Below are 144179 nucleotides of genomic sequence, written 5' to 3'. Positions count from 1 at the left end.
TTATTTAGTATGGTCAGGGCGTGAGTTGGGGTGGGCAGTCTATGTTATTTGTTTCTATGTTTAGGTTTGTTCGTTTGGCCTAATATGGTCCTCAATCAGAGACAGGTGTTTGTCATTGTCTCTGATTGGGAGCCATATTAAGGTAGGCTATTTTCACTGGTTGTTTGTGGGTGATTGTTGCTGTGTCTGTTCGCCACACGGTACTGTTTTGTTCCTGTTCATGGTTTATATGTTCTCAAGTTCAGGTCTGTTCACGTCATTTATTGTTTTGTAGTTTGTTCAAGTGTTTTTTCGTCTTCGTTTAATAAAGGATAGTATCTATTCAAACCACGCTGCGCTTTGGTCCGATCCTTGCTCCTCCTCAGACGAGGAGGAAGAGGAACGTTACAATCACACTTTTCTTTAACCATTTATGTTCTTTAATACAAGGCCGACATACAAGTTCCTTACTTTTTTCCCCATCTACTTGCCTCTTCGATATTTGTGGTAATGCTGCAATTAATTGGTTGTAATTTTGGGTAGAACAGACATTTCCATATGTCTGTGTTAGCTGCATGTGTGACATAACTCCACCAGTCCTATTTATGATATCATTCACAAAAATTATACCTTTTTTAAACATTTCTTCGATAAATACAGTTTTTTTATCAATTAGTATATTTGAAATTAACCACAATATTTGTTGTACTATTTGTTCTGTCCTTTCAGGTGGATTAAACTGAAATTGCAACCAACTTTCTAAGGCTTGTTTAAAAAATAAAGATATTTTGGAGATTATTTCCTTTTCAAACAACCGAAAGTGAGCAGGTGTAATCTGAAAAAAGGGGAAAAGGCCCTTCCTGAATATAGGATTGTCACGAATCTCGCCGAGGATGGTGCCTCTTCCTGTTCGGGCGGGGCTCGGCGGTCGTCGTCACCGGCCTACTAGCTGCCATCGTTTCTTTCGTTTTGGTTTCTGTTAATTTGGGCTGATTGGGTGCACCTGTTTTAGTTTAGGTTGGTTGGGTAGGCTATATAAGGTTAGGTAGCCCGCTGGCTGTTGTGCGGGCTTACTTACTGTTATGTTGGTGTAGGATCTTGTAGTGGATTTTGTTATTTTCCTCGGAACAGTTTAGTCTGGTGTTACTTGGACTTTTCTGATGTGCCCGTATGTGTTAGGGCAGGATTTCCCGTGCATTGGAAAATAAATCCACAAACCTTAATTTGCTCTCTGCGTTTGACTCCATTCCACCCAGCACTCCTAGTAGCTCTGACAGAAGCCCGCACCACCTATGGAGTCAGCAGGAGCCACGACCACCCCTCTCCCAACTATGGAGGAGCGTGTCCAGCATCATACCGCTGTACTTCAGCGTATCGGATCAGCGATGGACATGATGATGGAGAGGATGGAACGATGGGAGAGGAGTGGTCTCCCGACGCCCCCTACAGCTCCCCTGCAGACGACACAACCCACTCCCACAGGGTCATCGGCTGGGACCAGCTCTTTGCGTCTCACCCCACCGAAGGAGTACGATGGAGCAGCGGCTGGTTGCCAGGGGTTTTTGCTCCAGCTTGAGCTATACCTGGCTACCGTGCGTCCGACTCCCTCGGAGGAAGAGAGGGTAAGCCTCCTTGTCTCCTGTTTATCGGGGAGAGCCCTGGACTGGGCCAACGCGGTATGGAACAGCCCAGACTCTGCTCGGGACCATTATGCAGAGTTCACCCGTCGGTTTCGGGCTGTGTTCGACCACCCACCAGAGGGCCGAGCGGCGGGTGAGCGTCTGTTCCACCTGAGACAGGAGACGAGGAGCGCCCAGGAGTTCGCTTTAGAGTTCCGGACTTTGGCTGCTGGAGCGGGGTGGAATGACAGGGCCTTAATAGATCATTACCGTTGTAGCCTTCGGGAGGACGTCCGTCGGGAGCTAGCTTGTCGGGACACCACACTATCTCTAGATGAACTGATCGACATGTCGATTCGACTGGATAACCTGCTAGCTGCCCGCGGGCGTTCAGAGGGGGTCCTGTCCATTCCACCTCCCAGCTCTCCCGCTCCAACTCCAATGGAGTTGGGAGGAGCTGCATCTAGGGGGACCGGAGGAGGTGGCTCTTCCTGCACCTACTGTGGCCGGAGAGGACACACTTCGGACCGGTGCTGGAGGAGTCCATCTGGGAGTCGGGATGGCAGGCGGAATACTCCTCGGCCACCTCAGGTGAGTAGGCACAAGACTCACCCAGAGCTCCCTGTTGGTCATATGTTTTTGGTTATATTTTTCCCTGCGTTTTTCCCCTCTCTTCAGCATAAGGCGCTAGTCGACTCAGGCGCAGCTGGGAGTTTTATGGATCGCGGACTCGCCCGTAGGTTGGGTGTTCCGGTGGTGCAGATAGACCCACCTTTTCCCGTGCACTCCCTAGATAGCCGACCGTTAGGGTCAGGACTGGTCAGGGAGGCCACGATTCCGCTGGACATGGTAACCCAGGGGGATCATAGGGAGCAGATCAGTTTTTACCTTATTGATTCACCTGGTTTTCCAGTGGTATTGGGGATTCCCTGGCTAGCCATTCACAATCCCCTCATTTCCTGGCGACAGGGAGCTCTTCAGGGGTGGTCAGATGAGTGTTCAGGTAGGTGTGTGGGAGTTTCCATCGGTGCCACATCGGTGGAGAGTTCAGACCAGGTTTCCACTGTGCGCATTCCCCCAGAATATGCCGATTTGGCTATCGCTTTTAGTAAGAAGGAAGCGACTAAATTACCCCCTCATCGACGGTGGGATTGCGTGATAAACCTTCAGGAGAACGCTGCACTTCCCAGGAGTCACGTGTACCCTTTGTCACAGGAGGAGACGTTGGCTATGGAGACATATGTCACGGAAGCTCTGGGACAGGGGTTCATTCGGCCCTCCATGTCACCCGCTTCCTCGAGTTTCTTTTTTGTGAGAAAAAAGGACGGAGGACTGCGTCCGTGCATTGATTATCGAGGTCTAAATTCAATCACAGTGGGATTTAGTTATCCACTACCTCTGATCGCTACGGCGATGGAATCATTCCACGGAGCGCGTTTTTTCACAAAACTGGATCTCAGGAGCGCGTATAATCTGGTGCGTATTCGGGGAGGAGACGAGTGGAAAACAGCGTTTAGTACCACATCAGGCCACTATGAGTACCTCGTCATGCCGTATGGGTTGAAGAATGCTCCAGCCGTTTTCCAATCCTTTGTAGATGAGATTCTCAGAGACTTGCAGGGGCTGGGTGTGGTAGTATATATTGATGACATTTTGATCTATTCGGCCACACGCGCTGCACATGTCTCCTTGGTGCGCAGGGTGCTTGGGCGACTGCTGGAGCATGACTTATACGTCAAGGCTGAGAAATGTGTGTTCTCCAAACCAGCCGTTTCCTTCCTGGGTTATCGCATTTCCACCTCGGGGGTGAGGATGGAGTGTGACCGCGTAAACGCCGTGCGTAATTGGCCGACTCCAACCACGGTAAAGGAGGTGCAGCGGTTTTTAGGGTTTGCCAATTACTACCGGAGGTTTATCCGGGGTTTTGGTCAAGTGGCGGCACCGATTACCTCACTGCTAAAGGGGGGGCCGGTGCGTTTACGGTGGTCGGCTGAGGCAGATGGAGCCTTCAACCAGTTGAAGGCAAGGTTTACTGAAGCTCCCGTGTTGGCGCATCCGGACCCTTCGTTAGCGTTCATAGTGGAGGTGGATGCGTCCGAGGCTGGTGTTGGAGCCGTGCTATCCCAGCGCTCGGGCGCGCCGCCGAAGCTCCGTCCCTGTGCTTTTTTTTCTAAGAAGCTGGAGCCGGCGGAGCGGAACTATGATGTGGGGGATCGGGAGTTACTAGCTATGGTAAAAGCCCTGAAAGTGTGGAGACACTGGCTTGAGGGGGCCAAATACCCTTTTCTCATCTGGACTGACCACCGAAATCTGGAGTATATCCGAGAGGCGAAGAGACTGAGTCCGCGTCAGGCTAGGTGGGCCATGTTTTTTACTCGTTTTAGATTTAAGATCTCTTACCGACCAGGTTCCCTTAACACCAAGGCTGACGCGCTGTCACGTCTGTATGACACGGATGACCGGTCCATCGATCCGACTCCCATCCTTCCAGCCTCGTGTCTGGTGGCCCCGGTGGTATGGGAGGTGGACGCGGACATCGAGCGGGCGTTAAGGGTAGAACCTGTGCCATCCCAGTGTCCAACTGGCCGTAAGTACGTACCGCTTGGTGTTCGTGATCGTTTGATTCGGTGGGCTCATACACTACCTTCTTCGGGTCATCCGGGGATTGAGAGAACAGTGCGGGATCTTAGGAGGAAATACTGGTGGCCCACCTTGGCTAAGGACGTGAGACTCTATGTCTCTTCCTGCTCGGTATGCGCACAGAGTAAGGCTCCTAGGCACCTACCGAGAGGGAAGTTACAACCCCTCCCGGTTCCACAACGGCCATGGTCTCATTTATCGGTAGATTTCCTGACTGATCTTCCTCCTTCTCAGGGGAACACTACCGTTTTGGTCGTTGTGGATCGGTTTTCTAAGTCCTGTCGTCTCCTTCCATTGCCTGGTCTCCCTACGGCCCTACAGACTGCGGAGGCTCTTTTTACTCACGTCTTCCGGCATTACGGGGTGCCGGAGGACATCGTATCTGATCGAGGTCCCCAGTTCACGTCCCGGGTATGGAGGGCGTTTATGGAGCGTCTGGGGGTCTCGGTCAGCCTTACCTCTGGGTATCACCCTGAAAGTAATGGGCAGGTAGAACGGGTGAACCAGGAAGTGGGTAGGTTTCTGAGGTCGTATTGCCAGGACCGGCCTGGAGAATGGGCAAGGTATGTTCCGTGGGCAGAGTTGGCCCAGAATTCACTCCGCCACTCCTCAACTAACATGTCGCCATTCGAGTGCGTATTGGGGTACCAGCCGGTCCTGGCTCCGTGGCATCAGAGCCAGACCGAAGCTCCTGCGGTGGAGGAGTGGGTCCAGCGCTCTAGAGAGACCTGGCAGGCAGTCCAGGCCTCTCTCAGGCAGGCCAGTGAGCGTCAGAAGAGGAGCGCTGACCGCCACCGCAGTGAGGCCCCTGTGTTCGCACCAGGGGACAGGGTCTGGCTCTCGACCCGAAACCTGCCCCTCCGCCTGCCCTGCCGGAAGCTGGGGCCGCAGTGTGTGGGGCCATTTAAAGTCCTGAGGAGGATAAACGAGGTGTGTTATAGATTACAACTCCCCTCTTATTATCGTATTAACCCCTCGTTTCATGTGTCTCTCCTCAGGCCGGTGGTAGCTGGTCCCCTTCAGGAAGGTGAGGTGCCGGAGGTCCCTCCGCCCCCTCTGGATATCGAGGGGTCCCCGGCGTACGCTGTACGAGCTATTCTGGACTCGAGACGCCGGGTGAGGGGCCTGCAGTACCTCGTTGACTGGGAGGGGTACGGTCCGGAGGAGAGGTGCTGGGTACCTGGGAAGGATATTTTAGATCCTTCCCTCTTGGCTGATTTCCACCGTCGCCACCCGGATTGTCCTGCGCCTCGCCCTCCGGGTCGTCCTCGAGGCCGGGGTCGGCGCGCTGCGGGGGCCGCGCGTCAGAGGGGGGTACTGTCACGAATCCCGCCGAGGATGGTGCCTCTTCCTGTTCGGGCGGGGCTCGGCGGTCGTCGTCACCGGCCTACTAGCTGCCATCGTTTCTTTCGTTTTGGTTTCTGTTAATTTGGGCTGATTGGGTGCACCTGTTTTAGTTTAGGTTGGTTGGGTAGGCTATATAAGGTTAGGTAGCCCGCTGGCTGTTGTGCGGGCTTACTTACTGTTATGTTGGTGTAGGATCTTGTAGTGGATTTTGTTATTTTCCTCGGAACAGTTTAGTCTGGTGTTACTTGGACTTTTCTGATGTGCCCGTATGTGTTAGGGCAGGATTTCCCGTGCATTGGAAAATAAATCCACAAACCTTAATTTGCTCTCTGCGTTTGACTCCATTCCACCCAGCACTCCTAGTAGCTCTGACAAGGATGAGACATTCGTACCAATTGACTAGAGAACCCATTTGGATTTAAGGTCTAATGCTTTAATATTTAATAATTTCTGCCCACCGAATTCATATTCATTATATAAATAGGCCCTTTTAATTTTATCTGGCTTGCCGTTCCAAATAAAAAAAATTTTTTTTGTTCATATCATTTAAAAAGCAGGTCACTAGGTGTAGGCAAAACCATAAGCAAATAGGTAAACTGTGATATAACTAAAGAGTTAATCAGGGTGATTTTTCCACAAATAGACAGGTATTTTCTTTTCCATAGTAGCAAGATCTTATCTATTTTTGCGAACTTTCTATAAAAATTTATTGGAGTGAGATAATTTCTTTCTTTTGGGATTTGTATACCGAGTATGTCCACATCTCCGTCAGACCATTTAATTGGTAAACTACATGGTAATGTAAAATGTGCATTTTTTAGTGATCCAATACGTAATATAGTACACATCATCATTTGGTTTTAATCCAAAGAGGATAGCAAAAGTATCCATATCCTCTAAGAGGCCGTGGAGAGACTCTAATTGTGGTTTTAAAACATGAATCATCAGCGTACAATGACAAGCCACGCATTTCTAATCCCTTAATATTATTGTTTGATCTAATCTTAGCAGGTAACATTTCGATGGCAATAATAAATAGATATGCCGATAGTGGACAACCTTGTTTAACTCCTCTAGATAGTTTAAAACTTTCTGAGATGTAGCCATTATTTACTATTTTACACCTAGGGTTACTATACATAACCTTAACCCATTTTATAAGAGATTCCCCAAAATTGAAATGTTCTAGGCATTTATATATAAACTCCAGTCGTACTTTATCAAAAGCCTTTTCAAATTCAGCTATGAAAACCAGGCCTGGTGTCCCCGATATTTCATAGTGTTCTATTGTTTCCAGTACTTGTCTTATATTATCTCCAATGTATCGTCCATGTAAAAAAAACTGTCTGATTAGGATGAATAATATCTGACAATACTTTTTTAATTCTGTGTGCCAAGCATTTTGCTACGATTTTTGCATCACAACACTGAAGTGTAAGAGGTCTCCAATTTTTAAATGGACTGGATCTTTATATATACCACTTGGGTCCTGTATCAGTAATAATGATATCAGACCTTCTTGTTGCGTGTCTGATAATCTACCATTTATATAGGAGTGGTTAAAACAAGCTAATAATGGTCCTTTGAGTATATGAAAAAAAGTTTTGTATACTTCCACTATACTTCCCAACCGTAAATTACTTTGGAGTTGAGTCAAGCAGAGCAAGACGGATGTGTGTGGGGTGGGGGGGGGGGGGCGTGGGGGGAGTAAGGTGTTTGTTTGTGTGTGTGTGTGTGTGTGTGCGTGTATCAGAGAGAGAGAGAGAGAGAGAGACAGAGTTTGGCTCAAGGTTGATGGCAACAACCGACCCCTTCAATCTTTGTTTTCTCTCAAACACTTACACCCGACACACAGAAAAAAATTAGCGCCGAAAAAGCAAGCGCTGCAGAGAGAGAGAGAGAGAGAGAGAGAGAGAGAGAGAGTGGGGGTAGATTACCTTCCTAAATGAATGACTTGCTGTGTGTCTATTAACGTTGGGTTCACTGAGGGAACACCTTACCAGAGCCCTTTGATATGCTAAGTGAGTGATTGCGGAATCAAAATTTTGTTCCTTTTCTTTCCATCATTCCCAACATGTTCTCCAATCTCATAAAACATTTTAGAAAAAGGCTCAGTGGCGTTATCCTCATAAGGGGAGGGTGCTCCAGCATTGAAAACACCAATCATTTTCCACCTATCTTTTTTTAAATGTATTTTATCATTTTATTACTTAAAAGCAATTGTAGTATAAAATTTGTATAAAATAATTTCAATTTTTTTATTGCATTCAATATACTGTAGCTGAGTATTTGTATTATATATATTGTATTATATATTTGATGTGTCTCATATCTCATGTCTCATGCCCACGACATACCATGCTATCAATGCCTGTCCTCTAGCAGTAGTCACATAGCAGTAGTCACATAAAGCCAGATGTTATCTTTTGACACATGTACAGTGTACAGCATAGGAGTTTAGGGCGGATGGGGGCTGTAACCACGATTGCATTACTGATGTCTACACAGTTTCCTCTTAATCTGCTTTAGTCTCCTGACAACTAACCCAGCCTTGACCCCTGTCCCCCTACCCACCAACCCCCCTCTCTCCCCCTACCCTCTCTCCATCCTGGTTTGTTCCAATCTTCTGACAGCCAAAGCAGTCTTCACCCTCCATCCCTCTGACCCTACCTCCCTCTCTCCTTCTCTCTCCCTCCCCTCCCCCTTCCCTCCCTCTCTCCTTCTCTCTCCATCTTTCCCTCCCCTCAACCTTCCCTCCCTTGCTCCCAGTCTTCTGACAGCCAACCCAGGCCTGACCCTCCCTCCCGCCGACCCTCCCTCGCTCTCTCCCTCTCCTTTCCCTCCCTCGCAATTCAATTTCAATTCATAGGGCTTTATCAGCATGGGAAACATATGTTTACATTGCCAAAACAAGTGAAATAGATAATAAACAAAAGTGAAATAAACTATAAATAATTAACAGTAAACATTACACTCACAAAACTTCCAAAAGAATAAAGACATTTCAAATGTCAAATTGTGTGCAAATAGTTCAAGTACAAAAGGGAAGATAAATAAACATACATTTGAGTTGTTTTTACAATGGTTTTTGTTCTTCATTGGTTGCCCTTTTCTTGTGGCAACAGGTCACAAATCTTGCTGCTGTGATGGCGCACTGTGGTATTTTGTCCAGTAGATATGTGAGTTTATCAAAATTGGATTTGTTTTCAAATTATTTGGAGGTCTGTGTAATCTGAGGGAAAAATGTGTCTCACTATGCAGTGATGGAAAAAGTATCCATCTCTCATACTTGAGTAACAGGAAAGATACCTTAATAAAAAATGACAAAAGAAAAAGTAAAAGTCACCCAGTAAAATACTACTTGAGTGAAAGGAAAGATACCTTAATAAAAAATTACTCAAGAAAAAGTAAAAGTCACCCAGTAAAATACTACTTGAGTAAAAGTCTAAAAGTATTTGGTTTAAAACATACTTAAGCATCAAAAGGAGAAGTATAAATCCTTTCAAATTCCTTATATAAAGCAAACCAGATGGCACCATTTTCTTGTTTTTTTTTATTGACAGATAGCCAGGGGCACACTCTAACACTCAGACATAATTTACAAACAAAGCATTTCTGTTTACTGAGTCCTTCAGATCAGAGGCAGTAGGGATGACCAGGGATGTTAGGTTGATAAGTGAGTGAATTTGACTATTGTCCTGTCCTGCTAAGCATTCAAAATGTAACAAGTACGGTTGGCTGTCAAGGAACATGTATGGAGTAAAAAGTACAATATTTTCTTAAGGAATGGAGTGAAGTAAAAGTTAAAGTAGTCAAAAATATAAATAGTTAAGTGAAGTACAGATACCCAAAAAAACTACTTAAGTTACTTCAGTACTTTACACCACTACTAATATGGTCATACACTTGGCAAGAGTTTAGGAAGTGCAACTCAGTTTACACATCATTTTGGGTCAGTCACAGTGGTCAGGTATTCTGCCACTGTGTACTCTCTGTTTACGGCCAAACAGCATTCTAGTTTGCTCTGTTTTTTTTTGTTAATTAATCAAGTAATTCTCTTTTTGTTTTCTCATGATTTGGTTGGGTCTATTTGTGTTGCTGTCCTGGGGCTCTGTGGGGTGTATTTGTGTTTGTGAACAGAGCCCCAGAACCAGCTTGATTAGTGGACTCTTCTCCAGGTGCATCTCTCTGTAGGTGATAGCTTCGTTATGGAAGGTTTGGGAATTGCCTCATTTTAGGTGGTTGTAGAATTGAATGGCTCTTTTCTCCCTCTTTCTCAGTCTCCTAACAGTCAACCCAGCCCTGACCCTCCCTCCCTCTGACCCTCTCTCTCACCCTCTCACCCTCCACCCTCCCTCTTTCACTCTCTCCTGACAGCAGACCCAGCCCTGACCCTCCCTCTACCCTCCCTCTCTCCTGACAGCAGACCCAGCCCTGACCCTCCCCTGACCCTCCCTCTGCCCTCCCTCTCTCCTGACAGCAGACCCAGCCCTGACCCTCCCTCTACCCTCCCTCTCTCCTGACAGGAGACCCAGCCCCGACCCTCCCTCCCTCTCTCCTGACAGCAGACCCAGCCCTGACCCTCCCTCTGACCCTCTCTCCTGACAGCAGACCCAGCCCTGACCCTCCCTCCCTCTCTCCTGACAGCATACCCAGCCCTGACCAGGTATGGGGGGTGGCGGGAGGTATGGGGGATGGAGGAGGTATGGAGGGAGGTATGAGGGATGGAGGGAGGGAGGTATGAGGGATAGAGGGAGGGAGGTAGGAGGGGTGGAGGGAGGTATGGAGGGGGTATGAGGGAAGTACGGGGGGATGGAGGGAGGGATGGGGGAATGGAGGGAGGTATGAGGGGGAGGGAGGGATGGAGGGAGGTATGACAGGAGGTATGAAGGGAGGTATGGAGGGAGGTATGGGGGGATGGAGGGTGGTATGAGGGGGAGGTATGGAGAGAGGTATGACAGGAGGTATGAAGGGAGGAATGGAGGGAGATATGGGGGGGATGGAGGGAGGTATGGGGGGATGGATTGAGGTATGACAGGAGGTATGGAGGGAGGTATGGAGGGAGGTATGGAGGGAGGTATGGGGGGATGGAGGGTGGTATGAGGGGGATGTATGGAGAGAGGTATGACAGGAGGTATGAAGGGAGGAATGGAGGGAGATATGGGGGGGATGGAGGGAGGTATGGGGGGATGGATTGAGGTATGACAGGAGGTATGAAGGGATGTATGGGGATGGAGGAAGTATGGAGGGAGGTATGAGGGATGGAGGGAGGTATGAGGGAGGTATGGAGGGGGGTATGGAGGGAGGTATGACATGAGGTATGAAGGTAGGTATGGGGGGATGGAGGGAGGTATGGAGGGGGGTATGGGGGGAGGTATGGAGGGATGGAGGGTGGTATGAGGGGGATGGATTGGGGTATGACAAGAGGTATGGAGGGAGGGATGAGGGAGGTATGACATGAGGTATGAAGGGAGGTATGGGGGGATGGAGGGAGGTATGGAGGGGGGTATGGGGGAGGTATGGAGGGATGGAGTGTGGTATGGAGGGGGTATGGGGGAGGTATGGAGGGATGGAGGGTGGTATGAAGGGGATGGATTGGGGTATGACAAGAGGTATGGAGGGAGGTATGGAGGGCGGTATGGGGGGATGGAGGGTGGTATGAGAGGGAGGTATGGAGAGAGGTATGACAGGAGGTATGAAGGGAGGTATGGAGGGAGGTATGGGGGGGATGTAAGGAGGTATGGGGGGATGGATTGAGGTATGACAGGAGGTATGAAGGGAGGTATGATGGGAGGTATGAAGGGATGTATGGGGGATGGAGGGGTGGAAGGAGGTATGGAGGGGGGTATGGAGGGGGGTATGGAGGGAGGTATGGAGGGGGGTATGGAGGGGGGTATGGAGGGAGGTATGGAGGGGGGTATGGAGGGAGGTATGGAGGGGGGTATGGAGGGAGGTATGAGGGGGAGGGAGGGAGGGATGGAGGGAGGAATGACAGGAGGTATGAAGGGAGGTATGGAGGGAAGTATGGGGGGATGGAGGGAGGTATGTGGGATAGATTGAGGTATGACAGGGGGTATGGAGGGAGGTATGAGGGGGAGGTATGGAGAGAGGTATGACAGGAGGTATGAAGGGAGGAATGGAGGGAGGTATGGGGGGATGGATTGAGGTATGACAGGAGGTATGAAGGGAGGTATGGAGGGAGGTATGGAGGGAGGTATGGGGGATGGAGGGAGGTATGACATTGAGGGAGGTATGGGGATAGGATTGAGGTATGACAACAGGTATGAAGGTATGATGGGAGGTATGAAGGGATGTATGGGGGATGGGGGTAAGTATGGAAGGAGGTATGTTAGGATAGAGGGAGGTATGGGGGGATGGAGGGAGGTATGGAGGGAGGTATGGGGGAGGGACGGAGGGAGGTATGGGGGGAATGGAGGTATGGAGGGAGGTTTGGAGTGAGGTATGTAGGGAGGTATGGATGGAGGGAGGTATGGAGGGAGGGTTGGAGGGAGGGTTGGAGGGAGGGTTGGAGGGAGGATGAAGGGGGGTATGTGGGGAGTGATGCAGGGAGATCTGGAGGGAGGTATGGAGGAGGGGTGGATGGAGGTTTGGAGAGGTGGGGTGGAGGGCAGTATGGAGGGAGGTGGAGGGAGGTATGGAGGGAGGTATGGAGGGAGGTATGGGTGGTGGAGGGAGGTATGGAGGGAGGTGGAGGGAGGTATGGAGGGAGGTATGGGGGGTGGAGGGAGGGAGGGAGGTAAGGAGGGAGGTATGGAGGGAGGTATGGGGGTTGGAGGGAGGTATGTGGGGGGTGGAGGGAGGTATGGAGGGAGGTATGGGGGGTGGAGGGAGGTATGTGGGGAGGTATGGGGGTTGGAGGGAGGTATGTGCTGGGTGGAGGGAGGTATGGAGGGAGGTATGGGGGGCGGAGGGAGGTATGGGGGGTGGAGGGAGGTATGGAGGAGGTATGGGGGGTGGAGGGAGGTATGGGGGGTGGAGGGAGGTATGGGGGGGGGTGGAGGGAGGTATGGGGGGGTGGAGGGAGGTATGGAGGAGGTATGGAGGAGGTATGGGGGGGTGGAGGGAGGTATGGGGGGGTGGAGGGAGGTATGGAGGAGGTATGGGGGGTGGAGGGAGGTATGGAGGGAGGTATGGGGTGTGGAGGGAGGTATGGAGGAGGTATGGGGGTGGAGGGAGGTATGGGGGGTGGAGGGAGGTATGGGGGGGGTGGAGGGAGGTATGGGGGGGTGGAGGGAGGTATGGAGGAGGTATGGGGGGTGGAGGGAGGTATGGAGGGAGGTATGGGGGGGTGGAGGGAGGTATGGAGGAGGTATGGGGGGTGGAGGGAGGTATGGAGGAGGTATGGGGGGTGGAGGGAGGTATGGGGGGTGGAGGGAGGGATGGGGGGTGGAGGGAGGTATGGGGGGTGGAGGGAGGTATGGGGGGGGTGGAGGGAGGTATGGGGGGGTGGAGGGAGGTATGGAGGAGGTATGGGGGGTGGAGGGAGGTATGGAGGGAGGTATGGGGGGGGTGGAGGGAGGTATGGGGGGGTGGAGGGAGGTATGGAGGAGGTATGGGGGGGGGTGGAGGGAGGTATGGGGGGTGGAGGGAGGTAAGGAGGGGGTGGAGGGAGGTATGGAGGAGGTATGGGGGGTGGAGGGAGGTAAGGAGGGGGTGGAGGGAGGTATGGAGGAGGTATGGGGGGTGGAGGGAGGTATGGGGGGTGGAGGGAGGTATGGGGGGGTGGATGGAGGTATGGGGGGGTGGAGGGAGGTATGGAGGAGGTATGGGGGCTGGAGGGAGGTATGAGGGGAGGTATGGGGGGTTGAGGGAGGTATGGGGGGGTGGAGGGAGGTATGGGGGGTGGAGAGGGGGCAGGAGGGGATGGGAGACAGAGATTAGACATTATATCACTCACATCTGAGTGTTAGTTTTTGAAAATGCTTTCATTTCTGCGCAACTAATTTGTAACATTTAAACCATATATGATTACTTTCTTCAATTGCACAAAAAATCTACACTCACAAAAATACATTTTCTTTTGAGGTAAATGTTGACGTGTTAATTTTGTAAATTAACTCCCCAACCAAGCATTGGCCTTCTTATAGATACTCCGGTAAACCATTGTCTCCCATTGATCTCATTCCAGCAATTACCTGAGCGTGTTTGACAGGTCATTATGACATTTTCCAAGGTTGTACAGTTAACAGAAAAAAACTAATGGCACTAGCAAGGGTGGGAAAGAGTCGCCAGAGTAAAATGAAAAAAATGAATCCAGCGAGATTTAAGTGACAAGTGGATTTTGCCCCATTCGAACACAGTAAATAGACGGCTGAAAAGGAGAGATGCTCAGATGGGTGCGGCATGCACCTTGCTACGTTAAAGACATGCTCCGGAACTTTGGCGACTACTAAGTCTTTTTTTCATCTCCTGCTTTGGGCTGGATGTGTCAATGTGTTGTTCATACATGCAGAATCTATTGGCAGAATTATTGTTTTACCTCAATTAGCCACTAAATCCCTATTTTTTTCTGGAAGCTGTGCAACGCCATTTTCCCTACATTTTCCCCTATGTGGACTGGCCCCCTAGCAATTTTGAGTTCAGCCAATGAGCTTCAGCCCCTCCGCCTGTGAGTGACAGCTGGCAAGAGGCACATGATGAACACACAGCAGAGAGAGAGAGAGAGCTCAGTGACGTGGTGCACATATCTGCACATATTTGACGTAGTACGCAATTTTCGGAGACTACTTTTGGCTCGTGAGCGCTACATTCAGAACTATTTGCTAAAAAGTATACAAAAGCACCGGAGAATCTCTTTAACAGGCTAGAACACTCTTGAACACTCTAGAACAGTCAACCTAATAACTAACTGTTTAATAAAAAAATATCGTATTATTAAAATAAAATAAAAGGCAATGATACATCTTGTAAATGAGCACTGTTTATCTGGATTTGGCTCTGTGTATTTAAGCTAAAAGGGTAGCAACGCACACAGCAATATGCACACACACACACACACACACACACGCACACACACCCGCACACGCACGCACAGGCACGCGCGCGCACACTCACGCACACGCGCACACACACACACACACACACACACACACACACACACACACACACACACACACACACACACACACACACACACACACACACACACACACACACACACACACACACACACACATAGAAGTCTAATTAAAGCCTTTTCAGCTATTTAATCAAAATGTGTCCCCAATAAACAACCATAAAAGTTGGACAGGAGAACACTAATCCACAGTAAATCACCGAGTGATGATTGAGTGTGAAGGACGCAGAACAAAAGGCAGACTGGCAGAAACCGGTCCTGGTTCTGGGAATAAATCTCCAAAGCTAACGGCAAACAGAGGGAGAGACCCGGGGAGAAAGAGCGCCAAAGGAACGAGCAAATGAGTGTTCCCATCCTGTTTCCACGTCTCTCTCCCTTTTCCCGACACCTGTGCCAGCTAAACAGAATCACAGCGGCAGAAAAGCAACATCTGGGCTCTAAAAGGAGCCATCCGTCAGCCCCAGTGGCCCAGTATAGGGTAGTTCCCTTCTGATAAGCGACCGTTTGACTTCCTCATTCACTGCTACCCAGCTGGCTGTGAAAAATGGATTGGCCGTATCTGGAACTGTTGTCGGAAAATTGTATTTGAGTTATTCTCAGAAACACACGAAAGTGCATCAGATACCACGGCAACACCAGGAGGCAGAACTGATTGTTGTTATTGCATATCTTTCTCTGTGTGTGTCTCTCTTTATCCTTCTCTTGTTCTCTCTCTCGGTCTCTATTGTTCTCTCTCATGTTCTCTCTCTTTCTCTCTCTCTCTCTCTCTCTCTCTCTCTCTCACTCTCTCTCTCTCTCTCTCAGATGACACACACGCACGCACACGCACACACGCGCACACACGCACGCACACACGCACACACACGCACGCACACACAGACACAAAAACACACACACACTCGATGGTTAAAACAGAAAGAATAGAAGTGGTCCTTGACCCAGTTAATCAAAACACTGGTGAGAAGCTGAAATATCACTTTGAAGCTCCAAATAACAGCCTATTCACTCCCTCTTCTTAACACCCTTGTCTCTGCTTCTAATTAGGCTTAGTTAAGTCTACAGTGCAGAGCATATCGTATATTATTAACAATAATGGTTTGCCTGTTGTCTACCATAGCACATGACCCTCAAGTCAAAAGGCTGGTGGTAACCTAGAAAGCTTTATTCGCCTCTAGAAATAATGAGTTGGTGGTAGCACAAGGCTCTGCGTCTGTATACAGTGCATCAACAGTATAATCAGAAATGTATACTGGGTGGTTCGAGCCCTGAATGCTGATTGGCTGAAAGCCGTGGTATATCAGATTTTATAGAAGACGGTTATGACAAAACATGACTTTTTATTGCTCTAATTACATTGTTAGCCAGTTTTTAATAGCAATAAGGCACTTCGGGGGTTTGTGGTATATGGCCAATATACAAGAGCTAAAGGCTGTATCCAGACACACCGTGTTGCGTTGTGCATAAGAACAGCCCTTAGCTGTGGTATATTGGGTTTTTCACGCACAACAGTTTTCCATGTGTATCAAGAATGGTCCACCACCCAAAGGACATCCAGCCAACTTGACACAGCTGTGGGAAGCATTGAAGTCAACATGGGCCAACATCCCTGTGGAACACTTTCGACACCTTGTAGAGTCCATGACCTGACGAATTGGGGCTGTTCTGAGGGCAAAAGGGGTGCAACTCAATATTAGGAAGGTGTTATTCATGTTTGGTATACTCAGTGTATTGTCTATGAGTATAATATCATGTGAATTGCAAGGACCTGAAGTAAATTGTCGTAGGCTACCTAGCTTTTCACGTCTGGACATTATTGGGTGATACAAAGTTCTGGATCTCTATCAGTTGGTGAGCTGTATCATTACAAGTCAATAAAGGTATACAACATTTAATTCATTGTAAGGACCTAAAGTCATATGGCAGGATAGCTCTATTTGTGTCACACCCTGATCTGTTTTACCTATCTTTGTGCTTGTCTCCACCCCCTCCAGGTGTCGCCCATCTTCCCCATTATCCGCAGTGTATTTATATCTGTGTTCTTTGTTTGTCTGTTGCCTGTTCATCTAGTCAGGTCTTACCAGTGTGTATTCCCGGCTCCCTGCTTTCTCAAGTTCTGTTTCCTAGTATCCCCGGTTCTGACCATTCTGCCTATCCTGACCCCGAGCCAGCCTGTCCTGACCCTGACTGCCGTTCTGTACCTGACTGTCCTGACCCCGAGCCAGCCTGCTGTTCTGTACCTGACTGTCCTGACCCCGAGCCTGCCTGTCCTGACCCCGAGCCAGCCTGTCCTGACCCCGAGCCTGCCTGTTGTTCTGTACCTGCCTGTCCTGACCCCGAGCCAGCCTGTCCTGACCCCGAGCCAGCCTGTCCTGACCCCGAGCCTGCCTGCCGTTCTGTACCTGACTGTCCTGACCCCGAGACTGCCTGTTGTTCTGTATCTGCCTGTCCTGACCCCGAGCCTGCCTGCCGTTCTGTACCTGCCTGTCCTGACCCCGAGCCTGCCTGCTGTTCTGTACCTGCCTGTCCTGACCCCGAGCCAGCCTGTCCTGACCCTGACTGCTGTTCTGTACCTGCCTGTCCTGACCCTGAGCCTGCCTGCCGTTCTGTACATGCCTGTCCTGACCCCGAGCCTGCCTGCTGTTCTGTACCTGCCTGTCCTGACCCCGAGCCTGCCTGCTGTTCTGTACCTGCCTGTCCTGACCCCGAGCCAGCCTGTCCTGACCCTGACTGCTGTTCTGTACCTGCCTGTCCTGACCCTGAGCCTGACTGCTGTTCTGTACCTGCCTGTCCTGACCCCGAGCCTGCCTGCTGTTCTGTACCTGCCTGTCCTGACCCCGAGCCTGCCTGTCCTGACCCCGAGCCTGCCTGTCCTGACCCCGAGCCTGCCTGTCCTGACCCCGAGCCTGCCTGCCGTTCTGTACCTGCCTGTCCTGACCCCGAGCCTGCCTGTTGTTCTGTACCTACCTGTCCTGACCCCGAGCCTGCCTGCTGTTCTGTGTCTGCCTGTCCTGACCCCGAGCCTGCCTGTCCTGACCCCGAGCCTGTCTGTCCTGACCCCGAGCCTGCCTGTTGTTTTGTACCTTATTGACTCTGCCCTGGATTACGGACCTCTGACTGCCTTTGACCTGTCTTTTGCCTGCCCCCTGTTTCGGTCAATAATCATCTGTGACTCCAGTTGTAATTTGCCTCTAGGAGTAATTGGGTGATACTTGCACAGGGCTCTGTATTGGAGCTGTATTTCCATGCCAGGAAAGGCACATTATGTGAATTGTAAGGACCTCAAGTCATTATGGCAGAAAACAATATATATTCACAATTAAATTCGCCTCTGGACATAATTGGGTGGTGGTAGACTAAATCTCTATATCCCTATTTGTCTGTTGGTAAGCGGTATCATTCCAAGTGTGTAAATTAGCAGAGGGGGTGACCTGTCTGCTCTGCTCCCAGCCTCTGTGACTCCCTCTATGACAAGGCTGAGGCTTCTTCCAGCAGACAGATTGTCCCCTGACAGACAGAGCCTCGCCCAGGCTCTCCAGGCCACAACTAGGCTCACTGATAAATAATAGGAGGGAATAGACAGCCAGGAGGGATTGAGTCACTCCTCAAAGAGCCTGGGCGTTTATCAGTGTTAGAGCAGACGGCCAGCACTACACACAAACACACGCACAGGGATAGTGCACGCAAACACACATATACAACATTAGGAACATGGATTGTGTATGTGTACCATTCAGAGGCTGAATGGGCAAGACAAAATATTTACGTGCCTTTGAATGGGTATAGTAGTAGGTGACAGGAGCACCGGTTTGTGTCAAGAACTGCAATGCTGCTGGGTTTTTCAGACTCAACAGTTCCCCGTGTGTATCAAGAATGGAACACCGCCCAACGGACATCCAGCAACATGACACAACTTTGGGAAGCATTGTAGTCAACATGGGCCAGCATCCCTGTGGAACATTGTCGACACCTTGTAGAGTCCATGCCCTGACGAAATTAGGCTTTTTTTCAGTGCAAAAGGGGTGCAACTCAATATTGGGAAGGTGTTGCTACACTATAATGTTTTTACAAAAGTATGTGGACACCCCTTCAAATTAGTGGATTTGGCTATTTCAGCCCAACCCGTTGCTGACCGGTGAATAAAATAGAGCACACAGGCATGCAATCTCCATAGATGAACATTGGCAGTAGACTGGCCTTACTGAAGAGCTCAGTGACTTTCAACTTGGCACCGTCATAGGATGCTACCTTTCCAACAAGTCAGTTCGTCAAATTTCTGCCCTTATAGAGCTGCCCTGGTATATATATATACACATACTGTAAACATAAACACTCACACATGTGCACCCATATAGTCCACACACAGAAGCTGGGACGAGTAATCTGTTTGGGCAGTGTGATCTAGAGGAGTAATCTGTTTGGGCAGTGCGATCTAGAGGAGTAATCTGTTTGGGCAGTGAGATCTAGAGGAGTAATCTGTTTGGGCAGTGCGATCTAGAGGAGTAATCTGTTTGGGCAGTGCGATCTAGAGGAGTAATCTGTTTGGGCAGTGCGATCTAGAGGAGTAATCTGTTTGGGCAGTGTGATCTAGAGGAGTAATCTGTTTGGGCAGTGAGATCTAAAGGAGTAATCTGTTTGGGCAGTGAGATCTAGAGGAGTAATCTGTTTGGGCAGTGTGATCTAGAGGAGTAATCTGTTTGGGCAGTGAGATCTAGAGGAGTAATCTGTTTGGGCAGTGCGATCTAGAGGAGTAATCTGTTTGGGCAGTGAGATCTAGAGGAGTAATCTGTTTGGGCAGTGAGATCTAGAGGAGTAATCTGTTTGGGCAGTGTGATCTAGAGGAGTAATCTGTTTGGGCAGTGTGATGTAGAGGAGTAATCTGTTTGGGCAGTGTGATCTAGAGGAGTAATCTGTTTGGGCAGTGTGATCTAGAGGAGTAATCTGTTTGGGCGGTGTGATCTAGAGGAGTAATCTGTTTGGGCAGTGTGATCTAGAGGAGTAATCTGTTTGGGCAGTGTGATCTAGAGGAGTAATCTGTTTGGGCGGTGTGATCTAGAGGAGTAATCTGTTTGGGCAGTGCGATCTAGAGGAGTGATTTGGTTTGGCGGAGTGATCTAGAGGAGTAATCTGTTTGGGCGGTGTGATCTAGAGGAGTAATCTGTTTGGGCAGTGTGATCTAGAGGAGTGATTTGGTTTGGCGGAGTGATCTAGAGGAGTGATTTTGTCTGGTGGTGGAGGGATAATATAGGTTCACTGACACCACCTGAAGAGAAAGAGACTAATGATGAGCTGAGGAAAAGAGAGAGAACACGTTTACTGTGAAGTCATTGTCCTCCAACAGGGCTATTTAACTGGGGTCCTGGTGGGCCAAAACATTCTTCCATTCTTTCTTCTAATTGGGGAGCTGGGAGTAGCAGTGCTGATCGAGGAACAGATCCCCTTTGTTCATATAATCGCATTCATTATGATCTGAAAGGCAAAACCGATCTTGGATCAGCACTCCTACTCTTTATGAATGCAGGAACTGCTAGAGGGCCTTACAGTCAAGTCTGGGTTGTGTTCAGTGAGCACAAATATACAGACCAAATATACAGAGCTGTTTCATTTCTAGTTAGGGACTCAATGAATCCAAGCTACAGTCAGACCATCACCATGTTGGATTAGAAATATGGGGGGTGGGGGTGGGTGGAGGAGAGAGTGATAGAAAATGAGAGAGGGAAGAGAGAGTGAGGAGAGAGGGCGGAGACAGAATCAGAGAGAAAGAGAGGTTGCAGATACTGAGATATGAAGGAGAGAGAAAAATTAGCAGAAAGAGAAAAATGAGCCAGAGAGAGAGAGAAAGAAAGAGAGAGATTGAGAGAGGTGACAGAATTCCCTCCCCCATATGCCCCCCTAGGCACAACTATGACAAAAACAGGTCACAACTCCTGTAGCTCTGTCACATGCTGGGTATGTACATAGTCAGTGGTAGGCTCTGAGAGGAATCCTACTGTAGGTACACCTATAGCTCATCTCCTGGCAGTAGTACTGTAGACTACTTTATCACTGACCTCTACCCAGAGTATCTCAGAGCGTTCACAGTCAGCCCACTGACACTCCTATCAGATCACAGCAAAATCAGTCTACTTGAACAGAGCGATACTCAATCATGAGGCATCAAAGCCAAAGAAACTGAGTAATATTAAGACATGCTATAGCTGGAAGGAATGTAGTGTGGAAACCTACCAAAAAACTATTAGGCAACAACAAATTCCATCCCTTCTAGACAACTTCCTGGACAAAAAGTTTCACAGTGAAAGTTTCACAGTGAAGGTGTAAACTTGGCAGTAGAAAATCTTAACTGTATATTTGACCTCTCAGCTTCCATATCAAATTTTTAAAAATCAAACAGAAAACCGAAGAAAATTAACAACAATGACAAATGGTTTGATGAAGAATGCAAAAACCTAAGAAAGAAATTGAGAAACCTGTCCAAACAAAAACATAGAGACCCAGAAAACCTGAGTCTACGCCTTCACTCTGGTGAATCACTAAAAGAATTTCAGAAATACTCTACAGAAAAAGAAGGAACAGCACGTCAGAAATCAGCTCAATGTAATTGAAGAATCCATAGACTCTAACCACTTCTGAGAAGATCAGGAAACACTAAACAAACAATAACACAAAGCACTATCTTTCCAAAATTGAGATGTATGGGTAAACCATTTCTTAAATATTTTTAGCTCTATAACAAAGAACAAACAGCAAAAACATATACATGATCAAATACATAATATATTAAAGACTACAAGAACCCACTGGAATGTCCAATTATCTTGAATGAACTGCAGGACAAAATACAAACCCTCCAACCCAAAAAGGACTGTGGTGTTGATGGTATCCTCAATGATATGATAAAATATACAGACAACAAATTCCCATTGGCTATACTTGAACTCTTTAACATCATCCTTATCTCTGGCATCTTCCCCAATATTTCTAACCAAGGACTGATCATCCTAATCCACAAAAGTGGAGACAAATTTGACCCCAATAACTACTGGGGGATATGCATCAACAGCAACCTTGGGAAAATCCTCTGCATTATCATTAACAGCAGACTCGTACATTTCCTCAGTGAAAACAATGTACTGAGCAAATGTCAAATTGTCTTTTTACCAAATTATCGTACGACAGACCACATGTTCACCCTGCGCACCTAATTGACAAAGAAACAAACCACAACAAAGACAAAGTCATCTCATGCGTTGTTGAGTTCAAAAAAGCCTTCAACTAAACTTGGCATGAGGGTCTGCCATACAAGTTAATGAAAAGTGGTGTTGGGGGAAAAACATATAACATTATAAAATCCATGTACACAAACAACAAGTCTGTGGTTAAAATTGGCAAAAAACACACACATTTCTTTCCACAAGAACGTCGATTGAGACAGGGATGCAGCTTAAGCCCCATCCTCTTCAACATATATACCAACGAATTGGCGATGGCACTAGAAATGTCTGCAGCACCCGGCCTCACCCTACTAGAATCTGAAGTCAAATGTCTACTATTTACTGATGATCTGGTGCTTCTGTTACCAACCAAGGAGGGCCTACAGCAGCAGCTAGATCTTCTGCACAAATTCTGCCAGACCTGGGCCCTGACAGTAAATTTCAGTAAGAAAATAAATGGTGTTCCAAAATGGTCCAGTCGCCAGGACCACAAATAGAAATTACATCTAGACACCTTTGCCCTAGAACACACAAAGCTGTGAACGATCTGAGAGACAAGGCAAGCAAGAAGGGCCTTCTATGCCATCAAAAGGAACATCAAATTTGACATACCAATTAGGAACTGGCTAAAAATACTTGAATCAGTTATAGAACCCATTGCCCTTTATGATTGTGAGGTCTGGGGTCCGCTCACCAACCAAGAACTGACAAAATGGGAAACACGGAATTGAGACAATAATGTCCTCTGTGTACAACGTAAAACACCAAATAATGCATGCAGAGCAGAATTAGTTCAATACCCCTTAAATATCAAAATCCAGAGAAGAGACATTAAATTCTACAACCACCTAAAAGGAAACAATTCCCAAACCTTCCATAACAAAGCCATCAGCTACAGAGAGATGAACCTGGAGAAGAGTCCCCTAAGCAAGCTGGTGCTGTGGCTCTGTTCACAAACACAAACAGACCCCACAGCCCCAAGACAGCAACACAAGAGATAGAGAGAGAGAGAGAGAGAGATATAAAGAGAGTTTTAGAGATAAAGAGAGAGAGAGCGAGAGAGATAAAAGAGAGAGAGAGAGATAAAAAAGAGAGAGATATATAAAGAGAGTTTTAAAGAGAGAGAGAGAGAGAGAGAGAGAGAGAGAGAGAGAGAGAGAGAGAGAGAGCGAGAGAGATAAAAGAGAGAGAGAGAGATAAAAAAAGAGAGAGAGATATAAAGAGAGTTTTAAAGAGAGAGAGAGAGAGAGAGAGAGAGAGAGAGAGAGAGAGAGAGAGAGAGAGAGAGAGAGAGAGAGAGACAGAGAGAGAGAGAGAGAGAGACAGAGAGAGAGAGACAGAGAGAGAGAGACAGAGAGAGAGAGAGAGAGAGAGAGAGACAGAGAGAGAGAGAGAGAGAGACAGAGAGAGTATTCTTTTGGAACTTTTGTGAGTGTAATGTTTACTGTTAATTTATTATTTTTATTGTTTATTTCACATTTGTTTATTATCTAGCTCACTTGCTTTGGCAGTGTAAAAATATGTTTCCCATGCTAATAAAGCCCTTAAAATGAAATTGAGAGAGAGAGAGAGGTTTTATTGTTTATTTCACTTTTGTTTATTGTCTACTTCACTTGCTTTGGCAATGTTAACATGTGTTTCCCATGCCAATAAAGCCCTTGAACTGATTTGAATTGAGAGTGAGAGCGAGAGAGAGAGGGAAACACAGCAGGAAGATTGTATCATCAGAGAGAGAGAGAGAGAGAGAGAGAGAGAGTGAGATAGAGGAGACACCATGGAGTCAGAGAGGTAGAGACGAAGGTAAAGGGTGAACGGAGAAGGCAAGGAGGCTAAGGTGTGAGGGAGTCAAGAGGATTGAGAGTAAAGATTTTGAATAGGGTTAGTTCAATTTCCATTAAGTCAATACAGAAGATTGGATTTATTTTCAAGCCCTCTAATGGGATTTCAATTCAATTTCCTGACGACTGAATCAAAATGGAATGGAGCCTGACTGTATGGAGAGGACTGTCAAGGGGAGGAGAGATAGCCCAAGAGAGGGAAGTAGAGAAAGTGAGAGAGAGCAGGAGGGATAAAAGTAGGAAGAACGATGGTGTCACCTCCCTCATAACTGCTGGCCAAGCAGCGAAAGAGCTTCCATGCCAGGGTAGCATGATAGTTTGGGTTCTATCTCAGATAATTATGGCAATTCTCACATAGAAACTTTATTGGGAGGAAGGATGTTTGACATGCTTTTTAAAATATGTGGTAAAATTAAGCACAAAAAATATTTTGAGATAGTCATTCTAATATTTTTAATGTTGAATACATTTATGTGAAAATGTGTATTTCAAAATCTAGACACACTCCATATGTTAAGAGCACACCGTAAGGAGCATAATTACTTGCCTAGTCAAATAAAGGTTCAATCAAATGAAAACATCAAGATGCCAGCAGGATGTTGTCTGTAGGGTTTACAGATCATAAGGTCTGATTGGAAACATGTATACAGTAAGTAATAAAAGGGCCTAAAATGGCCACTTTCATGATTTGTTTTAAAAAACGGTTTCTGACGGTTTCTGCCAAAAAACATGTCAAACATCCTTCCTGCCAAGAGGTACCTGAGATACCAAAAAGATTCTCCAACTATGCTGGCGTGGAATGGCCATATAGCGCCCCTCCCAGGGAAACAGAGTTTTATTCTCTTAGCCCCATCACTCCTTAGCCTACCATAACATGGCACTGAACATCTCCTGTCTCTTCAGTCCCTCTTCCACAGTCAGTGGCTCTTAGGTTCAAGTGTGTGTGTGTGTGCATGTGTGTGTGTGCAACTTTGCTCCTAGCTGTCTCCTAGTTCATCAGTCTCTCTTCTTTTGAGTGGCTCTCTTGGCTCTCAGGTCGTATTGAGAGACTGTATTGTCAGGCTCAAGCACATCACAGCACTCGGTAAGTGTCTATCTGCTGTTTCGATTGAGAACACTTAAGATTTCGCTCCCACTAATTACAGACTTGTAATTAGCTTTCGGGCAGAATCCTGAAAAATCTATTGTCATTCTGTAATGAACTGCAAAAACAAGCCCTCTGTGTCTCTTGCTGTATGAAGGTAAACAATATAGACTGCTGAGAATGGTGCTTAAAGTTGTAGGATGAGTATGTGGGTGTGTATGTGGGTGTATATGTGTACAGTACGTGTATGTGGGTGTGTATGTGGGTGTATATGTGTACAGTACGTGTATGTGGGTGTGTATGTGTACAGTATGTGTATGAGGGTGTGTATGTGGGTGTGTACAGTATGTGTATGTGGGTGTGTATGTGAGTGTGTATGTGTACAGTACGTGTATGTGGGTGTGTATGTGGGTGTGTATGTGTACAGTATGTGTATGTGGGTGTGTATCTGGGTGTGTATGTGGGTGAGTATGTGGGTGTGTATGTGTACAGTACGTGTATGTGGGTGTATATGTGGGTGTGTATGTGGGTGTGTATGTGTACAGTACGTGTATGTGGGTGTGTATGTGTACAGTACGTGTATGTGGGTGTATATGTGGGTGTGTATGTGGGTGTGTATGTGTACAGTACGTGTATGTGGGTGTGTATGTGTACAGTACGTGTATGTGGGTGTATATGTGGGTGTGTATGTGGGTGAGTATGTGGGTGTGTATGTGTACAGTACGTGTATGTGGGTGTATATGTGGGTGTGTATGTGGGTGTGTATGTGTACAGTACGTGTATGTGGGTGTGTATGTGTACAGTACGTGTATGTGGGTGTATATGTGGGTGTGTATGTGGGTGTGTATGTGTACAGTACGTGTATGTGGGTGTGTATGTGTACAGTACGTGTATGTGGGTGTATATGTGGGTGTGTATGTGGGTGTGTATGTGTACAGTACGTGTATGTGGGTGTGTATGTGTACAGTACGTGTATGTGGGTGTATATGTGGGTGTGTATGTGGGTGTGTATGTGGGTGTATATGTGTACAGTACGTGTATGTGGGTGTGTATGTGGGTGTGTATGTGTACAGTATGTGTATGTGGGTGTGTATCTGGGTGTGTATGTGGGTGAGTATGTGGGTGTGTATGTGTACAGTACGTGTATGTGGGTGTGTATGTGGGTGTGTACAGTATGTGTATGTGGGTGTGTATGTGAGTGTGTATGTGGGTGTACAGTATGTGTATGTGGGTGTGTATGTGTTGTGTGTATGTGAGTGTGTATGTGTACAGTATGTGTATGAGTGTGTGTATATGGGTGTGGGTGTGTATGTGAGTGTGTATATGTACACTACGTTTATGAGTGTGTGTATGTGGGTGTGTATATGTACACTACGTGTATGAGTGTGTGTATGTGGGTGTGTATATGGACGTGTGTATGTGTACAGTATGTGTATATGGGTGTGTATGTGGATGTGTATGTGGGTGTGTATGATGGTGTGTATGTGTGTGTGTATGTGTACAGTATGTGTATGTGGGTGTGTATGTGGGTGTGTATGTGAGTGTGTATATGTACACTACGTGTATGAGTGTGTGTATGTGGGTGTGTATGATGGTGTGTATGTGAGTGTGTATGTGTACAGTATGTGGGTGTGTATGTGGATGTGTACAGTGTGTGTATGTGTTGTGTGTATGTGAGTGTGTATATGGACGTGTATGTGGGTGTGTATGTGTACAGTATGTGTATGTGTGTGTGTATGTATATGGACGTGTATGTGGGTGTGTATGTGTACAGTATGTGTATGTGGGTGTGTATATGGACGTGTATGTGTGTGTATGTGGGTGTGTATATGGACGTGTGTGTGTGTGTATGTGGGTGTGTATATGGACGTGTATGTGTGTGTATGTGGGTGTGTATATGGACGTGTATGTGTGTGTGTATGGGGGTGTGTATATGGACGTGTGTGTGTGTGTATGTGGGTGTGTATATGGACGTGTATGTGTGTGTATGTGGGTGTGTATATGGACGTGTATGTGTGTGTATGTGGGTGTGTATATGGACGTGTGTGTGTGTGTGTATGTGGGTGTGTATATGGACGTGTATGTGTGTGTATGTGGGTGTGTATATGGACGTGTATGTGTGTGTGTATGTGGGTGTGTATATGGACGTGTATGCACACACACACATACATTTTCAATATTCCCCTCGCGACTTCTCAAAGTCTGATGGGGACGTGAACAACAAAGGTTGAAAGTGTTTGAGTGAAACCCTCAACATGACTGGAATATGCCTGGAAATTCTCTGTACAACAGCGGTGTACTCTTGACAAATCCCAAAGTTATACCTCTATCTGTAAGACATCACATGCATCATAATGGGGTTTGTTGATATTCTGCCACAGACTCTTACAGAGTTCGAATTATATTATGATGAGGGAGGGGGGGGGGGGGGGGGCATGCACACCACTATTTTTTAGATGGGCTTAATAGACATGTCATTTAACGGTAAAAATGTATTACCTTTAAATGTGAACAAAAGCAGTATAGGGCATGTTTGTCCGCTTCAAAATAATACCAGCATCCGAACAGTGCACTGTGCACCCATTTCATACAAATCACCAAAATGTCTAATGACATTAGACAATTGCCATTAGGTCTACACTCTTGTAGCTTAAGTTAATAATTAATTAGTATTATTTAGAGACTTCCCAAAGTTGGACATGTGTTGCAATTAGGGGAGCTAACCCCTCATTCAGGGAGGGGGTGAAGCCCCTAAGAGGACTTGTGTATGGTAGGTATAGGTTTTGTAAGAGTGAGTGTACGTGTTGGTGCTTGATTCTGTCTTTTTTTGCATTTTGACAGTGTGCATGAATGCATAGGAGAGGAGGAGGAGGAGGAGGAGAAGAGGGGAGAAGAGGTGGAGGAGGTGGAGAGGAAGTGGAGGGGGAGGAGGAGGAGGTGAAGAGGAAGTGGAGGGGGAGGAGGAGGATGTGAAGAGGGAGAGGAGGTGGAGGAGGAGGAGAGGAAGAGGAGGGGGAGGAGGACAAGCAGGAGGGATGATGGCAAGGAGGGTAGATGAGCTTTTTAAGAATCAGCTGGCGGTTAAAGACATGACAGCAGTTATATAGTCTTGGGGACATGTGCTTATCTGGACTAGAAGCTCTCTCAGTCTCACTGCAGAATCCGTTCAGTTTAGGCATTCATTCCAAATGGTTAAGGTAAGGGTTAAGGTTTGGGATAGGGTTATGAATGGTTAAGGTAAGGGTTAAGGTTTGGGATAAGGTTATGAATGGTTAAGGTAAGGGTTAAGGTTTGGGATAGGGTTATGAATGGTTAAGGTAAGGGTTAAGGTTTGGGATAGGGTTATGAATGGTTAACATAAGGGTTAAGGTTTGGGATAGGGTTATGAATGGTTAAGACAAGGGTTAAGGTTTGGGATAGGGTTATGAATGGTTAAGGTAAGGGTTAAGGTTTGGGATAGGGTTATGAATGGTTAAGGTAAGGTTTAAGGTTTGGGATAGGGTTATGAATGGTTTAGGTAAGGGTTAAGGTTTGGGATAGGGTTAAGAATGGTTAAGGTAAGGGTTAAGGTTTGGGATAGGGTTAGAAATGGTTAAGGTAAGGGTTAAGGTTTGGGATAGGGTTATGAATGGTTAAGGTAAGGGTTAAGGTTTGGGATAGGGTTAGGAATGGTTAAGGTAAGGGTTAAGGTTTGGGATAGGGTTAGGAATGGTTAAGGTAAGGGTTAAGGTTTGGGATAGGGTTAGGAATGGTTAAGGTAAGGGTTAAGGTTTGGGATAGGGCTATGAATGGTTAAGGTAAGGGTTAAGGTTTGGGATACTGTTATGAATGGTTAAGGTAAGGGTTAAGGTTTGGGATAGGGTTAGGAATGGTTAAGGTAAGGGTTAAGGTTTGGGATAGGGTTATGAATGGTTAAGGTAAGGGTTAATGTTTGGGATAGGGTTAGGAATGGTTAAGGTAAGGGTTAAGGTTTGGGATAGGGTTATGAATGGTTAAGGTAAGGGTTAAGGTTTGGGATAGGGTTAGGAATGGTTAAGGTAAGGGTTAAGGTTTGGGATAGGGTTATGAATGGTTAAGGTAAGGGTTAAGGTTTGGGATAGGGTTATGAATGGTTAAGGTAAGGGTTAATGTTTGGGATAGGGTTGGGAATGGTTAAGGTAAGGGTTAAGGTTTGGGATAGGGTTATGAATGTTTAAGGTAAGGGTTAAGGTTTGGGATAGGGTTGGGAATGGTTAAGGTAAGGGTTAAGGTTTGGGATAGGGTTATGAATGTTTAAGGTAAGGGTTAAGGTTTGGGATAGGGTTATGAATGGTTAAGGTAAGGGTTAAGGTTTGGGATAGGGTTATGAATGGTTAAGGTAAGGGTTAAGGTTTGGGATAGGGTTATGAATGTTTAAGGTAAGGGTTAAGGTTTGGGATAGGGTTATGAATGTTTAAGGTAAGGGTTAAGGTTTGGGATAGGGTTATGAATGGTTAAGGTAAGGGTTAAGGTTTGGGATAGGGTTATGAATGGTTAAGGTAAGGGTTAAGGTTTGGGATAGGGTTATGAATGGTTAAGGTAAGGGTTAAGGTTTGGGATAGGGTTATGAATGTTTAAGGTAAGGGTTAAGGTTTGGGATAGGGTTATGAATGTTTAAGGTAAGGGTTAAGGTTTGGGATAGGGTTATGAATGTTTAAGGTAAGGGTTAAGGTTTGGGATAGGGTTCAAACAAAACCCAAGCCTACATGACGGAAATACCGCTCACGGTTGCCCCTAGTGGCCGGTTTCCCGACGATCTGCTTGCCTGGATGGGCGTCAAATTTCGCAGCGGATGTTGAGCGACCTGGCTGTATCTGGAACACACACACACACACACACACACACACACACACACACACACACACACACACACACACACACACACACACACACACACACACACACACACACACACACACACACACACACACACACACACACACACACACACACATTTTACATTTAAGTCATTTAGCAGACGCTCTTATCCAGAGCGACTTACAAATTGTGTCGGTAAAATGAATTATGCGGGGAAATGGCGGTGGAAACACCTTTATGCCACCATGATCTTTTTTATATCTCCTAGATATAGGACAGACGCTTAAAAAACCTATTCCTTAGGATTCCGTATTCTTTTTTTCAATTGATGAATGTGTTATTCAATGCGTTTCTATGGGCTGTAGCCTTACCAAGCAGTGTTGCAGCCAGTCAAGATGCTCTAAATGTTGCAGGTGTAGAACTTTTTGAGCATCTGAAGGCCCATGTCAAACCTTGTTCAAACTCCTGGGGGGGTAGAGGCGCTGTCACACCTTCTTCACGACTATGCAAGTGTGTTTGGACCATTTTATGATCTTGAAACTCTCAACCTGCTCCACTGCGGCCCCGTTGATGTGGCTGGGGGTGTGCTCGTTGTGTTGTCAGCTAACCTAATGATGGTGTTGGAGTCGTGCACGGCCATTCAGTCGTGGGTGAACAAGGAGTACTGTAGGGGACTAAGCACAGACCCTGTGCTGAGGGTCAGCATGGCAGAGGGGATGTTGCCTACCCTTACCACCTGGAGTCGGCCCGTCAGGAAGTCCAGGATCCAGTTGCAGAGGGCGGTATTCAGTCCTTAGCTTGGTGATGAGCTTGGAGGGGACAATGGTGTTGAACGCTGAGCTGTAGTCAATGAACAGCATTCTCACATAGGTATTCCTCTTATCTAGGTGGATGAGGGCAGTATGAAGTGCAATTGAGATTGCGTTGTCTATGGATCTGTTTGGGCGGTATGCAAATTGGAGTGCGTCTAGGGTGTCTGGGATGATGGAGTTGATGTGTGCCATAACCAGCCTCTCAAAGTACTTCATGATTACAGATGTAAGTGCTACAGGGCGGTAGTCATTGTGGCATGAAGCCTTAGAGTTCTTGTGAACAGGAATGATGGAGGTCACCTTAAAACATGTGGCGATTTCAGACTTGGACATGGAGAGACTGAAAATGACTGTGAATATGCCTGCCAGCTGTCCTGCACATACTCTGAAAACGAGCCCTGGAATACCGTCGGGCTCCGCGGCCTTGCTGTTGTTGACCTGATTAAAGACTTTACTCACGTCGACCTCGGAGAGTTGAGATCACCCAGTCGTCTGGGTCGGTGGCGGCCCTCACACCCGGCACGATGTTGTTATTGTCGAAGCGTGCATAAAATGCATTGAGTTGGTCTAGTAGAAAGGCATCATTAGTCACATCACGGCTGTGTCTTCCTTTGTAATCCAGTAGTGGACTATAGCCCCTGCCACATCACGGCTGGGTCTTCCTTTGTAATCCAGTAGTGGACTATAGCCCCTGCCACATCACGGCTGGGTCTTCCTTTGTAATCCGTAATGGACTGTAGCTCCTGCCACATGACAGCTGGGTCTTCCTTTGTAATCCGTAATGGACTGTAGCCCCTGCCACATCACGGCTGGGTCTTCCTGTGTAATCTGTAATGGACTGTAGCTCCTGCCACATCACGGCTGGGTCTTCCTTTGTAATCTGTAATGGACTGTAGCCCCTGCCACATCACGGCTGGGTCTTCCTTTGTAATCCGTAATGGACTGTAGCCCCTGCCACATCACGGCTGGGTCTTCCTTTGTAATCCGTAATGGACTATAGCCCCTGCCACATCACGGCTGGGTCTTCCATTGTAATCCGTAATGGACTGTAGCTCCTGCCACATCACGGCTGTGTCTACCTTTGTAATCTGTAATGGACTGTAGCCCCTGCCACATCACGGCTGGGTCTTCCTTTGTAATCCGTAATGGATGTAATCCCTGCCACATGTGGCGCGTGTCAGAGTCTGTGTAACATGATTTCACCTTTGTCCTATCTTGTCCTTTTGCTCGTTTGAGGACTCTGCGGAGGTCATAGCGGGACTTGTTCTTCTTGTTCCTGTCCTCAGCTGTAGCCTTAGTGTTGTCTGTGATAGCCCTGTAAACAGTAGCTCTGTCCTTTAGTTTAGCACCAACCTCAGTGTTAATCCAGGGCTTTTGATTGGGGAAGCTGCGAACCTTCACTGTGTGGACAACGTCGCCTATGCATTTCCTAATGAAGCCGGTGACGGAGGTGGTTAGCGTGTCAATGTTATCGGCGGAGTCTCAAAGCATATTCCAATTAGTGCTAACAAAGCAGTCCAATAGCATTGTAGAATTCTAAAAGTTGTTCAAAATATAAATAGTAAAGTACAGATACCCCCAAAAAACTACTTAAGCAGTACTTTAAAGTATTTTTACTGAAGTACTTTACACCACTGCTATACACACATGACCATGGAAAGCCGTCGGAGAAGTAGTGTCCTTATTGGCAGCAGGTATGGCAGCTACACGTCAAATGGTTGCCATGGTGACTGAGTATCAGCTCGTTTGCTCAGTTGCTCTCTCTCTGTCTCCCTGGGATTTTATTTATCTCTCTCCATCTCTCTCTCTCATTTTTCTCTCTTGTTCCATCTTTCTCACTGTCTCCGTAATTTTATTTCTCTCTACATCTCTCCTTCTATTCGTGTCTCTCGCTCTCTCTCACACACATGCACACACAGACACACAGCATGTTTCATACTTACAGTACTGAAGAGGTGGCTATGTAGTGAAAGTTGGACTTGTATTTGAAAGCATTCACTTTTTCCCAAACAACTACACATCATCAACATATGGGTTACTATGCTGCTGAAAAGCTTACCAGAAACAATGATATAATATTGAGAGAGGAAAACAAGATCACTTTCTTATAGAATACACTGCTATATCTAAGGTATAAACGTCAGCTCCTATACACCATAACGCCTACTGTAATCACTGAGGGGTTAAATAATAATGACCGTTCAGTGGACACTTGAAGGATCAAGGTTAACTCAAAATATTCCTTCAGGCTTTTTCTGGCTAACATCCTTAGTTTACCCATTCATTGGATCTGAGGCCTGTTGGGTCTGATGCATTTATGGATAAACCACCAACCCTGACTTAGTAAGTTCACATTGTATCATAAATGCAGTTTAGCACGGTCTGTAACACGCTTGTTAACTCAGTCGATTGACGTAGGCGAGATAGAAAGTAGGGTAGAGGGTGGTGGAAGATCATAGTTAAATGTCAGCCATATTGCTTCTGCTGTGGTGTAGGCTGTTAATCAGAGCAGGGGAGCACGGCTGAGAATAGGAGCTATCTCTTCTAATGGGCGCCTAGCAGAGAGCTAGAGAGCGCAATGGCTCAATGGGCGCTTTGTCTCGCTGCAACTCCCAGCTCCAATACAGGGGAAGAAAGCTGCACACATGGCGTTAGATACACACATACACATTTTCAGACGCGCACATGCAAGCACATGCAGGCATGCGAAAACTCACAAATCAGATTCCAGGTTATGGAAAAAAGAGGAGAGGAGAGAATAACCTTGATTCTCCCCATTCCAAAGTGCATATCAACATGTCCTCACTCTCAACCCAATTTCCTCCATTGTGTTGGGTACCTGTACTCCACCTCAGTCTTTGATTGGCAGATGGACAGAAAACCTCTGGGCCCTGGCTTTCTAGACGGATGTCAGGATGGTGGTGGGGAGAGGGAGTCCGCTCAGTCCAGAGGGATTTAGACTGGGAGAGAAACAAAGCAGTGGTATACTGTATAGGAGTAAGATCTTCTTACTAGGTAGAGTGGCTGTATACAGGGACAGACAGGCTGTATACAGGGAGAGACAGGCTGTATACAGGGAGAGACAGGCTGTATACAGGGACAGACAGGCTGTATACAGGGAGAGACAGGCTGTATACAGGGAGAGACAGGCTGTATACAGGGACAGACAGGCTGTATACAGGGAGAGACAGGCTGTATACAGGGAGAGACAGGCTGTATACAGGGAGAGACAGGCTGTATACAGGGAGAGACAGGCTGTATACAGGGACAGACAGGCTGTATACAGGGAGAGACAGGCTGTATACAGGGAGAGACAGGCTGTATAAAGGGACAGACAGGCTGTATACAAGGACAGACAGGCTGTATACAGGGACAGACAGGCTGTATACAGGGACAGACCGGCTGTATACAGGGACAGACAGGCTGTATACAGGAACAGACAGGCTGTATACAAGGACAGACAGGCTGTATACAGGGACAGACAGGCTGTATACAGGGACAGACCGGCTGTATACAGGGACAGACAGGCTGTATACAGGAACAGACAGGCTGTATACAGGGACAGACAGGCTGTATACAGGAACAGACAGGCTGTATACAGGGACAGACAGGCTGTATACAGGGACATAAAGGCGGTATACAGGGAGAGACAGGCTGTATACAGGGACAGACAGGCTGTATACAGGGAGAGACAGGCTGTATACAGGGAGAGACAGGCTGTATACAGGGACAGACAGGCTGTATACAGGGACAGACAGGCTGTATACAGGAACAGACAGGCTGTATACGGGGACAGACAGGCTGTATACAGGAACAGACAGGCTGTATACAGGGAGAGACCGGCTGTATACAGGGAGAGACAGGCTGTATACAGGGAGAGACAGGCTGTATACAGGGAGAGACGGGCTGTATACAGGGAGAGACAGGCTGTATACAGGGACAGACCGGCTGTATACAGGGAGAGACCGGCTGTATACAGGGAGAGACAGGCTGTATACAAGGACAGACCGGCTGTATACAGGGAGAGACAGGCTGTATACAGGGAGAGACGGGCTGTATACAGGGAGAGACAGGCTGTATACAGGAACAGACAGGCTGTATACAGGGAGAGACAGGCTGTATACAGGGAGAGACAGGCTGTATACAGGGAGAGACAGGCTGTATACAGGGACAGACAGGCTGTATACAGGGACAGACCGGCTGTATACAGGGAGAGACCGGCTGTATACAGGGAGAGACAGGCTGTATACAAGGACAGACCGGCTGTATACAGGGAGAGACAGGCTGTATACAGGGAGAGACGGGCTGTATACAGGGAGAGACAGGCTGTATACAGGAACAGACAGGTTGTATACAGGGAGAGACAGGCTGTATACAGGGAGAGACAGGCTGTATACAGGGAGAGACGGGCTGTATACAGGGAGAGACAGGCTGTATACAGGAACAGACAGACTGTATACAGGAACAGACAGGCTGTATACGGGGACAGACAGGCTGTATACGGGGACAGACAGGCTGTATACAGGGAGAGACAGGCTGTATACGGGGACAGACAGGCTGTATACAGGGAGAGACAGGCTGTATACAAGGACAGACAGGCTGTATGCAGGGAGAGACGGGCTGTATACAGGGAGAGACAGGCTGTATACAGGAACAGACAGGCTGTATACAGGAACAGACAGGCTGTATACGGGGACAGACAGGCTGTATACGGGGACAGACAGGCTGTATACAGGGAGAGACAGGCTGTATACGGGGACAGACAGGCTGTATACAGGAACAGACAGGCTGTATACAGGGACAGACCGGCTGTATACAGGAACAGACAGGCTGTATACAGGAACAGACAGGCTGTATACAGGGACAGACCGGCTGTATACAGGGAGAGACAGGCTGTATACAGGGAGAGACAGGCTGTATACAGGGAGAGACAGGCTGTATACAGGGACAGACAGGCTGTATACAGGGACAGACAGGCTGTATACAGGGACAGACAGGCTGTATACAGGGAGAGACAGGCTGTATACAGGGATAGACAGGCTGTATACAGGGACAGAAAGGCTGTATACAGGAACAGACAGGCTGTATACAGGGACAGACAGGCTGTATACAGGGACAGACAGGCTGTATACAGGGACAGACAGGCTGTATACAGGGAGAGACAGGCTGTATACAGGGATAGACAGGCTGTATACAGGGACAGAAAGGCTGTATACAGGAACAGACAGGCTGTATACAGGGAGAGACAGGCTGTATACAGGGATAGACAGGCTGTATACAGGGACAGAAAGGCTGTACACAGAGACAGACAGGCTGTATACAGGGACAGAAAGGCTGTACACAGGGAGAGACAGGCTGTATACAGGGACAGAAAGGCTGTATACAGGAACAGACAGGCTGTATACAGGGAGAGACAGGCTGTATACAGGGACAGAAAGGCTGTACACAGAGACAGAAGAGGAAGTGCCTAAAAGCAGAGGTCCAGCCTTTGTTACGAACCCATAAGAGATCCAGAGAGAAGGGACCCTCTTATGTTGCGGTATACTGATAGAAAGTACAGAACAGGGAGAAAGATCTTCTTACAAAGTACTTTTATTCTGACCCATAATATATTTTCCCCACAGATATAGAATGGACTATTCGTCACTTGTTTCAGCATTTCTCCCAATTAAACTAAGGAGCAGGATTAGGCACACAATTACAATTCCTGACGTCTACCATTTATCAATTAGTACTTATTGAGTCATCTCATCTCGCCGCTGGAGGATAATCATGTTCCCCCATTTCTCCACTTTTTGCTCGGCTTCCTCCGTTGATCAGCAGAGATATGTTCAGGCTGAGATGAGATAATGTCATCACCTTTATCCTCATTCTCTGTTTGTTTGTGTCTTCTCTAAGTGTGTGTCTGCTCTAAGTGTGTGTCTGCTCTGTGTGTGTGTCTGCTCTGTGTGTGTGTCTGTGCGTGCGTGCGTGCGTGCGTGCGTGCGTGCGTGCCTGCGTGCGTGCGTGCGTGCGTGCGCGCGCGCGTGTGTGTGTGTGTGTTGTCTGACTGGCTGGGCAGAGTGAGGGAGAGCGAGAAAAGGGGAGAGTAAGAGAAAGAGACAGCAAGAAAAAAAAGGACAGAATGACGAGCATAAACTCCTATTACGATATACACTGTCTCCCTTAAACACCAACGCGATTACACGGCTGTAGTGGGAATATGATGAGGTTTCAGAGAAATGAGCCATAGAAATGGATGGATCCTCGGTCGTCCATTTCTTTCTATATCTGCAATCTCCAAAGAACTGGCATGAATAACCCACACATCCTCTCTCTTTCTCTGTTCTGCTTTCAGCTTGGCTCCGTGGCTAAATCCTGTCCTACTCTCCAATAATCAGCACAAAGAGAAGTGGAAGGTGGGTGTAAAGTTGGAAGCGGAGGGGATCTCCGGGCTACGGTAAGCCCAAGAGGGGATGCACAAGCTGTGGAGGATAGTAAAGGGAACAGTAGAGGGAGCGTGGGCGTCTGGTGGTGCTGTTGAGACAGAGAAAGAAAGAGAGGTCAGTGTTTCAGAGTTGTGTATATACCTATTAGGTTAATAAGAAACATGGAGCTGACTGACCCCCCCTCTACTGACTCTTCTACCCTCTTCCTCCCTTTGTCTGCAGCCTACACTATCATCTTCCTCCCTTTGTCTGCAGCCTACACTATCATCTTCCTCCCTTTGTCTGCAGCCTACACTATCATCTTCCTCCCTTTGTCTGCAGCCTACACTATCATCTTCCTCCCTTTGTCTGCAGCCTACACTATCATCTTCCTCCCTTTGTCTGCAGCCTACACTATCATCTTCCTCCCTTTGTCTGCAGCCTACACTATCATCTTCCTCCCTTTGTCTGCAGCCTACACTATCATCTTCCTCCCTTTGTCTGCAGCCTACACTATCATCTTCCTCCCTTTGTCTGCAGCCTACACTATCATCTTCCTCCCTTTGTCTGCAGCCTACACTATCATCTTCCTCCCTTTGTCTGCAGCCTACACTATCATCTTCCTCCCTTTGTCTGCAGCCTACACTATCATCTTCCTCCCTTTGTCTGCAGCCTACACTATCATCTTCCTCCCTTTGTCTGCAGCCTACACTATCATCTTCCTCCCTTTGTCTGCAGCCTACACTATCATCTTCCTCCCCTTGTCTGCAGCCTACACTATCATCTTCCTCCCTTTGTCTGCAGCCTACACTATCATCTTCCTCCCTTTGTCTGCAGCCTACACTATCATCTTCCTCCCTTTGTCTGCAGCCTACACTATCATCTTCCTCCCTTTGTCTGCAGCCTACACTATCATCTTCCTTTCTTTGTCTGCAGCCTACACTATCATCTTCCTCCCTTTGTCTGCAGCCTACACTATCATCTTCCTCCCTTTGTCTGCAGCCTACACTATCATCTTCCTCCCTTTGTCTGCAGCCTACACTATCATCTTCCTCCCTTTGTCTGCAGCCTACACTATCATCTTCCTCCCTTTGTCTGCAGCCTACACTATCATCTTCCTCCCTTTGTCTGCAGCCTACACTATCATCTTCCTCCCTTTGTCTGCAGCCTACACTATCATCTTCCTCCCTTTGTCTGCAGCCTACACTATCATCTTCCTCCCTTTGTCTGCAGCCTACACTATCATCTTCCTCCCTTTGTCTGCAGCCTACACTATCATCTTCCTCCCTTTGTCTGCAGCCTACACTATCATCTTCCTCCCTTTGTCTGCAGCCTACACTATCATCTTCCTCCCTTTGTCTGCAGCCTACACTATCATCTTCCTCCCTTTGTCTGCAGCCTACACTATCATCTTCCTCCCTTTGTCTGCAGCCTACACTATCATCTTCCTCCCTTTGTCTGCAGCCTACACTATCATCTTCCTCCCTTTGTCTGCAGCCTACACTATCATCTTCCTCCCTTTGTCTGCAGCCTACACTATCATCTTCCTCCCTTTGTCTGCAGCCTACACTATCATCTTCCTCCCTTTGTCTGCAGCCTACACTATCATCTTCCTCTCTTTGTCTGCAGCCTACACTATCATCTTCCTCCCTTTGTCTGCAGCCTACACTATCATCTTCCTCCCTTTGTCTGCAGCCTACACTATCATCTTCCTCCCTTTGTCTGCAGCCTACACTATCATCTTCCTCCCTTTGTCTGCAGCCTACACTATCATCTTCCTCCCTTTGTCTGCAGCCTACACTATCATCTTCCTCCCTTTGTCTGCAGCCTACACTATCATCTTCCTCCCTTTGTCTGCAGCCTACACTATCATCTTCCTCCCTTTGTCTGCAGCCTACACTATCATCTTCCTCCCTTTGTCTGCAGCCTACACTATCATCTTCCTCCCTTTGTCTGCAGCCTACACTATCATCTTCCTCCCTTTGTCTGCAGCCTACACTATCATCTTCCTCCCTTTGTCTGCAGCCTACACTATCATCTTCCTCCCTTTGTCTGCAGCCTACACTATCTTCTCCCTCCCTTTGTCTGCAGCCTACCCTATCATCTTCCTCCCTTTGTCTGCAGCCTACCCTATCATCTTCCTCCCTTTGTCTGCAGCCTACACTATCTTCTTCCTCCCTTTGTCTCTTGCTCTCCTTTCCTCTTCAACACCTCTTCATTCCTGCCCTCATTCTCTTCCACACCTTCTCATTCCTGCCCTCATTCTCTTCCACACCTCTTCATTCCTGCCCTCATTCTCTTCCACACCTCTTCATTCCTGCCCTCATTCTCTTCCACACCTCTTCATTCCTGCCCTCATTCTCTTCCACACCTTCTCATTCCTGCCCTCATTCTCTTCCACACCTCTTCATTCCTGCCCTCATTCTCTTCCACACCTCTTCATTCCTGCCCTCATTCTCTTCCACACCTCTTCATTCCTGCCCTCATTCTCTTCCACACCTCTTCATTCCTGCCCTCATTCTCTTCCACATCTCTTCATTCCTGCCCTCATTCTCTTCCACACCTCTTCATTCCTGCCCTCATTCTCTTCCACACCTCTTCATTCCTGCCTTCATTCTCTTCCACACCTCTTCATTCCTGCCGTCATTCTCTTCCACACCTCTTCATTCCTGCCCTCATTCTCGTCCACACCTCTTCATTCCTGTCCTCATTCTCGTCCACACCTCTTCATTCCTGCCCTCATTCTCTTCCACACCTCTTCATTCCTGCCTTCATTCTCTTCCACACCTCTTCATTCCTGCCGTCATTCTCTTCCACACCTCTTCATTCCTGCCCTCATTCTCTTCCACACCTCTTCATTCCTGCCCTCATTCTCTTCCACACCTTCTCCTGCCCTCATTCTCTTGCACACCTTCTCATTCCTGCCCTCATTCTCTTCCACACCTCTTCATTCCTGTCCTCATTCTCGTCCACACCTCTTCATTCCTGCCCTCATTCTCTTCCACACCTCTTCATTCCTGCCCTCATTCTCTTCCACACCTTCTCATTCCTGCCCTCATTCTCTTCCACACCTCTTCATTCCTGCCCTCATTCTCTTCCACACCTCTTCCTTCCTGCCCTCATTCTCTTCCACACCTCTTCATTCCTGCCCTCATTCTCTTCCACACCTTCTCCTGCCCTCATTCTCTTTCACACCTTCTCCTGCTCTCCTCCTTCCCTCTTCTTCCTTGTTTTCCTCTCCTCCTCTGCCTCTCTCAAATCCTCTTCTCTTTCATCTTTTCTTCCACCTCTATCGTCCTCCTTGCCACCCTGTCTTTCTCTCCGGCAGACTTTTCTTGAATCATTGTCTCGTCGGTCCAAGCTCAATGTCGGCTTTGGTTGAAGCTCAATGTTATATTAAAATAACCCTACCATCATATTTAAGATAATATGTTGATGAAAATGTCAATGAAAGCTAGCTAATTAGAGCTAGACAACAGCAGCTGACCTTGACACAGAAGCTAGCTAACGTTAGCTAACTCATGTCTAAATGCCAGTCCTAAATTTCTCCACAAAATGTAGCTAGCTATAAAACAAACTGTGGGAAAATTGTCACACTGCTACCTTACAATGCATGTAATGGGCTTTTGCAACACTAACTAGCTAGCTACACCATAGGCTAACCTAAGGTTAGAGCTAGTCACATTTCAGTGTCAGACAGGACACAATTCAAACTGCTGAGAAAACAAATGGCGCGCTGACAATAAGGCGCCTCAGTTGTGCACTGACTGCTGTGTGTAAATGCATGCTTGTTAGAATCAGAACAACTCACCAGTTTCTAACATCCATAATAAATTCCAGTATGATCCTGTCTTCTTGACATTTTAATCCAAATATGTGCAGATCAAAAGTGTCAATTTACAACTTTGCCATGGGTTGGATATTTGTCATCAACTCTGCCGTGTACTTGCCATTCCAGTGGCGCAGCTCTAGGTTAGGGGGAGGGTAATGACCCTCCCAAACCAGGATTATAGAAATGTATAGGACGTGAAACTCTGCAACGCTGGAAAACTGCTGGGTAATGAGGCAGAAACCTTGATGACGAGGTCACTACTGTACAATAGAAATACCTTCAGATTAGTCTGTGGGCCAGGTGACAGTTACAGTTACTCCTGGCCCATGGACTACTTTCAGAGTGAGGAACTATCTAACATCAAGTTGTAAAATAGCGAACTTTCTCTTTAACAAGTGCTGCACCTGGCAGCAAGATTACATTTGATCAGATATAGCATTAGTAAGGAAATTATTTCTGGAGGGGGAGAATATTTCTACCAAAAAACTCCTATCACGGAACAACTCTCTGTCTCTCTGTCTCTCTGTCTCTCTCTGTCTTTCTGTCTCTCTGTCTCTCTGTCTCTCTGTCTCTCTCTCTCTCTCTCTCTCTCTCTCTCTCTCTCTCTCTCTCTCTCTCTCTCTCTCTCTCTCTCTCTCTCTCTCTCTCTCTCTCACACACACACACAAGGTACGTACACACACACACACATAGCACATCTGCACACACTCACACACAAACACACGTTTCCAGTTGACCTTGCTTCTTCTACCACTCGTTCTACTTCACATAAACGCATTCAGATATATACTTAATGACCCAATGACAGAGATTCTCTCCTGTACGGTGTTTACCTCAACAACACTGACACCCACACACCACACAGTGCTCTCACCTAATTACTAAACGCTGCACATACTGTTAACAAACAAACACACACTGAATGCCTTAAAACCTCTCTGGGATAGGGGGCAGTATTTTCACGTCCGGATGAAAAGCGTGCCCAAAGTAAACTGCCTGCTACTCAGGCCCAGAAGCTAGGATATGCTTATTATTAGTAGATTTGTATAAAAAACACTCTAAAGTTTCTAAAACTGTTTGAATAATGTCTGTGAGTTTAATAAATAAATACAACAATACTCACTTCCCCAAAATAATCCCCCCAAACACACACACGCACACGCACACACGCACACGCACACACTCTGAGCTCCCCTTTCCTGCTTCTCCAAATTAGCAAATTCACACTACCTGGTTTGCCACATACCTCGATGTGACCCTGCCTTGCCCCTCCCCATCCAGCCAGCTCTGACCCAGCCTTGCCCCTCCCCATCCAGCCAGCTCTGACCCTGCCTTGCCCCTCCCAACCCAGCCAGCTCTGACCCAGCCTTGCCCCTCCCCATCCAGCCAGCTCTGACCCAGCCTTGCCCCTCCCCACCCAGCCAGCTCTGACCCAGCCTTGCCCCTCCCCACCCAGCCAGCTCTGACCCAGCCTTGCCCCTCCCCATCCAGCCAGCTCTGACCCTGCCTTGCCCCTCCCCATCCAGCCAGCTCTGACCCAGCCTTGCCCCTCCCCATCCAGCCAGCTCTGACCCAGCCTTGCCCATCCCCATCCAGCCAGCTCTGACCCTGCCTTGCCCCTCCCCATCCAGCCAGCTTTGACTCTGCCTTGTCGCTCCTTATCCAGCCAGCTCTGACTCTGCCTTGTCGCTCCTTATCCAGCTAGCTCTGACCCTGCCTTGCCCCTCCCCACCCAGCCAGCTCTGACCCAGCCTTGCCCCTCCCCATCCAGCCAGCTCTGACCCAGCCTTGCCCCTCCCCACCCAGCCAGCTCTGACCCAGCCTTGCCCCTCCCCACCCAGCCAGCTCTGACCCTGCCTTGCCCCTCCCCACCCAGCCAGCTCTGACCCAGCCTTGCCCCTCCCCATCCAGCCAGCTCTGACCCAGCCTTGCCCCTCCCCATCCAGCCAGCTCTGACCCTGCCTTGCCCCTCCCCATCCAGCCAGCTCTGACCCAGCCTTGCCCCTCCCCATCCAGCCAGCTCTGACCCAGCCTTGCCCATCCCCATCCAGCCAGCTCTGACCCTGCCTTGCCCCTCCCCATCCAGCCAGCTTTGACTCTGCCTTGTCGCTCCTTATCCAGCCAGCTCTGACTCTGCCTTGTCGCTCCTTATCCAGCTAGCTCTGACCCTGCCTTGCCCCTCCCCATCCAGTCAGTTCTGAACCTGCCTTGCCCCTCCCCATCCAACCAGCTCTGACCCTGCCTTGCCCCTCCCCATCCAACCAGCTCTGACCCTGCCTTGCCCCTCCCCATCCAGTCAGCTCTGACCCTGCCTTGCCCCTCCCCATCCAGCCAGCTTTGACTCTGCCTTGTCGCTCCTTATCCAGCCAGCTCTGACTCTGCCTTGTCGCTCCTTATCCAGCTATCTCTGACCCTGCCTTGCCCCTCCCCATCCAGTCAGCTTTGACTCTGCCTTGTCGCTCCTTATCCAGCCAGCTCTGACTCTGCCTTGTCGCTCCTTATCCAGCTAGCTCTGACCCTGCCTTGCCCCTCCCCATTCAGTCAGCTCTGACCCTGCCTTGCCCCTCCCCATCCAGTCAGCTCTGACCCTGCCTTGCCCCTCCCCATCCAGCCAGCTTTGACCCTGCCTTGCCCCTCCCCATCCAGCCAGCTTTGACCCTGCCTTGCCCCTCCCCATCCAGCCAGGAGTAGGAGGTGAAGAAGAGGGGGAGCTGTTTTCAACAACTCTCTACTCCTCCGGAGCACATTGCCTTCTACCTGAGATCTTCTCTTCTAGGAAGAGGATAAGAAAAATGCTCGCTTTGAGAGGGGTACACCGATGCAAGGACATAGAGTGGTAGGTGATGAAGCACAGAGATGTACATACAAAGGTATCTACACACACACACACACACACACACACACACACACACACACACACACACACACACACACACACACACACACACACACACACACACACATACACACAGACACACATACACACACACACACACACACACAATATGTATTGGCTGTATTTGTGTCCCAACCTGTACTGCCTTCTCCTACTATATATGCTGGTCTACTGCCAGGGGGAGCTGGGTGCTGCAGCCTCCATCTATCAACATCTATCCACATCTATCCACATCTATCTACATCTATCCACATCTATCTACATCTATCCACATCTATCCACATCTATCCACATCTATCCACATCTATCCACATCTATCCACATCTATCTACATCTATCCACATCTATCCACATCTATCTACATATATCCACATCTATCCACATCTATCCACATCTATCCACATCTATCCACATCTATCAACATCTATCAACATCTATCCACATCTATCCACGTCTTGCCACATCTATCAACATCTATCAACATCTATCCACATCTATCCACATCTATCTACATCTATCAACATCTATCAACATCTATCCACATCTATCCACATCTATCTACATCTATCCACATCTATCCACATCTATCCACATCTATCTACATCTATCTACATCTATCTACATCTATCCACATCTATCCACATCTATCTACATCTATCCACATCTATCCACATCTATCCACATCTATCTACATCTATCCACATCTATCCACATCTATCCACATCTATCTACATCTATCCACATCTATCCACATCTATCAACATCTATCCACATCTATCTACATCTATCCACATCTATCCACATCTATCCACATCTATCCACATCTATCTACATCTATCCACATCTATCTACATCTATCCACATCTATCCACATCTATCAACATCTATCAACATCTATCCACATCTATCTACATCTATCTACATCTATCCACATCTATCAACATCTATCTACATCTATCCACATCTATCAACATCTATCCACATCTATCCACATCTATCCACATCTATCAACATCTATCCACATCTATCCACATCTATCCACATCTATCCACATCTATCAACATCTATCAACATCTATCCACATCTATCCACATCTATCTACATCTATCCACATCTATCCACATCTATCCACATCTATCAACATCTATCCACATCTATCCACATCTATCCACATCTATCCACATCTATCCACATCTATCAACATCTATCAACATCTATCCACATCTATCCACATCTATCAACATCTATCAACATCTATCCACATCTATCAACATCTATCAACATCTATCCACATCTATCCACATCTATCAACATCTATCAACATCTATCCACATCTATCTACATCTATCCACATCTATCTACATCTATCCACATCTATCTACATCTATCTACATCTATCCACATCTATCCACATCTATCTACTAATGAGGTTATACAGACTAGGCTGGGTAAGGTAGGGTCGGGCAAGGTAGGGTGGGTAGGATAGGATTATGGGGGACAGTAGTGTATGGGGTAAGATAGGGTAGGTTAGGGTAGGATTATGGGGACAGTAGTGTATGGGGTAAGATAGGGTATAGGGTAGGGTTGGGTAGGGTAGGATAGGGTAGGATTATGGGGGACAGTAGTGTATGGGGTAAGATAGGGTGTAGGGTAGGGTTGGGTAGGGTAGAATAGGGTAGGATTATGGGGGACAGTAGTGTATGGGGTAGGGTTGGGTAGGGTAGAATAGGGTAGGATTATGGGGGACAGTAGTGTATGGGGTAAGATAGGGTATAGGGTTGGGTTGGGTAGGGTAGGATTGGGTAGGATTATGGAGGACAGTAGTGTATGGGGTAAGATAGGGTGTAGGGTAGGGTTGGGTAGGGTAGGGTAGAATAGGGTAGGATTATGGGGGACAGTAGTGTATGGGGTAAGATAGGGTATAGGGTATGGTTGGGTAGGGTAGAATAGGATAGGGTAGGATTATGGGGGACAGTAGTGTATGGGGTAAGATAGGGTATAGGGTAGGGTTGGGTAGGGTAGAATAGGGTAGGATTATGGGAGACAGTAGTGTATGGGGTAAGATAGGGTATAGGGTATGGTTGGGTAGGGTAGGATAGGATAGGGTAGAATTATGGGGGACAGTAGTGTATGGGGTAAAATAGGGTAGGGTTGGGTAGGGTAGGTTAGGGTAGGATTATGGGGACAGTAGTGTATGGGGTAAGATAGGGTGGAGGGTAGGGTTGGGTAGGGTAGGATAGGGTAGGATTATGGGGGACAGTAGTGTATGGGGTAAGATAGGGTGTAGGGTAGGGTTGGGTAGGGTAGAATAGGGTAGAATTATGGGGGACAGTAGTGTATGGGGTAAGATAGGGTATAGGGTATGGTTGGGTAGGGTAGGATAGGATAGGGTAGGATTATGGGGGAGAGTAGTGTATGGGGTAAAATAGGGTATAGGGTAGGGTTGGGTAGGGTAGGTTAGGGTAGGATTATGGGGGACAGTAGTGTATGGGGTAAGATAGGGTATAGGGTAGGGTTGGGTAGGGTAGGATAGGATAGGGTAGGATTATGGGGGAGAGTAGTGTATGGGGTAAAATAGGGTATAGGGTAGGGTTGGGTAGGGTAGGTTAGGGTAGGATTATGGGGGACAGTAGTGTATGGGGTAAGATAGGGTATAGGGTAGGGTTGGGTAGGGTAGGATAGGGTAGGATTATGGGGGACAGTAGTGTATGGGGTAAGATAGGGTATAGGGTAGGGTTGGGTAGGGTAGGATAGGGTAGGATTATGGGGGACAGTAGTGTATGGGGTAAGATAGGGTGGAGGGTAGGGTTGGGTAGGGTAGGATAGGATAGGGTAGGATTATGGGGGACAGTAGTGTATGGGGTAAGATAGGGTATAGGGTAGGGTTGGGTAGGGTAGAATATGGTAGGATTATGGGGGACAGTAGTGTATGGGGTAAGATAGGGTATAGGGTATGGTTGGGTAGGGTAGGATAGGATAGGGTAGGATTATGGGGGACAGTAGTGTATGGGGTAAGATAGGGTATAGGGTAGGGTTGGGTAGGGTAGAATATGGTAGGATTATGGGGGACAGTAGTGTATGGGGTAAGATAGGGTAGGGTAGGGTTGGGTAGGATAGGATAGGGTAGACAGAGATTGCGTGTGCCTGGTATCCAAACATGCATGGTTTAAGATATGGTCACCGGTCAAATGTGTGTAGCAAGCTGCCTAGTTTAAATATGAACAGTACTGCCACAGCAGCTGCAGCAAAACATTTGATTTACACTTGATAATACTTTATTTACATGGTCAATATTGGGTCTGGTTGGTTGCTAGCTTAAGAGCAGCAGAGAGAGGCAGAAAGACATTTAGAGGAGCAGCTGCATCTATGACTCTCCGACCAAACTGAATACCTTCTTCAGTCGAGAGATGCACTTGTGTTATGACAGCATCAACACAGGTAGTCTACTCTAGCTGACCACCACACACTACAATATCCACACAAGCCACTAGCCAGCCAGCCATATACTGTGTCATCAAATCAAAGTGTATTTGTCACGTGCGCCGAATACAACAGGTGTAGACCTTACAGTGAAATGCTTACTAACAAATTGTGTAAAAAGGGTATTAGTTGAACAATAGGTGCGTAAAGAAATAAAAAACAACAGTAAAAAGACAGTGAATAACAGTAGAGAGGCTATATACAGACACCGGTTACAGGCTGATTGAGGTAGTATGTACATGTAAATATGGTTAAAGTGACTATGCATATATGATGAACAGAGAGTAGCAGTAGCGTAAAGAGGGGCTGGTGGGTGGTGGGTGGCGGGACACAATGCAGATAGCCCGGTTACCCAATGTGCGGGAGCACTGGTTGGTCGGGCCAATTGAGGTAGTATGTACATATGTACATGAATGTAGAGTTGAAGTGACTATGCATATATGATAAACAGAGAGTAGCAGCAGCGTAAAAGAGGGGTTGGGGGGGTCACACAATGCAAATTGTCCATGTAGCCATTTGATTACCTGTTCAGGAGTCTTATGGCTTGGGGGTAAAAACTGTTGAGAAGCCTTTTGTCCTGGACTTGGCACTCCGGTACCGCTTGCCATGCGGTAGTAGAGAGAACAGTCTATGACTGGGGTGGCTGGGGTCTTTGACAGTTTTTAGGGCCTTCCTCTGACACCGCCTGATGTCAGAAGTCCTGGATGGCAGGAAGCTTGGCCCCAGTGATGTACTAGGCCATACACACTACCCTCTGTAGTGCCTTGCGGTCGGAGGCCGAGCAATTGCCGTACCAGGCAGTGATGCAACTAGTCAGGATGCTCTCGATGTTGCAGCTGTAGAACCTTTTGAGGATCTCAGTACCCATGACAAATCTTTTTAGTTTCCTGAGGGGAATAGGTTTTGTCGTGCCCTCTTCACGACTGTCTTGGTGTGTTTGGACCATTCTAGTTTGTTGGTGATGCGGACACCAAAGAAAATAGAAGCTCTCAACCTGCTCCACTACAGCCAGGTTGATGAGAACGGAGGGGTGCTCGATCCTCCTTTTCCTGTGGTCCACAATCATCTCCTTAGTCTTGGTTACGTTGAGTGATAGGTTGTTATTCTGGCACCACCCAGCCAGGTCTCTGACCTCCTCCCTATAGGCTGTCTCGTCATGATCAGGCCTACCACTGTTGTGTCGTCTGCAAACTTAATGATGGTGTTGGAGTCGTGCCTGGCTGTGCTGTCGTGGGTAAACAGGGAGTACAGGAGGGGACTGAGCACGCACCCCTGGGGGCTCCAGTGTTGAGGATCAGCGTGGCAAATGTGTTGCTACCTACCCTCACCACCTGGGGGCGGCCCGTCAGGAAGTCCAGGATCCAGTTGCAGAGGGAGGTGTTTAGTCCCAGGTTCTTTAGCTTAGTGATGAGCTTTGAGGGTACTACGGTGTTGAACACTGAGCTGTAGTCAATGAATAGCATTCTCACATAAGTGTTCCTTTTGTCCAGGTGGGAAAGGGCATTGTGGAGTACAATAGAGATTGCATCATCTGTGGATCTGTTTGGGCGGTATGCAAATTGGAGTGGGTCTAGGGTTTCTGGGATAATGGGTTAGAAGATTATGAATAATAAATTATGAAGTTATTTTTTTGGAGCATTGAATATAAATCACAATCAGTCAACAACAACAAAAATCAAGTTAGCTATCCAGCTATCTAGTCATCAACATAAAAAATAAAAACAAATATCGCTACTGAGGTAGTTAGTGTGTTATGAATTTCAAGATATGAATAATGAACTTTTTTTTTCAAATCAAGTGTGCCGGCAGGTGCCCTTTCATTTTGAGCACTTTCCCCCTGATAGGTCTGTGCAAGGCCCTGCCTGATACGAATGTTAAGGCCAACCCGAACCATACTGGGCTTGATTAGATCTTTTCTGTTCACACAACCTGGACTCTGAGCATTTCGTATTATTCTGTACGTAATTCCAAGACGCTCCATTTAGTATTATATATATGGTATGCATTAATTTGTATGGTATGCATTTAATCTTCGTATTATAAGTTATGATTTACAATTAGTATGATATGTTTATGAATTGCAATTCTTACAATGTGTTACTAATTGGCAAAACATGCAATATATTTTATGATTTTGATAAACTTATGATAAATTATGAATTCCAATCTGTTGTTGGAAAGGTGGCTAACGTTAGCTAGCTGGTTAAACGTTAGCTAGGCTAGGGGCTAGGGTTAGGGCTTAGGGTTAAGGTGCAGAGTTAGGTTAAAGGGTTAGGGTTAGGGTTAGGGTTATGGTTATGGGAAGGGTTAGCTAAAAGGATTAAGGTTAGGATTGGGTTAGGGGAAGGGATAGCTAACATGCTAAGTATTTGCAAAGTAGTACGTCTAGTCTATGAGAGCAGGCTGGTTCACGTTGTCCTTTATGCCATTATTTGTCATTCTTGTTCTCCGTCTTCTTTTTAATTAGTAAGACAATTTGTTTTCAGCAATTTAGTTTCCATGACTGATCCAAACTTGCTTTCGCATTGGCTCTCTCTTGTCCCTCTGCAGCAGACATATGGGGAGAAGTATGTTTGAATCGCGATAAAATTGTATTTCCGAATCGCAATACATATCACATTGGCACCTAAGTATTGTGATAATATCGCATTGTGAGGTCCATGGCAATTCCCAGCCCTAGCTAACTGCTAATCATACAAACACAGTCTGGAACATGCAAACCCCATTAGCTAGTTTTTTACCTGATGTTCCCCAAGGCTAATAAGCTCAAGTTGAGTTTCGAAAGCATGAGCTAATTTAGGACACGTCTGAAGAGACTATGTGACTGGCTACAGCTCTTGGTCACTGGAGGGCCCTTCGCAGCTGCCACTGTGTGTGCATGTAAGCGTGAAATGCATATTTGCTGCAGGAGGACTCTAGAATACTAATCATAAATTCAGCCCGTCAGAAGAAAGGAGGGGAACTCCTCTGTGCCTCAACAGGAAAGCACAGCCTGTGTTCAGAAGGAAACAATCTGAAGACAGAGAACATGACATGTTACTCTGATACTGATAAATGGATTATGTAACTGTGATATAGTGACCGAAGAAAGGGAATCCTTATGTATGTGCATGTATTTCACACACACACAAACACACACACACACACACACACACACACACACACACACACACACACACACACATACACACACGCACACGGTGGCAGGTAGACTAGCGGTTACCGAAAGTCTTCTAGTTCGAATCCCCAAGCCGACAAGCTGAAACATCTGTCGATGTGCTCTTGTGCAAGGCTCTTAAAACTTCTTATGGATGGGGGCAGTATTGAGTAGCTTGGATGAATAAGGTGCCCAGAGTAAACTGCCTGCTATTCAGGCCCAGAAGCTACGATATGCATATTATTAGTAGATTTGGATAGAAAACACTCTGATGTTTCTAAAACTGTTTGAATGATATCTGTGAGTATAACAGAACTCATATGGCAGGCAAAAACCTGAGAAAAAATCCAACCAGGAAGTGGGAAATCTGAGGTTTGTAGGTTTTCAAGTCTTTGCCTATCCAATATACAGTGTCTATGGGGTCATATTGCACTTCCTAAGGCTTCTACTAGATGTCAACAGTCTTTAGAACCTTGTTTCAGGCTTCTACTGTGAAGGGGGAGAGAATAAGAGCTGATTGACTAAGAGGTCTGGCAGAATGCCATGAGCTCAGTCAGGCGTGCGCCCGTGAGAGTGAGCTGCGTTCCTTTTCATTTCTAAAGACAAAGAAATTCTCCGGTTGGAACATTATTGAAGATTTATGATAAAAACATCCTAAAGATTGATTCTATACATCGTTTGACATGTTTCTATGAACTGTATTGGAACTTTTAGACTTTTTGTCTGGCATGCGCCTCATGAATTTGGATTTGTGAACTAAACGCGCAAACAAAAAGGAGGTATTTGGACGCAAATGATGGACTTTATCGGACAAAACAAACGTTTATTGTGGAACTGGGATTCCTGTGAGTGCATTCTGATGAAGATCATCAAAGGTAAGTGAATTTTTATAATGCTATTTCTGACTTCTGTTGACTCCAACATGGCGGGTATCTGTATGGCTTGTTTTGGTCTCTGAGCGCTGTACTTAGATTATTGCATGTTGTGCTTCTTCCGTAAAGCTTTTTTAAAATCTGACACAGCGGTTGCATTAAGGAGAAGTTTATCTATAATTCCATGCATAACACTTGTATCTTTTATCAATGTTTATTATGAGTATTTCTGTAAATTGATGTTGCTCTCTGCAAAATCACCAGATGTTTTGGAAGCAAAACATTACTGAACATAACGCGCCAATGTAAACTGAGATTTTTTTATATAAATATGAACTTTATCAAACAAAACATACATGTATTGTGTAACATGAAGTCCTATAAGTGTCATCTGATGAAGATCATCAAAGGTTAGTGATTCATTTTTTCTCTATTTCTGCTTTTTGTGACTCATCTCTTTGGCTGGGAAAATGGCTGTGTTTTTCTGTGACTAGGTGCTGACCTAACATAATCGCATGGTATGCTTTCGTCGTAAAGCCTTTTTGAAATCGGACACTGTGGTGGGATTAACAACAAGTTTATCTTTAAAATGGTGTATAATACTTGTATGTTTGAGGAATTTTAATTATGAGATTTCTGTTTGAATTTGCGCCCTGCATTTTCACTGGCTGTTGTCAAGTCGATCCCGTTAACGGGATCTCAGCTGTAAGAAGTGTTTAACCCTAATTACTCTAGGGTCCCCGTTGATAGTGGCAGACCCTGGCTGTTTCTCCACTCTCTGAGGTTGTCTCAGGGAAAGTTGGGATATGCAACAAAGAAAATACATTTCCAGTTCAAACATGCATAAAATACACACTTACACATGTGTGAAATAGGACAAATGTAAACACCCACCAAATTATTATGATTTGCATACACACATTCACTTTGATTGAGCCAAGGTATACAATTAGCTCCAAAAGTATTGGGACAGTGACACATTTTTTGTTGTTTGGCTGTGTACTCAAGCACTTTGGATTTGAAATCACATAATAACTAAAGCAGACTCTAATTTGAGGGTATTTTCATCCATCAAACCCGTGTGCATTCACGCCACATCGTGTCAATCATCCTAATTTACCCTGATTGGCTCATGAAAGGCCTAATCAGAGAAAATGTGTTTGAATGTGCAAGCAGCATCAATGTGTCTGTAGTGATTCTTGAATAAGTTTGAAATTATGGTCCTCTCCTCTATGGGTTCGGTGCGTTCGTACAATGCATGTAGCTCATTCGATCTTTGCCGTTCACTTCATGTGGTGTTGAAAGCTAATGAGAGAGAGAGCGCGCGATGCCCCCATCGTCGAAGGAGCAAGATATTCCCTCACCCCCTTCACGGGTGTCGCTTGCCGTCATTTACCACCGGGCACCGGCTCTTCCGGCATGTAGGAAACTGTTGCGCTAATAAAAGCAAACTGCGGGACCATAGAGGAGGAAAAGTGGGAGGCAACGGGAAAAGACGACAGGGGGGTGTATAGGCTACGAAACAGTCGGTCTCTCCTCTCTAGTCTACAAAAGCAAACTGACCATAAATCTAATTCCCTGTTGCGAGGGCGGGTGGAGAGAGAGAGAGACAGAGAGCGAGAGAGAGAGAGTATACGGGAAGGAAAAAGCAAATAGCAAAGCGATGCCAATTAGACCGGCAAAACCGGCCCGGAGCAGTGAAGAGCATAGCCACTAGACTACTTCTGCGTCGTTGGTTTCATAAGTCACAATTTCGAAGATATTATTTTCTCAGTTGGCTTCTTCAATGCTGGTGGCACGAATGGAATTTTCTTAACGTCACTGACGGCCACGGCAGTTGGACTGCATTTTAAATCTGTGTGCTGTGTCTCGCTCTCAGCGGATTGAACGGACGTTCCTTGAACCTGCTGAACCTGGAATAGGGGAATTTCAGCACCCTGGACAACGACTAGCAGTTGACGTAAACTGGTAAATACTCAAATGTTTTTTTTGCGTAATGTTTTTATCACAGTTCTAAGGGGAAAAGTACATTGTGAAATGTGAATGAGACCTGTCAAAACAGTAGCACAATTTGAATAAATTCGAGAAGGGTGACATATCCTTCACAAAGGCGATAATTGGGTTTAGGGGGAGTTAGGTCAGTAAGAGCATCATATCTCCAGAAGGATACAGAAGATGTGTGCTCTGTTTGAATATGGACGCTGCAGCAGCCCGCTTTCCTCTCAAGTTTCTTGGGCTAGGGGCAATTCCATGGTACCAGAATGACGCTAGTCTCTGTTTTATTTTCACTTTAAAAGTATGCCAAACAAAAAACGTTGATTGCAAAGTTAAACCATACAACTCTATGTACAATGGCTACTTGTAACAATTTCCAATTAACATTTTACTAGAAGAACAGTGCAGATGTAAAGTTAGGTAACAGAATGATAGTAAACTCTCCCTTAGTTTTTTATGTGACCACGTTTTCCAAAAGCTGTTAAGTATATACTCGGAATTAAGAGTCAAAGACGTCTGCAGAAAGAATGTGGTGTCAGCTATGACATCACACCTTGAGTTTGAAAAACATCTCTTTTGGTTATTGAACTACAGTAAGAGATGTGGATTAACACCCAGTAACATAATGATGGTAACATAATGATGGTAACAGAATGATGGTAACAGAATGATGGTAACATAATGATGGTAACATAATGATGGTAACAGAATGATGGTAACATAATGATGGTAACAGAATGATGGTAACAGAATGATGGTAACATAATGATGGGAACAGAATGATGGTAACATAATGATGGTAACAGAATGATGGTAACAGAATGATGGTAACAGAATGATGGTAACATAATGATGGTAACATAATGATGGTAACATAATGATGGTAACACAATGATGGTAACATAATGATGGTAACATAATGATGGTAACAGAATGATGGTAACATAATGATGGTAACAGAATGACCCTGATCTGTAACATACAGAAATGCATAATTATGCGTGGCATTCTCTTCATGGTGCGTGGCATTCTCTACAAAGGCAGAAAAATGTAATGTCCTCCTTTGCATGTTTGGGTATTATTCTACACACTGGTCATATCTGAATACCCTTACCGGCGTACTAAATAGTATGTGAAAAATGAAAATGATTCTGTCATAGTATGTGATTTTTAAAGAAAATAAAAGTACTCCGAATGCACAATTTCTGATTATCAGCTGTTGTCAGACACGTGAGTCGGAAAAGACGAGTAAAATCTAGTGCTGTTGATTAAACACCAAAGTCAGTATTCAGTTTAAGCGTTACCTATACCAGCGTATGTAATACACTAGTATGGATGTTCGGACACGGCCACTGGTTATTATTCTAATGAGCTGTGCCCTCAAACAAGACCAAATTGTGTTGGTCTGGACCGTACCAAATCTGTACCAATCATAGACATCTATGTTTCACAGGTTTGGACATCACAGTACAGCAGAGTAGACTACAATACAGTACAGCCAGTACGGCACAGCAGAGTAGAGTAGAATAGAGTTCAGTACATTACAGTACTGTAGAGTTCAGTACATTACAGTAGAATAGAGTTCAGTACATTACAGTAGAATAGAGTTCAGTACATTACAGTAGAATAGAGTTCAGTACATTACAGTAGAATAGAGTTCAGTACATTACAGTACTGTAGAGTTCAGTACATTACAGTAGAATAGAGTTCAGTACATTACAGTAGAATAGAGTTCAGTACATTACAGTAGAATAGAGTTCAGTACATTACAGTAGAATAGAGTTCAGTACATTACAGTAGAATAGAGTTCAGTACATTACAGTAGAATAGAGTTCAGTACATTACTGTAGAATAGAGTTCAGTACATTACAATAGAATAGAGTTCAGTACATTACAGTAGATTAGAATAGAGTTCAGTACATTACAGTACAGTAGAATAGAGTTCAGTACATTACAGTAGAATAGAATAGAGTTCAGTACATTACAGTACAGTAGAATAGAGTTCAGTACATTACAGTAGAATAGAGTTCAGTACATTACAGTAGAAAATAGTTCAGTACATTACAGTAGACTAGAATAGAGTTCAGTACATTACAGTAGAATATAATAGAGTTCAGTACATTACAGTAGAATATAATAGAGTTCAGTACATTACAGTAGAATAGAATAGAGTTCAGTACATTACAATACAGTAGAATAGAGTTCAGTACATTACAGTAGAATAGAATAGAGTTCAGTACATTACAGTAGAATAGAGTTCAGTACATTACAGTAGAATAGAATAGAGTTCAGTACATTACAGTAGAATAGAATAGAGTTCAGTACATTACAGTAGAATATAATAGAGTTCAGTACATTACAGTAGAATAGAATAGAGTTCAGTACATTACAGTAGAATAGAATAGAGTTCAGTACATTACAGTAGAATAGAGTTCAGTACATTACAGTACAGTAGAATAGAGTTCAGTACATTACAGTAGAATAGAATAGAGTTCAGTACATTACAGTACAGTAGAATAGAGTTCAGTACATTACAGTAGAATAGAGTTCAGTACATTACAGTAGACTAGAATAGAGTTCAGTACATTACAGTAGAATAGAATAGAGTTCAGTACATTACAGTAGAATAGAATAGAGTTCAGTACATTACAGTAGAATAGAGTTCAGTACATTACAGTAGAATAGAATAGAGTTCAGTACATTACAGTACGTACAGTAGAATAGAGTTCAGTACATTACAGTAGAATATAATAGAGTTCAGTACATTACAGTAGAATAGAATAGAGTTCAGTGCATTACAGTAGAATACAATAGAGTTCAGTACATTACAGTAGAATAGAATAGAGTTCAGTACATTACAGTAGAATATAGTTCAGTACATTACAGTAGAATAGAGTTCAGTACATTACAGTAGAATAGAGTTCAGTACATTACAGTAGAATAGAATAGAGTTTAGTACATTACAGGTCATTACAGTAGAATAGAGTTCAGTACATTACAGTACAGTATAATAGAGTTCAGTACATTACAGTAGAATTGAGTTCGGTACATTACAGTACAGTAGAGTAGAGTTCAGTACATTACAGTACAGTACAGTACAGTACAGTAGAGTTCAGTACATTACAGTAGAATAGAGTTCAGTACATTACAGTACAGTAGAGTAGAGTTCAGTACAGTAGAATAGAGTTCATTACATTACAGTACAGTAGAGTAGAGTAGAATAGAGTTCAGTGCAGTAAAGTTCAGTACAGTAAAGTTCAGTACAGTAAAGTTCAGTACAGTAGAGTTCAGTACATTACAGTAGAATAGAGTTCAGTACATTACAGTACAGTAGAGTAGAATATAGTTCAGTACATTACAATACAGTAGAGTAGAGTAGAATAGAGTTCAGTGCAGTAAAGTAGAGTTCAGTACATTACAGTAGAATAGAGTTTAGTACATTACAGTACAGTACAGGACAGTAGATTTCAGTACATTACAGTAGAATAGAGTTCAGTACATTACAGTAGAATAGAGTTCAGTACATTACAGTACAGTACAGTAGAGTAGAGTTCAGTACATTACAGTAGAATAGAGTTCAGTACATTACAGTACAGTAGAGTAGAGTTCAGTACAGTAGAATAGAGTTCATTACATTACAGTACAGTACAGTACAGTAGAGTTCAGTACATTACAGTACAGTAGAGTAGAGTTCAGTACAGTAGAATAGAGTTCAGTACATTACAGTACAGTAGAGTAGAGTAGAATAGAGTTCAGTGCAGTAAAGTTCAGTACAGTAAAGTTCAGTACAGTAAAGTTCAGTACAGTAGAGTTCAGTACAGTAAAGTTCAGTACAGTAGAGTTCAGTACATTACAGTAGAATAGAGTTCAGTACATTACAGTACAGTAGAGTAGAATATAGTTCAGTACATTACAATACAGTAGAGTAGAGTAGAATAGAGTTCAGTGCAGTAAAGTTCAGTACAGTAAAGTTCAGTACAGTAAAGTTCAGTACAGTAGAGTTCAGTAGAGTAGAGTTCAGTACAGTAGAGTTCAGCACAGTAGAGTTCAGTACAGTAGAGTTCAGTAGAGTAGAGAACAGCACAGTAGAGTTCAGTAGAGTAGAGAACAGTACACTAGAGTACAGCACAGTAGAGTTCAGTAGAGTAGAGAACAGTACACTAGAGTACAGCACAGTAGAGTTCAGTAGAGTAGAGAACAGTACACTAGAGTACAGCACAGCACAGTAGAGTAGAGAACAGTACACTAGAGTACAGCACAGTAGAGTTCAGTAGAGTAGAGAACAGTACACTAGAGTACAGCACAGTAGAGTTCAGTAGAGTAGAGAACAGTACACTAGAGTACAGCACAGCACAGTAGAGTTCAGTAGAGTAGAGAACAGTACACTAGAGTACAGCACAGCACAGTAGAGTAGAGGACAGTACACTAGAGTACAGCACAGTAGAGTTCAGTAGAGTAGAGAACAGTACACTAGAGTACAGCACAGTAGAGTTCAGTAGAGTAGAGAACAGTACACTAGAGTACAGCACAGTAGAGTTCAGTAGAGTAGAGAACAGTACACTAGAGTACAGCACAGTAGAGTTCAGTAGAGTAGAGAACAGTACACTAGAGTACAGCACAGCACAGTAGAGTTCAGTAGAGTAGAGAACAGTACACTAGAGTACAGCACAGCACAGTAGAGTAGAGAACAGTACACTAGAGTACAGCACAGCACAGTAGAGTACAGTAGAGTAGAGTTCAGTACACTAGAGTACAGCACAGTAGAGTTCAGTAGAGTAGAGAACAGTACACTAGAGTACAGCACAGTAGAGTTCAGTAGAGTAGAGAACAGTACACTAGAGTACAGCACAGTAGAGTTCAGTAGAGTAGAGAACAGTACACTAGAGTACAGCACAGTAGAGTTCAGTAGAGTAGAGAACAGTACACTAGAGTACAGCACAGCACAGTAGAGTACAGTACACTAGAGTACAGCACAGTAGAGTTCAGTAGAGTAGAGAACAGTACACTAGAGTACAGCACAGTAGAGTTCAGTAGAGTAGAGAACAGTACACTAGAGTACAGCACAGTAGAGTAGAGAACAGTACACTAGAGTACAGCACAGTAGAGTTCAGTAGAGTAGAGAACAGTACACTAGAGTACAGCACAGTAGAGTTCAGTAGAGTAGAGAACAGCACACTAGAGGACAGCACAGCACAGTAGAGTAGAGAACAGTACACTAGAGTACAGCACAGCACAGTAGAGTTCAGTAGAGTAGAGAACAGTACACTAGAGTACAGCACAGTAGAGTTCAGTAGAGTAGAGAACAGTACACTAGAGTACAGCACACTAGAGTTCAGTAGAGTAGAGAACAGTACACTAGAGTACAGCACAGTAGAGTTCAGTAGAGTAGAGAACAGTACACTAGAGGACAGCACAGTAGAGTTCAGTAGAGTAGAGAACAGTACACTAGAGTACAGCACAGCACAGTAGAGTTCAGTAGAGTAGAGAACAGTACACTAGAGTACAGCACACTAGAGTTCAGTAGAGTAGAGAACAGTACACTAGAGTACAGCACAGTAGAGTTCAGTAGAGTAGAGAACAGTACACTAGAGTACAGCACAGCACAGTAGAGTAGAGAACAGTACACTAGAGTACAGCACAGTAGAGTTCAGTAGAGTAGAGAACAGTACACTAGAGTACAGCACAGTAGAGTTCAGTAGAGTAGAGAACAGTACACTAGAGTACAGTACAGTAGAGTTCAGTAGAGTAGAGAACAGTACACTAGAGTACAGTACAGTAGAGTACAGTAGAGTAGAGAACAGTACACTAGAGTACAGCACAGCACAGTAGAGTAGAGGACAGTACACTAGAGTACAGCACAGTAGAGTTCAGTAGAGTAGAGAACAGTACACTAGAGTACAGCACAGTAGAGTTCAGTGGAATAGAGAACAGTACACTAGAGTACAGCACAGTAGAGTTCAGTAGAGTAGAGAACAGTACACTAGAGTACAGCACAGTAGAGTAGAGTAGAGTAAAGTTCAGTACAGTAGAGTACAGTACAGTAGAGTACAGTAAAGTTCAGTACAGTAGAGTACAGTGCAGTACAGTAGAGTTCAGTAAAGTTCAGCACAGTAGAGTAGAGTACAGTACAGTAGAGTTCAGTACAGTAGAGTTCAGTACAGTAGAGTACAGTGCAGTAGAGTTCAGTACAGTACAGTGCAGTAGAGTTCAGTACAGTACAATACAATACAGTGCAGTAGAGTTCAGTACAGTACAGAAGAGTAGAGTTCAGTACAGTAGAGTATAGTACAGTAGAGTAAAGTGCAGTACAGTAAATTATACTAATGTATTATACTCTACTGTACTTTACTATGGTGTCCAAACCTGTGAAACAGACATCTATGATTGGTTCAGATTTGGACTGACTAAATTTCAACTACTTTTCAATGTCCATGGACCTCCGGTGTTGGGTGAGAGGTCTGTTTACAGTAAATGGAAAGAGAGGGAGCTCATGGGTAGGTGTCAGTAAGAGCTGGAAGAGGTGACATTAACTGCTGAGAGAGAAGAAAGACAGGGAGAGAGAGAGAGGGATGGGTTGGCAAAACTGTTTTCACTCTTGCTTTGACCACCAGACAACAGAAAGATAAAGAAATCAGTCCTGAGCTGAACATAACAGTATGCCAGTGGAAGGTAGGACAGTAGCCGATGACCCTATGAGCTGAACATAACAGTATGTCAGTGGAAGGTAGGACAGTAGCCGATGACCCTATGAGCTGAACATAACAGTATGCCAGTGGAAGGTAGGACAGTAACCGATGACCCTATGAGCTGAACATAACAGTATGTCAGTGGAAGGTAGGACAGTAGCCGATGACCCTATGAGCTGAACATAACAGTATGCCAGTGGAAGGTAGGACAGTAGCCGATGACCCAACTGTGGTTTGTGACTATTATGATTTTCCATTGTTGCCAATTCAGTTCGAGTCATTCTGTTACAGATTTTTTGGTCATTCTGTTGCCGATTTAGTAATGAAATTGTTTTATTATTAAAAACGCTAAACTAATTGGTTGGTCTACCATTACTTGTTACTTCTGTGAACTTTCATTATCCTTGCTCCTGTTAGGGTTCGTTCCTTACGTCCTTCTTTGTCAATCATTGGTTCATTGGTGAAATTAGCATTATGACAATATCTTGAATTAAATCATTCAAAAACCTTTATTAATGCAATTGCAGACAGAAGTTGACAAACAGGAACATAGCACGCATGTTTCTGAGTAAGTTCTGCATCAAACAAAAGGTCTCCAGTGGTTTTATTAAACCGAAGTCCCACCTTAGTGATGTCACTGACTAGTCATTACCTTTTTACTCCTGAGACCAAAACCCTATATAAACAATGGCTTTTAGTGGTATCTTAAACTTAGCAGTAAACGTCCAATCCCCAAAGCTGATTTATTGTGGAATGTCTAACTAGTCTCTTATCTCCCACACTCCCCTGCAGAGTTCTGTCTCAGTCAGTCTTACACACACACACACACAAACACACACACACACACACACACACGACAGAGAGAGAAAGAAAACAACCGTGGAACAATTCTAAAACTATATAATGAATATATATTGTTAATCTATAGTCTAGGACCCTTTAAATGTAAGGAGGTCTTATAACCCCTCCCCTTCTATTAATACAACATAAGCATAATCAATTATTCTATTACATCAAACATTTGTACAGCCCAAAATCATGACCGCTAGATGAATCCTGACACTCCTCATGAGGGAAAGAAATTACAAAATAACTGAAAGATATGTGAGTTTTTGGTAACAGAATGACAAGACACTAGACAGTATTTCTTAAACTTACAGAAGTCAAAACTAAGTATATGTGTTGATAGTAGTTGGCAGGGGTGTTTACGTCAACATTATTGTGTTTTGATGTATTTTTAATACCTTTCCAAAAATGTCCGGTAGAAGTTTTCTAAGACCCGTTTTCCATCTGTTCGACCAGAAATCAAAACCTTTGAATTTTTGGGATTAAATATATTTGTTTATGTATATATGCCTTTATTTCTCAAAAATATAGACTCTTAGATTTTTCCATGGAAATGCCCCTAGGCTACATGACATTAGACGTCCATCCAGGTAAGCAGGAAGTCAGGAGATTACTTCAAAACCAGCCACTAGGGGCAATGGTGAGCACTATTACCATAGACATTCCAATAATAAACTACATTCATCAATCTGACTCTATTATTATGTGAATAAATGCAACAGGCCATGTGCGTCTCTAGAGGAATCTAGTCAAGGTAGCAAATCATTGCATCACGACTCAGTATGTGGTCGACTTTTTTTTCAGTCGACTTTTGTGGTGGGTAATTCTGTCACGATCGTCTTGAGGATAATGAGTGGACCAAGGCGCAGCGTGTGAAAAATACATCTTCTTTTATTGGAAGACAAAAAACGAACAAAAACAAAACAACAAACGTGAAGCTATAAAAGACTAAGTGCACACATGCAACATAGAACATAGACAATTACCCACAATCACTTAAAGCCTATGGCTGCCTTAAATATGGCTCCCAATCAGAGACAACAATAAACAGCTGTCTCTGATTGAGAACCAAACCAGGCAACCATAGACTTTCCTACACCTCTACACTGAACACAACCCCATACACTCTACAAAACCCCCTAAACAATACACACACCCTAAACTAGACAAAACACACAAACATCCCCCATGTCACACCCTGACCTAACTAAACTAATAAAGAAAATCAATATAACAAAGGCCAGGGTGTGACAGGTCAAGTAGACCCATGTTGCAGCATTCATTTATTGGGTCAAGTAGACCCATGTTGGAGCATTCATTTATTGGGTTAAGTAGACCCATGTTGGAGCATTCATTTATTGGGTCAAGTAGACCCATGTTCTAGCATTCATTTATTGGGTCAAGTAGACCCATGTTGGAGCATTCATTTATTGGGTCAAGTAGACCCATGTTGGAGCATTCATTTATTGGGTCAAGTAGACTGGGGATGTCAAGATGGAACCCAAGCATGTACTATGTATAATATAGTATCTTAGTGTATTAATAATATAATATAGTATTAGTGTTATAATATTTACCAATAGACGTTCCAAATTCTGAACGTATGGTCAATCAAATAATTTTCTGTAAAACGAGGTATGCATTTACTCAATTCAACCAATAGGGTTGATTAGTCATGAAATAATGAACACTCAAACAATTAGAGTGTACAGAGCACACAGAGTGAATGAGTAGGAACTACATGAGACGTGGTTACACCTGTCTTCAGTTCAGAATGAACTCTAGGAGATCTAAAGACCATGTGTCTGATACACACAGGAGCTTGGTAGCAAGTTCTCTAGTTCTCTAGTATGAGTAAATTCACTGCCCTTTTAACCTAATTCAAGCGAAAACTCGCCCCCAACCCGAATTCAAATGTCTTTCCACTTTGCTAGTGAAATGAAAAGGCAGGAACAACACACACAGATTCTAATCTAATCAACTCAGTTTGAATGTTATGACCGGACGACAGGAATGTGCCTGATAACCAGTCAACCCAAAATGCAACTTCAACCCAGTCACTTTAAAAAACATCAACCAGAAAGCATACAATGCAATAAGACATATCAAAATTCACAGCTCTTTATAAACTCTTGAGAAAAAAATCGAAAACTACAGTTTCATTCACAAAATAACATTAATTTAGTCGAGTCAAGTTTCATCAGTCTTCACACCTCACACCTTCACACCTTCACACCAATGGTGACTATGCTCCCAGGGTTCTATGGGAATGCCCCGTCCTGGAAAAGCAACATATAAGGTGTGTTTGACCCTTGTGACAGCCCACAGATGGTCAGCCATCCAAACAATATCATAAATCGTGATTAAGTCATCAAACTATAATGCCAGCCAGTCGCCAGTCGCGAGTGTCACCTTCTCTAATTTTTCCACTACACCATTGAGAGCATCTTGACTGGCTGCATCACAGCTTGGTATGACAACTGCTTGGCATCCGACAGCAAGGTGCTACAGAGGATATTGCGTACGGCCCTGTACATCACTGGGGCTGAGCTCCCTGCCATCCAGGACCTCTGTACCAGGTGGTGTGAAAGAAAGGCCCGGAATATTATTAAAGACTCCAGCAATCCAAGTCATAGACTGTTCTCTCTGCTACCACACAGCAACCGGTACCGATGCATCAAGTATGGAACCAACAGGACTCTTCTACCCCCAAGCCATGAGCCTGCCATAAATAGTTAAACAAATAGTTACCCAAACTATCTGCATTGACCATTTTTGCACTAACTCTTTTGAATTATCACATACACTGCTGCTACTGTTTATTATTTATCCTGTTCCACTGTCCTCCCTTCCTCTGTCCTCCCTTCCTCCATCCTCCCTTCCTCCGTCCTCCCTTCCTCTATCCACCCTTCCACTATCCTCCCTTCCACCATCCTCCCTTCCACTATCCTCCCTTCCACTATCCTCCTTTCCTCTGTCCTCCCTTCCTCTGTCCTCCCTTCCTCTGTCCTCCATTCCTCTGTCCTCTTCCTCTGTCCTCCCTTCCTCTGTCCTCCGTCCTCCCTTCCTCTGTCCTCCCTTCCTCTAAGGATATTTTTCCCATTCTGGAGCGAGTGCGTATATGAAGTGACTATGTTGAGCGTAAAAGTGATAATTTGAAACAAGTCCTATAAACTAGATTCAGAGTTATTTGGCAACTTTAGTTGTGAATAATACAAACCTTAGAATGTCTTAGAAATCAAAAACATACAGTTGAAGTCGGAAGTTTACATACACTTAGGTTGGAGTCGTTTAAAACTAGTTTTTCAACCAAATTTCTTGTTAACAAACTATAGTTTTTGGCAAGTTGGTTAGGACATCTACTTTGTACATGACACAAGTCATTTTTCCAACAATTGTTTGCAGACAGATTATTTCACTTATAATTCACTGTATCACAATTCCAGTGGGTCAGAAGATTACATACACTAAGTTGACTGTGCCTTTAAACAGCATGGAAAATTCCAGAAAACGATGTCATGGCTTTAGAAGCTTCTTATAGACTAATTGACATAATTTGAGTCAATTGGAAGTGTACATGTGGATGTATTTCAAGGCCTACCTTCAAACTCACTGCCTCTTTGCTTGACATCACGGGAAAATCATCATTGGGAACAATTTCCAAATGCCTGAAGGTGCCACGTTCATCTGAACAAACAATAGTACGCAAGTATAAACACCATGGGACCATGCAGTCGTCATACCACTCTGGAAGGAGACGCGTTCTGTCTCCTAGAGATGATCGTACTTTGGTGCGAAAAGTGCAAATCAATCCCAGAACAACAGCAAAGGACCTTGTGAAGATGCTGGAGGAAACAGGTACAAAAGTATCTATACCCACAGTAAAACGAGTCCTATATCGACATAGCAAGGAAGAAGCCATTGCTCCAAAACCGCCATAAAAAAGCCAGACTACGAGTTGCAACTGCACATGGGGACAAAGATCGTACTTTTCGGAGAAATGTCATCTGATCTGATGAAACAAAAGTAGACCTGTTTGGCCATAATGACCATCGTTATGTTTGGAGGAAAAAGGGGGATGCTTGCAAGCCAAAGAACACCTTCCCAACCGTAAAGCACAGGGGTGGCAGCATCATGTTGTGGGGGTGCTTTGCTGCAGGAGGGACTGGTGCACTTCACAAAATTGATGGCATCATAAGGAAGTAAAATTATGTGGATATATTGAAGCAACATCTCAAGACATCAGTCAGGAAGTTAAAGCTTGGTCGCAAATGGGTCTTCCAAATGGACAATGACCCCAAGCATACTTCCAAAGTTGTGGCAAAATGGCTTAAGGACAACAAAGTCAAGATATTGGAGTGGCCATCACAAAGCCCTGACCTCAATCCAATAGAACATTTGTGGGCAGAACTAAAAAAGGGTGTGCGAGCAAGGAGGCCTACAAACCTGGCTCCGTTACATCAGCTCTGTCAGGAGGAATGGGCCAAAATTCACCCAACTTATTGTGGGAAGCTTGTGGAAGGCTACCCAAAATGTTTGATCCAAGTTAAACAATTTAAAGCCAATGCTACCAAATACTAATTGAGTGTATGTAAACTTCTGACCCACTGGGAATGTGATGAAATAAATAAAAGCTAAAATAAATCATTCTCTCCACTATTATTCTGACATTTCACATTCTTTAAAGAAAGTGGTGATCCTAACTGACCTAAGACAGGGAATTTTTACTAGGATTATATGTCAGGAATTGTGGAAAAACTGAGTTTAAATGTATTTGGCAAAGGTGTATTTAAACTTCCGACTTCAACTGTATATGGGCTGCATGATGGGAATTTAGACTATTGATGATATGAGAAAGTCGCAAAAAAAAAGCTTGTGCTCTGTTCCTTGCCTCAGGCTGCACAGCTGTTCTCTCATCAAGTGATCATATTTTCACCCATCAGACTACTCTTAATTTAATCTTGTTTTTACTAATTTGTCAAATTACCTTCGATTTAGAATAGCTCATTATCAAGTGGGCAGGAACAGGGTTCAGAAGCAAAAATACATTTCATCTGTATGCACTTGAGTAGCGAATGGAGGCCACTTTCGTTTTTTCAACCATGCCAGGAAGGCTACTCCGGTAAATCACTACTCACTTCAACCCCTTTTTGAGGAGCACGACAGGTGACATACCTCCAAACTCTGTATGCCATGGGCTCTCCAACCCTGTTCCTGCAGCTACCCAGTGCTTCATTTGGGAAACCAAGTGAAATCCGTTCAAGAAAATCGATAGTAACATGTTTTCACAACGAAACATATTTCATTAAACTGTTTGGCTGCCCCTCTCTTTGTGCGCTCGAAAAAGGTAAGAAGGAGAGAGAGAAGGAGATGGAAACGCACAGTGGTGAGATATTCTGGAGCTAAAAGTAATGTGTCAGCCAAATAGAAGGGGAAAAAACGATTACTAGGCTATTCAAAATCTAATACAAATTCACTATAATTGTAGGCTAACTCTGTAAGCTGCCCTGCACAATCAATGAACCAACAGCATCGCCTTGGCCTATATGTTCTTTCCCGGACTCATGTATAGAACATTTCTGAGCACAGCATAAGATATCGAGTATATCCAGAATGGATGATAATACAGTCCACACAAAGGCGATTACTAGAATTTGTTTCATTTTGAAGTATAGGCTAGACCGATTATGTACCAAAGACATTGTCAACCTGTTTTTTTTTGTTATGTTTTTCTGCTGTGTGTAATATGCGGTAGGCTATGTATTGTATAATTGAACAATCATTATTTCATTTCAGGGTTTTGTTTCGGGCTTGGGCTCATATGCCTATGTGTATGCATCAGCTTTATGTGTATGGGTGTTTTGAATGAACCGTAGAAAGCACTGTCCATTTCATTGTGTTAGGCTGTGAAACAACATCCACAACAACCATGTTTTCCACTCAGTTTTTACCTGTTGTTGAACTTCTCTCTTCACATTGATCACAGTGAGGTGAGATTTAAAAACTCAATACTGTTTTGATAATAAGTGTTTGATATGATTTTCTATTGCATTTGCATGGACGCCAGAGTGGTAATACAGCCCTGAGGGACAATAGAGCCCTGAGTACCAGGTCATTATGACCTGATGGTCATTAGTGAGGGTACTACCAAAGCATGTCCATAGTGTGTAAAAGGAGAACCTCTCTACTAAGTATGCACCTATTCAGATGAGAGGAACTGTTTCAGATGCAGCTTCTGATAGGCCTTTTGCTGTTTTACATTTTGCATAATAGTGAATATTCAAATAAATCTCCTTCCTAATGAAGCCATAGCAACAAAGACATTTTCCTTCACACTGTGTGAGTAAAAATTGTGTTAGTTGTTAAGTAGGGGTGCAGTCACAGACAGACATGAGGAGGAATAACTAACAGAAATAACACTATTCCAGAAGACTACACTCTGGCGTCCTTGATGCCTGAAACCAGTCACAGCCCCGAAGTAGGAGTTGTGGGTTATGAAGCCTGTGGTGCTATTTTCTGTAAATGCTTAGTTCTCTTTACTCAGGGGCGCAACTTTGGTTTTAGAAGTGGAGGGGACATCCTTTTCTTTTAAATATAATATATATATACACTCCAAACAGCCTACTCGACAGCTCGGAGGCGTCCGCATGGTCCTAAAGCACACCATTTCCTCGTTTTGTGTCACAATTCAATGATAAAATTGTGGGGGTCAAAAATGCAATTTCAGAATGTGGGGGGGACATGTTGAAAGTTGCACCCCTGTCTTTACTATGTGAACCAACAACAAGTCAATATGTCATGCTGAATTGATTGGAGAGTTTTTGGGCCTGGGTTTCTGAATTTGAATAGCCTCCTCACAGACACAGCTACCTCTTATTTATTCTTAACTGTTTTTTGTCAACTAGTAAATGTACAGCATATGTGTGTGTGTGTGTGTGTGTGTGTGTGTGTGTGTGTGTGTGTGTGTGTGTGTGTGTGTGTGTGTGTGTGTGTGTGTGTGTGTGTGTGTGCGTGCGCGTGTGCCTGTGCCCGTGCGCGTGCGTGCGTGTGCATGTGTGTTTGGTTTTGCTATCCTTGTGAGTACCAGTGGGAACATTGTGCTGCTCCCCATAAGGAAGAAGGCTATTTTAGGCTTAGGGATTAGGTTTAAGGTTCAGGTTACAATTAAATCAAATCTGATCAAATCTCATTTTATTAGTCACATGCACCAAATACAACCGGTTCAGACCTTACAGGGAAATGCTTACTTACGAGCCCCTAACCAACAATGCAGTAAAAAAAATACAGATAAGAATAAGAGATAAAAGTAACAAGTAATTAAAGAGCAGCAGTGAAATAACAATTGTAAGACTATGTACAGGGGGTACTGATACAGAGTCAATGTGCGGGGGTACCAGTTATTTGAGGTAGTATTAAAGTGACTATGTATAGATGACAACAGAGAGTAGCAGTGGTGTAGAAGGTGGGTGAGGGGAGGCACTGCAAATAGTCTGGGTAGCCATTTGACTAGTACACTTCCTGATAATACATCTGGCTCTGCGGCCTTTAGAATGTCGACCTGCTTAAAGGTCTTACTCACATTGGCTGCGGAGAGCGTGATCACACAGTCTTCCGGGAACAGCTGGTGCTCTCATGCATGTTTCAGTGTTATTTACCTCGAAGCGAGCAAAGAAGTAGTTTAGCTCATCTGATAGGCTCGTGTCACAGCTCTCGGCTGTGCTTCCCCTTGTAGCCTGTAATGGTTTGCAAGCCCTGCCACATCTGAAGAGCATCAGAGCAAGTGTAGTACGATTTGATCTTAGTCCTGTATTGATGCTTTGCCTGTTTGATGGTTCATCGGAGGGCATAGCAGGATTTCTTATAAGCTTCCGGGTTAGAGTCTCGCTCCTTGAAAGCGGCAGCTCTAGCCTTTAGCTCAGTGCGGATGCTGCCTGTAATCCATGGCTTCTGGTTGGGGTATGTACGAACAGTCACTGTGGGGACGACGTCATCGATGCACTTATTGATGAAGCCAATGACGGATGTGGTGTACTCCTCAATGTCATTCGGAGGAATCCTGGAACATATTCCAGTCTGTGCTAGCAAAACAGTCCTGTAGCTTAGCATCTGCTTCATCTGACCACTTTTGTATTGATCTTGTCACTGGTACTTCCTGCTTTAATTTTAGCTTGTAATCAGGAATCAGGAGGATAGAATTATGGTCAGATTTGCCAAATGGAAGGCAAGGGAGAGCTTTGTACGTGTTTCTGTGTGTGGAGTAAAGGTGGTCCAGAGTTATTTTTCCTCTGGTTGCACATTTAACATGCTGATAGAAATTTGGTAAAACGGATTTAAGTTTCCCTGCATTAAAGTCCCCGGCTACTAGGAGCGCCACCTCTGGTTGAGCGTTTTCTTGTTTGCTTATGGCAGAATACAGCTCATTCAAATGTCTTAGTGCCAGTCTCTGACTGTGGTGGTATGTAAACAGCTACAAAGAATACAGATGAAAACTCTCTCGGTAGGTAGTGTGATCTACAGCTTATCATGAGAAACTCTACCTCAGGCGAGCAATAGCTCGAGACTTCCTTAGATATCATGCACCAGCTGCTGTTTACAAAAATACATAGATTGCCGCCCCTTGTGTTACCAGACGCCGCTGTTCTATCCTGCCGGTACATCGTATAACCAGCCAGCTGTATGTTGATGTTGTCATCGTTCAGCCACAACTCCGTGAAGCATAAGATGTTACAGTTTTTAATGTCCCGTTGGAAGTTTAATCTTTGGATTGTATTGTACAAAGATTGCACGTTTGCTAGCAGAATGGAGATAAGTGGGGATTTATTTGATCGCAAATTCTCAGAAGGCAGCCGGACCTTTCGGCCCCTCTTTCTCCGCCTCCTCTTCACTCAGATCACGGGGAAGCAGCGTGTCCTTTGCGCTGGGCTCATCAGAGTTGTGTAGGAAAAAGAGGATTCTGCTAGTCCGTGGTGAGTAATCACAGTCCTGATGTCGAGAAGTTATTTTTGGTCATAAGAGACGATAGCGGCAACATTATGTACAAAATAAGTAAAAAAATAAGTTGCAAATAAGCAAACAAAATAATATAATCGACTGGGGGCACGTCTGTCATCTTAATGTCAGGGGTTAAGGTTAGATTTAAGATTAGGGTTAGGCTATGGGAAAATAGAATGTTGAAGGGAATACATTTTTTGGTCACCCACAAGGATGTGTGTGTGTGTGTGTGTGTGTGTGTATGTGTGTGTGTGTGTGTGTGTGTGTGTGTGTGGTGTGTGTGTTTGTGTGTGTGTGTGTGTGTGTGTGTGTGTGTGTGTGTGTGTGTGTGTGTGTGTGTGTGTGTGTGGTGTGTGTGTGTGTGTGTGTGTGTGTGTGTGTGTGTGTGTGTGTGTGTGTGTGTGTGTGTGTGTGTGTGTGTGTGTGTGTGTGTCTTTGCATTCTTTCAGTAGTGCAGTGAGGAGAGGAGCGGTGCTGTCTCAAGTGACACAGCCTGTTATACACATCTCATCTCACAAACAGGAACCCAATATGACTAGCTGATAACTTGCTAAGTGTGTTCACTGGGGTTTCTCCATAATCTAGATTGCAGTCCAGTGCATTTTCATGAGCGTGCATGCTAACTGTACCGTGCCCCGAATCACATTTATGAGTCTCTTTAAATTCAAGGCCAGCTACAGTAGACTGATGTCATTAAATCTAACACTGCTATAAATACATAGCAGGTCATTCTGAACATGCAGAAAGCCGACTGATGTAGACAGACACACACACACATCACAGACACACACAATCACACAAACACAACCACACACAGAGTCACACACACACAGGCATGCATGCACACACAAACACCCACACCCACATACACAGAATTTATACACACATAAACACACACACACACACACACACTGAATTTATACACACATAAACACACACACACACAAACCCCTCAAACCTCCCCCTTTCCTCACCTGTAGTCAATTGTGGTGAATTTGAATGATCAGCCCAAGCCAATTTCAGTGGCGCTAGATGTGTCTATCTGAGAGAGTGTTAGCCTGCAATGAGCCTCACCAATAAGGGATGTGTGTTCAGAATACAGAACGTGCTAACTCACTCCGTTGTGCACTTTGAATGTCAGCCTTTTCCACAGTACAGAAAGAGAGCTGCATGGGTGGATGTATACTGGAGCACTGTGCTGGGCTGTTGTCTACTTTCTAATCCTGGGCAATGCTGTGCTGAGCTGGGCTGTGCTGTGAGGGCTATGCTGTGAGGGCTATGCTGTGCTGTGAGGGCTATGCTGTGAGGGCTATGCTGTGCTGTGCTGGGCTATGCTGTGAGGGCTATGCTGTGCTGTACTGGGCTATGCTGTGAGGGCTATGCTGTGCTGTGCTGGGCTACGCTGTGAGGGCTATGCTGTGCTGTGCTGTGCTGGGCTATGCTGGGCTGGGCTATGCTGTGAGGGCTATGCTGTGCTGTACTGGGCTACGCTGTGAGGGCTATGCCGTGCTGTGCTGTGCTGGGCTATGCTGGGCTGGGCTATCCTGTGCTGGGCTGGGCTATGCTGTGCTTGGCTGTGCTGTGCTTGGCTATGTTAGGCTGGGCTGGGCTGTACTGGGCTGGGCAATGCTGGGCTGGGCTATGCTGGGCTGGGCTATGCTGGGCTGGGCTGTGCTATGTTAGGCTATGCTGTGCTGGGCTATGCTGGGCTGGGCTATGCTGGGCTATGCTGTGCTGGCCTGGGCTATGCTGTGCTGGGCTGGGCTATGCTGGGCTGGGCTATGCTGGGCTATGCTGGGCTATGCTGTGCTGGCCTGGGCTATGCTGTGGTGGGCTGAGCTATCCTGGGCTGGGCTATGCTGTGCAGGGCTATGCTGTGCTGGTCTGGGCTATGCTGGGCTGGGCTGTGCTGTGCAGGGCTGGGCTATGCTGAGCTGAGCTAGGCTGGGCTGTGCTGGGCTGTGCTGTGCAGGGCTATGCTGTGCTGGTCTGGGCTATGCTGTGCAGGGCTGTGCTGTGCAGGGCTGGGCTATGCTGAGCTGAGCTAGGCTGGGCTGTGCTGGGCTGTGCTGTGCTGGGCTATGCTGGGCTGGGCAGGGCTATGCTGTGCTATGCTATGCTGTGCTATGCTGGGCTGGGCTATGCTGGGCTGGGATGGGCAGGGCTATGCTGTGCTGTCATTAGCTGATACACACAGCTGCTTTAGCAGGTAACAGTCATCTCATCGCTGGTTGTCGTCTCTTCAGAAACAGTGGTTCTGTTAATACCAGGGCTGTAATTGATCAATAAGGCCAGAGGGGGTGTGGTATATGGCCAATATACCACAGCTAAGGGCTGTTCTTAAGCACAACACAATGTGGAGTGCCTGGATACAGCCCTTACCCATGGTATATTGGCCATATACCACAAACCCTCGAGGTGCCTTATTGCTATTATAAACTGGTTACCAACGTAATTAGAACAGTAAAAATAAATGTTTTGTCAAACCCGTGCTATACGGTCTGATATACCACGGCTATCAGCCAATCAGTTTTCAGGGCTCGAACCATCCATTCTAAAATCTCACTGTCATAATGGGATTCACTCCAATCAATAGCCAAACGGCAGCAGGAATCAATAGGCCTAGCTATTGTAATGTACAAAACGTGGAGGAAATAGCAGCTCAAGGCTATTTCAGTTCAACGTTGGGACTCGAAGAAAAAGTTGTATTTAATTATAAATCAACATCACAATAATGAGCCATATATTATACATTGATGTGTCATTGTGTTTATTATGGCATTGAAAAATAAATCAAACATTTTGTTCTCAAATCCCCTCATTCTTCACACACATATGCACGAGTGCATAAACACACACACACGCACACACCGCACGCACATGCACAAACACACGTTTCCATGCACACACAGAAACACACATCATGCACACACACACACGCACATACTTTTGCACAAACACACACACGCACTCGCACACTGGAAACCGTTGGCTGCTGCACGGGCAGGGGAGGAGAGGCGATGTCAGGAGAAATAGTAGAGACCTTGCATCCCTCCAGGCATGCAGTTATCAGAGATACAGGGCTGATGGGAAATCAATCAGTTCAAGTGGTGTGCCCTGCCCTCCCCTGTCCTGGTGGAGAGGAGAGGAGAGGAGAGGAGAGGAGAGGAGAGGAGAGGAGAGGAGAGGAGAGGAGAGGAGAGGAGAGGAGAGGAGAGGAGAGGAGTCACTCAACCAACCAATGCTTTGTGCCTGATCAATGACAACTGTATGACTGTTCTATATATGCTACAGTAGATGACTAATCTATGCAGTGCCACCTCTGCCTATACGCAGACTACGTGCTGGGAGGATAGAGTAATGGAAGACAGAGGAAGGGAGGACAGAGGAATGAGGACAGAGGAAGGGAGGATAAAGGAGGAAGAACAAAGGAAGGGATGATAGAGGAAGGGAAGACAGAGGAAGGGAGGATAGAGGAACGAGGACAGAGGAAGGGAGGACAGAGGAACGAAGACAGAAGAAGGGAGGACAGAAGAACGAGGACAGAGGAAAGGAGGACAGAGGAAGCGAGGATAGAGGAAGGGAGGACAGAGGAAGGGAGGACAGAGGAAGGAATATAGAGAAAGGGAGGACAAAGGAAAGAGGACAGAAGGAGGAGGACAGAGGCAGTATGATTTGGACAAGCCTGCGGACGGTGCAGGTACGGTGAGTCAGAGGCAATGGTGGCTGAGGTGCAAGTGGCCATAAACATTAATATGGCATGTAATCCCAGACAGATTGTTTATTTTACAATCCATTAAATATAAACTCATTTTCACCAGGCCATAGATGGCTATCCTCTTAGTGGGAGTGAACGTGTGCATAGGCGTGTGTGTGTGTGTGTGTGTGTGTGTGTGTGTGTGTGTGTGTGTGTGTGTGTGTGTGTGTGTGTGTGTGTGTGTGCGTGTGCGTGTGCGTGTGCGTGTGCGTGTGCGTGTGCGTGTGTGCTTATGTGCATGTGAGCCTGCATTCATTCAGAATATGTGTGTGTGTGTGTGTGTGTGAGAGAGCAGGGCAGATTAGAGCGGGTGAACAAGGACTGTGCTCAGGGCTCAGGGGATGAATAGGAGGCTAGGACGTCTGGTGCCTCTGGCAGTACACCGTTTAAAACGGAAGATGAATGGAGGTCATTTCAGAGCGTTGCCCTGTGTAAATCAGGCATTAGGCACGCCCAGCTTAACGGCTTTGTGAACATCAAGGGTTCAGTGTACACACGTGTATTTATGTGTACTGTACAGCTGTACAGGGTACAGATGGAGTCTAGGTTGTGTACTGTACAGCTGTACAGGGTACAGATGGAGTCTAGGTTGTGTACTGTACAGCTGTACAGGGTACAGATGGAGTCTAGGTTGTGTACTGTACAGCTGTACAGGGTACAGATGGAGTCTAGGTTGTGTACTGTACAGCTGTACAGGGTACAGATGGAGTCTAGGTTGTGTAATGTACAGCTGTGCAGAGCGACAGAGGCGCCCCTAACAAAGCTGATCGCGAAAAGCTCCATTCGCTGCGCTGTGAAATGAAACAGTGAATATGTTAAGGTTGGTGTGGTTGTTACGCTTGTTTTTTGAACATGACAGATTGTGTTGTGGTTTGCTGTTGTGTGACAGCAGGAGATTGGCATGTAGAAACACTGTAGACTCTTAGCCTGGATGTGTAGTAGGGGACATTGAATAACGTTTGACTGCATTCTGTTAGTTATTTTTTATTATATTACTTTCTTTTTTTTTTTTTACTTCAGGTCATTTTAGTAAATACTTTCTTAACACTTATTTTTCTTAAAACTGAATTGTTGGTTAAGGGTTGGTAAGTAAGCATTTGACTGTACGGTCTACTACACCTGTTGTATTCGGTGCATGTGACAAATAAAATTGGATGTGATTTGATTTGAAATACAGAGAAGCGTTATCCTAACTCTGCATAAACGTGTCTACTGATCATCATTTACTGAAACCGGTCCAGCTAACAAGCTATGTTCCGAGCATGTTGTGGGAATGACATTGGAACATCCTTTGTAACTATGTCACGTAAGTAAAATAAAAAATTGTCACTCCACAAAATGAAATGATGCTCTCTCATTACTTTACAGCCTATTAAACCAGATTCTCTGGTGGGAATGTCTGTTTTTTACTGGCAAGACAGCATTTTCCATTGTGGGACCAGACTAGCACGTCAAAATAAATGTGTGATGAGTCCTCACTCAAAAAGATGTTGCATAAAGCTGTATTTTATTTTTGTTTTCACTGCACCGGTGTACACAGACGTCCAGGCTCGAACGTCCCCTGATTCAGACAGTGTTAGCTGTGCTGATGCGATTACATTGTTTACTCTGGGTGTAATTTAGTCAGGTCCAGTGGGTCAGCAACCAGGCTGGTGTCCTATGGTCCTCTGGACTCTATCCTGAACACAAGGACCTGGTTGATTCAATTATAACACACACATGCGCATACGTGCACACAGACACATGTACATGGACGCACACACGTACACACAAGTACACTCACGTACACACAGGTACACACACGTACACTCACGTACGCACACCTACACACAGGTACACACATGTACACTCACGTACGCACACGTACACACAGGTACACACACGTACACTCACATACACACAGGTACACACAAGCACACAAACACAGAAAGAGAGAGACACACAAAGGCACAAGCAAATGCGCACAATCATACACACACACACAAATACAAACAGAAGCACACACACACACACACACACAGTGACAAGTCAAGAGGCCACGCCACACACTTCACCCCCCCAGATTGTCGCCTGCTACAAGCCCTCACAGCTCAGGGAATTAACCCTGCTGTCGGGGACTCTGTGAGCTGCTTGTCGGACATTATTTATTGTGGGGTGGTGCGGCTAGCCCCATGGATCTGTACAGCAGCAGTAGTAGGCCTGGGTGAGTCAATCTTTCTTCGTACCAAGCTGTGGTTCTCATAGACGGGGGGCTGCTATAAAATGAAAACTATATAAATGACTAAATTTGTGTCAGTCAACAATGTTAGGGACCGGTCAGCAATACCTTAGGGATCGCAAACCACAGGAACCACAGGTTGACCAACACTGTGTAAGGCTAACTGGTGAATAGGGCTAAGCAGTTTGTCTGGCTGGTCTGAACTGGTTTGGCTTGTTTACAGGCTAGGGGAAATCAGTGTACTTGACTGTGGTTTCTTAGCTTCAGCAGCTGGCTGTGGCTGTGTCACTGTCTCTGGGCTCGGGGCTGTGGCTGTGTCACTGTCTCTGGGCTCGGAGCTGTAGCTGTGTCACTGTCTCTGGGCTCGGGGCTGTGGCTGTGTCACTGTCTCTGGGCTTGGGCTGTAGCTGTGTCACTGTCTCTGGGCTTGGGCTGTAGCTGTGTCACTGTCTCTGGGCTTGGGGCTGTAGCTGTGTCACTGTCTCTGGGCTCGGAGCTGTAGCTGTGTCACCGTCTCTGGGCTCGGGGCTGTAGCTGTGTCACTGTCTCTGGGCTCGGGGCTGTGTCTGTGTCACTGTCTCTGGGCTCGGGGCTGTGGCTGTGTCACTGTCTCTGGGCTCGGGGCTGTGGCTGTGTCACTGTCTCTGGGCTCGGGGCTGTGGCTGTGTCACTGTCTCTGGGCTCGGGGCTGTGGCTGTGTCACTGTCTCTGGGCTCGGGGCTGTGGCTGTGTCACTGTCTCTGGGCTCGGGGCTGTGGCTGTGTCACTGTCTCTGGGCTCGGGGCTGTGGCTGTGTCACTGTCTCTGGGCTCGGAGCTGTAGCTGTGTCACTGTCTCTGGGCTCGGGGCTGTAGCTGTGTCACTGTCTCTGGGCTCGGGGCTGTGGCTGTGTCACTGTCTCTGGGCTCGGAGCTGTAGCTGTGTCACTGTCTCTGGGCTCGGGCTGTAGCTGTGTCACTGTCTCTGGGCTCGGGGCTGTGGCTGTGGCTGTGTCACTGTCTCTGGGCTCGGGGCTGTAGCTGTGTCACTGTCTCTGGGCTCAGGGCTGTGGCTGTGTCACTGTCTCTGGGCTCGGGGCTGTGGCTGTGGCCGTGTCACTGTCTCTGGGCTCGGGGCTGTAGCTGTGTCACTGTCTCTGGGCTCGGGGCTGTAGCTGTGTCACTGTCTCTGGGCTCGGGGCTGTGGCTGTGTCACTGTCTCTGGGCTCGGGGCTGTAGCTGTGTCACTGTCTCTGGGCTCGGGGCTGTAGCTGTGTCACTGTCTCTGGGCTCGGGGCTGTGGCTGTGTCACTGTCTCTGGGCTCGGGGCTGTAGCTGTGTCACTGTCTCTGGGCTCGGAGCTGTAGCTGTGTCACTGTCTCTGGGCTCGGGGCTGTAGCTGTGTCACTGTCTCTGGGCTCGGGGCTGTGTCTGTGTCACTGTCTCTGGGCTCGGGGCTGTGGCTGTGTCACTGTCTCTGGGCTGTGGCTGTGTCACTGTCTCTGGGCTCGGGGCTGTGGCTGTGTCACTGTCTCTGGGCTTGGGGCTGTGGCTGTGTCACTGTCTCTGGGCTCGGGGCTGTGGCTGTGTCACTGTCTCTGGGCTCGGGGCTGTGGCTGTGTCACTGTCTCTGGGCTCGGAGCTGTAGCTGTGTCACTGTCTCTGGGCTCGGGGCTGTAGCTGTGTCACTGTCTCTGGGCTCGGGGCTGTGGCTGTGTCACTGTCTCTGGGCTCGGGGCTGTAGCTGTGTCACTGTCTCTGGGCTCGGGCTGTAGCTGTGTCACTGTCTCTGGGCTCGGGGCTGTGGCTGTGGCTGTGTCACTGTCTCTGGGCTCGGGGCTGTGGCTGTGTCACTGTCTCTGGGCTCGGGGCTGTAGCTGTGTCACTGTCTCTGGGTTCGGGGCTGTAGCTGTGTCACTGTCTCTGGGCTCGGGGCTGTAGCTGTGTCACTGTCTCTGGGCTTGGGGCTGTAGCTGTGTCACTGTCTCTGGGCTCGGGGCTGTAGCTGTGTCACTGTCTCTGGGCTCAGGGCTGTGGCTGTGTCACTGTCTCTGGGCTCGGGGCTGTGGCTGTGGCTGTGTCACTGTCTCTGGGCTCGGGGCTGTAGCTGTGTCACTGTCTCTGGGCTCGGGGCTGTAGCTGTGTCACTGTCTCTGGGCTCGGGGCTGTGGCTGTGTCACTGTCTCTGGGCTCGGGGCTGTAGCTGTGTCACTGTCTCTGGGCTCGGGGCTGTAGCTGTGTCACTGTCTCTGGGCTCGGGGCTGTGGCTGTGTCACTGTCTCTGGGCTCGGGGCTGTAGCTGTGTCACTGTCTCTGGGCTCGGGGCTGTAGCTGTGTCACTGTCTCTGGGCTCGGGGCTGTAGCTGTGTCACTGTCTCTGGGCTCAGGGCTGTGGCTGTGTCACTGTCTCTGGGCTCGGGGCTATAGCTGTGTCATTGCCTTTCTCCCACAGCTGCACTTACACCATGCCCAAACCAGATGCATGTTTGTCCGCGTGCGCCATTGTGCACAAATTGATTTTGACCCACCACACCAAACGCGATCACGACACGCATGGTGAAATATCAAAACATACTCCGAACCAATTATATTATTTTGGGGACAGGTCGAAAAGCATTAAACACTTATGGCAATTTAGCTAGCTTGCAGTTGCTAGTTAATTTGTCCTATTTAGATAGCTAGCTTGCTGTTGCTAGCTAATTTGTCCTGTGATATATACACTGAGTTGTTATTTTACCTGAAATGCACAAGGTCCTCTACTCCGACAATTAATCCACAGATAAAACTGTCAACCGAATCGCTTCCAGTCATCTCTCCTTCATCTAGACTTTTTCTTCTTTGGTCTTTATATGCTGATTGGCATCTAACTTTCATAATAAGGTGTATTACCACAACCGACCTCAGTTCATCTTTCAATCACCCACGTGGGTATAACCAATGAGGAGCAGGGACGTGGTATAGGCTTCTAAAAGCCAATGAGGAGATGGGAGACTTCTAGGAGATGGGAGAGGCAGGACTTGCTATTCTATTTTAGCGCCTGGCAACGTTGGCGAGCAGTGTGGTTGAAATGATTGAATAACATGTATGTGTAAATTTATTTTGCAACGCTCGCGCACGCGACACAAATTAGCGAGCAACAACACGACTGGTGTGGTCAGCATGTTAGTCTCAATGCACTACTGAGAGAATGCAAGGACACACACACACACATACACACATATACACACACACACACACGCACACACACACACATACACACAAACACACACATATACACACACACACATACACACACACATACACACAAACAAACATACACACAAACACACACACACACAAACAAATACACACACAAACACACACACACACACAAATACACACAAACACACAAACACACATACACACATACACACAAACACACACACACACACACACACACACACATAAACACACACACACACACGCACATGCACAAACACAAACACACACACACACACACACATACACAAATATACACACCACACACACAAACACACACATACACACAAATACAGGCTGCCGCCACTGTAGTATGCTCACGTGTTCACGCCTGGTGATGAGTATGCACGCTCAGGGAGATAGGGAGGTTGTGTGTTTGTGAGTGTGTGTGTGTGTGTGTGTGTGTGTGTGTGTGTGTGTGTGTGTACGTGTCGGTATCTGTGTGTGTCTTTCCCAGTTCAGTGATTAGCATGTTCTCTCTAGTTGTTCCATTGTCTTTGTCTTTCTCCAACAAAGCCAGTTACTAACAGGCTTTCTGAGAGCAGCTGAAGGAGAAGATAGAAAACAGGTACATAAACAGAGATGAAACACTCCACGCCTCGCCAACCACTAAGCCTTCATTTGGCCATTGAGTGCTATCATCATTACAATTACACATTTCCCATTTCCACAGGTGTAAGCTTATTCACTAATTCCATAGCTACAAACAACCCGACTCATTCTGGCCTTGAAAGACATCAAAACATCAACTTATCTAACAAACGTATAGCAGCACGTTCCAATGAGGAATAAAACCCATGAAGCTGTTTATAAAACGGGTTTTGGTGCCAAACAGGTTCTGTTAGTTGTTTTGTATGGATAGTTGGATCTTGGACACATCAACATCCACAGCTCTCTGGCCAACTGCAGGAGATTCCCAGTGTTAGTGCCCACAGTTTCATGTGAGAGCCAGACAGAGGGAGAGAGATGGCTGCAGCAGCCCTGGTTGGAGGCCTCCATCATCAGGCAGACAGGGGGAGAGAGATAGCAGGCCTCCATCATCAGGCAGACAGGGGGAGAGAGATAGCAGGCCTCCATCATCAGGCAGACAGAGGGAGAGAGATGGCTGCAGCAGCCCTGGTTAGAGGCCTCCATCATCAGGCAGACAGAGGGAGAGAGATGGCTGCAGCAGCCCTGGTTGGAGGCCTCCATCGTCAGGCAGACAGAGGAAGAGAGATGGCTGCAGCAGCCCTGGTTGAAAGCCTCCATCATCAGGCAGACAGAGGGAGAGAGATGGCTACAGCAGCCCTGGTTGAAAGCCTCCATCATCAGGCAGACAGAGGGAGAGAGATGGCTGCAGCAGCCCTGGTTGGAGGCCTCCATCATCAGGCAGACAGAGGAAAAGAGATGGCTACAGCAGCCCTGGTTGGAGGCCTCCATCATCAGGCAGACAGAGGAAGAGAGATTGCTGCAGCAGCCCTGGTTGGAGGCCTCCATCATCAGGCAGACAGAGGAAGAGAGATGGCTGCAGCAGCCCTGGTTGAAAGCCCCCATCATCAGGCAGACAGAGGGAGAGAGATGGCTGCAGCAGCCCTGGTTGGAGGCCTCCATCATCAGGCAGACAGAGGAAAAGAGATGGCTACAGCAGCCCTGGTTGGAGGCCTCCATCATCAGGCAGACAGAGGAAGAGAGATTGCTGCAGCAGCCCTGGTTGGAGGCCTCCATCATCAGGCAGACAGAGGAAGAGAGATGGCTGCAGCAGCCCTGGTTGAAAGCCCCCATCATCAGGCAGACAGAGGGAGAGAGATGGCTACAGCAGCCCTGGTTGGAGGCCTCCATCACCAGGCAGACAGAGGGCGAGAGATGGCTGCAGCAGCCCTGGTTGGAGGCCTCCATCATCAGGCAGACAGAGGAAGAGAGATTGCTGCAGCAGCCCTGGTTGTAGGCCTCCATCATCAGGCAGACAGAGGGCGAGAGATGGCTGCAGCAGCCCTGGTTGGAGGCCTCCATCATCAGGCAGACAGAGGGAGAGAGATGGCTGCAGCAGCCCTGGTTGGAGGCCTCCATCATCAGGCAGACAGAGGGAGAGAGATGGCTGCAGCAGCCCTGGTTGGAGGCCTCCTTCATCAGGCAGACAGAGGGAGAGAGATGGCTACAGCAGCCCTGGTTGGAAGACCCCATCATCAGGCAAACCCATCCATTTCCAGCCCTCCAACCACAGTGCATGTTGAGTAAAAGAGAGATGGCTGTATACGAAAAATTGGTAACTCTCTTTTTTTCTGCTCTAAAATGTTTTACTTGTGAGTTCACCATGAGAATTGATGAGTTCACGATGAGAATTGTTGAGTTCACCATGAGAATTGAGTTCACCACGAGAATTGATGAGTTCACCACGAGAATTGAGTTCACCACGAGAATTGATGAGTTCACCATGAAAATTAGGGCTCCCGATTGGCGCAGAGGTCTAAGGCGGTTTACTTCAGTGCGTCACTCCAGACACCATGGTTCGAATCCAGGCTGTATCACAACTGGTCGTGATTGGGAGTCCCATAGGGCAGTGAACAATTGGCCCAGCATCATCCATGATTGGCTGGTGTAGGCTGTATTTTAAATAAGAATATGTTCTTAACTGACTTGCCTGGTTAAATACATTTTTTAAATATAAATAAATAAAAAAGAAGTGATAAGTTCACCATGAGAATTGAGAAGTATGATTCTAGTGGTTTCATCCTGCAGTATACAGTGTCTCTCCAAGATGGTGTAGCAGTCAGGCGTCTTTTGTCTTCGTCTTGTTGTGTCCCGTGTCTATATCTTTATATAGCCCGTCCATCAGCCACACCTTGGGCTACAATACCTATAATGACAATTGGCCTGGACCCCTTTTATTTCCGAAACGCAGCCCCACCGATCCATCACGACTGGACTACCGACGTAATCCACCCGAGGGGGTTTTGCAACAGGCTCCTCCATCGTGACGTCCCCTGAATACCCATCTGCTAGCCTGCTAGCCGTGGCCCGCTAGCTATCTAGAGCATACCGGACTGTTAGCTGAAGTGGTCCATCAGTCAATTTCTTTGGCTACCATGCCTATTTTGCCAATTGGCCTGGACCCTTTTACTACACGGACCCCTGCTGATCCATCACGACTGGTCTGCCGACGTAACCGCACGAGGGGGCTACAACAGATTTCTTCCATCGCGACATCCCTCTAAGGCCCTTCTGCTAGCCTGCTAGCCCCGGCCCGCAAGCTGTCTGAATCGTCGTGTCTCCAGCCCGTCCAGCTACTCATTGGACCCTATGATCACTCGGCTTACGCATGCCTCTCCCTAATGTCAATATGCTTTGTCCATTGCTGTTTTGGTTAGTGATTATTGTCTTATTTCACTGTAGAGCCTCCAGCCCTGCTCAATATGCCTCAGCTAACCCTCTTGTCCCACCTCCCACACATTCTGTGACCTCACCTGGTTTAATTAATGCCTCTAGAGACCATACCTCTCTTATCACCACTCAATACCTAGGTTTACCTAGGATGTATTCACATCCTACCATACGTTTGTCTGTAAATTATGCATTGAATCTATTCTACTGCGCCCAGAAATCTGCTCCATTTACAATCTGTTCTGAACGTACTAGACAACCAGTTCTTATAGCCCTTAGCTGTACCCTTATCCTACTCCTCCTCTGCTCTTCTGGTGATGTAGAGGTCAGGCCCTGCAGTGCCTAGCTCCACTCCCATTCCCCAGGCGCTCTCATTTGTTGACTTCTGTAACCGAAAAAGCCTTGGATTCATGCACGTTAACATTAGAAGCCTCCTCCCTAAATTTGTTTTATTCACTGCTTTAGCACACTCTGCCAACCCGGATGTCCTAGCCGTGTCTGAATCCTGGCTTAGGAAGGCCACCAAAAACCCTGACATTTCCGTCCCTAACTATAACATTTTCCGACAAGATACAACTGCCAAAGGGGGCAGTTGCAATCTACTGCAGAGATAGCCTGCAGAGTTCTGTCTTACTATCAAGGTCTGTGCCCAAACAATTTGAGCTTCTACTTTTAAAAATCCAGCTTTCCAGAAACAAGTCTCTCACCATTGCCGCTTGCTATAGACCACCTTCTGCCCCCAGCTGTGCCCTGGACACCATATGTGAATTGATTGCCCCCCATCTATCTTCAGAGCTCATGCTGTTAGGTGACCTAAACTGGGACATGCTTAACACCTCGGCCATCCTACAATCTAAGCTTGATGCCCTCAAACTTACACAAATTATCAATGAACCTACCAGGTACCAGCCCAAATCCATAAACACAGGCACCCTCATAGATATCATCCAAACCAACCTGCCCTCCAAATACACCTCTGCTGTCTTCAACCAAGATCTCAGCGATCACTGCCTCATTGCTTGCATCCGTAATGGGTCTGTGGTCAAACAACCACCCCTCATCACTGTCAAACACTCTCTTAAACACTTCAGCGAGCAGGCCTTTCTAATCGACCTGGCCCCGGGTATCCTGGAAGGATATTGACCTCATTCTGTCAGTAGAAGATGCCTGGTTGTTCTTTAAAAGTGCTTTCCTCACAATCTTAAATAAGCATGCCCCATTCAAAAAATGCAGAACCAGGAACGGATATAGCCCGTGGTTCACTCCAGGCCAGACTGGCCTTGACCAGCACAAAAACATCCAGTGGCATACTGCATTAGCATCGATTAGCCCCCGCGATATGCAACTTTTCAGGGAAGTTAGGAACCAATATACACAGGCAGTTAGGAAAGCAAAGGCTAGCTTTTTCAAACAGAAATTTGCATCCTGCAGCACAAACTCCAAAATGTTCTGGGATACTGTACAGTCCATGGAGAATAAGAGCACCTCCTCCCAGCTGCCCACTGCACTGAGGCGAGGAAACACTGTCACCACCGGTAAATCCACAATAATTGAGAATTTCAATAAGATTTTTTCTACGGCTGGCCATGCTTCCACCTGGACACCCCTACTCTGGTCAACAGCTCTGTACCCCCCACAGCAACTTTCCCAAGCCTTTCCCATTTCTCCTTCACCCAAATCCAGATAGCTGATGTTCTGAAAGAGCTGCAAAATCTGGACCCCTACAAATCAGCAGGGCTAGACAATCTGAACCCTCTCTTTCTAAAATGATCAGCCGAAATTGTTGCAACCCCTATTACTAGCCTGTTCAACCTCTTTCGTATCGTCTGAGATCCCCAAAGATTGGAAAGCTGCCGCGGTCATCCCCCTCTTCAAAGGTGGAGACACGCTAGACCCAAACTGCTACAGACCTATATCTATCCTACCCTGCCTTTCAAATGTCTTCAAAAGCCAAGTTAACACACAGATCACCAACCATTTCGAATCCCACCGTACCTTCACCGCTATGCAATCTGGTTTCCGAGCTGGTCATGGGTGCACCTCAGCCACGCTCAAGGTCCTAAACGATATCATAACAGCTATCAATGGGAGACAATACTGCGCAGCCGCATTCATTGACCTGGCCAAGGCTTTCGACTCTTTCAAATCACCACATTCTTATCGGCAGACTCAACAGCCTTAGTTTCTCAAATGACTGCCTCGCCTGGTTCACCAACTACTTCTCAGATAGAGTTCAGTGTGTCAAATCGGAGGACCTGTTGTCCGGACCTCTGGCAGTCTCTGTGGGGGTGCCACAGCGTTCAATTCTCGGGCTGACTCTCTTCTCTGTATACATCAATGATGTCGCTCTCGCTGCGGGTGATTCTCTGATACACCTCTACGCAGACGACACCATTCTGTATGCTTCTGGCCCTTCTTTGGACACTGTGTTAACTAACCTCCAGACGAGCTTCAATGCCATACAACTCTCCTTTCGTGGCCAACTGCTCTTAATGCAAGTAAAACTAAATGCATGCTCTTCAACCGATTGCTGCCCGCACCTGTCCGCCCGTCCAGCATCACTACTCTGGACGGTTCTGACTTAGAATATGTGGACAACTACAAATACCTAGGTGTCTGGTTAGACTGTCAACGCTCCTTCCAGACTCACATTAAGCATCTCCAATCAAAAATGTAATCTAGAATTGGCTTCCTATTTCGCAACAAAGCATCCTTCACTCATGCTGCTTAACATAACCTCGTAAAACTGACCATCCTGCCGATCCTTGACTTCGGCGATGTCATTTACAAAATAGCCTCCAACACTCTACTTAGCAAATTGGATGCAGTCTATCACAGTGCCATCCGTTTTGTCACCAAAGCGCCATATACTACCCACCACTGCGACCTATATGCTCTCGTTGGCTGGCCCTCGCTTCATATTCGTCGCCAAACCCACTGGCTCCAGGTCATCTATAAGTATTTTACTAGGTAAAGCCCCGCCTTATCTCAGCTCACTGGTCACCATAGCAGCACCCACCCGTAGCACGCACTCCAGCAGGTATATTTCACTGTTCACCTCCAAAGCCAATTCCTCCTTTGGCCGCCTTTCCTTACAGTTCTCTGCTGCTAATGACTGGAACGAATTGCAAAAATAACTGAAGCTGGAGACTCATATCACCCTCACTAACTTTAAGCACCAGCTGTCAGAGCAGCTCACAGATCACTGCCAAGGTACATAGCACATCTGTAAATAGCCCACCCAACTACCTCATCCCTATACTGTTATTTTTTATTTCTTTGCTCCTTTGCACCCCAGTATCTCTACTTGCACATTCATCTTCTGCACATCTATCTCTCCAGTGTTTAATTGCTCAATTGTAATTATTTCACCACTATGGCATATTTATTGCCTTACCTCCCTTATCTTTCCTCATTTGCACACAATGTATATAGACTTTTTCTACTGTGTTATTGACTGTATGTTTGTTTATTCCATGTGTAACTCTGTGTTATTGTTTGTGTCACACTGCTTTGCTTTATCTTGGCCAGGTTGCAGTTGTAAATGAGAACTTGTTCTCAATTACCCTACCTAGTTAAATAAAGGTGAAATAAAATCAAATTAAAAAAGTATAACCAACCTGGTAAAGTTTATATTCAGACCTAGCAGATATTCTATCTGTTGGTTACAGAATCACTGTAACTGGCTGACTGAAGTTGTTGGATTTGAAGACTGTAGACATATTTTCTTATCAATACATCAAAGTATAAGGTATGTGTAAGGTATGGGAGCTGTGGAGCCAGGATATATAATCTATTGATCAAAACAGGAGTGGAAATATGTTGCTGCAACATTGATATATTATATATTATTATATATATTGCCAGGTAGACCTACAAACCATCCCCAAACGCATCTCATCATATATATTTCATATATAACGATGCAAGTGAGCAGAGCGAACTATAGGAATACCAAGAGAAGTCCAAAACTAACCATTAACAGTTAGTCTGGTGTCAGACATGGGTTGATACCTTCTAAACATGTTCAGCATTTGATTCTGTTTGTCTGGAGTGCCAGATTACTTTTGGAATGGTTCTATTGGTTCCAGTGTACCAGACAAGCTCAATCAATCCCAGCTAAATTATCTGAAAGAAAACTAACAGTGACGAAGGTCTGTCTGGTGGTGGTATTCTGTCAGAAGCCTCAGTGTTAAAGTTGCAATATGTAGAAATAGCTCCACCATTTCCCTGTTTTCTAAAATGTTTGCCTGATTTCAATTTCTGTGACATAGCAACTAATGTAGAAAATCATTATACCATCTAAACCCCTGTGAAATATATTTTCAATTTTCAATAATCAAAAATATTATATTTTCAGCTGTTTGAATCTGGATGTAGAAAACAGAAACTAAAAACAAGCAAAAACTAAACCTACGGATGAGACGCATGGAAATAGTAAAGCACATAGCACATCGACTGGGCTACTGCTTATCAAACCTGTTTTCAATGAGAATGACAGATCGTTAACTAGCATTTCTATCTGAAATCCGTCTGCTGGTTCTCAAAATGACTTAATGGACCTTTGAAGAGATGTATCATGATGAGCCGGATAAATGCGGTGGCAATTAGCCTGGGGATGAGGTGAATCATAAGGTGACTCTGTTCAGCTGGTTCCCTGCTTCATTAGGTTAGCATGATGTCCACCTCTCACTTCACAGCACCAAGTGTCCCAAATGGAACCCTATTCCCTATCTAGTGCACTACTTTTGACCAAGCCCAAGGCATCAATGTCTGACTGTGTGTATGATAGGTGGAGAGAGCCGAATGGACCAGTCAAAAGTAGTGCACTATATAGGGAAAAGGCTGCCATTTAGGACGCAGCATGTGTCTGCAGCTCACCTGATCAATGTTCCAATGTCCTCTACACCATCCCACACTATTAATGACGATCCTGCGTATTCTCATCATGGATTTAATACAAAGGTCACAGTGCTCCCATTCATTTTGCAACACGTTATGAAAAGGTCTCGTTGTTCATTAATTTAATGATACAGGGTTTCTATTTCTGTAAAGATAGCTGTCTCTCTCCGGGTGACAAAGCTGCTGTATGCAGGCTGACGTGTCAGACTATGTACTCTGTGTGACCCCCCCCCCTCATCCCCCTCACATACACACACAACTATACCCCAGCCTAGTGCCCTCTTTCCAAATTCATCAAACTCACTTTCTCCAGAACACGTTACCACTATGAACATACAGGAAAACAAATGATCACTACAAACATACAGGAAAACGAATTATCACTACAAACATACAGGAAAACGAATTATCACTACAAACATACAGGAAAACGAATTATCACTACAAACATACAGGAAAACGAATTATCACTATAAACATACAGGAAAATTAATTATCACTACAAACATACAGGAAAATGTATTATCACTACAGACATACAGGAAAATGTATTATCACTACAGACATACAGGAAAACTAATTATCACTATAAACATACAGGAAAACTAATTATCACTATAAACATACAGGAAAACTAATTATCACTATAAACATACAGGAAAACTAATTAACACTATAAACATACAGGAAAACTAATTAACACTAAACATACAGGAAAACTAATTATCACTATAAACATACAGGAAAACTAATTAACACTATAAACATACAGGAAAACTAATTATCACTATAAACATACAGGAAATGTAACGGTAGTCCTCTTCATCCGAAGAGGAGGAGGACGGATTGAACCAAAACGCAGCTTCTGAAGTTGACATTATTTATTTACAGAAAAGACGAAAACACGAACTTGACTATAAACTAACAAAACAACAAAACGGAGTAGACAAACCTGGACATGCGAATTTACATAAAACGCAGAACTCACAAACAGGAAAATGACTACACAAAAGACCGAACTTACAAACAAACCGAACAGTCCCGTATGGTGCGACAAACACTGACACAGGAGACAACCACCCACAACGAACACTGTGAAACAACCTACCTAAATATGACTCTCAATTAGAGGAACGCCAAACACCTGCCTCTAATTAAGAGCCATACCAGGCAACCCTAAACCAACATAGAAACAGACAACATAGAATGCCCACCCAAACTCACGTCCTGACCAACTAACACATACAACAAACTAACAGAAATAGGTCAGGAACGTGACAGGAAAACTAAGTATCACTATAAACATACAGGAAAACTAATTATCACTATAACCATACAGGAAAACGAATTGTCATTATAAACATACAGGAAAATGTATTATCACTACAGACATACAGGAAAACTAATTATCACTATAAACATACAGGAAAACTAATTAACACTATAAACATACAGGAAAACTAATTATCACTACAAACATACAGGAAAACTAATTATCACTATAAACATACAGGAAAACTAATTATCACTATAAACATACAGGAAAACTAATTATCACTATAAACATACAGGAAAACTAATTATCACTATAAACATACAGGAAAACTAATTAACACTATAAACATACAGGAAAATTAATTATCACTATAAACATACAGGAAAACTAATTATCACTATAAACATACAGGAAAACTAATTATCACTATAAACATACAGGAAAACTAATTAACACTATAAACATACAGGAAAACTAATTATCACTATAAACATACAGGAAAACTAATTATCACTATAAACATACAGGAAAATGTATCATCACTACAGACATACAGGAAAACTAATTATCATTCTAAACATACAGGAAAACTAATTAACACTATAAACATACAGGAAAATGTATCATCACTACAGACATACAGGAAAACTAATTATCATTATAAACATACAGGAAAATGTATCATCACTATAAACATACAGGAAAACTAATTATCACTATAAACATGCAGGAAAACTAATTAACACTATAAACATACAGGAAAACTAATTATCACTATAAACATACAGGAAAACTAATTAACACTATAAACATACAGGAAAACTAATTAACACTATAAACATACAGGAAAACTAATTATCACTATAAACATACAGGAAAACTAATTATCACTATAAACATACAGGAAAACTAATTAACACTATAAACATACAGGAAAACTAATTAACACTAAACATACAGGAAAACTAATTATCACTATAAACATACAGGAAAATGTATCATCACTACAGACATACAGGAAAACTAATTATCATTATAAACATACAGGAAAATGTATCATCACTACAGACATACAGGAAAATGTATCATCACTACAGACATACAGGAAAATGTATCATCACTATAAACATACAGGAAAATGTATCATCACTACAGACATACAGGAAAATGTATTATCACTACAGACATACAGGAAAACTAATTATCACTATAAACACACAGGAAAATGTATCATCACTACAGACATACAGGAAAATGTATCATCACTACAGACATACAGGAAAATGTATCATCACTACAGACATACAGGAAAATGTATAATCACTACAGACATACAGGAAAATGTATTATCACTACAGACATACAGGAAAATGTATCATCACTACAGACATACAGGAAAATGTATTATCACTATAAACATACAGGAAAATGTATCATCACTACAGACATACAGGAAAATGTATCATCACTACAGACATACATGAAAAGCAGCAGCGTCAGCAGTGTCAGGACTCCAGTGGTCACAGTTAGGGAACCATTGTGCATCATTTATTATAACTTCTACTACACACTGGTTCTAATTTGTACTCTCCCAACCGTTTAAATGCCTCGAACACGTGTCCACAGCAGGCCTGGCATGAGTATTATTAATCCATTATTATAAATTATTATTATGAAGCAGGTTGTGTCTAGGCAATTTTCTCCTCGGAAACATGAAAGTTCATCCTATCCTAACGTGGAACTACTGTACTTGGCCAGTGAGATACTAAAATGCAGAATTCGAGAGGCATATCTAAATTCCTATTTGAACGTTTTGATAGGTCACTAGTTCGTATCCGGAAGGAACGTGGAAAAGAGGGGTTTTGTACAGCAGTGGATAGACCTAGTAATTTAACAGTAGATGTTTGATTTGAATGGGACGTTGGACGGTAGGATGTAGCGTGTAACCGCCATCGGTAGGATGTAGCGTGTAACCGCCATCGGTAGGATGTAGCGTGTAACCGCCATCGGTAGGATGTAGCGTGTAACCGCCATCGGTAGGATGTAGCGTGTAACCGCCATCGGTAGGATGTAGCGTGTAACCGCCATCGGTAGGATGTAGCGTGTAACCGCCATCGGTAGGATGTAGCGTGTAACCGCCATCGGTAGGATGTAGCGTGTAACCGCCATCGGTAGGATGTAGCGTGTAACAGCCATTTAAGAATATTCCCAAAAGACTCTGAGAGTGGATTGCCAGAGCTGGACCACCACGGGAGAGGATGTGTTAAATCTGGAAATAGTTTGAATTGCAGGAGCAATCCACAGACAGACACTGAAGGCGACAGCATGTATTGCCTTGAGATAAGCTTCCTCCCACAGGTGAACTTAAAACTAAACCCCTGGTAGGAACCACACGGAGAAGTACTGAGGTCAGCCCTCTCAGTCAGACCCAGCCTCAAAATGCTGGGCTGGATGCTCAAGTCAAAAAGAGAGAGAGAGATAAAAAGGGGGAGAAAGAGGAAGAGAGGAGAGAGAGACAGAAAAAGACATAGAGACAGTGACAGAGAAAGAGAGATCGAGAGAGAAGGGGGAGGGGGGTGGGCAGAGACAAAAATATACAAATGACTGAGATTAAGGTGAATCCCACCTTCTCACCCAGCACGTCTTCCTGTCCAGACCCAGACAGGCCCATCCCATCCCCTCCTCCCTCCTCCTCTCCCCTTCCTCACCTCCTCTCCCCTCCCTGGCGTCCCCTCCTCTCTCCCTTCCCACCCCTTCCCTCCTCTCTCCCCTCCTCTCCCCTCTGGTCCCACCTTTCTCCCTTCCTCTCCCTTCCTCTCCCCTACCTGCCCTCCTCTCTACTCCTCTATCCTCCTCTCCCCTCCTATCTAACCTCCTCTATCTCCTCCTATCCTCCTTTCTCCCCTCCTCTCTCCTCTTCTCTCTCCTCCTATCTCTACTCATCTATCCTCGTCTCTAACCTCCTCTCCCCTCCTTTCTATCTCATCCTCTCCCCTTCTCTCTCTCCTCCTCTTTCTCCTCCTCTTCTCACCTCCTCTCTCCCCTCCTCACTTCCTCACCTCCTCACTCCTCTTCCTCTCCCCTCCTCTCACTCCTCTCCCCTCCTCTCCCCTCCTCTCACCTCCTCTCCCCTCCTCTCCCCTCCTCTATCTCCTCCTCTATCTCCTCCTCTCCTCTCTCACCTCCTCTTCTTACCTCCTTTCTCCCCTCCTCTCTCTCTTCCTCACTCCTCCTCACTCATCCTCTCTCCCTCATCTCTCTCTCCTCCTCTCTTCTATTATCTTTCTTCTCTCTCCTCTCTCCTCCTCTCCCCTCCCTGCCTTTACTCCCTCTGTGATCTTAACTAAAAGGCCAGGAGGGAATTAGATAGAGACTGTGTGTGTCTGTGTCTGTGTGTGTGTTGATTAATAAAGATATTATATGTGTATTCCTGAATATGTGTGTGAATGCTAGTGCGTGTTTAAATGCCTGCTTCTGTGTCCGTGTGTGTGAACATATGTTACACATTGTCCGTGTGTGTGTGACTGATAGTGTGTGGGTGTGTGTGTGTGTTGCTCATCATCTCACCGCTCACGGCTGTGGTTAATTATTAATTATTCACCGGGGCTGTGCTGCAGAGAAGAACTGAGAGGCCAAGGGATAAAGGCACTGGAGGAGGAAGATGAAATTATTAAATCCTAATGATGGAATGCTGGCTGCATGGTAATATCTTCAGTTGATTCTGAAGAGGTGCACAGAAAATGTGGGCAGTACACAGGAGACTGAAGTTCCCTTGCCCCATCTTTCTATCTCTATATTTCTCTCTCGTTACCTCATTGGCTGTCTCTCTCTCTCTCTCTCTCTCTCTCTCTCTCTCTCTCTCTCTCTCTCTCTCTCTCTCTCTCTCTCTCTCTCTCTCTCTCTCTCTCTCTCTCTCTGTCTCTCTCTCTCTGTCTCTCTCTCTCTCTCTCTCTCTCTCTATGCCACTGTCTCTCTCTCTAGCCATCTCAGTATCTCTCCATCTCTCTCTCTCTCTCTCTCTCTCTCTCTCTCTCTCTCTCTCTCTCTCTCTCTCTCTCTCTCTCTCTCTCTCTCTCTCTACCTTGCTGGCTGTCTGTCTCTCTGTGACAATGTTTATCTCTCTCTCTCTGTATGTCTCTCTCTGTCTCTATCTTTCCATCTCTCCTCTCTACCTCGCTTTATCTTTCTCCCTCGCTCTCTCTCTCCGCCCTCATCCCACTCACCTTCACCTCTATCACATTCATCACTTTCTTTCCTCCACCTTCTGCTTCACCTTCCTTCCTCCTACCTTCGGCTTCACCGTCCTTCCTCCCACCTTCTGCTTCACTGTCCGCTTCACTGTCCTTCCTCCCACCTTCTGCTTCACCTTCCTTCCTCCCACCTTCTGCTTCACTGTCCTTCCTCCCACATTCTGCTTCACCTTCCTTCCTCCCACCTTCTGCTTCACTGTCCTTTCTCCCACCTTCTGCTTCACCGTCCTTCCTCCCACCTTCTGTCTATCTGATCCTTCACATTTCTATTACTTCTCTCATGTATTATTCCTCCAGCCCCCTCTCTCCCTCAAGCCCACTCTCTCCCTCCAGCCCACTCTCTCCCTCAACCTCCTCTCTCTCCCTCTAGCCCACTCTCACCCCCACATCCCTCTCTCTCTCTCACTCTCCAGCACACTCTCTTCCCGTAAACCACCTCTCTTTCTCCTAGGTACTATTCCTCACTCTCCTTCCTCACAACCCACCCTTCCACACGCTTTCCACACCACTCTCCAGTTTCATCAATCTCGCAGTCTTCCTCTCCTGTCCTTCCCATCTCTCCCCCAATCCCTCCCTCAAATGTTCCTCTTTCCTATTACAGCCCTTCTCTTTCTCTCCCTGTCCCTCCATCTCCTCCTCTTCCTCTCCCTTCTTCCTCCCACTTCACCGCTTCATCTCCCCTCTCTTCCTCTCCCTGTCCCTCCATCTCCCCTCTCTTCCTCTCCCTGTCCCTCCATCTCCCCTCTCTTCCTCTCCCTGTCCCTCCATCTCCCCTCTCTTCCTCTCCCTGCTGAATGCTGATTGTGGGTGATAAGGCCATTAATTAGGTGCTGTGATTGGGGCTCTGGGGTTGTTAGCTAGTGGTAGGGCTAGAAGGAGAGGGAGCGGAGGAGAGGAGACAGAGACACTGCCGGAGCATCCCTCTCAGCAATTAGAGACATATCTGTTATCAGCCTCTGTGTCCCAGGCAGGGAGAGGGAGGGAGGGAAATAGAGAGAGCGCAAGAGAGAGACAGAGAGACAGAGCGAGATAGAGGAGAGAGAGAGAGGGAAATAGAGAGAGAGAAAGAGAGAGAGTGATGTACTACAGAATGCCGCTTGTCAATGTCATTCATTGTCCGTTCTGTTTTCCCTTGATGGATGGCACACACACGCACACGTGCACACACACACGCACACGTGCACACGCACATGCAAGCACACACACAAGCACACACACACACACATAAACACACATACACAAAAGCACACACACGCACGTACACACACACACAGGGAGAGACACTCAAGCGAATACACAATGTGCATTCACACACACAGATACAGTAGCACACAGCGAAAACACACGCACACACACGGCACACACACACACGTTTCAACTCCATGGAAAATTCTACTGGACTGTAATATCTTACTGCTAGGGGCTATACTGGACTGTAATCTCTTACTGCTAAGGGGGCTCTACTGGACTGTAATCTCTTACTGTTAGGGGGCTCTACTGGACTGTAATCTCTTACTGCTAGGGGGCTCTACTGGACTGTAATCTCTTACTGCTAGGGGGCTCTACTGGACTGTAATCTCTTACTGCTAGGGGCTATACTGGACTGTAATCTCTTACTGCTAGGGGGCTCTACTGGACTGTAATATCTTACTGCTAGGGGCTATACTGGACTGTAACCTCTTACTGCTAGGGGCTATACTGGACTGTAATCTCTTACTGCTAGGGGCTCTACTGGACTGTAATCTCTTACTGCTAGGGGGCTCTACTGGACTGTAATCTCTTACTGCTAGGGGGCTCTACTGGACTGTAATCTCTTACTGCTAGGGGGCTCTACTGGACTGTAATCTCTTACTGCTAGGGGCTATACTGGACTGTAATCTCTTACTGCTAGGGGGCTCTACTGGACTGTAATATCTTACTGCTAGGGGCTATACTGGACTGTAACCTCTTACTGCTAGGGGCTATACTGGACTGTAATCTCTTACTGCTAGGGGCTCTACTGGACTGTAATCTCTTACTGCTAGGGGGCTCTACTGGACTGTAATCTCTTACTGCTAGGGGGCTCTACTGGACTGTAATCTCTTACTGCTAGGGGCTATACTGGACTGTAATCTCTTACTGCTAGGAGGGCTCTACTGGACTGTAATCTCTTACTGCTAGGGGGCTCTACTGGACTGTAATCTCTTACTGCTAGGGGGCTCTACTGGACTGTAATCTCTTACTGCTAGGGGGCTCTACTGGACTGTAATCTCTTACTGCTAGGGGCTATACTGGACTGTAATCTCTTACTGCTAGGGGCTATACTGGACTGTAATCTCTTACTGCTAAGGGGGCTCTACTGGACTGTAATCTCTTACTGTTAGGGGGCTCTACTGGACTGTAATCTCTTACTGCTAGGGGGCTCTACTGGACTGTAATCTCTTACTGCTAGGGGGCTCTACTGGACTGTAATCTCTTACTGCTAGGGGCTATACTGGACTGTAATCTCTTACTGCTAGGGGGCTCTACTGGACTGTAATATCTTACTGCTAGGGGCTATACTGGACTGTAACCTCTTACTGCTAGGGGCTATACTGGACTGTAATCTCTTACTGCTAGGGGCTCTACTGGACTGTAATCTCTTACTGCTAGGGGGCTCTACTGGACTGTAATCTCTTACTGCTAGGGGCTATACTGGACTGTAATCTCTTACTGCTAGGGGGCTCTACTGGACTGTAATATCTTACTGCTAGGGGCTATACTGGACTGTAACCTCTTACTGCTAGGGGCTATACTGGACTGTAATCTCTTACTGCTAGGGGCTCTACTGGACTGTAATCTCTTACTGCTAGGGGGCTCTACTGGACTGTAATCTCTTACTGCTAGGGGCTATACTGGACTGTAATCTCTTACTGCTAGGGGGCTCTACTGGACTGTAATCTCTTACTGCTAGGGGGCTCTACTGGACTGTAATCTCTTACTGCTAGGGGGCTCTACTGGACTGTAATCTCTTACTGCTAGGGGGCTCTACTGGACTGTAATCTCTTACTGCTAGGGGGCTCTACTGGACTGTAATCTCTTACTGCTAGGGGGCTCTACTGGACTGTAATCTCTTACTGCTAGGGGCTATACTGGACTGTAATCTCTTACTGCTAGGGGCTATACTGGACTGTAATCTCTTACTGCTAGGGGCTATACTGGACTGTAATCTCTTACTGCTAGGGGCTATACTGGGCTGTAATCTCTTACTGCTAGGGGGCTCTACTGGACTGTAATCTCTTACTGCTAGGGGCTCTACTGGACTGTAGCCTCTCACTGCTAGGGGCTATACTGGACTGTAATCTCTTACTGCTAGTCTCTTACGTAATTTCCCTGACTAACATGTCACGTCATTTCCCTGCAAGGTTCTATGGCGTTGATGTTGCTGGGTGACACATGCAGCTCTCACTGCTCTCATTGGCTTGTGTCCCAAATAGCACCATTTTCCCTATGTAATGCAAAACTTTCTTGGATCATTAGGGCTCTGATCAATAGTAGTGCACTATGTAGGGACAGGGGTGCCCTTTGAGATGCAACCCTTCCTGTCTCAGAATGAATTAACAGTGCATTATCACACACGAGCTGTCAGTATATCACAGAGATGCACTGGGCTAGACTGTGTTATCCAATTTAGCTGGGTGGGTAGTCTATGTTATGTGTTTCTATGTTGGGTTGAATGTGTTGCCTGATATGGTTCTCAATTAGAGGCAGGTGTTTGACATTTCCTCTGATTGAGAACCATATTAAGGTAGGCTGTTCTCACTGTTTGTTTGTGGGTGATTGTTCCTGTGTCTGTGTCTGTTTGCACCACACGGTACTGTTTCGTTTGTTCGTTCGTTTAGGTAGTCTGTTTCTGTTTCATGCGTTCTTCGTGTCTTTATGTAAGTTCTTGGTCAGGTCAGTCTACGTCGTTTGTTATTTTGTAATCAATTCAAGTGTTCTTCGTGTTTCGTCTTTCATTTATTAAATTCATTATGTCTACATACTACGCTGCATTTTGGTCCAACCCTTACTCCTCCTCCTCATCCGAGGAGGAGGCATTAGACAGCCGTTACAGAATCACCCACCAAACCCGGACCAAGTAGCAGCAGCAGCAGGAGAGGCTGAACTATTTGGAGAAATGGACATGGGAGGAAGAATTAGACGGAAAAGGACCCTGGGCAGAGCCAGGGGAATATCGCCGCCCCAAAGAAGAGCTGGAGGCAGCGAAGGCGGAAAGGCGCTATTATGAGGCGCTCGCATGGCAGAGTGGCTGGAGGCCCGAGAGGCAGCCCAAAAAATTTATTGGGGGGGGGGGGGGGCACGGGGAGTGTGGCAGAGTCAGGAGTCAGACCTGAGCCAACTCCCCCTGCTTACCGTAAGGAGCCGGTGAGGGCGGAATTGGAGGTGAGTGACGCAGAGACAGTGAAGGAGTTAATGGGGAAATTGGAGGACAGAGTTATGAGGGATGTACTGGTTTGGTGCATGAGGCACGACATCCGTCCGAATGAACGTGTCGGTGAGTTGATGTCACCGGGAACAGCTCTCCATACTCGTCCTGAGGTGCGTGCTAGCCGTCTGGTTAAGACAGTGCCTACACCACGCACCATGCCTCCTGTGCGTCTCCAGAGTCCTGTGCGTCCTGTTACTGCTCCCCGCACTAGCCCTGAGATGCGTGTCCCCAGCCCGGTACCACCAGTTCCGGCACCACGCACTAGGCCTAATGTGCGTCTCCAGAGCCCTGTTCCTCCTCCATGCACTCTCCCTGTGGTGCGTGTCTCCTGCCCATTACCACCAGTTTCTACACCACGCACCAAGCCTCCTGTGTGTCTCCAGAGCCCTGTACGCACTGTTCCTTCTCCCCGCACTCGCCCTGAGGTGCGTGCCCTCAGTCCGGTACCACCAGTGCCTACACCACGCACCAAGCCTCCTGTGCGTCTCCAGAGCCTTGTACGCACTGTTCCTTCTCCCCGCACTCGCCCTGAGGTGCGTGCCCTCAGTCCGGTATCACCAGTTCCGGCACCATGCACTAGGCCTAATGTGCGTCTCCAAAGCCCTGTACGCACTGTTCCTTCTCCCCGCACTCGCCCTGAGGTGCGTGCCCTCAGTCCGGTATCACCAGTTCCGGCACCATGCACTAGGCCTAAAGTGCGCTTTGAGAAACCAGTGTGCCCTGTTCCTGCTCCCCGCACTAGCCTTGAGGTGCGTGTCTCCAGTCCGGCACCACCAGTTCCGGCACCATGCACCAGGCCTACTGTGCGCCTCAGCAGGTTAGAGTCATCCGTCTGCCCAGCGCCGTCTGAGCCATCCGTCTGCCCAGCGCCATCTGAGCCGCCCGCCAGTCAAGAGCTGCCAGAGCCGCCAGCCAGTCAGGAGCTGCCAGAGCCGCCAGCCAGTCAGGAGCTGCCAGAGCCGCCAGCCAGCCAGGAGCTGCCAGAGCCGCCAGCCAGCCATGAGAAGCCAGAGCCGCCAGCCAGCCATGAGCAGCCAGAGCCGCCATCCAGCCATGAGCAGCCAGAGCCGCCAGCCAGCCATGAGCAGCCAGAGCCGCCAGCCAGCCATGAGCAGCCAGAGCCGCCAGCCAGCCATGAGCAGCCAGAGCCGCCAGCCAGCCAGAGCCGCCAGCCAGCCATGAGCAGCCAGAGCCGCCAGCCAGCCATGAGCAGCCAGAGCCGCCAGCCAGCCATGAGCAGCCAGAGCCGCCAGCCAGCCATGAGCAGCCAGAGCCGCCAGCCAGCCATGAGCAGCCAGAGCCACCAGCCAGCCATGAGCAGCCAGAGCCGCCAGCCAGCCAGGAGCCGCCAGAGCCAGCCAGCCAGGATCCGCCAGCCAGCCAGGATCCGCCAGAGCCAGCCAGCCAGGATCCGCCAGAGCCAGCCAGCCAGGATCCGCCAGCCAGTCCGGTGCTGTCCCTCAGTTCGGAGCTGGCCCTCAGCCCGGAGCTGCCAGTAGTCCAGAGTTGCCCCTCTGTCCTGAGCTACCTCTCTGTCCTGAGCTACCTCTCTGTCCTGAGCTAACTCTCTGTCCTGAGCTACCTCTCTGTCCTGAGTTATCTAGGGGGGACCTGTGTTAAGGTTCCTAGACCAGGGTCGGGGGCGAGGATCGCCACTCAAAGGACGCTAAGGAGGGGGACAAAGACAACGGTGGAGTGGTATCCTCGTCCTGCGCCGGAGCCGCCAAACTGGACAGATGCCCACCCAGACCCTCCCCTTGAGGTTCAGTTTTGCGGCCGGAGTCCGCATCTTGGGGGGGGGGGGGGGGTACTGTCACGTTCCTGACCTTATTTGCCTTTGTTTTACATTGATTAGTTGGTCAGGACGTGAGCTGGGTGGGTAGTCTATGTTATGTGTTTCTATGTTGGGTTGAATGTGTTGCCTGATATGGTTCTCAATTAGAGGCAGGTGTTTGACATTTCCTCTGATTGAGGAACATATTAAGGTATGCTGTTCTCACTGTTTGTTTGTGGGTGATTGTTCCTGTGTCTGTGTCTGTTTGCACCACACGGGACTGTTTCGTTTGTTCGTTCGTTTAGGTAGTCTGTTCCTGTTTCATGCGTTCTTCGTGTATTTATGTAAGTTCTTGTTCAGGTCAGTCTACGTCATTTGTTATTTTGTAATCAATTCAAGTGTTCTTCGTGTTTCGTCTTTCATTTATTAAATTCATTATGTCTACATACAATGCTGCATTTTGGTCCGACCCTTACTCTGTGAAACGGCATTAGACAGCCGTTACACCTACAGACATAATTGTGGAGATGGATGGATATAAATTCCTCAACACAATGAAATGATGGCACATAAACTGACACCATTTTGGGATAATGTATCACAGGAACACAGCATATGTAATAGGGTCCTGTGACATTTCTGGGTCATTACATTCATTCTGTCTGGAGGGTAGTAAGTACTACGAATTATCTTCAGTTGCAGTAGTTTATGTCTTAGGTTCTATACTGAACAAAAATATTAACACAACATGTAAAGTGTTGGTCCCATGTTTCATGAGCTGAAATTAAAGATCCCAGAAATGTTCCATACGCACAAAAAGCTTATTTCTCTCAAATTGTGTGCACAAATTTGTTTACATCACTGTTAGTGAGCATGTCTCTTTTGCCAAGATAATCCATCCACCTGACAGGTGTGGCATATCAAGAAGCTGATTAAACAGCATGATCGTTACACAGGTGCACCTTGTGCTGGGGACAATAAAAGGCCACTCTAAAATGTGCAGTTTTGTAATACAACACAATGCCACAGATGTCTCAAGTTTTGAGGGAGCATGTAATTGGCATGCTGACTGCAGGAATGTCCACCAGAGCTGTTGCCAGGGAATTGAATGTTAATTTCTCTATCATAAGCCACCTCCAACGTCTTTTTAGACAATTTGGCAGTACGTCCAACCGGCCTCACAACCGCAGACCACGTGTAACCATTCCAACTCAGGACCTCCAGATCTGGCTTCTTCACCTGCTGGATCATCTGAGTAACAGTCACACGGACAGCTGATGAAACTCATTCTCATTGGCTGGGCCTGGCTCGCCAGTGGGTGGGCCTTGCTCCCAAGTGGTTGGGCCTATGGCCACTCATGGCTGCACCCCTGCCCAAGTCAGGTGAAATACACAGGGGCCTAATGAATTTATTTCAATTGACTGATTTCTTTATATGAACTGTAACTCAGTAAAATCGTTGGAATTGTTGCATGTTGCGTTTATATTTTTGTTCAGTATAGGAGCCGGTATGAACATCCATTATGTGGTCCTGCACTTCTCTGAGTCTGATGCAGTTATTTGCAATGACCATATTTACAATGTGGGTCTCCTGCTCTGGGGTGAACAGTCAACCTCTTCCATCAGATATTGGTTTTCTTGCAGTTGTGTAAAAACATTTGAACGGTTTTAGAGATAAATTCTTCTCATTATGAAAGTACAGTACATATTACTGTACCAGTAAGACTACAGCACTTACAGTTACTTACCGGTTCTCATTTATAAATATCAGGATGATACCTGGAATGGTATAGCGGCTCAGATTTGGTAGAACCCGTTGCCCAGCCTCCCTCATGCTCATCCCATGGATGACAACATGGTCAACCATAGTTGCTCTGATGTCATCAATTATTGTGTTCCTGACTCCCCTTCCTCTTCCTCTTCCCCATCATCTCCTTCTCCCCCGTCCTACTTCACCTCTTCCTTCTCCTCCTTGTCCTCGTCCTCATTGTCCTCTTCCTCCTCTTCCTCCTCTTCGTCCTCCTCTAGTTCTCACCCCTCTTACTCTCTGTCCAATATTGGCCTCCATTGTTGTCCAAACCAAATGTTTACCTGTGGCCTATTTATAGTGTTCAAGCTCTGATTTGTAAGTGAACTCATTATCTAAAAGTGCTTTCACGTCTGTCAATGTGGAATGGCAATTGGCGAAATAGTGCAGCAATGTAGAGACCAATGTTTACAGTTTTGCTAGAAGTGTGTTATTAAATTGCAAACTGAGTGTAAAGCAGTGAGTTGTGTTTACAGTTTTGCAAAAAGTGTGTTATAAAATGACAACCTGAGTGTAAAGCAGAAAACGTGCATTCAGTTTGGTTCACTTGGTAAATGCATTGGCTACAAGTGTTAATGGTTTCAGAGATAGTGCTTCAAGAATCACTGTTAGTGTTTAAGCATTCAGAAAAAACTGTAAGATGAATCTGGAAGTCGCTCTGGATAAGAGCGTCCAGTAAATGACTGAGATGTAAATGTAAAATGTAAGCGATTGAATACGATTTTTGAGTCGTTCACATTTTAATAAACCAGCCTTGGATAATCCAAATCTTTGTTGTAAATAGTTGAATGAGCCATCATAGTACACATGCTCAAAATTCATGATGCCACTTTGGAACCAGGACTTAAGGTCTTGTCATTAAATGCTGGAGGGAAGGTTACAAATAGGGGCGCCTGGGGATATAGTTTTTTTCCACCTCATGAATTGATGTACATTTTCCCAAACACAAATGGAATTGCATTGTCTGCTTTTTTTCTTCAACGCCTTGGTCCCGAAGTAGAGAATATATTTTAGATAATATGATATTACATTTATGGCTTCGATACTCCTCCATGCACAAGGATAGTCTGCTGTTCCTTGTTTAAGTGAACGCATTTGTGCAGCCCAGTAATAAATCTTCATATGGGGTAGTCCAAGACCTCCAGCTTTATTTTTTATTTATTTTTTATTTATTTAACCTTTATTTAACCAGGTAGGCAAATTGAGAACACGTTCTCATTTACAATTGCGACCTGGCCAAGATAAAGCAAAGCAGTTCGACACATACATTTACATTACATTTACATTTAAGTCATTTAGCAGACGCTCTTATCCAGAGCGACTTACAAATTGGTGCATTCACCTTATGACATCCAGTGGAACAGCCACTTTACAATAGTGCATCTAGATCTTTTAAGGGGGGGGGGGGGGGGGGGGGCAGAAGGATTGCTTTATCCTAGGTATTCCTTGAAGAGGTGGGGTTTCAGGTGTCTCCGGAAGGTGGTGATTGACTCCGCTGTCCTGGCATCGTGAGGGAGTTTGTTCCACCATTGGGGTGCCAGAGCAGCGAACAGTTTTGACTGGGCTGAGCGGGAACTGTACTTCCTCAGTGGTAGGGAGGCGAGCAGGCCAGAGGTGGATGAACGCAGTGCCCTTGTTTGGGTGTAGGGCCTGATCAGAGCCTGAAGGTACTGAGGTGCCGTTCCCCTCACAGCTCCGTAGGCAAGCACCATGGTCTTGTAGCAGATGCGAGCTTCAACTGGAAGCCAGTGGAGAGAGCGGAGGAGCGGGGTGACGTGAGAGAACTTGGGAAGGTTGAACACCAGCCGGGCTGCGGCGTTCTGGATGAGTTGTAGGGGTTTAATGGCACAGGCAGGGAGCCCAGCCAACAGCGAGTTGCAGTAATCCAGACGGGAGATGACAAGTGCCTGGATTAGGACCTGCGCCGCTTCCTGTGTGAGGCAGGGTCGTACTCTGCGGATGTTGTAGAGCATGAACCTACAGGAACGGGCCACCGCCTTGATGTTGGTGGAGAACGACAGGGTGTTGTCCAGGATCACGCCAAGGTTCTTAGCGCTCTGGGAGGAGGACACAATGGAGTTGTCAACCGTGATGGCGAGATCATGGAACGGACAGTCCTTCCCCGGGAGGAAGAGCAGCTCCGTCTTGCCGAGGTTCAGCTTGAGGTGGTGATCCGTCATCCACACTGATATGTCTGCCAGACATGCAGAGATGCGATTCGCCACCTGGTCATCAGAAGGGGGAAAGGAGAAGATTAATTGTGTGTCGTCTGCATGGCAATGATAGGAGAGACCATGTGAGGTTATGACAGAGCCAAGTGACTTGGTGTATAGCGAGAATAGGAGAGGGCCTAGAACAGAGCCCTGGGGGACACCAGTGGTGAGAGCGCGTGGTGAGGAGACAGATTCTCGCCACGCCACCTGGTAGGAGCGACCTGTCAGGTAGGACGCAATCCAAGCGTGGGCCGCGCCGGAGATGCCCAACTCGGAGAGGGTGGAGAGGAGGATCTGATGGTTCACAGTATCGAAGGCAGCCATACATACAACAACACATAGTTACACATGGAGTAAAAACAAACATATAGTCAATAATACAGTGAAAAAAAATAAGTCTATATACAATGTGAGCAAGTGAGGTGAGATAAGGGAGGTGAAGGCAAACAGATATATGTATAAATAAATAAAATATAAAAAGGCCATGGAGGCGAAGTGAGTACAACACAGCAAGTCAAATAAAAAAAAAAATAAAAAAAAACAAAACAAAAAAAAAAACACTGGAATGGTTGGTTTGCATTGGAAGAAAGTGCAAAGTAGAGACAGAAATAATGGGGTGCAAAGGAGCAAAATAAATTAATAAATAAATACAGTAGGTAAAGAGGTAGTTGTTTGGGCTAAATTGTAGATGGGTTATGTACAGGTGCAGTAATCTATGAGCTGCTCTGACAGCTGGTTCTTAAAGCTAGTGAGGGAGATAGGTGTTTCCAGTTTCAGAGATTTTTGTAGTTCGTTCCAGTCATTGGCAGCAGAGAACTGGAAGGAGAGGCGTCCAAAGGAAGAATTGGTTTTGGGGGTGACTAGAGAGATATACCTGCTGGAGCGCGTGCTACAGGTAGGTGCTGCTATGGTGACCAGCGAGCTGAGATAAGGGGGGACTTTACCTAGCAGGGTCTTGTAGATGACCTGGAACCAGTGGGTTTGGCGACGAGTATGAAGCGAGGGCCAGCCAACGAGAGTGTACAGGTCGCAGTGGTGGGTAGTATATGGGGCTTTGGTGACAAAACGGATGGCACTGTGACAGACTGCATCCAATTTATTGAGTAGGGTTTTGGAGGCTATTTTGTAAATGACATCACCGAAGTCGAGGATTGGTAGGATGGTCAGTTTTACAAGGGTATGTTTGGCAGCATGAGTAAAGGATGCTTTGTTGCGGAATAGGAAGCCAATTCTAGATTTGACTTTGGATTGGAGATGTTTGATGTGGGTCTGGAAGGAGAGTTTACAGTCTAACCAGACACCTAGGTATTTGTAGTTGTCCACATATTCTAAGTCAGAGCCGTCCAAAGTAGTGATGTTGGACAGGCGGGCAGGAGCAGGCAGCGATCGGTTGAAGAGCATGCATTTGGTTTTACTTGTATTTAAGAGCAGTTGGAGGCCACGGAAGGAGAGTTGTATGGCATTGAAGCTCGCCTGGAGGGTTGTTAACACAGTGTCAAAAGAAGGGCCAGAAGTATACAGAATAGTGTCGTCTGCGTAGAGGTTTATAGGGGAAGTGTAAAACAATCAGCTTGATATGGGAAGTGTAACACAGTCAGCTTTATAGGGGAAGTGTAAAACAATCAGCTTTATATGGAAGTGTAAAACAATCAGCTTGATATGGGAAGTGTAACACAGTCAGCTTTATAGGGGAAGTGTAACACAGTCAGCTTTATATGGGAAGTGTTATACAGTCAGCTTTACAGGGGAAGTGTAACACAGTCAGCTTTATATGGGAAGTGTTATACAGTCAGCTTTATATGGAAGTGTAAAACAATCAGCTTGATATGGGAAGTGTAACACAGTCAGCTTTATAGGGGAAGTGTAACACAGTCAGCTTTATAGGGGAAGTGTTATACAGTCAGCTTTACAGGGGAAGTGTAAAGCAGTCAGCTTTATAGGGTAAGTTTAACACAGTCAGCTTTATATGGGAAGTGTTATACAGTCAGCTTTACAGGGAAAGTGTAAAGCAGTCAGCTTTATAGGGGAAGTTTAACACAGTCAGCTTTATATGGGAAGTGTTATACAGTCAGCTTTACAGGGGAAGTGTAAAACAATCAGCTTGATATGGGAAGTGTAACACAGTCAGCTTTATAGGGGAAGTGTAACACATTCAGCTTTATAGGGGAAGTGTAAAACAATCAGCTTTATAGGGAAGTGTAACACAGACAGCTTTATATGGGAAGTGTAACACAGTCAGCTTTACAGGGGAAGTGTAAAACAGTCAGCTTTATAGGGGAAGTGTAAAACAATCAGCTTTATAGGGAAGTGTAACACAGTCAGCTTTATATGGGAAGTGTAACACAGTCAGCTTTACAGGGGAAGTGTAAAACAGTCAGCTTTATAGGGGAAGTGTAAAACAGTCAGCTTTATAGGGAAGTGTAACACAAACAGCTTTATAGGGAAGTGTAACACAATCAGCTTTATAGGGAAGTGTAACACAAACAGCTTGATAGGGGAAGTGTAACACAAACAGCTTTATAGGGAAGTGTAACACAAACAGCTTTATAGGGAAGTGTAACAGACAGCTTTATAGTGAAGTGTAAAACAGTCAGCTTTATAGGGAAGTGTAACAGACAGCTTGATAGGGGAAGTGTAACACAAACAGCTTTATAGGGAAGTGTAACACAAACAGCTTTATAGGGAAGTGTAACACAAACAGCTTTATAGGGAAGTGTAAAACAGTCAGCTTGATAGGGGAAGTGTAAAACAGTCAGCTTTATAGGGAAGTGTAACACAATCAGCTTTATAGGGAAGTGTAACACAAACAGCTTTATAGGGAAGTGTAACACAAACAGCTTTATAGGGAAGTGTAACAGACAACTTTATAGGGAAGTGCAACAGACAGCTTTATAGGGAAATGTAAAACAGTCCGCTTTATAGGGAAGTGTAACAGACAGCTTGATAGGGGAAGTGTAACAGACAGCTTTATAGGGAAATGTAAAACAGTTAGCTTGATAGGGGAAGTGTAACACAAACAGCTTTATAGGGAAGTGTAACACAAACAGCTTTATAGGGAAGTGTAACACAAACAGCTTTATAGGGAAGTGTAACACAAACAGCTTTATAGGGGAAGTGTAACACAGACAGCTTTATAGGGGAAGTGTAAAACAATCAGCTTGATATGGGAAGTGTAAAACAGTCAGCTTGATATGGGAAGTGTAACACAAACAGCTTTATAGGGAAGTGTAAAACAATCAGCTTGATATGGGAAGTGTAAAACAGTCAGCTTGATATGGGAAGTGTAACACAGACAGCTTCATAGGGGAAGTGTAAAACAATCAGCTTGATATGGGAAGTGTAACACAGACAGCTTTATAGGGAAGTGTAAAACAATCAGCTTTATAGGGAAGTGTAAAACAGTCAGCTTGATATGGGAAGTGTAACACAGACAGCTTTATAGGGAAGTGTAAAACAATCAGCTTTATAGGGGAAGTGTAAAACAATCAGCTTGATAGGGGAAGTGTAAAACAATCAGCTTGATCGGGGATGTGTAAAACAATCAGCTTTATAGGGAAGTGTAACACAGTCAGCTTTATATGGGAAGTGTAACACAGTCAGCTTTACAGGGGAAGTGTAAAACAGTCAGCTTTATAGGGGAAGTGTAAAACAGTCAGCTTTATAGGGAAGTGTAACACAAACAGCTTTATAGGGGAAGTGTAACACAATCAGCTTGATAGGGGAAGTGTAAAACAGTCAGCTTGATAGGGGAAGTGTAACACAAACAGCTTTATAGGGAAGTGTAACACAAACAGCTTTATAGGGAAGTGTAACAGACAGCTTTATAGTGAAGTGTAAAACAGTCAGCTTTATAGGGAAGTGTAACAGACAGCTTGATAGGGGAAGTGTAACACAAACAGCTTTATAGGGAAGTGTAACACAAACAGCTTTATAGGGAAGTGTAAAACAGTCAGCTTGATAGGGGAAGTGTAAAACAGTCAGCTTTATAGGGAAGTGTAACACAATCAGCTTTATAGGGAAGTGTAACACAATCAGCTTTATAGGGAAGTGTAACACAAACAGCTTTATAGGGAAGTGTAACACAAACAGCTTTATAGGGAAGTGTAACAGACAGCTTTATAGGGAAGTGTAACAGACAGCTTTATAGGGAAATGTAAAACAGTCCGCTTTATAGGGAAGTGTAACAGACAGCTTGATAGGGGAAGTGTAACAGACAGCTTTATAGGGAAATGTAAAACAGTTAGTTTGATAGGGGAAGTGTAACACAAACAGCTTTATAGGGAAGTGTAACACAAACAGCTTTATAGGGAAGTGTAACACAAACAGCTTTATAGGGAAGTGTAACACAAACAGCTTTATAGGGGAAGTGTAACACAGTCAGCTTTATAGGGGAAGTGTAAAACAATCAGCTTGATATGGGAAGTGTAAAACAGTCAGCTTGATATGGGAAGTGTAACACAAACAGCTTTATAGGGAAGTGTAAAACAATCAGCTTGATATGGGAAGTGTAAAACAATCAGCTTGATATGGGAAGTGTAACACAGACAGCTTTATAGGGAAGTGTAAAACAATCAGCTTTATAGGGGAAGTGTAAAACAATCAGCTGTATAGGGGAAGTGTAAAACAATCAGCTTTATAGGGAAGTGTAAAACAGTCAGCTTTATAGGGGAAGTGTAAAACAATCAGCTTTATAGGGAACTGTAACACAGACAGCTTGATAGGGGAAGTGTAAAACAATCAGCTTGATATGGGAAGTGTAACACAGACAGCTTTATAGGGGAAGTGTAAAACAATCAGCTTGATATGGGAAGTGTAACACAGACAGCTTTATAGGGGAAGTGTAAAACAATCAGCTTGATATGGGAAGTGTAAAACAGTCAGGAAAACTGTTGAGTGTGAAAAACCCAGCAGCGTTGCAGTTCTTGACACAAACCGGTGTGCCTGGCTCCTACTACCATACCCATTTCAAAGGCACTTAAATATTTTTCCATGCCCGTTCACCCTCTGAAAGGTATACATACTGTACATAAACCATGTCTCAACTGTCCCAAGGCTTAAAAATCCTTCTTTAACCTTTCTCCTCCCCTTCATCTGCACTGATTGAAGTGGATTTAACAAGTGACATCGATAAGGGATCATAGCTTCACCTGGATTCCCCTGGTCAGTCTGTGTCATGGAAGTAGCAGGTGTTCTTAATCTTTTGAATACTCAGTGCATACATACACACTGTGCGCGCGCGCACACACACACACATGTGAATGTACACACGCGATAACACAAAATTCATAAAGTTCTGTAATAAGTGCCTTGGTCAGGGCGGTGACCAAGAACCCGATAGTCACTCTGACAGAACTCCAGAGTTTCTCTGTGGAGATGGAAGAACCTTCCAGAAGGACAACCATCTGAAAGTTCTGTAATAAATAGTAATCCAAGTATATCTGGTATAGATTGATAGCTCCAAGTTATCCCATTAGATTGACAGCTCCAAGTTATCCCATTAGCTAACACTTTCTCCTCTGTCTACCTGCTTCTGCTCCTGTCATAAAAAAATTCTAAAATATGTCAGGAGTACGGAATTCCCTTTACTTCAAAAAAGCGCAAGCCGTCTGTCGTGATGATGCAACACAACGTGCATGGTGGAGTAGTGTCGAGCGTCTAGGTGTCACAGTAATTGGACATCTCCAGCTGTTCCTGCTTCCTCTAGTCGTGTTCTTTTTCTATGGCTGTTTTTGTGTGGCTTTTGTTTTACCTTAAGCTTCTCTGAGTTGGTTGTCTACTGATTTGAGAGAACTTCTCTGTTGGTTGTCTGCTGATTTGAGAGAACTTCTCTGTTGGTTGTCTGCTGATTTGAGAGAACTTCTCTGTTGGTTGTCTGCTGATTTGAGAGAACTTCTCTGTTTTTTGTCTACTGGTTTGAGAGAACTTCTCTCAGTTGATTGTCTACTGATTTGAGAGAACTTCTCTGTTGGTTGTCTACTGATTTGAGAGAACTTCTCTGTTGGTTGTCTACTGATTTGAGAGAACTTCTCTGTTGGTTGTCTACTGATTTGAGAGAGCAGTTTCAATCATGTCAGTGAGGAATAACATGAAACAGCAGGTCTTAGTATTTATATGCAAAGGCATGGGCTGATAATAGAGTCAGAGTGACTGCAGAGAGACGGAGAGAGAGAGAGATAGAGCAGAGAGAGAGAGAGATGTGAAGACAATTTATTTATGAATGGCCTTTTACATCAGCAGAGATGAACTGCTATCCACACTCCTCCTCAGCCGCCCACAACAGTCTGTCTGTCTGGGACAACTCATTGTGTATGTGTGTGTGTGTGACATTGAGGGAGACTGTGAATTAGTTTGTGTGTATATGTCTCAGAGAGAGAAAGAGCGAGAAAGAAAGAAATAGAGACAGACAGACAGACAGACAGACAGACAGACAGACAGACAGATAGACAGAGAGAGAGAGAGACAGAGAGAGAGACAGAGACAGAGACAGAGACAGAGACAGAGAGACAGAGAGAGAGAGAGACAGAGAGACAGAGAGAGAGAAAGACAGAGAGACAGAGAGACAGAGGGAAATTGCTAAGGAGCAGGAATAATTTATGAGTGCTGCACCCTATAATTAGCAAAAACTAAATTGCGTGTCAATGTGGAAGACAATTAAATAGAGGCCTGTTTCTGTCAAAGGCCATTACACAGTCCTGAACATGAACTAGTAGGCTGTAGTGTCTTTCTACTGCCTTTCCATCTAGAAGTTATTAGCTGTCTTAATAACACGACGGCTAAAACTGACCACTTCGAGAGTGATTTAGTCCCGTTTCGGCAGGACTCAACAAGCCAACTCTCTTTCAATCAGTTCATTAGACTGGCCCACTAACTAACCCCTATCATATTGGCCTTTAGCTCAGGGGGCTAACCGAATCGTGAGGTGCACAGGAGACATGGGTTCGAACACTAGTGGATCACACTAAGCCTTTGATTAGCCTGTGTCTTGTGTTCAGGTATAGATCAGTATAATGTACTGGAGAGGAGGAGGAGAGGAAGACACGAGGAGGAAAAGAGGAGAGTCTCTCTCCCCCTCTCTTGCTCCCCGGGGGAGCCGTCCTCATTCTGGAGAGGCTGTTAGCAGGTGGCTGATTGATCACTTTGGCTTTTAACTGACTCTACACTGACTAGCCTATCAGGCACGGAGTACAGACATCAATCGACCGGCTGGCAAGCACTCCCATCTGGTGAGATGGGGGGGATCCTTCCCCCAGATAGGTGCCAGTGGATGTTGGTGGGAGGAGCTATAGGAGGATGGGCTCATTGTAATGGCTGGAATGGAGTAAATGGGACGGTATCAAACACATCAAACATATGGAAACCACACGTTTGACTCCGTTCCATTCCAGCCATTACAATGAGCCTGTCCTCCTATAGCACCTCCCACCAGCCTCCACTGGTAGGTGCCCTCAGGGGGAGGGGGGGGGGGGGGTTGAGACCTGACAGACAGCCTGGCTGCATCTCCCTGGCTGTGGATGGTGAATGGCGTCTGTCTGTGTGGGGATTGCTTTGCTTTTGGAGGTCCCTTTGATAACCATCTGTGTGTGTAGCATCGTGGCAGGGGAGGTCTGTTCTTTTCAATGGAGAAAGCTGTCACTGGGCTGCCGTTTTGTGCTTGCCGATGCCAAACACGGCTTCTGTTGTCTCGTTTGGCATGAATGGTAGATAATTGCCTCTTATGGGAATAAGATAGACTGATATGGATGTATTTTGTTGAATAGTGCACATAGGCTGTGTTTACACAAGTAGCCCAATTCTGATCTGTTTTCCACTTATTGGTCTTTTTACCAATCACATCAGATCTTTTCACATCAGATCTTCTTCAGACCAATTAGTGAAAAATAGATCCATATCGGGCTACCTATGTAAACGCAGCCATAGAGTATCAAGTTGGAAGTTGTGACTAGCTAGATTTGCCTTGGTCTTTAAATAGCATGTTTGGAGATGGGTAGTCTTGGATTGAATGACACACAACCTGACTAGAGACAGCCCTCTAACTTTACTTCTTTCTTACTCTCATTCCTCGCCTCAAACCGGTTGCTGTGGAAGTCAACAGCGGGCGGTGATGTCTCGTCGGCGTTCAAACAGGACTCTCTAATGTTGAGTGAAATATTGTTTTCCTTGTCATTATCATACAGAGTAGGTGTCGCCGTGGGGAGCGACAGAGCGACGTCTGAGTGTCATTCAAAGGGTGCGCCTCGTTTTGTCAAAACTCCTGTTATGGAGTTTTTTTTGCAAGACGCCATCCAAACTATTATTAAGAATCACACAAAGGGGTTGGAAGACATGTCTGACATATCCACACGCGTCTGCCTGCTTTGTCGGTCTCCGCGGAACTCTCTGTGAATATTTCTATTAATTCTGTTTCCTTTTAGGAAGCTTCCCTGGGACTGTCACTGAGGCTGGTTCATTATACCGGTGCTTTCTTCCTGAGTGTCTGGCTAGCTTCAGGGGGTCTCCTTATCGTCTTTCATTCACCCAATCAGTTTGAGAAGAGTCCCTCTCGTTTTTTTCTCTCTCTCTCTCTCTCTCTCTTCTCTCTCTTCTCTCTCTTCTCTCTCTTCTCTCTCTTCTCTCTCTTCTCTCTCTTCTCTCTCTTCTCTCTCTTCTCTCTCTTTCTCTCTCTTTCTCTCTCTCTCTTCTCTCTCTCTCTCTCTCTCTCTCTCTCTCTCTCTCTCTCTCTCTCTCTCTCTCTCTCTCTCTCTCTTCTCTCTCTCTTCTCTCCTCTCTCGCTCTCTCTCTCGCTCTCTTTTCCTTCCACTGTACATGAAAGTGACTCCTTTCACCCTCCACTAGTCATTGTTCACTAGACATGCTCTGAAACTTTGGCGACTAGTTTATTGCAATTTGATGTTCCAAACATATTGCTCACTATACAGTATGTGTACTGCAGAGAGACAAGAGACAGCATGAGAACATGAGTTTTGATCAGTCAAGGGGGAAAAAGATGGAAAACAAGCTAAGCACTCTTAGAAAAAGGGGTTGGATGTCCCCATAGGAGAACCCTTTTTGGTTCCAGGTACAACTATTTAGGTTCCATGTAGAAAGGTATAGAAAGGGGTCTATACCTGGAACCAAAAGGGGATCTACAAAGGGTTCTCCGAAGAACGCTTTTATGTTCTAGATAGCACCTTTTGGTGTAGGTTGAAAAATACAGTAGTTTTGGCTCAGGTACAGCCGACTAGCTAAAGCTACCTACAGTAGCAATAAAAAAGTACTAATAAAATTGATACTTGGAGTCAAATATAGATAAAATATTGTCCAAAAATAACATTGGGATATGTAACTATTGATCCCCCCCCCCACCGTCTATGAACAGAATTACTGTTTTACCTCATTATCTTAGTCACGAAATCACTAGTTTGAAAGAGACTGCTTACTGGAAGCTGTGCAGCAGCCATTCTCACTACAATTTCCTCCATGTTGGCCAGCCCCCTAACAAATTTACAAGTTTCAAAGGACATTTTTAAAGAGATAATGATTACAGCATTTAAATTCATAATCCTCATTACTGCTTTATTTGATAGTGTGCTAGGTCTCGGGGTTGTGTCTGTCTTTTGAGAGTCGTTTTCGTCGATACCGCAAGGCAGCGATGATACCCAGAATTCCATGTAACGTGACTAGAATTAAGTTAGATGCCACTCCACCAGGGGGGTGAGAGAAAAAATGGCAACAGTCTGAAAGAGAGAGAGAGAGAGAGAGAGAGAGAGAGAGAGAGAGAGAGAGAGAGAGAGAGAGAGAGAGAGAGAAAGGGTAAGAGAGAGAGAGAGAAGGGTAAGAGAGAGAGAGAGAGAGAGAGAGAGAGAGAGAGAGAGAAAGGGTAAGAGAGAGAGAGAGAAGGGTAAGAGAGAGAGAGAGAGAGAGAGAGAGAGAGAGAGAGAGAGAGAGAGAGAGAGAGAGAGAGAGAGAGAGAGAGAGAAAGGGTAAGAGAGAGAGAGAGAAGGGTAAGAGAGAGAGAGAGAGAGAGAGAGAGAGAGAGAGAGAGAGAGAGAGAGAGAGAGAGAGAGAGAGAGACACAGCAAAATAGGAAGTTAAGGAGATATGTTGACACAAAGATTAAGTGGATCTCCCCTGCATAACCAGTGGATAAAAATCCCTATTGGCCCGAGGTAATCAGAGCACCAAATCATCATTAGAGAAATATGCCATGTTTTGCACAGGAAAAATCAATATGATTCTAACTCTCACTGAGGGAGAATTCCACTTAAAAGGTAGGCTGTTTTATTACATGGCTTGTTACCAGTTTAAGGCATGAAGGATAGATGGGAACTGTTACAGGAATATCTACAATATAGGTCTATCCTTGTGTGAGGAGTGTGGCCCCAATGCGTAGTATTCGTTCCTCCCCTGCATTATACTGTCAGGAGGATTGTGATGTCAGAGGGCTGATGATGACTCACATTGGCATGGTTCTCTTTGAGTTCCTAGCTTTGTGAATAAAAAATGCACCACGATTGATGTTTCTCTCATTTATAGCCCTTTGAAGGTTGGAAAAGGAGAATAAGACATGTCTGTCAAGGTGAAAAGCACCCTGTCTTTTATGTTTGAGACTGAGTTTGAGTGAGAGATTGATGAGGGCCTTTAGACATGATGTAACCTAGGGGAATGTAAGGGAAGTCTTTTTGGCGCATTCAACCAGTGTCATGTTCAATATATTTGATTTGGATCATCTTAATCGTTAAAAACGCGCAAGCGCTTGAATACGCTTCAGGAATCCTGATCACAGCAGAGTGCATTGAAAACTTCAAATTCTTTGAACATACAATATGACAGACTGCTGCAGAGAGTGAGCATCCACCTTGATCCACTGTAATGAACGGTAAAATAAGCCTAGCCACAGCTACAGACACTACAAGCCTCTTTCCTCAAAGGTTGTCCTACTCAGTATTCCGCCCCACCGCAACCTCACAAGCAATTATAGCCAAATTATACCACGATACCACACTAATAATGTAAGGCAACCAAGAGAAGAATGGGCTTTTAAGATGTGCCGTAATATCTGAACAGGGTTGTTTTCATGCTGAACACCCAAGCCTCTCATTAAATTGCATAAAGTGACTTCTGAATATTTTTTTCACAAAACGACTGAACAAAAATAAGGCTGAAATAATGATAACAAAATGCCAGGAAACGAAAGAGCAGGCAACTTCCACACTTACCTCCAGCTGTTAAGTGACTATACATTTGGAATTATTATGCATCGGGAGCTCCATGAGGGAAACCAAGTCCTTCGAATTCCATACGTTAAATCAATAGATTGATTAAATCAATTAAAAACATACAGTGTGCCACACACAGTAATCTATTAGGGGTAATCACATGCAGGTTGACGTTTAGTCCTGAGCCTAGTCCTTGAGACAGAACTGAGCGATAAAACTCATGAGGGGGAAAAAAGTGCTTAATTTAAGGTTAGCGTTAGGCATTAGCTTTAGCAGTGTGGTTAAGTTTAAGTTTAAAATCAGATGTGATGACTTCGTGGCTATGCCAGCTCGTGACCATTCTGCAGAGCTGCCTTCAGAACAAGACTCATAAGGAAAAACGCTAACGTGCTAATCACAGTCAGCAGATTGTTCTCTCTGATGTAATATAGCCGCACTACACCGAGCTTGCCCGATGCAATGGAACCCAATGGAAGAGTCATAACCCACAGGGCACAGACATCAATTCACGTCTATTCAACGTTGGTTCAACGTGATTTTCATTGAAATGACGAGGAAACAATGTTGATTCAACCAGTGTGTGCCCAGTGGGAAAGGTCCCAACCCCACCCATCTGGCACTATAGACATGCTCAATCAAACGCTCATATATGATCTGGACCCAGGTCTGATACGCAGGCCTGCTATGATCTGGCCCCAGGTCTGATACGCAGGCCTGCTATGATCTGGCCCCAGGTCTGATACGCAGGCCTGCTATGATCTGGCCCCAGGTCTGATACGCAGGCCTGCTATGATCTGGCCCCAGGTCTGATACGCAGGCCTGCTATGATCTGGCCCCAGGTCTGATACGCAGGCCTGCTATGATCTGGCCCCAGGTCTGATACGCAGGCCTGCTATGATCTGGCCGCAGGTCTGATACGCAGGCCTGCTATGATCTGGCCCCAGGTCTGATACGCAGGCCTGCTATGATCTGGCCCCAGGTCTGATACGCAGGCCTGCTATGATCTGGCCCCAGGTCTGATACGCAGGCCTGCTATGATCTGGCCCCAGGTCTGATACGCAGGCCTGCTATGATCTGGCCCCAGGTCTGATACGCAGGCCTGCTATGATCTGGCCCCAGGTCTGATACGCAGGCCTGCTATGATTGGCCCCAGCGGGTGGCATAACAGGCCTAGCTACTCAGATTGTTGAGCTGGGATGCTTTACTGTGCTATTAAAACACCACATGCTGCATGTGATCAGTGCAAGCAGCATGTGGTTCGGTTCGATTCCGGCATGTGATTGGGAAGTGATGGACGTGGATGTGAAAAAGACATGGCCCAACGATAACCATCCTGTCAGCCTCCTCCTCCCCTTCAATGGGACGTAACAGGGTAGAGAGAGGGGGTGCTGTGTGTAGAGTTCCTCTGTCTTGTACAGGGAGGGTCTGAGGCAATCTGCCACAAAACTGGCAGAGCGTTGCGTCCTGCTCAGCCCCAACACAAAAGGCCGTCAGAATCAGAACGCACCTGCTGGGAAGGAGAGCGATGGCGGAGAGCCAGACCGACATATGGATCTCATTCTGGAGACTAATGAAGACAGCCAGACGTAAATATCTGACAAAACGGACTCTGCAGTCACAGCAGATCCAAGCTGTCCCCCACTGCAGTGGATTTGACATTGAAGTAAAGTAGTAAACCACGGAATTAAATCAAACACAGAAGAGAACCCGCTGTATTTAATCCACCTCAAGTGTTTTGAGTGGGAGGAGGAAGCTGGTTTGGGGGTGCAGTCAAGCCGCGTACTGTGGTAAAGATATATTTAATAATGTGTCTTCCCAAAGGCGTAAACATCTCAACTCCGAGAAAAGAGTAAACCGTTTTGGAAGACATGGAGGTAAAGAGGCAGATGGCCAATTCTTTATATGAGGGATGGAGTTTCCAAGGCGCTGTTGCCAAAAACATACGTCTATCTCAAGGCAACAGCTCACCAAACAAACTTTCCAAAAGAACATTGACTTCTGTGGAAACTACTTCTAGTTCGTTTTTAATTACTTCCATGCCCTTGGGCACAAAGCTAACATATCTGTCAAACAACCAACAGTCATTTGAAAAGTAGGAACTGAGAGAGCACACTAATCCAACATAAAAGCCGAAACCTGAAAGAAAAATGTCAGAGCACCTCAAATAGGCTAGCTGTAAATCCTTTTCTAAGTCCCCTGAAGTTCTGTGTTTTCTTAAACGTAGATAGCTATTAGAGCTCTGGGTGACCTTTTCATGCCATCTTTTCCCTTATCCCCTGGTACACCTGTCCTCTCTTCCCTTCTCCAGGCCGTGGTGTCACACCTGTCCTCTCTTCCCTTCTCCAGGCCGTGGTGTCACACCTGTCCTCTCTTCCCTTCTCCAGGCCGTGGTGTTACACCTGTCCTCTCTTCCCTTCTCCAGGCCGTGGTGTTACACCTGTCCTCTCTTCCCTTCTCCAGGCCGTGGTGTTACACCTGTCCTCTCTTCCCTTCTCCAGGCCGTGGTGTTACACCTGTCCTCTCTTCCCTTCTCCAGGCCGTGGTGTTACACCTGTCCTCTCTTCCCTTCTCCAGGCCGTGGTGTTACACCTGTCCTCTCTTCCCTTCTCCAGGCCGTGGTGTTACACCTGTCCTCTCTTCCCTTCTCCAGGCCGTGGTGTTACACCTGTCCTCTCTTCCCTTCTCCAGGCCGTGGTGTTACACCTGTCCTCTCTTCCCTTCTCCAGGCCGTGGTGTCACACCTGTCCTCTCGTCCCTTCTCCAGGCCGTGGTGTTACACCTGTCCTCTCTTCCCTTCTCCAGGCCGTGGTGTTACACCTGTCCTCTCTTCCCTTCTCCAGGCCGTGGTGTTACACCTGTCCTCTCTTCCCTTCTCCAGGCCGTGGTGTTACACCTGTCCTCTCTTCCCTTCTCCAGGCCGTGGTGTTACACCTGTCCTCTCTTCCCTTCTCCAGGCCGTGGTGTTACACCTGTCCTCTCTTCCCTTCTCCAGGCCGTGGTGTTACACCTGTCCTCTCTTCCCTTCTCCAGGCTGTGGGGTTTTATAGCAGTTGGCAAAGCAACAAATTGGTGCATTACTGCCACTGCCTTCCCCGACCTCTGTCCTTGGTGTGATTCATGGCTGGGCCTGACAGAGAGTCTGGATAGAACCCTGAACGTCTAGAACAACAAGACAGCAAGACTGCCATAGAAATATAATAGGTAGAGGAGATATTGTGGTCCATAGTGTTGTTGTTGCATGTAGAACGTGTCATTCTGAGATGTTAAGTGATAAAGCAGAGAGATAATTGGTTGCATATCAATTCCTAAGGTGACAAGTGTTAATTCATCACACACTGTAAACAGTACATCCAATATGACTGCCAATCCACTTAATGGATCATTGTCCTGGAATGTCCATTATACTTAGTCTAACTCTATGCTAAACCCCATCGTGGCTCTACAGAGGATGAGCTCCACATTACGGTTGTGCTAATAGAATTGATATGCAAAGCGCTGCAACGCATGTCCCTCCAGGTCTCCGCTTACTAAGGCGATTTCACAGGAAACGTGATAAAACGGATTAACAATCATCCATTACTGGCTAAATGAATCACATCTTTCCGTCTTCACTTCACCACATGCTACGTAGCATTGAACCGTTGATGACATCTCACGATTCCCCATTTTACGGCTAAAGTTTTAATTCCCAAAGAGGTCCAAGTTGTCCAATTTACTGGGCTCAAGTTATCACGGGTGTAAAGCCACTAATCTATTCATTAGGGAAACCATCTCTGACGACATTTATAATTCATGTCAGTTAATAAATTATGATGTGATGTATATGTGGGTGCATTGTTCTTTATACCATGCTAATGATCCACAGCCTTCAGCTAATCAGTCAATTAATCACCATCTCATGAATTTAATCTCTCACTTAGGCCCTGTTCTACATAATAGGTTTTAACCATTCGAATATTCAATGGGATTATAAAAGAGGCTCATGGTGCCACCTCTTAAAATTCATAGATGGTTTTTGCTATCCATTCTGTTGTCCAAAATCTATCGTGTTCCATTCCTTCTCTTACCTGTTCCATTCCTTCTCTTACCACGTTCCACTCCTTCTCTTACCACGTTCCACTACTTCTCTTACCACGTTCCACTCCTTCTCTTACCTGTTCCATTCCTTCTCTTACCTGTTCCACTCCTTCTCTTACCACGTTCCATTCCTTCTCTTACCTGTTCCATTCCTTCTCTTACCTGTTCCACTCCTGCTCTTACCTGTTCCATTCCTTCTCTTACCTGTTCCATTCCTGCTCTTACCTGTTCCATTCCTTCTCTTACCTGTTCCATTCCTTCTCTTACCACGTTCCATTCCTTCTCTTACCTGTTCCATTCCTTCTCTTACCACGTTCCACTCCTTCTCTTACCTGTTCCATTCCTTCTCTTACCACGTTCCATTCCTTCTCTTACCACGTTCCATTCCTTCTCTTACCTGTTCCATTCCTGCTCTTACCTGTTCCATTCCTTCTCTTACCACGTTCCATTCCTTCTCTTACCACGTTCCATTCCTTCTCTTACCTGTTCCATTCCTTCTCTTACCTGTTCCATTCCTTCTCTTACCACATTCCACTCCTTCTCTTACCACGTTCCACTCCTTCTCTTACCACGTTCCACTCATTCTCTTACCTGTTCCATTCCTGCTCTTACCACGGTCCATTCCTTCTCTTACCACGTCCCATTCCTTCTCTTACCACGTTCCACTCCTTCTCTTACCACGTTCCACTCCTTCTCTTACCTGTTCCATTCCTGCTCTTACCACGTTCCACTCCTTCTCTTACCACTTTCCACTCCTTCTCTTACCTGTTCCATTCCTTCTCTTACCACGTTCCATTCCTGCTCTTACCACGTTCCATTCCTTGTCTTACCACGTTCCATTCCTTGTCTTACTACGTTCCATTCCTTCTCTTACCACGTTCCACTCTTTCTCTTACCACGTTCCACTACTTCTCTTACCTGTTCCATTCCTTCTCTTACCACGTTCCATTCCTTCTCTTACCACGTTCCACTCCTTCTCTTACCTGTTCCATTCCTTCTCTTACCTGTTCCATTCCTGCTCTTACCACGTTCCATTCCTTCTCTTACCACGTTCCACTCCTTCTCTTACCTGTTCCATTCCTTCTCTTACCTGTTCCATTCCTGCTCTTACCACGTTCCATTCCTTCTCTTAACTGTTCCATTCCTGCTCTTACCACGTTCCATTCCTTCTCTTACCACGTTCCACTCCTTCTCTTACCACGTTCCACTCCTTCTCTTACCTGTTCCATTCCTTCTCTTACCTGTTCCATTCCTGCTCTTACCACGTTCCATTCCTTCTCTTACCTGTTCCATTCCTGCTCTTACCACGTTCCATTCCTTCTCTTACCTGTTCCATTCCTTCTCTTACCACGTTCCATTCCTTCTCTTAACTGTTCCATTCCTGCTCTTACCACGTTCCATTCCTTCTCTTACCACGTTCCACTCCTTCTCTTACCACGTTCCACTCCTTCTCTTACCTGTTCCATTCCTTCTCTTACCACGTTCCATTCCTGCTCTTACCACGTTCCACTCCTTCTCTTACCACGTTCCACTCCTTCTCTTACCTGTTCCATTCCTTCTCTTACCACGTTCCACTCCTTCTCTTACCACGTTCCACTCCTTCTCTTACCTGTTCCATTCCTTCTCTTACCACGTTCCACTCCTTCTCTTACCTGTTCCATTCCTTGTCTTACCACGTTCCACTCCTTCTCTTACCACGTTCCACTTCTTCTCTTACCACGTTCCATTCCTTGTCTTACCACGTTCCATTCCTTGTCTTACCACGTTCCATTCCTTGTCTTACCACGTTCCATTCCTTCTCTTACCACGTTCCATTCCTTCTCTTACCACGTTCCATTCCTTCTCTTACCTCGTTCCATTCCTTCTCTTACCACGTTCCACTCCTTCTCTTACCACGTTACATTCCTGCTCTTACCACGTTCCACTCCTTCTCTTACCACGTTCCACTCCTTCTCTTACCACGTTCCATTCCTTGTCTTACCACGTTCCACTCCTTCTCTTACCACGTTCCATTGCCTCTCTTACCACGTTCCATTCCTTCTCTTACCACGTTCCATTCCTTCTCTTACCACGTTCCACTCCTTCTCTTACCACATTCCACTCCTTCTCTTACCACGTTCCATTCCTTGTCTTACCACGTTCCACTCCTTCTCTTACCACGTTCCACTCCTTCTCTTACCACGTTCCACTCCTTCTCTTACCACATTCCACTCCTTCTCTTACCACGTTCCATTCCTTGTCTTACCACGTTCCATTCCTTGTCTTACCACGTTCCATTCCTTGTCTTACCACGTTCCATTCCTTCTCTTAACACATTCCACTCCTTCTCTTACCACGTTCCACTCCTTCTCTTACCACGTTCCATTCCTTCTCTTACCACGTTCCATTCCTTCTCTTACCACGTTCCATTCCTTCTGAGCTGAGCTCCAAGAGTATTGGGACAGTGACATTTGTTGTTGTTGTTTTGGCTCAGTACTCAAACACTTTGGATTTGAAATGCAGAAATGACTGTGAGGTTAAATTCACTTATATGTGTATTAAAGTAGTCAAAAGTTGAGTATTTAGTTCAGTCTCAATTTATTTTCTTCCCAACAACAAGAAATAAACAGGAAACAGAGATGGACAAAGTAAAGGCAAAGTAAAAACAAAGCTACTGTCTGAACAAAACATTGTGTGCCACTGAAACAGTTTTCACAAGCTTTCATAAAGCACAAATTTGTCAGAAATAAAAGATGAGTGTATTGATTGGAAAATCATAGGGGTTCAACTCTTTCCTATGCACTTCTCAGTAGTTGGTATTCAGACTTACCTTATGAGGGCTTTACGGGCATGGTTCCTTTGCGCACACCTGAATACATTTGATCAAACCACTGAAAACCCTCCCACTTGCTGATTTTCTCATGCAGTTTTCATTCAATATGGTTTTCAGTACATTTATCTTAAGCCATCCCTTTAAATACGTTGTATCTTCTAGTTTGAATGTTGTCGACAGACTCAATAGAATGAAGAACGGGTTCAGAATATTAGGGATCAATGAAAGAAATCCATCTAAATATATACATATTCCATTTCAGCACCAATTGATAGATAAAAAGCCTCTGATCTTGTAGATTGTTTAGGGTTAGGAAAGTATTAGAGTCATAAAAAAACAGATTTGGAGAGCATTTACGCACAAAAGAAAGAAAACTGTGGTTTGATTCATTCTGAATATTTCCGTCACTCCAACAGTAACGTTAGAAGATTAGTGTACATAGAATTCTAATAGAACAGTGTACCATAGTAGGCTATAAGTCTATTGCCTGCACTAACCATGGAAGTGTGTGATGACACAGACAAGTATTGCGCCATGTGTCGGGTTCAAACTGTTACAGCTTGGTCTGCTCTCCGCTCCATTGTGATTTAACTGGCCTACATGTCTTTAGTTACTATCAACTGTCACTAATGATCCTCAGCAACAACCACATGATTGTGACGACATTTTACAGAGGAAGCAAATGGAAGTCAACAAAACAATGGAATTTAATGGAATGATCACATAGGCTATACCAACTGAAGGGAACTAACAGTAAATTGGCAGTTGAATATGTGTTGTTATTAGACCAACTGACGGCATATACTGATAGTGGCTAATACTTAACATGATAGAAATAGGAAACAGAGAAAGTCGAGGTGGCCTATAATTAATAGATCCCTGCAATTTAAAAGGCTGTACATTTTAAAATCTGCATATTGGCCCAGCATTTCATAAACTTTACTGTGGGGAAGATATGTTGATATGCTTCAGGTTGGCTGCCATATGACTGGTTTCACATTTGTTTCCAGCGATTATAAGATAAAATGTATCTAAAACAAATGTAATTTATAGTTACAATTAAATTATCAAAATGGATTACTCATTTAACTAGCTCTTATCAATAACTCTTATCAATGTATAAATTACAGTGTATAAATTACTGTTATTTTTATGAGAAAAAATAAGGTCAATGCCTTTATCCACTTGGAACCGGAAGGTTCACTAGACCTTGTTCATGGTTTCCTCACGCGTGAAGGTGTTGGAATTATGAGTGAATTAAGTCAAGGTCATAACATGGAGTATCTGTAGACACACCTCCTTCATTTCTTTGATCTCCACCCTGAACAAATAGCAGGTGAATAACATGATATTATCATGCATAATTCAAGGTCAGAAAACGTGTAGAGAGAAAAGTGCAGAAATGTTTAGTTACGGTCCATTTACGAGCTCTTAACTCGGGTCGGAATCAGGCCCTTGTGAATAGTACTGTCAGAGCCAGCTTTCCAAAGAGAAAATCCACAAGGTAAATGGTCCTACCAGAACCTCTGGTTGAGTCTTCGGATCCAATGAAAAAGAAATAAAGATGAATTGACATGTCTCGTTTACTTTTTCCCTTTATGCTTTCATGGCAACTTGATACAGAGTCAGCTCCATAAAGCACAAATCTGTCTGACTCAATGTGTCCCTCATGATTTACAGATCGATGTTGATTAATGCTGCTCATTTGTACCAAATCCCTTCAGCATTAACACATTAGGCTATTGAAAAGGGACATGGCAGTGTGGTCTTGTGTTCCCTCTTAAACAGAAGTGAAACAGTCTGTATCACCAGGTGGCCTTTGTCAGATGGTAAACTATGTGTATGTCCAGTGCACCTCTGAGTCTCAGTGGCCTTGACATCTCAACATACAGTGTATTCTGAAAGTTTTCAGACCCCTTCACTTTTTCTACATTTTGTTATGTTGCAACCTTATTCTAAAATGGGATTAAATAGTTGTTTTATCTGATCAATCTACATACACCCAATACAACATAATGACAAAGCAAAAACAGGTTTTTAGATTTATTTTTGCTAAAAAATGATGTCACATCATTTACATCAGTATTCAGACCCTTTACTCAGTACTTTGTTGAATCAAATCAAATCAAATGTCACATGCGCCGAATACAACAGGTATTACAGTGAAATGCTTAGTTACAAGCCCTTAACCAACAATGCTTTAAAACGTTTTCATAAAAAATAAGTGTTAAGTGAAAAATAGATAAGTAAAAAATATCAAATAAAAGTAACAAATAATTCAATAGCATCAGTAAAATAATAATAATGAGGCTATATACAGGGGGTACCGGTACAGAGTCAATGTGGAGGCTATATACACGCGGTACCGGTACAGAGTCAATGTGGAGGCTATATACAGGGGGTACCGGTACAGAGTCAATGTGGAGGCTATATACATGCGGTACCGGTACAGAGTCAATGTGGAGGCTATATACAGGGGGTACCGGTACAGAGTCAAGGTGGAGGCTATATACAGGGGGTACCGGTACAGAGTCAATGTGGAGGCTATATACAGGGGGTAGCGGTACAGAGTCAATGTGGAGGCTATATACAGGGGGTACCGGTACAGAGTCAATGTGGAGGCTATATACAGGGGGTACCGGTACAGAGTCAATGTGGAGGCTATATACAGAGGGTACCGGTACAGAGTCAATGTGGAGGCTATATACAGGGGGTACCGGTACAGAGTCAATGTGGAGGCTATATACAGGGGGTACCGGTACAGAGTCAATGTGGAGGCTATATACAGGGGGTACCGGTACAGAGTCAGGGGGCGGGGGCACCTGTTAGTTGAGGTAATATGTACATGTAGGTAGAGTTAAAGTGACTATTCATAGATTATAAACAGAGAGTAGCAGCAGTGTAAAAGGGGGGTCTGGGTAGCCCTTTGATTAGCTGTTCAGGAGTCTTATGGCTTGGTGGTAGAAGCTGTTAAGAAGCCTTTTGGACCTAGACTTGGAGCTCTGGTACCGCTTGCTGTGAGGTAGCAGAGAGAACAGTCTATGAATAGGGTGGCTGGAGACTTTGAACATTTTTAGAGCCTTCCTCTGACACTGCCTGGTATAAAGGTCTTCGATGGCAGGAAGCTTGGCTCCAGTGATGTACTGGGCCGTATGCACTACCCTCTGTATATTGAAGCAACATCTCATTATATCACTCAGGAAGTTAAAGCTTGGTCGCAAATGGGTCTTCCAATTGGACAATGACCCCAAGCATACTTCCAAGGTTGTGGAAAAATGGCTTAAAGACAACAAAATCAAGGTATTGGAGTGGCCATCACAAAGCCCTGACCTCAATCCCATAGAACATTTGTGGGCAGAACTGAAAAAGTGTGTGCGAGCAAGGAGGCCTACAAACCTGACTCAGTTACATCAGCTCTGTCAGGAGGAATGGGCCAAAATTCACCAAACGTATTGTGGGAAGCTTTTGGAAGGCTACCCAAAACATTTAACCCAAGTTAAACAATTTAAAGGCAATGCTACCAAATACTAATTGAGTGTATGTAAACTTCTGACCCACTGGGAATGAAGGTTTTCTTCCAGGGGTAAAGGAGAGGACCAAAATGCAGCGTAGCCAGTGCTCAACATGTTTAATTAAACAATAACCATGAACACTTAACAAATAACAAAATAACAAACCGTGAAAACCGAGACAGTCCTATCTGGTGCAGAACAAACACTGAGACAGGGAACAAACACCCACAAAACACCAGTGAAACCCTGGCTGCCTTAGTATGACTCTCAATCAGAGACAAACGATACACACCTGTCTCTAATTGAGAATCATACCAGGCCGAACACAAAACCCCACATAGAAATAGAAAACATAGACTGCCCACCCAACACTCACGCCCTGACCAATAAAGACATATAAAACAAGAGAAAACAGGTCAGGAACGTGACACTGGGAATGTGATGAAAGAAATAAAAGCTGAAATAAATAATTCTCTCTACTATTATTCTGACATTTCACATTCTTAAAATAAAGTGGTGATCCTAACTGACCTAAGACATGGAATTTTTACTAGGATTAAATGTCAGGAATTGTGAAAAACTGAGTTTAAATGTATTTGGCAAAAGTGTATGTAAACTTCAACTGTATGTATATAAGGTTTCTGTTTTTTATTTTTAATACATTTTCAAAGATTTTGAAAAACCTGCTTTCACTTTGTCATTACGGAATATTGTGTGGAGATTGCTGAAGATTTTTATTTATTTAATACATTTTAGAATAAGGCTGTAACATAACAGAATGTGGAAACGTCAAGGGGTCTGAATTCTATCCGAATGCACTGTATTTGTAGCTCAGTGGCCTCGGCATACATCTCAACATATATGTAGCTCTGAGTCTCAGTGAACTCGGCATACATCTCAGCATATATGTAGCTCTGAGTCTCAGTGAACTCGGCATACATCTCAACATATATGTAGCTCTGAGTCTCAGTGGCCTCGGCATACATCTCAACATATATGTAGCTCTGAGTCTCAGTGAACTCGGCATACATCTCAACATATATGTAGCTCTGAGTCTCAGTGGCCTCGGCATACATCTCAACATATATGTAGCTCTGAGTCTCAGTGAACTCGGCATACATCTCAACATATATGTAGCTCTGAGTCTCAGTGGCCTCGGCATACATCTCAACATATATGTAGCTCTGAGTCTCAGTGGCCTCGGCATACATCTCAACATATATGTAGCTCTGAGTCTCAGTGAACTCGGCATACATCTCAACATATATGTAGCTCTGAGTCTCAGTGAACTCGGCATACATCTCAACATATATGTAGCTCTGAGTCTCAGTGAACTCGGCATACATCTCAACATATATGTAGCTCTGAGTCTCAGTGGCCTCGGCATACATCTCAACATATATGTAGCTCTGAGTCTCAGTGAACTCGGCATACATCTCAACATATATGTAGCTCTTAGTCTCAGTGGCCTCGGCATACATCTCAACATATATGTAGCTCTGAGTCTCAGTGAACTCGGCATACATCTCAACATATATGTAGCTCTGAGTCTCAGTGAACTCGGCATACATCTCAACATATATGTAGCTCTGAGTCTCAGTGGCCTCGGCATACATCTCAACATATATGTAGCTCTGAGTCTTCTTGGGTACGGGAACAATGGTGGACATCTTGAAGCAAGTGAGGACAGCAGATTGGGATAGGGTGAGATTGAACATGCTCTGAGGACGCGGCTAGGGATGCCGCCTTGCGAGGGTTAACATGCTTAAATGTCTTACTCACGTCGGCCACGGAGAACGAGAGCCCACAGTCCTTGGGAGGGGGCCGCGTTGGTGGCATTGTGTTATCCTCAAAGCGGGCGAAGAAGGTGTTTAGCTTCTCTGGGAGCAATCGGTGTCTGTAATGTGGCTGGCTTTCCCTTTATAATCCCTGATTGTCTGTAAACCCTGCCACATATGTCTCGTGTCTGAGCCGTTGAATTGTGACTCCACTTTGTCTCTGTACTAACCCTTTGCCTGTTTGATTGCCTTATGGGGGGCAACATAAATGTATATCTGAGACAAAAGGAGTATGCAGCATGCTCTCTCATGAGTAATGGTACAGTTGGGCTATGTGTGTTTGTTGATGGATAAAAACATATTTACAGTGTCACTATATTCACTTTATTCATTTTCTTGATAGTTTTAAAACCAAATGATTTAGGATGGTCACTGGTGGGCTGAGACTTCAATGTTAAACAGCTTTGTGCAAGAGTAGTTCAGGTACATTTGAAATGCTCCATGGTACATAACCTGATATGCTGACATTTCAATGTTAAACAATGTATTTCTTTAGTATTTCATGCATATTTTCAGTTCTGCATGCTGCATAACGACAGCTAGCCTAGTGGGGCGGCAGGTAGCCTAATGGGGAATCAGGTAGCCTAGTGGGGTGGCAGGTAGCCTAATGGGGAATCAGGTAGCCTAGTGGGGCGGAAGGGTAGCCTAATGGGGAATCAGGTAGCCTAGCGGGGTGGCAGGTAGCCTAGTGGGGCGGCAGGTAGCCTAATGGGTAATCAGGTAGCCTAGTGGGGCGGCAGGTAGCCTAGTGGGGCGGCAGGTAGCCTAGTGGGGTGGCAGGTAGCCTAGTGGGGTGGCAGGTAGCCTAATGGGGCGGCAGGTAGCCTAGTGGGGTGGCAGGTAGCCTAGTGGGGCGGCAGGTAGCCTAGTGGGGCGGCAGGTAGCCTAGTGGGGTGGCGGGTAGCCTAGTGGGGTGGCAGGTAGCCTAGTGGGGTGGCAGGTAGCCTAATGGGGAATCAGGTAGCCTAGTGGGGTGGCAGGTAGCCTAGTGGGGCGGCAGGTAGCCTAGTGGGGTGGCAGGTAGCCTAATGGGGAATCAGGTAGCCTAGTGGGGCGGCAGGGTAGCCTATTGGGGCGGCAGGTAGCCTAGTGGGGCGGCAGGTAGCCTAATGGGGAATCAGGTAGCCTAGTGGGGCGGCAGGTAGCCTAGTGGGGCGGCAGGTAGCCTAGTGGGGTGGCAGGTAGCCTAGTGGGGTGGCAGGTAGCCTAATGGGGAATCAGGTAGCCTAGTGGGGTGGCAGGTAGCCTAGTGGGGCGGCAGGTAGCCTAGTGGGGTGGCAGGTAGCCTAGTGGGGCGGCAGGTAGCCTAGTGGGGTGGCAGGTAGCCTAATGGGGAATCAGGTAGCCTAGTGGGGCGGCAGGGTAGCCTAGTGGGGCGGCAGGGTAGCCTAGTGTTTAGAGCGTTGAACTAGTAACCAAAAGGTTGCAAGATTGAATCCCCGAGCTGACAAGGTAAAAATGTGTTGTTCTGTCCCTGAACAAAGCAGTTAACCCACTGTTCCTAGGCCGTCACAAAATAAGAATTTGTTCTTAACTGACTTGCCTAGCTAAGTAAAAAAAAATATATAAATGTATATATAGATTTTAGAATGTAGACAAGGTGACAGGGTTAATGCGTGATTCATTCTCTTTCTATACGACTGATACCAACGACTGTCTATAGTGACAGATAGGCCAACCTATTATGACAGAATGTATGACAGAAAGTTAGCACTCATGGCTGTCGAATGTGAGAACTTGACATTGTGATGACTGATGCTCAAATTACAATTGAAGGCGACATTTCTGCTCAATTCACTCCTTTCACTTCCCCCTCTGTTTTGTTCCTTCTCCGTGTTATTTATGGATGACGCGAGCGAGTGACGTGTGGCTGGCGCCTGCGGGCACTGTTTCACGCCCAGCATCCATTATATTTAACAAAGTGCAGTAAATGTCGGAGCAGAAGTTTGGTGAGTGCGCCCGTGAACTCACCTGTCATAGCGCTCAACATGCACGTCAACATGAATACTCAGCAGGTCAAACCTCAGGCACCTTGAAACATCATTCAACAGAGTCGGAGAGGAAACCTGACACCTAATCGATGGTGTCTACTGTAAGTGAACTAACGGTCCTCGTCGGACGGGTAGATGCTCCATCGTTATTGACTGACGTTGAGTCTTCTGTTTTTATTGAGAATAGATGTTTTCTCCCACCTGTGGAGACATTATTGGACATACAGTAGATAGACTGTCTGATATAGGAGTGAATGTACTGTAGGAGTAAATGAGGAAAACGTCCAAACAGTTGAAGTTATTCTAGTACGAGCCACCATCTTTTACCGCACTCTGATAGCTGGCATGCTAGGTTAACATGGACCAAGTCTTCTGCTACTCCCCATTACACAGTGAGATAGGGATGGCAGACGGTTTAAAACGGTCCTGAGTGGTGCAACATATTCCTCCTTCCCTAAAGTGTAAGAGACAAGACTACAGCTTAACCACACTGACACATTGCCTGGCTCCTGGCACGAGGACTGCCTGCTGCCTTTGGCAATGAGCGCAGAGTTATGTAGTCCAGATATGCTGACAGTTCTCTTTCTTTATTCCTCTCTCTCTCTCCCCCTCCCTCTCTTATTCTCTCTCCCTCTCTCCCTCTCTTTCCCTCTCTTCCTCCCTCCCTCCCTCCCTTCCCCTCTCTTGTTTTCTCCCCCAAGCTGTGACGAAGCCGGCACGTGGCAGAGGGGAGAGAGGATGCTGCGTCTCTGGCCCAGTGTGAGAACCTCCCCCTGGGGAAGCCTGCGTTGGACCCAGTGCCCCACGGGCCGCTGATCCCCCTTCTGTGTCTCTGTGATTTATGGCTACTGGGGATCTGGCCACTGCAGACTCATCTCTCAAGTTCACATTCACAAATACACACACACTGCACCACTGGACAGAGCCACACACACTGCACACCCGTGCCCAGTGCTGCTCCATAGAGTGACTCCACCACACACTGAACAAAATAATCTCTCTCAGCCTCCACACTCACTGAGGGACTGAGCCACACTCACTGAGGGACTGAGCCACACTCACTGAGGGACTGAGCCACACTCACTGAGGGACTGAGCCACACTCACTGAGGGACTGAGCCACACACACTGAGGGACTGAGCCACACACACTGAGGGACTGCGCCACACTCACTGAGGGACTGCGCCACACTCACTGAGGGACTGAGCCACACACACCGAGGGACTGCGCCACACACACCGAGGGACTTCGCCACACACACCGAGGGACTGCGCCACACTCACTGAGGGACTTCGCCACACTCACTGAGGGACTTCGCCACACTCACTGAGGGACTTCGCCACACTCACTGAGGGACTTCGCCACACACACTGACGAACTGAGCCACACACACTGGGGGCTGAGCCACACACACACTGAGGGACTGAGCCACACACACTGAGGGACTGAGCCACACACACTGAGGGACTGAGCCACACACACTGAGGGACTGAGCCACACACACTGAGGGACTGAGCCACACACACACTGAGGGACTGAGCCACACACACACTGAGGGACTGCGCCACACACACTGAGGGACTGAGCCACACACACTGAGGGACTGAGCCACACACACTGAGGGACTGAGTCACACACACTGAGGGACTGAGCCACACACACTGAGGGACTGAGCCACACACACTGAGGGACTGAGCCACACACACTGAGGGACTGAGCCACACACACACTGAGGGACTGAGCCACACACACACTGAGGGACTGAGCCACACACACTGAGGGACTGCGCCACACACACTGAGGGACTGAGCCACACACACTGAGGGACTGAGCCACACACACTGAGGGACTGCGCCACACACACTGAGGGACTGAGCCACACACACTGCTTTTCTCTGCCCCATACAACCTCCCATTGCACCACTGTGTCCTATACACACCTCTCTGTGTATCCTCCACTCCCCCGGAGTGTGCAGATTAGCATCCCAGTATGAGTCATGGATCGTCAGCCTAAGAGGCACCTGCTTTACTAGCAGAGGTGGATCAATGGAACTGCACTGAGTGATGAGATGATGTTCCTGAATTCGCATGGCTTGAGAAAAATCACCTGATAGCAGCCGTGCAAAGACTGACCACCCCTAACTTCACTGTTTTTAATCACTAGACTGACTCTCCCTGGACTGTCTCTCCCTGGACTGTCTCTCCCTGGACTGACACTCACTGGAGTGACTCTCACTGGACTAACTTTCCCAGAACTGACTAACTGGACTGACTCTCAAAGGACTGAGTATGACTCACTGGCATCCCCCAGGGATAACCGTTATCCCCCTTTGACATTTACATTTTTGACACGGCCATGTCCCTTTCTCTGAAACCGTTCTTTTTCTAAACTCGGAAGCCGTGGACTGGAGGTGAGAGCCAGCGGGCGGTCAGCTCCTCACCATGGTGTTGCCGCCCCCGGACAAACGCCACGTGTGCCTGACCACCATCGTCATCATGACCAGCATGGCCTTCATGGATGCTTACCTGGTGGAGCAGAACCAGGGGCCCAGGAAGATTGGCGTGTGCATCATTGTGCTGGTTGGGGACATCTGCTTCCTCATCGTGCTGCGCTACGTGGCCGTGTGGGTGGGCGCAGAGGTGCGCACGGCCCGCCGCGGCTATGCAATGATTCTCTGGTTCCTCTACATCTTTGTACTGGAGATCAAGCTCTACTTCATCTTCCAGAACTGCAAGGCCGATAGGAAGTCCTTGGAGACGGTGGCCCGGAAAGCCTTGACTCTGCTACTGTCTGTGTGTGTCCCGGGGCTTTACTTGGTTCTAGTGGCTCTGGACAGCATGGAGTATGTGAGGACCTTCAGGAAGAAGGAGGACATGCGGGGGAGGATCTTCTGGGTGGCTCTTGATCTTCTGGATCTTCTTGACATCCAGGCCAACCTGTGGGAGCCTCAGCGGACCGGCCTGCCCATCTGGGCCGAGGGACTGATGTTCTTCTACTGCTACGTCCTTCTCCTCACCCTGCCCTGCGTCTCCCTCAGCGAGATCTCCACGCAAGGGGAACACGTATCGCTCCAGAAGATGATGCTCTACCCTGTCCTCAGCCTGATCACCATCAACGTGGTCACTATCCTGATCCGCGGGGTCAACATGGTGCTGTTCCAGGACAGTAGAGTCTCCACCATCTTCGTCGGCAAGAACGTGGTGGCGATCGCCACGAAGGCGTCCACCTTCCTGGAGTACCGGCGTCAAGTGAAGGAGTTCCCTCAACCGCAGAACGCCATGGCGTTGGAGCTGCAGCAGAACTCTGTGGGCCACGGACATACACCCCACACGTCGCACTCGCAGCCTCTGGCCAACTCCACCAACCTGCCCCACGAACCCTCGCCAGGGCGACACATGGAAACATGACCCCCAGCACTGGACCCTCTGGACACCAGCGGAGCATCTCCACCGTTGCCGTCAGTGACTAACTACAGTGACTAACTACAGTGACTAACTACAGTGACTAACTAAAACAGAACTTCTGGTGTGACTCGTTCTGTCTATCCAGTCTATCCAGGAGTTTGGTATTAAGAGAGATGTGGGTTTCATGACAGGATGCTATTCTTCTGCCTATCAAGCCCACTTGAACAACAGAGGATTTAACAACTAGAGGTATATGTTCAGCCTCTGTCTTTCTGTCTGTCTATTGGAGAAATATAAAGATTCACCTTCTTGATTCTGACAGGAGCGAACTGATGTGGTTTTATTTGTTTTTAAATGAACAATTTTATTCTGCAGCTGAGTAATGTATGTTGTGTAACAGTAAATTTTACAATTTGTTCCTCTCTGAATATCTGTGATTTTCTAAAACTCCTTTCGACTGTCTATTGCGTGGCTTTTTTCTTTGTAGTCCTTAAAAATGAGGTATACCACTCGCCCTACAGAAGCACTAAGTTGAAGTGGAGAAAGAGAGAATGGAGAGGAGAGGAAGGGAAGGAGAAAGGGTCAATAAGAAGGGTGGCAGTAGAAGAGTGAAATTCAGCCTCTGCTTTAATTCTGCTGAGAAAGGAGCTAACTGGAGTCTGCTGCCTCGGTCAGTGTGACGCTTTACAACCAACTGGTCTGCTGCCTCGGTCAGTGTGACGCTTTACAACCAACTGGTCTGCTGCCTCGGTCAATGTGACGTTTTACGACCACATGGTCTGCTGCCTCGGTCAGTGTGACGTTTTACGAGCACATGGTCTGCTGCCTCGGTCAGTGTGACATTTTACGAACAAATGGTCTGCTGCCCCGGTCAGTGTGACGTTTTACGACCACATGGTCTGCTGCCTCGGTCAGTGTGACATTTTACGACCAAATGGTCTGCTGCCTCAGTCAGTGTGACATTTTACGACCAAATGGTCTGCTGCCTTGGTCAGTGTGCCGCTTTACGACCAAATGTATGCTAAAAGCACCAGAGCTCAGCACTATACACTCTACTTGAGGCAGCCACCCGTGTGTGTGATTCTGTGTGTGTGTGTGTGTGTGTGTGTGTGTGTGTGTGTGTGTGTGTGTGTGTGTGTGTGTGTGTGTGTGTGTGTGTGTGTGTGTGTGTGTGTGTGTGTGTGATTCTCTGTGTGTGTGTGTGTGTGTGTGTGTGTGTGTGTGTGTGTGATTCTCTGTGTGTGTGTGTGTGTGTGTGTGTGTGTGTGTGTGTGTGTGTGTGTGTGTGTGTGTGTGTGTGTGTGTGTGTGTGTGTGTGTGTGTGTGTGTGTGTGTGTGTGTGTGTGTGTGTGTGTGTGTGATTCTCTGTGTGTGTGTGTGTGTGTGTGTGTGTGATTCTCTGTGTGTGTGTGTGTGTGTGTGTGTGTGTGTGTGTGTGTGTGTGTGTGTGTGTGTACACGTGTGAGGGGGCAGAGGGGTGCTCGTGTGAAACTGTATTTCAAGTTCAAGTCTTGTCACATGCACAAGTACAGTGAAATGCTTCACTTGCAAATTTACCCAGCAGTGCTGTAATCAATATCAAAATATTATAACTAATAATACATTTTTTACAAATTATAATAATTATTATATATATATATATATGTATGTATAAATAAAACATGGGAAATAAGAAAGGAAGCTATATACAGGGTCAGTGCCAATACCAAATGTACAATGTGCTGGATACTGAAGTATTTGAGGTAGATATGTACATGCAGGTGGGGTTTAGGAAAAAGCGACTGGTAGCAGCATCCGTAATAATAATAATAATAGTAAACAGTGGGTGTGAAAGAAACCTCATTGTACTTTCCTCCACAAGTAAGCCTTGAAGTCAAAGAATGCAGAGTGCAGACAGCCTCAATGACAAACGGTAAAATATAAATGTACAATCCAACCTGAAAACTGAAAACCATTTCTAGTTAATTGATGAAGTGAGTATTAAATTATTATTATCGTTATTACTACATGTACATTATTTATTAAATGTGTATGTTTTAATAAAAAGTATTCAAAGAATGTCTTTGTCTTACTCTTACCTCTACAATCTCTGACTGGGAGGCGACATGACAGAGACATGTCTTGTTGTAGGACTCATTATACGGAAGAGGAATGGAACTTTAAAAATCCCAAGTTCAAAAGTTGACAGAATATTTATCCATTCTGAGCAGGTTGTACTTCTGTCTACGACAAAATGGCTTCACTCATTTCTCTTTTTCTAAAGAAAATGGATTTCAAATTTTTTTGCAGACCAACTCACTTGAATTCACTTTTTCCAAAGATACCTTTCTTATTTTCTCTTGTCTGAACTCTTCCATGGTGGTTGGTGGGCTATTTGCTGTTGCCATGGAAACATTGTTTCATTGGCCAACCCTGGCATTATGGAGAGACAAGAAAAGTTCAGCCACGTGAACAATGTGCCATTGTGTACCCAGAATGACCCATGCAAAGATCAACCACAGATACCAGCACTCTGAAACACACTGAAGAATCATCAGTGGCCCCATCAACATCAACTGACTGGTCTGAAAGTGACAGTACCCTTTAACCTACCATAATAAAACACAGAGAGAGAGAAATAGACAGATGAGAAGAGAGAATGTGAGAGAGTGAGAGAGCAAGAATGAGAGCGAGAGAGTGTGAGAGAGCAGAGAAGAGGGAGCGAGAGATGAGAAGAGAAGAGGGAGCGAGAGAGAGAGAAGAGAGAGAGAGAGATGAGAAGAGAGAGAGAGAGAGAGAGAGAGAGAGAGAGAGAAATGAGAAGAGAAGAGGGAGACAGAGAGATGGAGATATGAGAGAGAGCGAGAGAGAGAGAGATATGAGAGAGAGAGAGATATGAGAGAGAGAGAGATATGAGAGATAGAGAGAGAGAGAGATATGAGAGAGAGAGAGATATGAGAGTGAGATATGAGAGAGAGAGAGATGAGAGATAGAGAGATATGAGAGATAGAGAGAGAGAGAGAGAGAGAGAGAGAGAGAGAGAGAGAGAAGAGGGAGCGCACCAGATGACAGCAAATGGAAGAATGCCAATTCTCTTTTTAGCAGTGGCCTTTCAAATGTAGACTTTAGCTTTAGGATTAGAGAGGAAACATGCCAGACTACCATTGTCAAGATCACTGGCCTTACTAGATGGCATAAATATGGGCTTGTTACATTTAAGCCTTGCTCTCAGTAGGTCTCTATCTCACGACCCAGCTGTCCCGATAAGACACCACACAGTGTTAGATGAACACTTTTGTTTGAATAAATCTTGCCAGCCCAGTGGATAAAGGAGAGAGAAAGTAAATGGCAAACTTGGGAAAAGGAATAAATTACCTGTAGCCGCCTCAGCAGGAGCTCACCTTAGCGAGACCCCTTCGCAGCGCCAGACACATTCATAAATCAACCAGAGCTTGTGCATCAGGAAGTTAATTGTGCTCCCTCCATACGTAATAGGGTCGTGAAAGCGCTTTCCTCTCTCCACCCACCTGTGATTTATTTAGCATCTCTAACTTTTGTGAAATATTCAATTTCGACAACATTAATTCAGGACGGCATGCATAGAGGCGAGAGAGGAGCGTCAGGAGAGTGAGCAAGTGCGGGTGTTGTGGGTGTTGACCAACCTGCTGACTTGACGGCTTCTCTGATCCCCATCCGGCTGCTCCATCCTCTGCTCTACCCTGCGCACAATACCACTTCCCAATGTGAGCAAGACGCCCATCTATATGGACATACAGGTACTGGAGTGCTGCCTCTGATGCGTACATGTCATTCACAACTTCGCCACTAGAGGCCTCGTCAACAACGAGAGAGCGCGAGCGAGAGCGCGAGCGAGAGCGAGAGCGCGAGCGAGAGCGAGAGAGAGAGAGAGAGAAAGAGGATGATCCCAAATGGCACCCTATTCCCGTTATCGTGCACTACATTTGATCAGGGCCGTAGGGCTTGAACACGACTTAGTTATTATCCCAAAATTACTTTACAAATACACAAGACACACTTACTGTGCACCGTTTTACCACAGATTTCTACAGAGGTTTTTTGTGGTGTAACAACTTTTTAGCTCAGGAAGTGTCATAGCCTAGTTCAGGTAAATGTGCAACACAAAACGCCTCATTGGGAATCTGTGTTAAAATGTAGGTGTATCTTTTGTATTTGTAAAACTATTTTGGGTGTTGTGAAAGTAGAGATTCACACAAGGATTATTAACGGTTAGACAGAGCGTTGGGACTGTTGCAGGCCTACACATTGGCGGCACTGTGATCAGTAGTTGACTAGGGACGGCCCATTGGGTTCTCAGAACTAGACACAACCCAGTAACAGGTTTCTCCATTACAATATGAAGCTAATAAAACAGTGTTAATAGGGCTCTCTCTGAAGCAGTAAAACACTTTGTCTAAATTATGGATCATATCATGACAGTGCCAAAATATCAATTGAGACCTCTGCCATCCATTTAGGCCTCTCTCTCCCAAATTCAGTTTTTGCCTTGCCATTTCTCTCTCTCTCTCTCTCTCTCTCTCTAAGAGAGAGTCAAAGACACAATGGTCTGAGCACACAATTCAGTAATCTATATTTCAGCAGCAAATGTATGTCTTGGACCCTGGCCAACACTTATGCGTCTGTGTGCTTGGTCATTACTCATGACTGAGGTGTCTGGCCCTATTAAACCGAACAACCCAAAGCGTGCTACCAGCATCCTGCCCGGACATCCCATCTAACCATGGGGTTCATAGTTTAAGATGAGTTTCTTCTTGTTTCCCAACTCCATACCCAGTGGAGTGATGTGGTCCTATAGCAGTGAGACTCATCAATCCTCACCTCTACAGCTCATTGTGAAGCTTTCCTGACCAAATAACTGTCTAGATATGGGTTGTGTTCATTAGTCACCAAACGGAAGAAAATGGATTGAAACAGGGAGGGACTACAAGGACTAGCCAACAAGAAAAGCTGTTTTGTTTATAATAGTCAGTCAGGACTAAACCCATTACAAAAACATGGGAGGGAACAACTGTCATATAAAACATATATATAATCACAAAGGAATCAGATGTCATGCAGTATCAAATCAAAATCCTCCTAACTCAACTCCAAAGGCGTACTCTCTGAAACACAGATGGAAATGCAAAATAACGTCTCCGTCCTTTAACGTTGAGCAATAACGTCTCCGTCCTTTAAAGGACAGAGTGATTAACTAATTTAGTCTGTGTAATAATCCAGGAAGGAAATAGTCCATAGACAATGACACTATAAATATGCCAGTTTTTGTCAAATTGACATCAAAAGTTTAAAATGTTTGCCTTTTAGCTAGCCCTAGCCCTAACCCTTTTCCTTAACCTAACTATCCTAATCTGCTACAAAAAGTCAATTTTGACATAGAATACAATTTATCTAGTCAAAACCGCTAGGGAGTGACCGGGGTGGAGACTATGCACATCACAATGAACCATGGAACATGTTTTTTGTTGCAAAACTTAATACCACGTTTTCTGTTCCATGCCCTAATATAAACGACCCTGGAGAGTCACACTGCAGTCTCTGAAAGTCTATTCATTCAGTGACATGGTCATTTCTCCCTGCATGTCGTATCTAAATGCTAAAATAGGAATATCATAAACACAAATAAGAATTAATATGATGGTGCGTGTCTCTGGAAATCTATCTTTAATAAATCTGCTTTTCAGAATGGGTGACAATCACTGACCTCAAATTTTTAGCAATTGCTTTTTAATGTAATCTAAATGCAAGGTTCACAGACAGTTTCAGAAGACACATCAAATGAAACACTATTCAGACCTTGTCTGGCTACCAAGACACATCACTCCGGCCAAACGCCACGCCCACGTTTCTTCTCCACGATGAGTCTGGGGTCGGGTTCCCCTGACGCTACAATGCAATCCAATGGTTGATGCCACGTCATCAACTGTGCAGTCAGGCACAAGATTGCTATAACATACTGTATGTTGTTATCTGATACGTAAAATACATATTCAGGCGTTGTAAGATCTGTCATGCGTCAGAAACGTCTGAGCAGGGGAACACGACCTGAATTTGATCACCTCCCGCCTGCATCTCGAACGTGAACACATTCAAGACATTCTGATTGGTCAGAGAAACCTTTGGGTGTGGCCAGAGCCAGAACACACGTGGGTAAAGCGGCGTTTCGGAAATAGTCATTGGCTTTGATACTCTGATTGGTAAGAGACAATCCATTCGCTAATGACTTGTTTTGTACAACGCTTCTCACTTTGACGTCAGCAGAAAAGACTTCTAGGATGGCAGTCTGACTGAATGGATCGGCAGAAAAGACTTCTAGGATGGCAGTCTGACTGAATGGATCGGCAGAAAAGGACTTCTAGGATGGCAGTCTGACTGAATGGATCAGCAGAAAAGACTTCTAGGATGGCAGTCTGACTGAATGGATGGGCAGAAAAGACTTCTAGGATGGCAGTCTGACTGAATGGATCAGCAGAAAAGACTTCTAGGATGGCAGTCTGACTGAATGGATGGGCAGAAAAGACTTCTAGGATGGCAGTCTGACTGAATGGATCAGCAGAAAAGACTTCTAGGATGGCAGTCTGACTGAATGGATCGGCAGAAAAGACTTCTAGGATGGCAGTCTGACTGAATGGATCAGCAGAAAAGACTTCTAGGATGGCAGTCTGACTGAATGGATGGGCAGAAAAGACTTCTAGGATGGCAGTCTGACTGAATGGATCAGGAGAAAAGACTTCTAGGATGGCAGTCTGACTGAATGGATCGGCAGAAAAGACTTCTAGGATGGCAGTCTGACTGAATGGATCGGCAGAAAGGACTTCTAGGATGGCAGTCTGACTGAATGGATCGGCAGAAAAGACTTCTAGGATGGCAGTCTGACTGAATGGATCGGCAGAAAAGACTTCTAGGATGGCAGTCTGACTGAATGGATCGGCAGAAAAGACTTCTAGGATGGCAGTCTGACTGAATGGATCGGCAGAAAAGACTTCTAGGATGGCAGTCTGACTGAATGGATCAGGAGAAAAGACTTCTAGGATGGCAGTCTGACTGAATGGATCGGCAGAAAAGACTTCTAGGATGGCAGTCTGACTGAATGGATCAGGAGAAAAGACTTCTAGGATGGCAGTCTGACTGAATGGATCGGCAGAAAAGACTTCTAGGATGGCAGTCTGACTGAATGGATCAGGAGAAAAGACTTCTAGGATGGCAGTCTGACTGAATGGATCGGCAGAAAAGACTTCTAGGATGGCAGTCTGACTGAATGGATCAGCAGAAAAGACTTCTAGGATGGCAGTCTGACTGAATGGATCGGCAGAAAAGACTTCTAGGATGGCAGTCTGACTGAATGGATCGGCAGAAAAGACTTCTAGGATGTCAGTCTGACTGAATGGATCAGGAGAAAAGACTTCTAGGATGGCAGTCTGACTGAATGGATCGGCAGAAAAGGACTTCTAGGATGGCAGTCTGACTGAATGGATCGGCAGAAAAGACTTCTAGGATGGCAGTCTGACTGAATGGATCGGCAGAAAAGACTTCTAGGATGGCAGTCTGACTGAATGGATCGGCAGAAAAGACTTCTAGGATGGCAGTCTGACTGAATGGATCAGGAGAAAAGACTTCTAGGATGGCAGTCTGACTGAATGGATCGGCAGAAAAGACTTCTAGGATGGCAGTCTGACTGAATGGATCAGGAGAAAAGACTTCTAGGATGGCAGTCTGACTGAATGGATCGGCAGAAAAGACTTCTAGGATGGCAGTCTGACTGAATGGATCGGCAGAAAAGACTTCTAGGATGGCAGTCTGACTGAATGGATCGGCAGAAAAGACTTCTAGGATGGCAGTCTGACTGAATGGATCAGGAGAAAAGACTTCTAGGATGGCAGTCTGACTGAATGGATCGGCAGAAAAGACTTCTAGGATGGCAGTCTGACTGAATGGATCGGCAGAAAAGACTTCTAGGATGGCAGTCTGACTGAATGGATCGGCAGAAAAGGACTTCTAGGATGGCAGTCTGACTGAATGGATCGGCAGAAAATACTTCTAGGATGGCAGTCTGACTGAATGGATCAGGAGAAAAGACTTCTAGGATGGCAGTCTGACTGAATGGATCAGCAGAAAAGACTTCTAGGATGGCAGTCTGACTGAATGGATCAGCAGAAAAGACTTCTAGGATGGCAGTCTGACTGAATGGATCGGCAGAAAAGACTTCTAGGATGGCAGTCTGACTGAATGGATCGGCAGAAAAGACTTCTAGGATGTCAGTCTGACTGAATGGATCAGGAGAAAAGACTTCTAGGATGGCAGTCTGACTGAATGGATCAGCAGAAAAGACTTCTAGGATGGCAGTCTGACTGAATGGATCAGCAGAAAAGACTTCTAGGATGGCAGTCTGACTGAATGGATCGGCAGAAAAGACTTCTAGGATGGCAGTCTGACTGAATGGATCGGCAGAAAAGACTTCTAGGATGGCAGTCTGACTGAATGGATCGGCAGAAAAGACTTCTAGGATGGCAGTCTGACTGAATGGATCAGCAGAAAAGACTTCTAGGATGTCAGTCTGACTGAATGGATCGGCAGAAAAGACTTCTAGGATGGCAGTCTGACTGAATGGATCAGCAGAAAAGACTTCTAGGATGGCAGTCTGACTGAATGGATCAGCAGAAAATACTTCTAGGATGGCAGTCTGACTGAATGGATCAGCAGAAAAGACTTCTAGGATGGCAGTCTGACTGAATGGATCAGCAGAAAAGACTTCTAGGATGGCAGTCTGACTGAATGGATCGGCAGAAAAGACTTCTAGGATGGCAGTCTGACTGAATGGATCAGCAGAAAAGACTTCTAGGATGGCAGTCTGACTGAATGGATCGGCAGAAAAGGACTTCTAGGATGGCAGTCTGACTGAATGGATCGGCAGAAAAGACTTCTAGGATGGCAGTCTGACTGAATGGATCGGCAGAAAAGACTTCTAGGATGGCAGTCTGACTGAATGGATCGGCAGAAAAGACTTCTAGGATGGCAGTCTGACTGAATAGATCGGCAGAAAAGGACTTCTAGGATGGCAGTCTGACTGAATAGATCGGCAGAAAAGGACTTCTAGGATGGCAGTCTGACTGAATAGATCGGCAGAAAAGACTTCTAGGATGGCAGTCTGACTGAATGGATCGGCAGAAAAGGACTTCTAGGATGGCAGTCTGACTGAATAGATCGGCAGAAAAGGACTTCTAGGATGGCAGTCTGACTGAATGGATCGGCAGAAAAGGACTTCTAGGATGGCAGTCTGACTGAATGGATCGGCAGAAAAAGACTTCTAGGATGGCAGTCTGACTGAATGGATCAGCAGAAAAGACTTCTAGGATGGCAGTCTGACTGAATGGATCGGCAGAAAAGGACTTCTAGGATGGCAGTCTGACTGAATAGATCGGCAGAAAAGGACTTCTAGGATGGCAGTCTGACTGAATGGATCGGCAGAAAAGACTTCTAGGATGGCAGTCTGACTGAATGGATCGGCAGAAAAGGACTTCTAGGATGGCAGTCTGACTGAATAGATCGGCAGAAAAGGACTTCTAGGATGGCAGTCTGACTGAATGGATCAGCAGAAAAGGACTTCTAGGATGGCAGTCTGACTGAATAGATCGGCAGAAAAGGACTTCTAGGATGGCAGTCTGACTGAATGGATCGGCAGAAAAGGACTTCTAGGATGGCAGTCTGACTGAATGGATCAGCAGAAAAGGACTTCTAGGATGGCAGTCTGACTGAATAGATCGGCAGAAAAGGACTTCTAGGATGGCAGTCTGACTGAATGGATCGGCAGAAAAAGACTTCTAGGATGGCAGTCTGACTGAATGGATCAGCAGAAAAGACTTCTAGGATGGCAGTCTGACTGAATGGATCGGCAGAAAAGGACTTCTAGGATGGCAGTCTGACTGAATAGATCGGCAGAAAAGGACTTCTAGGATGGCAGTCTGACTGAATGGATCGGCAGAAAAGGACTTCTAGGATGGCAGTCTGACTGAATGGATCGGCAGAAAAGGACTTCTAGGATGGCAGTCTGACTGAATGGATCGGCAGAAAAGGACTTCTAGGATGGCAGTCTGACTGAACGGATCGGCAGAAAAGGACTTCTAGGATGGCAGTCTGACTGAATGGATCGGCAGAAAAGGACTTCTAGGATGGCAGTCTGACTGAATGGATCGGCAGAAAAGACTTCTAGGATGGCAGTCTGACTGAATGGATCGGCAGAAAAGGACTTCTAGGATGGCAGTCTGACTGAATGGATCAGCAGAAAAGGACTTCTAGGATGGCAGTCTGACTGAATAGATCGGCAGAAAAGGACTTCTAGGATGGCAGTCTGACTGAATGGATCGGCAGAAAAGGACTTCTAGGATGGCAGTCTGACTGAATGGATCGGCAGAAAAGGACTTCTAGGATGGCAGTCTGACTGAATGGATCGGCAGAAAAGGACTTCTAGGATGGCAGTCTGACTGAATGGATCGGCAGAAAAGGACTTCTAGGATGGCAGTCTGACTGAATGGATCGGCAGAAAAGGACTTCTAGGATGGCAGTCTGACTGAATGGATCGGCAGAAAAGACTTCTAGGATGGCAGTCTGACTGAATGGATCGGCAGAAAAGACTTCTAGGATGGCAGTCTGACTGAATAGATCGGCAGAAAAGGACTTCTAGGATGGCAGTCTGACTGAATGGATCGGCAGAAAAGGACTTCTAGGATGGCAGTCTGACTGAATGGATCGGCAGAAAAGGACTTCTAGGATGGCAGTCTGACTGAATAGATCAGCAGAAAAGGACTTCTAGGATGGCAGTCTGACTGAATAGATCGGCAGAAAAGGACTTCTAGGATGGCAGTCTGACTGAATGGATCGGCAGAAAAGACTTCTAGGATGGCAGTCTGACTGAATGGATCGGCAGAAAAGGACTTCTAGGATGGCAGTCTGACTGAATAGATCGGCAGAAAAGGACTTCTAGGATGGCAGTCTGACTGAATGGATCGGCAGAAAAGACTTCTAGGATGGCAGTCTGACTGAATGGATCGGCAGAAAAGACTTCTAGGATGGCAGTCTGACTGAATAGATCGGCAGAAAAGGACTTCTAGGATGGCAGTCTGACTGAATAGATCGGCAGAAAAGGACTTCTAGGATGGCAGTCTGACTGAATAGATCGGCAGAAAAGACTTCTAGGATGGCAGTCTGACTGAATGGATCGGCAGAAAAGGACTTCTAGGATGGCAGTCTGACTGAATAGATCGGCAGAAAAGGACTTCTAGGATGGCAGTCTGACTGAATGGATCGGCAGAAAAGGACTTCTAGGATGGCAGTCTGACTGAATGGATCGGCAGAAAAAGACTTCTAGGATGGCAGTCTGACTGAATGGATCAGCAGAAAAGACTTCTAGGATGGCAGTCTGACTGAATGGATCGGCAGAAAAGGACTTCTAGGATGGCAGTCTGACTGAATAGATCGGCAGAAAAGGACTTCTAGGATGGCAGTCTGACTGAATGGATCGGCAGAAAAGACTTCTAGGATGGCAGTCTGACTGAATGGATCGGCAGAAAAGGACTTCTAGGATGGCAGTCTGACTGAATAGATCGGCAGAAAAGGACTTCTAGGATGGCAGTCTGACTGAATGGATCGGCAGAAAAGGACTTCTAGGATGGCAGTCTGACTGAATAGATCGGCAGAAAAGGACTTCTAGGATGGCAGTCTGACTGAATGGATCGGCAGAAAAGGACTTCTAGGATGGCAGTCTGACTGAATGGATCAGCAGAAAAGGACTTCTAGGATGGCAGTCTGACTGAATAGATCGGCAGAAAAGGACTTCTAGGATGGCAGTCTGACTGAATGGATCGGCAGAAAAAGACTTCTAGGATGGCAGTCTGACTGAATGGATCGGCAGAAAAGACTTCTAGGATGGCAGTCTGACTGAATGGATCGGCAGAAAAGGACTTCTAGGATGGCAGTCTGACTGAATAGATCGGCAGAAAAGGACTTCTAGGATGGCAGTCTGACTGAATGGATCGGCAGAAAAGGACTTCTAGGATGTCAGTCTGACTGAATGGATCGGCAGAAAAGGACTTCTAGGATGGCAGTCTGACTGAATGGATCGGCAGAAAAGGACTTCTAGGATGGCAGTCTGACTGAATGGATCGGCAGAAAAGGACTTCTAGGATGGCAGTCTGACTGAATGGATCGGCAGAAAAGGACTTCTAGGATGGCAGTCTGACTGAATGGATCGGCAGAAAAGACTTCTAGGATGGCAGTCTGACTGAATGGATCGGCAGAAAAGGACTTCTAGGATGGCAGTCTGACTGAATGGATCAGCAGAAAAGGACTTCTAGGATGGCAGTCTGACTGAATAGATCGGCAGAAAAGGACTTCTAGGATGGCAGTCTGACTGAATGGATCGGCAGAAAAGGACTTCTAGGATGGCAGTCTGACTGAATGGATCGGCAGAAAAGGACTTCT

General features: G+C 45.8%; 1 protein-coding gene across 1 annotated transcript; it reads left to right on the top strand.

The window, feature by feature from the left end:
• Window positions 1–52376: 52376 nt before the first annotated feature.
• On the top strand, window positions 52377–133748 carry LOC129825458 (transmembrane protein 121-like). The gene is made up of 2 exons (XM_055885569.1): window positions 52377–53072; window positions 128988–133748. The coding sequence occupies exon 2, from the start codon at window positions 130728–130730 to the stop codon at window positions 131691–131693; it is 966 nt and encodes a 321-aa protein (XP_055741544.1). The 5' UTR covers window positions 52377–53072; window positions 128988–130727; the 3' UTR covers window positions 131694–133748.
• The last annotated feature ends 10431 nt before the right edge of the window (window positions 133749–144179 follow it).

Source organism: Salvelinus fontinalis, chromosome 27 (assembly GCF_029448725.1).
Source record: "Salvelinus fontinalis isolate EN_2023a chromosome 27, ASM2944872v1, whole genome shotgun sequence".
NCBI lineage: Eukaryota > Metazoa > Chordata > Actinopteri > Salmoniformes > Salmonidae > Salvelinus > Salvelinus fontinalis.
This window is presented reverse-complemented; position numbering and strand designations above follow the sequence as displayed.

Bases quoted from the DNA above. Each gene is read 5' to 3' on its own strand.
- LOC129825458 (XM_055885569.1), top strand. From the start codon at position 130,728: ATGGTGTTGCCGCCCCCGGACAAACGCCACGTGTGCCTGACCACCATC.